This window comes from Sinohyriopsis cumingii, chromosome 11 (assembly GCF_028554795.1).
Source record: "Sinohyriopsis cumingii isolate HCF-2022 chromosome 11, ASM2855479v2, whole genome shotgun sequence".
NCBI classification, from domain to species: domain Eukaryota; kingdom Metazoa; phylum Mollusca; class Bivalvia; order Unionida; family Unionidae; genus Sinohyriopsis; species Sinohyriopsis cumingii.
Window position 1 is genome coordinate 113,296,529 of NC_142971.1, and position 113,787 is coordinate 113,410,315.

The following is a 113,787-nucleotide window of genomic DNA, read 5'->3' on the forward strand; positions in this document are numbered from 1 at the left end:
GTGCGTATGTGTGTGCGTGTGATGTTTTTGATGAGTTCTTGCAACACCAAATTATGAGAGTAAACTGGGTAAATGATATACAGAATCTATGTTGGTATTTGGACCGAGACAAGGAAATCCCACTCAAGGGGTTACATTATTTGTCTCCCTACAAGTCTTGCCGGGGGGGGGGGGGAGACATATAATGTAACCACACGAGTGGGATTTCCTTGTCTCGGTCCAAACCCCAACGTAGACTCTCTTTCTCACCCAATAATTTCCTTTAAAGTAAACACAAACTTCTCACTCGTGCAATATAGTTCACGCACCAATGTGTACATGTGGTGCATTAATACAAATCAGTTAATGAGGACTGTGGCGTGTCCGTGTCACCCGAAGTACACAGTTTTTATGCGTGAGCCAAACAAAATAACATGAAACGTTACATAGAACTGAGGTATTATCACATTTAATATATGGATGTTATATGAAATTAACAATAAATAGTTAATATTTATTGCAAGAAAATGTTTCATTTTCATCAGTCCCAATTTAGAAAATTATATTGTAAATAATGAAACGATACTGGGCCCACACATATGTTGTAGTGTATAGGCTATTATTATAACGAAACGATACATGTAACATGAGTGTCCGTGCTTGGGTTATTCACGGGTAATTAGCGATCTGTGTCACTATCGTATATAACTCCTTTTCTTTGGAGGAGGTGAAACTGTTTATGACATATTTGTGTTGTCCTTAATATTGATTGTAAAATTGCCCTCGGGTAAAAAAGACCCTCCATATACGGACCCTGGCGGAAAACCATGAGTTAAATTCCAAGTTCACGAATGCTTTGAAAATTTATTTTTCTGTCTTGGAAATATGGCAAGTGCTACCGTGAAATTTGCTTATGGATTAATTAGTCTGGTTCCCTGCTTGGTATGCTCCTTGCGTTGCCCTCCGCTATATTAGTATAGAGGAGGGCAACGCAGGGAGCATACTATGCAGGGAACCAGACTAATGGATTAATGTGTTGACGGATAAATGATTCATTCTGGCTGGTAAGTGCATTATTTGTCATTAAATATTATAGGTATATTTTTTTATTCAGCTGGGGCACAATGGAGATAAAGCATGTTTGACATAGCTCATTTTCTGGCTGTTACTAAGTTTTCTGTAGCTGTTAAGAGAGTTGGGAGGCTATGAAGTGTATAGGTCTATAGTCTATGTGCATGGATCAATGTTTTCTGTCATAGTTCATTTCACACAGCATTGAGAATTTTATCCTACCTGTAGTACAGTCAATTTCTAGGTCAGCGTCATTAACTGTAGCTAACGGTATATAATTTGTTTCACAGGAAGTATTTAAAACTAGTAAAGGAAGCTTCAGCTACATTTATTTAATGGCGCTGACTTGAAAATGTATTGAGCTAGGCCTTCGTATAGGATAAAATTGATCATGCTGTGTGGAACGAACTAGCATAATACCAAAAACCTCGACATCGTATGTCTGTGTGTCTTTTCCACTCTCGAAATCTTTTTGTATGGTGTGTTCTCAAAGATGGATTTACGTTAAGTTACTATGATTTTGTTATATATTTGTTGTTGTTGTTGTTTGATTTTAGAACAACTATGCCAGGCACAGCCGAAGATAACAAGGGTTTCTTTTTTTTAAAAAGTAGTTCTGAGGGCGTGGATACCTTGACTGAGACGACTGATCTCAGGTGACTATAGTGAGATAAGAAAAGTAGGGTTAGCGAAAGAGCTAGATTTCTCTGTCGCATGGGGGAGAAAATGGTTTTGTCGTAATTCCAGTTATCTTACAAACACGGCCAAGGTTTTATCGATTAAAGTAGTGCTCCAGTAAAGTAACAGAGATAACAATCAACAGTAACGACATGGCGGGCAAGGAAGGGTTGTTAGAATCACCGGAGTTTCAAAACTATACATTAGTGCAACTAGCATTCGAAGAGACTGCCAAAGAACTGCACGAATATGTGGACAAGAAACTAAAAGTAATTCACGAGGATGTCTATGCCAGGTGTTCAATATACGAACCGTGCCATCAGTACTGCAGTGAAACTTGTAAAGACACACACAGGTCAGTATGAGCTGTCATTTATGTCAGTGATAGAAAGAGTACGAATATATATATATATATATATATATATATATATATATATATATATATATATATATATATATATAAGTAGTAATAGGGGACGATATAGTAGACAATGGAAAATCCAGTCAAAAAGGTCGTGGGACGATGTAGGATCAATGGGAATTTAACATGGGGAATTTTAACATGGGTGGGACTATAGAGGGACAAAAAGGTATTTGGACTGTCTAGGGACAACAGGAAACGAACAAGGGAGGTGACATCACGGTCCTGACGATTGACAACAATATAGCAAGGGGCTGACCTCAATCAGACCAAACAGTGGAAGAAGAAAAAAACAAACATAGAACGCTTGACGGGAACTGGACTGGCTGGAAAGAGACAGAGATAATACATGCAACAGACAAACACAAACTAACTATACAACCAGCTAAAACAAATTTAGGCAAGAAAGCAAATCTTTTCGAGGCATATGAGTGGCCCTGAAAATGGCCTTTGGATTCTTTTATTTTCTCCAGTTCTTCCACCATTTCCTCACTTTGTCAATCATTCCTTTCTTCTTTTTCTCTTTATCTGGCATCCAGTCAGTATGGCCCATCGATCTAAAACTTTTCTAACCTTCATCATAGTCTGTCAAACTCCTATTTTTTTCTTCTGTTTTCTTTGTCCTTTCTTTCTTTAGACCACGTGTCTTTTATCTTCTTAACTTTTTCCCCACCACTTTTCTCATTAGGACTTCTGCTTTCTTTAGCACCCACTTCACAAAGGACTTTTCTGTCCAATTCACTATATCTTTAAAAAAAAAACCACATGACTTTCATCACATCATCAAAGACCTCGTTCAAGGTGCCCACTCTCACGTATGTTGGTTGAATGAAGCCTCGTAACTTTTCGACTTCCTCTTCGATCATGCCTTAGACCAGATCCCTGGCTACTTTCAGGCTGGTCACTTGACTTGTCACACAGCCTTTGGTAACTGTGTAGCCTTTCCATCACATAGGTGACATCCACCATCCAGTACTAACTGTTCTTCAACTTGTTAAATAACTATATTGTCATCCTCTTTTATATAATGTGTAGAATGGCTCGAACGATTGATTGATTGATTATTTGGATTTAAGAGGCGTTCGCATGGAGTGCATGTGCCTTTGGTTTATATCCATACAGCGGATTGATAATTGTTCTTGGAGGAAGGAATTAGAGCCTCATCACCCAGACGTTTATGTGCTCACAGAGCACTGCTAATTTAGCCAGCAGGTCGTGGGAGTAGGTGTCCCTAACAACCGGAATGAAGGGCTTTCATGAGTGGGAATGGACACACACTCCCCAAAACGCCAGCTCGTACTTTAACCAAATTTAGTCCAGTTATTTAAATTGAAAATAAGACGTACCAGTATTGTGTCAGCCACCTGTGAAATTGAGTCAAATTAAGCAAGTTATATATTTTTCCTACATCCTATCAATCTAAAAATTCTAGTACAGAGTGTACGTTGTAAAGTCCCTACATTTCCTGAATATTAATGTCTAAGCGACATAAAAAATATTTTGTTACTGTTATGTTAAAAAGGTTTTAATTTTGAAGCGGTGGTAAAAATGGTCAAGTTAGAATACTTAGTGGTTAAATCGATTTGGTATACCAAGCCAGATTGGTTCCCTTGATAAGAGGCAATTTTGGTAGCCCTTAAAAGGGATCTTATTTTCAAGCAGGTTTTGTAAAAGTGTGTCGGCTGGACTCTTCGTCACATAGTTTCTCAGCCGCCCGGGATTCCTTGCATCGCCGAGTAGGGGATGCCTCTAGCCCATGATGTTGCGCTAAGTAGTTGGCGGCTTCTATGAGGGTTGACATCGGATAGTGGGTGTAAGCATCATTTTAGTTGTGGTAGAGTACTTCCCTACCATGGTGACATCGCTGTGGTCAGGGTTTTTTTTGTTCTGAGTGATCTCCAGGCCACACAATTGACAGCCTGGATATATTCTTCAGCTTGAATAGGGTCTACAGCTGCTTCAGGTAAACCGAGTGAGTGTAGTCGCATTATATCTGGGTCACTATCTTCCTCGATTTGGACCGATTTTCCTTTTGTCGTTCCTTCCCCGGATTTCTTTGTTTCAGCTTCTATTTGTGCAGCACGTTGGCGTGAACGTGATATCCGCGCTGTATTAAAAAGTAATTAGATAGCGCTGAACACTTGGTCAGTGCTGACCAGCTGGATTTTAGCTGGTGTGGTAGGAGTAGATGTTGTAAATTTCGGTGGTGATGGCGTCCTACTCTTAGGTGGGCTGGCAACAACGCTTGCAAAAGTTACAGTTGGTTGCTGCTGATGTTTGGTTCTTGCCACATCATGGTCTGGTCTCGCCTGGGCAGTCGAAGTCTTGAGTCCGGCACCTTTAGTTACACCATCTCTAGATGATACAGCTGGCTCAATTGACTGATGGGGATTGTTGACTCCAATGTTCGAAGTAGATGTCCGGGACAACTGGGGTTGCATTGGCTCCCTTTGTTTTCTCGTATTTCCACCTCTTCGACTCTTGGGCCTATTGTTTTCTTGCTTGTCGTTTTCCCAAATTAAGCTCTAACCGGATGATACAACAAAGCCGAAGCCCTTGAGTGCATTAAATGCTTGAGCTGGCATTAAATCCACTGCTAGCTCAATTAATACTGTGTGTTGCTTAACTGTTCTATTCGCTGAAGACTGAATCATGGCGCGAACGATCGGTCGGTCGTTTCAATTAAAGTCGTGTTCACCCTTACGGGGATGTACGAATAGTTAATTTCCCGTTTGGGAATAATTGATATTTTCGAGTGGGAAGGAATGGTGCCACTTTTTTCAACATATTAATACACTTAGGAAGTGCTATTTGATTTGTCCGATTTCAAGACATTGATGTCTCACGGGACTCATGGTGAGTGGGAATGGTCCACACGCACGCACCTAAATAATACCTGTCTGGAGGTGGCAAAGGCGGGTCAGACTCAGTGGAAGGGATGCGCCCTACATCCGGTATCAATCTTTTGTGTCCCGTTTTCCGATTAGTAAATGGCGTCGTTTGCCGTATTTATAATTTGGAAAATCATTTGTGCAGTTTGTAAAATAAGATATAGATGGCATGATGAATCTCCTAGTCTATTTAATGGAGAAGTTATTTGATCGAGTAATATTTGGGGTTTCTGTTTTAAAAATAAATATTTCCGCCTTGTGCGGGGTGCCTGATGACTGCGATTTAGTCACCTTATAGTTCTATATTTTAAGGACATATTTCCTTATTATGTAATTTGGTACCTCATTGTGTAGCTGGTCTTGATGGCTTTGAGTTTTTATCCACCTTATAGGTCTATTTTTGGGTTGTTACTCTAATTTCTAATTAATTGATGAATCAGTTTGTTGCTGCATTGTGCAGCGGGTCCTGATGGCTGCGATTTAAGCCACCTTATAATATTTATTGCATTGGCCAGTCATAATTAGTATATTTTAAGACGATTCATAATGCTTTAAGTAATGATAGAGCAGATAAATGTTAGTATGAATGATGGTTACTTAATTACCGATCACCTATTGCATTGCTTAATTGATTATACATTTCGACGGATCAGGGCGCCGAAGTGGGTGATAGGTGCAGGTACAGCATCATCCCGCGCACTGGCGGTGCTCGCCCCTGCTCGGGCTGTAAACCGTCTTTGTCTGCACCCCATTGTAAACCTTTGCTGTTTTTCAGGAGATTAAGGTCTCTGCTACATTTCCGTATTAATTAGGTAATGTGATGATTCCATGTGAGATTTTAGGCGCAGTACATGCCTAAAAAGTTTGAAACTCTTACAAATTTGATTGGTCCGCCTTGGATATATAGGGTTGGTGGCTCAATATTGTATCCTTTATGGGTGGAGAATAGTATTCCCGTTGTTTATCCTTTTGATAATTTAAACCCCCATTTGTCGGCCCATTTGCCGATATTAGTTAAATTGGCTTGTAGTTCTGTTAATAGTTGTTGGCTGCGTGGGTTGCCAACTTTCCATAAGCCGCTGTCATCAGCAAATTGTTTTAGGTCTATTTTTCTGAGGTCATCATAGCATTCTATATCGTTTATCATGATATTTAATAGGGTCAGACTCAGGACACTTTCTTGTAGGGTGTCATTCTCTATCACATTCTTCTGAATATGCCTGAATAATCTCCCTACAGTTGGGTTTAGGTGTAAGATCTAGTTGTCCAATGTTGGCAATCTAACTCTTCTATCACCACCATAATGAGAGAGGAAACAATGTTTTAAAAATAGACTAGAACTAAAATTCGTGGGTAATGAGCCGGAACTATCAATTGTGGCCTGATTCCTTCTGTGAACACAATCCGAGAGAGGCAAGAAGGTAAGGAACTCGGCAGACCAGCCATAGATGTCGTGTACTCCCCAAGATGCCAGCTCGTACTTAACCAAATTTAGTCCAGTTATTTAATGCACAAAAATAGTACCAATATTGTGTCAGCCACCTGTGCAATTGAGTCGAGTCTTAAAAGTGTACATTGTAGAAGCCCTAACAGTTTCTATTAACTAATATGTCTAAGCGACATAATAAAAAGTTTAGTCACTATTAGGTAAAAAATTGTTTTAATTTTTGAAGCGGTGGTAGCGAAAGGATCAAGTCAGTAGTGTGGTTTTATTGAATTAAGGATAGCAAGCCAAAAAAGGTGCCCTTAGATAAGAGGGAATTTGGAAGTACCCTTAAGAAGGGCTTTTATATACAGCAGGAGAGACGGTCTTTTGGCTGTCCTCCACTTCACACAGTTCAGCAGCCGTCCAAGTTTCTCTTGGCTTGCGTGCAGGGTATCCGTCTAACCGATGAAATTCGCATAGGAATTCCGCAGCTTCTATTAGCATTGACATTGGGTGTTCTGTGTACGCCACGTTAAGACGTCTCTGAAGGATACGTCTTCCCTGGTGCCATAATTTTGCCTTGGGTTACTTTGTCTTGAGGGATCTCAAGGCGATAATGTCAGTTGATTTGATGAATTCCACTGATAGCCTGATGTCCATCACTGCCAAACTTAGCCCCAACGTGTTGAGTCTTTGGATGTCTGGGTAGCTGTCGTCAAGTGATGTTGCCCCTTTTGTCGCTTCTTTATCCCTTTCGACTGCGGTTATTGTTATTTCTTCCGGGAGAGGTGAACTGGGGAGTTCCCAAAAACCTCTGAATATCTTGGAATACTTGCTCTTTGCTCACCTGCTGTATTCTTGTTGTAGGAGTAGGAGTACTGGTTCTTGGTGGTGTCTTACGTTTTTGTGATGGTGGTGGTGATTTTGCAACACTTTTTGCAAATGATCCCTTGGGAGATTGTTGTTGTTGTTGCTGTTGTTTTTCCGTTACGTGTTATGGTTGTTCCAGGGCAGTCAATGCCGCTGGTTAGGCACTACTACTGCTACTACTAGTAGTATTAGTAGTAGTAGTAGTTGGCTTGGTAGGCTGCAGGGGTCTTGACTCTTTGTGGGTCATAGTAGGTGGTTTGCAGTTCGACTGGGTCTACATAGGCTCCCTCTGTCTCTGCTTTTCACGCCCTTTCCGATTCCTGTGCCTTTTCTTCTTGTCTTTTACTTCACTATTTTTCCACATTAAGGGTTAAGTCGTTATATTGGCTTTTGCTCTTAAACTCCAGCCTGTTGCAACTACAAGGCCGAGGCCTTTTAGTGCTGCAAGTGCCTGGGCGGGAATTATATCCGACGCCAGCTCTCTTATTTCCATGTTGCGTCCTGCTTCGTTCGCTGCTGACTGATAGCCAGACTGACGAGCGCTCCCTTTATATGGATAAAGCATGGACGTGAAGAAAAACATCCTCTGTCACCAAAACAAACATTTCCTATATTATTACTCACCCCCAAAAATCCATGAATCGCACGGATTTAAAAGAAACACTCACTTACTTTTTACTTACAAACTTTAAAGACAATCACAAACTCACTGACTATTTGACAAGCTACCGAAAACTAAGTGCTTATAGACACATTTCTAACAAGGTAAAACAAAGTAAGTGCTTATAGACAGACTTCTAACAAAGTTAAAGAAACGAAGTGCTTATAGACACACTTCTAACAAAGTTAAAGAAACGAAGCGCTTATAGACACACTTCTATTGTTTCTAACTTACTAATATACCATTGACAATGTAAATAGTCTCTCTTTTCTAGAGTATTGGGTTGCCCTGAAAAGGGCTGTTTTTTTGTGGACGAGGAGCTATCACAATCTTTTATTGTCTAAGGTTACGTCCCCGTCTGGCGGTAGGCTTTCCACAGGATATGGCATACTTCTTCAGAAAGAGAAGGATAACATTTTGGTGTCTACAAAACATTCGTCAAAACCTCTGTCTGGTTCATGCTACTACTGTTGCTGCTGTTCTCTCTGCTTCTGAAGTCTGTACTTCTCCATCCATTCTTTTTTTCTTTCTTGATTTCCTCTCTGAAGAGCGCTTCTATCAGGTTTTCAGTCACTTTCAACATTCTGACATTCTCTATCTCTGCAGGCTTCGGAATCAGATTTTGCCTGACAAGATAGATGTAAATTCACGTAAGCTTCGTTCAGCTTGGCTAGTCTTGAGCACATCTTCGTAGGAGGATGAATCAACAAAGGATGGTTCGACTGGAGACTACTCCGCTTTATATGGTTCAAGCTCGAACGCAATAGAAAACATTCCTGCACTGCAGAGAGTCGGAACGCTAGGATAGTTTGATTTGAGGGTGGGATATAGAGAGAAGTCAAATATCATGGTTCATCATAAAAATGGCAAACAAACGACAGACGCATTTTTTAAAACACAACATTTTAATTCAAATAACTAACAACCAAAAATGAACAAATGTTTAAATTAACAATCGAATAAACTAACAAACATTTTATTCTATTAACAATCTATTTTGGACAAGGTTGACAACGTTATGAAATGAAGCTAGACTTCCACTGTTTTAAGTCACTGGACCATTGATTTACACTACGTTTCCTAGCTAAATACAAAAGATAACCATAATGTTCACAAAACCATCGATCTACATGGTCATTTTTTCTAGATGAGTGACGAGCAAAATAAGTCGCTAAATGTTCTAAAGAATATTCAAGACTGCGCTGATGAAGAAAATACACACAATATTGTCCACACACCAATCTGTGCCTTTTAATTTCACATTATTGAATCGTGTCGTTTGAGCATTTCTTCTCATAAAGTCGATACTGTCGTCTTCCAAAGGGGGCAACCCATACGAATCAAAATACTCCATACAACTTTCTTTAGGAAAGTAGACGGCTACTCACTGGGTTCTTGGAAGATGACATTAGCTTGATATTCTTGAGGTTTACGATGAGGAAGTTCATCTTACCACACACGACAGGATTCAAAGAAGCTTTGTGCGAACTGTGGTTCAAAAGGTAATAAAGTTACCAGTTATCCATTTTGTGCGTTGTTTAGTCTTGTTTTTTTTCTTCACAGGTAATGATAAGTCATCAATTCAATCCTGACTTTTTTTTGAAAATGCCTGAGAAGTAACCGTTTCTTCGTTTCGTCTCTGCACGTTGAGCCACGAGAGCTTCGATGTCATGGATCTCTAGAGTCATCAGTGGAGGAGAGGAATGATCACTCAAGTCTTTATACCACTGATGCAACACGGCTTCTTTCGAGATCAGACTCCAAGCTTCGTCCAGATACTCGTCCAATTTTTCTTCTTGACTCAGCATCAGACATTTATCGTGTTGAATTTGACTGGGATGATCGTTTTGACATCCATAGTAATCTTTCTTGATCAGTTTCTTAATTTCTTCTGCCAGGTGTTTGGCAAACCAAGAGACTAAATGTTGTTCTTGTTCTGGCCATCTAGACTTAATGTCCTTTTCATCTTTGTCTAGGGGTTCTGTTTCCACGGTCTCCTCCCATTCCAAAGATTCTCCACTATTCAAAGAGCGATAACAGTCTTCCATAGCTTCTAATAGTCTATAATGACTTCTCTCAAACTGTTGATTTCTATGGTATTATCTAATTTGGCATACAGGATGACGTTCACCGTCTCAGGTAGAGCTTTATCAAAATGTCCTCGTCGCTGCCTTGGTCTGGAGTGAAATCAAACGCCAACAAAGCGTAGCCTCCTGCATGATCCTTGCATGCAATGCCATGACTGGTGTTGGTCCCTAACTGTCCAGTGGCTTCGTACAGGGACAACTACGACCTCAAGTAATTCATCTTGACACTAAAGTCAGGCTTGAAGAGTCTGGTACACAAGGTCTTGCCATCGCGACTGACTTCGATCTGGGACACGTAGTAGTGCTGAAACTCGAGAGGATTTTGATTTTGGGATCCGTTGAAGGCTGCATTGCTGACGATACCAACGATTAATCGCTTGGGTAACTGTACTTGGAACAGATGATCTTCGATATTGGATGGGAGTTCAGTGGCAATGGTGAAAGTTTTCACTTCCACGCGTAGTATCGGATACTTCGCCGTCGTTCTGTTCAAAGTGTGACTGATGTAGTTTCCAACTTTAGGTAACACTTCCACACGTCGCACTTAGAGTCTGGCTTCCTCTATGTATGTTCTGTAATCGGCAGCACCAGCCATCAGATGGAAAGTGGTACTGCTGAGACTAAGTCTCAGGCGAGCATCTACGCCGTTCAGCAAATACTTGTAACCACATGTCCAAATGCAAGCGGTTCATCAGTTCGAAACTTCGGCTTCCAGCAGTTTTCTTTTGACGTGCGTCAAATCCTTTATTGATGCAATCTTTATCTGAAATCTCATCGAACTTGCCTGTTGTGTCAGGTTTCCATACTACGCAAGCATCCAGATGAGTGATTTTGGCTTCTGTTCCGTATGTTAAGAGATTTTCAAGGTACGCTCGATAAGGGTAAGTATCGATGCTTCTACTTACCAGTTTTTTTATTCAAGTACAAATCCACTTCGCTGAACAAGGAATGCATGAAATTGTTGACGGTAGCTACTGCCTCATCGGAATCTAGATCGCTACCATCCGGATCCTTCACCTTGACTTTCAAGTACAAGTAACTACTGTTCAGATCGATGTAATCTTCGGGCTGTCCTTTGATTTTAAAACTCGATGGGAGCTGAGGCCGTCAAAGAGGAGATGGGATGAAATTCAACCCGTTGAGATTCTTGCGTCGTCGTCATGGTGGGTGGCATGGCAAACAGATTTAATTCCGACTCGGAACATGCGCAAGACTCTCGATGCATCATTTCTTCGTATCCATGATTTAATAATAAAATATGTCTAAGTCTCGAGTAGTTCTTTTCTTAGTCTTTCTATCTTTATGAGTGCGAAGTCTTCTGAAGAGAGATTTTCGTCGTCTCTTTCTGCTTTCTCCTTGCTTTGACGTCAGGTAAGGGACAATGCCTAACTCAGTAGCGTTCAGGGCATTTATAGGAGTTTCTCGTCGGCCCAAAATGTCTTTGCCCGTTTGAAGCAAGACATTTTTGCCTGCTGTCAAAAAAGTTTATTTAGGGTTTTGTTTGTCGATGATGACATTTTGGAGTAATTGTTCACAGTGCGTGAATGCGGCATCTTTCAAGGCGTGTAATCCGCGTGTCACCATCGGTTTCAACACCGGAGCCACCGAACGAAAAGCCCGATTTCATCATATCTCCTAAGCTATGTCCTCGTTGTCGAACGACCCCTCTGCACACTGGAAACATGACTTACAATTCGTTAGAGAATGGTTTTCGAAAATGGAATTTCACCTTGAATTTTTCTTTGGAGAATGGAATATTTTGTCCCAGATCTCCTTTTATAATAATGTTGACAGTGTCGAAATACGACTTACTGACGGGTAAATAGTGAGGATGTATAAATTCGCGGTGAACATGATAGGTATTTTCACCCTCCTGGTCACTGGCCGTGGTCGAATCCACTTTGAGAGGAATGACACGCAGTAACGGTATAGAGGTGTGTCTCACCATGTTGTACTCCACCACATCGGAGTACACAGAGATCAAATTTAGTCCTTCGTTCAGTTCTAACGGGGATTCAAAAGCCTGTACAAATCCATATTACTGTTGATCTTTGGGGTCCATATTGTGTGCTACCATCTGTGGATGTCCACCCAAAATTTCAAACAAACTACCATTACACCTGAGGGACAATGTGTCGGTATCCTGAAATTTTATCAGTAGGCGACAAGTCATTTTATGATAACCCTAACACTTTTTGGCTCGGTTCAGGGCTTTGCCAAAAACCAACTCGAACCTGTCAGCAATGGTGTCCACCAAATGTTCACCACTAAAATGATAGAATTTTCAATGTGTAGATGCTGAATGATGGATTGCTTGCTAACTTTATGTCACCTGAAAACCCAATTTTATTTACTTCTTCTAGGAATGTGAGCGTTCAGGATTTCGACCTGGAAAGTGTTTTGCTTTTCAGTGATGTTTTTTATTTGTGTTGGGTAGATCATTTCAACAAAGCCACTTTCCAATGGTCTTCGTGATCTAATTGGATGGCCTGAGGTAATTTGGCCGTGTAACAATACAAAGTGTTGTTGGAAAACACCTCCTTGGAACTGTCACAGAGTAAAGTTAAGTAAATTTGTTTGTTGTTGTTCATAATTCCAGAGTTCTGCTGTCCAAGGGGTCACTGGATGTCTGAGGAGTGTGTCCGCCCAAAATGTTGATGCTGTTGTTGGGGTGGTGACTGACGTTGGACACAATCCTCACGTTGTTTCCATTAGAGGAGTATTCCAGGGAAGGATTGAGAAGAATGTAACCAATGCAACTGCTCCATAAAATGGTCCACAATTGTTTGTTTCCTTGTTACAAACTCAAATTGGCAATGGCCGCACGGACGACACAATATACCACAAAAATTGGCAGAGAAAGACACGTTCTCCACACCACAACCACAAGGGTTGTTTTTGTAGAATTTGCAGAGACGAATTCGGTGAAGGAGTGGTCACTGCAGTGGTAGCGGTAGTTGAGGCTGTGTGGAAGGGCATGATGGTCACTTCTTTTTATAGTGGATGACTTGCGAAGCGTCGATACAAGAATCAAAACTGGGAGGATATCCTTTCTAACGCACTTTGACTTATTTGACACGTCGTTTTCCCACTTTACGGGGTCTTCGTTCGAGAATGCTTTCGATGTCGTACACTTCATCTTCTCTTTTGGTCACACTTTGGAAATCGGGCATGTAAAACGTTCCTTTTAACACTTTACCTTTCATGTCTTGTAATCTGTAGATGGTAGGATGATGACCACGCACTCGTGCAGGGACAAAAAACAATTCGGTTGGCCAGTTGGGTAAGTAACCTTTGTCGAAAGTGCGTGTGGTTTGCCATTGCACACCCAATCTCCTACTGCCAAACACTCCACCTTTATTTGGGACAGCCACCGTCGGGGACGTACCAAACAGGCGCTCGAAAACGGTCACCTCATTGTCGGGAGTGACTTCTTGGGGGCACGTCCGATGCTTCGATGGTAAGATTAGTTGTACCCTTGAACCAAGTGTGAGAAGACGTCGATGTACATGAGAGTTTGTTGATGTGTAAAATATTTCCACATGCGGTATTTCAAGGTACGTTGAAAACGTTCCACGATGCTGGATTTGGTTTCGTGATTCTCGGTGGGGAAAAAATGAATGTCACGTTTCTTTAATTCTTCTTGGAAAGCTTCGTCCAGAAATTCGGTGCCTTTGTCAGTTTACCATCGAAGAGGGTGACGACCGCTTCATTTCAGCACCCGTTGCAGGGCTGGCACTAACGCACTGGTCGGTTTGGAAGTCAATGGCACAACCCAGGTAAATTTGGAAAAGACGTCGATGACACAAAACAAATATTTATAGCCATGATTGTAGGTAGGTAAATGAGAGACATCGGCTAAATCTGTTTGCCATTGATGATTGATGCCGTCCACTCGAGTGCGACTTCTGGAAAATTTTCGTCAAATGGGTTGTGTAAAGTGTACGTGGCTTGTTCTTGTAACCATCATTGCACTTGAGGTAAACGGAGACTTTGCAGACGGTTTTAGGCAGCACGATAAAATTTCTGAACTCCTCCGTATCTCGCAGGATGGTATGGATCGTAGTAAATGCTGCGTAACACCTTCTCCATTTTTGTTAATAAGTCACACACTCGTCTCTGATGCTACTCTAATTTTCTGGTGTTAATTTCTTGGTTTGTAATGCTTTGCATGTCCGGCGAACAATATGTGTCGAGGAGGAGGATGTCTGAACAGGGTTAATCGGTTCTTGTTTCACTTCTGTCTTCCTCTTCCTTTTCTCTTTTGATGAAGAAGGGATGGACATCATCTTTTTAATCCATCCAATTCTGGATGTAATTGGTTTTATTAACTTGCGTACTTTCTGTTGCTGGTGTTGTTAACTTGCGTACTTTCTCTGGTGTTGTTTTTAACTTGCGTACTTTTTCTGGTAGAGTTTGAAACTGTTCTTCATATTCTTTTTCTGTCTTGATCACTGGGGGGAGTGGTGGTGGTGTTGGACTTCTCATCAGGGTCTTGAATTCTTTCAGAGTGTGTTGAGCTGTTTCGTCTAAAGCTTTCTGGTGATAGAGTTATAGCCTTTGCAAGAGTTGACCATACTTTTGCGATTTTTCTGTTTCGGACAAATCGTTTGCGATCCATCGAGGTCTGCAGTTCGTGTTGTAACTGAGACATATCGGTCAAATGAGCACTGGAGGCATATTTCTGAGTCCGTTGTTCTTGCCAACTATGATATTCCATCTATCGTTTGTAAGGCACTAAAACCAGTTTTTGTCCTTTCATTCGATTTCAGTGGTTACGTCTGAGATTTTTGAACTCCAGAGGTTCCTTTTATCTTCTTGGCCCCTTTATATCTTGCTCCCACGAGTCCTCCTAGCATTGTTTCCAATACCCCTTTCAGCCAGGGTCCTAACAAAAGAGGCAAAATTCCTCCGCGTTGTACCAACATCTTCTTCTTTTGATGAATGGTTATTTTCTTTTGAACCATTTGGCGATGAACGTGACGATGTTTGGCTAAGCATTGTTTCTGGTGTTTAGACAAAAGTATCGTGCCTTTCAAGACGTTCAAATAACATTCGCACACGTTATCAATGACATCTTTGGAGGTTGTTTTAATGAGATTTTTTGCATGGGTGGAGAAGCTTTTGACAGGACTTAGATCATGTCACCATATTTCACTAAGCGAGGAGGCAGTCCTTTCCTTTTCTTTACTTTGGGTTTAGAAAAGGGATGGCTTCTGTGGGTGACATCGTTAGGTGTTCAGGAGCACAAAATCACTGATTCTCATTCTTTTCCTCAGGCCTTTGCATACCGGAACGCGTCGCCACTGATTGTCTTTACGTGGTATCAACTTGATGACAGGCATCACGCGTCGTGGAGTTGTTCGCAACGGACTAAATCGGAACAGTTCATGCTTGGACAAATCTAGTAAACTCTGTAACATGCCCGATCTCTCTTGGACTTTGATTTTGGGAGCAGTTACTTTGTGAGCAGCTGCCACTATAGCTAAAGAGGAGGAGGTCGTCACCGCTGGAGAAGTTCTTGGAGACGCGGTTTTCCATTGTTTCATCAAATGAGGAGGAACGGGTGTCAAATTGGGTTTGGCTGACATCACCAGCAACGGAGAAGTGGAAGAGCTTGAGGCTACTGAAGACAAGGTCACCTTCTCTGCAGGTCGTGGTTTGCAAATGTAAGGTCACATCCTGGCCGAAGTGTCTCTCTTGCGGGTAGCAGCTGTTTTCTGGGGGCTTTTCTTTTTCTGGGGACTTTTCTTTTTCTGCGGACTTTTCATTTTCTGTGGCTGTGACCTGGTCTTGACACCGTTGCTCTTTTTTTTCTTTGGGAATTGCTTCGCTGTTTTGGGAGTGGCCTTTCTTGTTTTTGTTTTTTGTTTTTAGTTTGGGAACTTTGGGGTTATTAGGATCTCATTTTAAGAGATGACACCTCCTAGAGAACCGCTCCTTCCAAGTTTCAAAATGACTTGCTCTTTGGTTTGAGTGTCGATGCGGATATCAGCCAGTTGCATGAAGGCTACTTTGTTTCTGTCAAAAAAAGCGTTTGATTTGATGAGGAATATGAATGATGCCTTGCAGTAATTGACGTGCTGCCACTGTAAACCATCCAAAGGCTTCTTAGAGACTGGCTTCTAAGACACGTGCACGTATTTGTGAATTTTTTTGCGATTGATGTCGTACAAGGCACGAATCAATTTGATGGGATGATGAGACTGAAGGCACATCATGTTGACAGTTTATGAGTCAGATCCAGCGTGTCCTAGGTTTTTATAGATTTTCTTTGTTAAGTCGACATCGAGGACGTGTACACGACAGGCCCTCCGTCTTGGCACCAGTGGTGAAACAGATGGGTACGAAATCGCAAATAATCGGGGCAGGTGGGTTTTAAATCCACGAGGAAATAGGCATGTGGGGTTTAAGTGGCATCATCGTACGCAGGAGTCAACCAAGGCGTTTGTAACTGTTTGGCTAAGACTTGCACTCGCGATTTATCTCTAGGACTTTTAAATAAGACCACGTAATGAGCATTGAGACTGCTGGTGCGATGGGCTTTACTGTGTTGAAACAAATTTGACACTGGCATTACGACGACGCCCTTTCCGCTTGAACCACATTTAAATTCTTCTTCGTCTTCTCCTAAACGTGTCATCGAAAATGAACAGATGGGATTCACTGGGGTCAGACACGATCCCGTCGTCTTCGCTAGGAATGCCTTCCACAAACACGATGGAATCACCTTGACTTACTCGCAAGAGGTCGTACGCCGATTGCCACTCTTTGTAACACCATACGATTCGTTGAGGTGGACGATCGATCAAATTATTGTTTGTTCGATCTAACGTTTGACAAATTCGGTTTGACCATTAGGTCCAGCAATTAACATGTTAAAGGGATGGCGAAGATACAAAGCCTCCAGACTGGCACGATGTAAGTGTTTGTCAATGACTTTGAAAGTGGAGGAAGAGGGAACAGAGACAGTAGAGGTAGCCATAGTGCAAGAAATGTCACTTTTGAGACAAAGACAGAGAAAACAAGAGTTTTTGTAATTTTTCAGGACACGTTTATTGCAATTTAAATTGGAACAACACGAAAGACAAAAATGCATAAAGCCAAACGGTTAAGTACAACGATAAAATACACATCAAAACGATCAAAGTGGAATATAAACAAGTCACTGTACAACATGTTTTTGGTAACCAAGGTATCCGAGGTACAGTGTGTAATGTTCTTACAGTCTCTACATTGGGCACATTCACACAGGTGTCCTCCCGGAATGGTCTTTCGGGAATGTCCATGACAGTCCTGTCCTGAAGGGAGTGGTTGTCCTTGGTGACGGGTTCTTCTAGCACAATCACTAACACAGGTTTAAAAGTTACTTTTTTCCTTGGACGTTTGAATTGAGGATCACAACTTTTGAGCATAATTGATTTGCCACTTCTTTGGATCAAGCCTCAAAACCCCAATTTTTCCAGTCACGTACATCTGTCCAATGAAGGTGTAATCACAATCTACGCACATATCGTCATACACATCTTCGGTAAATAAAAGATGACGAGAATCTTTATTTCCCGTAGAGGTCGAGAAGTATCTAGATGAAAACGCAAGGCTTTGAATAAAATGAGTCTCTCGTGGACTTTAATGGACCACTTTCATGTTTTGTTTGGTGGTAAGTACTGTTCGTAAAGAATCCACAAGGAATCGGCTGGTAAAAGAAATCCCAGAAAACAAGTCACTAAGACACACACCACACTTGGACCTCAATTCAATGGAGACATTTCTCGTAATAACTGTTGGTAATCTTCCACTGTTTTAATACTCTCATTGATTTCCTTCCACGGAATCTGTAGTATCACTTCTGATAAAGGCCGTTTTTATACCTCTTTCTGTCGGAAGTAATAACTGTACTTTCTGCACAGAGATGAGTTTACTCCAGTAACGAATTTGGTCTTCGGGAGTGTGGCACCAGGAAGGATAACCACTGGCTTCTTGTTTCAGTTTCAAAAAAGGCATCCGCGTAGTCTGCGAAATGCCTTTCTGAGTCTTGTCGCCCTTCTGGTATGTTTGTGTCTTGGGAAAGTGGTAAATTTCGTACACTTCTAACAGTTGGCATCCCATGTCCAGAGATTTGAACAATTCCACGCTGACCCACGTTCCCGTCAAGGCGCGTTCTTCCTGGGTGTGCTGACAAGGTCAGGCTTGGTTGCACATTTCGGCACAAGTACGGCACAAGGGAAACATCAGTTTTCCTTGGCAATGGTGAGGTAAAACGGCATGGTACAAGTCGGTGGGAGGCAAAACTTTGCACTTGATGAATCCTTCGTATTGTCGAATGTTTTTCAGGTCGATGTGTTCCGTGAGCAATTGCAGGTGCCCTGCTGAAAAGCGACAATATTTGCACACGTAAGAATACAGTGAACACACGTCCAAGTATTTGATTTCTTCTCCTTTCTCTTCGTCGGCTTGGTGCAGCAAACAGGTGGCATTTGTTCTCCTCCTTACAAACTGTTCAGTATGTCCACCAACTTATAACTTTCAAAGATGCGTTTAAACTCGGGATTGGTTTTCAAAAGGTTATCATACTCATGTTACCACATTTGCACCACTTGGTATCCTTGCTGTTCTAACTTCAAGAGTCGCTGACAAGTGGCCTGGTACAAATCTTCCATGGTCCGTTGTAAAAACTGTCACGTTCAGGGCAGCAGAGGGGACATCCTTGAAATAAGCAGCTGTTAAACTTGTACACGATCATGGGGTTTTCTAAGTCCAAGCCGTCCATTGAATACGTTCTATTGGTTATTTCGCCTCCCCCGCTGCGGGCATGTTGGATCCATTTGTCTTCCTTGTCGCACAAGTAATGTAGCCAGCGTAGGGCTTTGACCGAGTATTGATGCTTGACAAAGCTGGTCGTTTGAGGGCTGATGACAGCCAGGGTGTTTTCAGGCACGAATCATTGGCGGTACACTAAGGAATACGTTTTGGCAATGGTGCAGGCTTCTTTCAAAGGATCGATCCCTTCGTGTTCCACGAAAAGTTCTCAAAATATTCCACAGCAACATCGTAAAATGTCCACGTCGGAACGACAATACTTTAACATTTCTTTCTGAAAGTCGAAAGGGTCCGAGGCGTGATCCTAGTAGCAAGCGTAGAAAGCTTCTCTTTGTTCGGTACGCATGTTGTCGGGGTTGCAGGCGTGATCCGCAGGCAAATGGTGTAGATTGGCTTCGGTATTGACAAAGTGCAGAAAATAACCTGTGACCATTTCTGTCATTCCAGACGTTTTAGGCATTCGACTCAAAGGCATGGCCAAGTAACTCATCGAATCTTTAAACTGCACTTGTTCTACTTGCATGGAAATGATTTTGGCTCCGTTCAAAGTCACTTTCATACTTTCTGAACTTTGTTCGTATATTATCTGAGAAGAAATTGCCCATCGTATTATCCTGAGAAATTGTGAGCTATCACCATGGCATGACGATGACAATCTCCGTAACGTTAGATATCCTCTTGGCTCCACGTCTTGTCGATGTGGTCTAAGAGCCATTGGGCGAAATCGGCTTGCGTGTTTCTGGCCCCGAAATATTTTTCTTATCCTCAGGGAATCTTGCTGCAGTGAGGAAAATTACTAAATATAGGCTCTTGGATGCACTTCTCGCACGCTCGATGAGCCACGCAGAAGTTTTGAATGTGCTGACAAGCAGGGCAATGTACATGTTCTTGTCCTTGTGTTGCTCTCGATTGATATAGCCATAGTCACCTTTCTCACAATAATAACCGTATCCCAAGAATGCGATGATACTGGTAATGGCATCGAAATGTTAATCGTGATGATAGACTTGAATGTATTTTCCGTCTTTGAAATCTTTACCTCGAAACAATAGAGGTCCACGCACTTCTTGAGGGTTCACTTTCAAGGTGTAGCGTGGAGCTAGGACATCTTGGAACTAGCAATTTTTGCATTTCAGGAATGCCACAGGGTGTGTCTTTGGACAGGTCAGCTTGTTGTAACAGGAGTTCTGCTTCTCTTTGTTGTTTGGTCGGTTCGATTTTCGAATGTTCTCCCATTCTAACGTGTATTTCTTGTCGGTATACTTTCGTTCCACCACGATGGCACGGGCTAAACACATCTGGTCTTTACGGTTGTTAATTTGGACAAGGCTACGCTTGATGCTACGAAGGTCGTCGACCGATAACACATTTCTGCGTTGTCCGGTCCCTTTGGGGGAGAGAAACATGGGCCATGAACAGTGTCGCTTTTCCATCGGTGATGTGAAACTTGTCGTTGGATTGTTGCACATGCTGAATCTTGTCGAAGACTTTGTAAAGTGTCAATGCTGCTGGGCTGCTTAACTCGATCCAAACGGAGGACTTCAACTGTCGTGATGAATGGAAAGTCTCAAGCGATCGTCTTCTTTGGCTTCACATTGCTGTTTCAGTGTGGTTAACAAAGATCTCAGACACCTCGGTGATGAAGCCCTCAGCTTTCTCCAGTGGTACGTTGGACTTGAAATCTTTAAACTTCACCGTGTAAGTATAAGTCGTCGTTCGTAAATTTCTAGAGGAGCGCTTTTCCGTCTCTCGAATGTGGTAGTGCTTTTCAGGATTTACTAATGGTGGTGAACTTTGGCTGTGTGTAGACTCTGTGGGTATGGATTCTGGCTCACTCATGTCATCTTCAAAATCACTGGCATGAATTTGACCCATGAATTTGCCTCTTACTTTCTTCTCCTTTCTCCGTGACATGATGCGATCGTTTCATCTTGACTGCATATAGTCAAATGACTAAATTTTAAACGCCACGGGTCACTTTGTATCCGTGTCAAACCAGCGTGTGTATATATATATATATATATATATATATATATATATATATATATATATATATATATATATATATATATACAGATCGAACTTCTGATCAGAGCTTTGTGAGGTGTGAAAAGAAAATTTTCTTCAGACAAGCCGACGGACTACTCCCCCTCCTTTCCAGATAATAGTCAAGATACTTGCTATATCTGTAATAAGAAAGGAAGAAAGGTCTTCAGAGTGTCCTGCCCGTCAAGAAAGCAAGACCGGTGTCAGAAGAGACAAAAACAAGATATCTGTTATCATTGTCAAGAGAAAGGACATTGGTCTTCAGAATGCCTTTAGGAACAACAGGAGCAAGAGGAAGAGAGGGGTTCGAACAGGAAGAAGAAGAGGTACCCTCCCTAAAGAAAGAACCCATACACATGCAGAAAGAGATAAAAGAGAAGAAAAGAAGACGAGAAGATAGTGAGGACCAGAGGAGGAAACACCTGTGAAAGTGAAGAAATTAAAAAAATCCCCAGAGAAAATGAACAGAGACACAGAAGAAGTCTATCAACTTTTTAAAGTGTTATGTTGAGTTGTGAATTGTATTGCAAAATATGTACCAGAATAGACCAGGCAGAAAATGTAAGTTTCTCTTGGCTTTGATTTTTTAGAATAAGGACCTACACTCACGCACTGACTCACTCACACACGTACATCATGGGTAAAAAGGGCTTTTGAGTTTTAATTGATTTTGGTAATTGAAATACTGTCTCTTTTCGAAAGAAGTGGGTGACCCAAAAAGGACCATTGAATATTTGTTTGTTTACAAAACAAACTCAAGAAAGCGAAGTAATCATTATTAACTGCCTTAAGCCTTTGCCACGGCCAAGGCCTACTTCTGGACATGCTCCTGCCGATGATGATTTGGTAGAAATCACTAAGGGCGGTATCGCAGGCATAGTAACAGGGCTGGGTTGTTTGGCTCGGGAAGGTCTTTTTTTCTTGGGTCGTAATAAAGAAATCTGATGCTTTGTTTCAGACTCCTTAACTCTGATAAAATGTCTAAAAGTACCGTCACCGTTTATCTTTCACTATTCTCCGTCTCTCCTAGACCTTGTTTCTTTTTTGCGGCTTCTTCCTGTCGTTTATTTCTTGCCTCGTCTTCTTCTCGCTGTTGCTGTTGAAGGAGAAAAGCTTGTTCTGCTTCTATCTGCTGTTGTAAAAGTTTCTCCAATTCTTCTTTCTGTCTCTATTTAAAATCCTCGACGTGTGTTAAAGAAGAAGGTGGCGAAGGTACTGGTACCGGAAAAAATTCTTGCGAAGAAGAAAGAAAATCGACTAAATCCCAATTAAAATCCACCTTTTCTGGAAGTAGGCCTGTGTTGACCTTGGTATCCGCTACTGTACCATCGCTTCTCGTCTCCACGGCGGGGCCCCAAGTGACCGAGTGGTCTAAAGCGCTCTCCGTTACGGATCACTGCCATCTCACCTCTGTCGGCGTGGGTTCGAGTCTAGGATTCAGCCAATGTGGGTATGTGAGAAAGTTTTCCAGTAGCTTCTCGTGGGTCGGTGGTTCTTCCCGGGGTTTTCCCGAGTTCTTCCTCCACCATTAATACTGGCCACCATGCACAGCCTACTGTGTGCTGAAAATGGTGTTAAACCCTACAACAACAACAATAACAACTCGTCTCCACGGCCGGTGCACCCCAATTCATCGTCTTCTTAATTTCCGTCATGTTTGAAAACTGTGTCGCATGGATTGACTGCGCACAGACTCTAGCGCATCTGTATAGGGAATGTGACATCACAGTGCACCTCTCTTCAGATCGGAAGACTGACTCCGTGTTGTGACTGAATTTTGTAGCGCGTGTTTAAGCTGGTGAATAAATTGAATCCGTTTCGATCCGGACTTCCCGTATAAATAACAGCAGTTCATTTCATTCCCTTCACCTGTTCTCGTCACAAAACGTGGGCTAATGTTGAATCGTCTACTCTCGTATCGTCGATGCTGTTCCGTACGGACTTCCCCATGTATGTGAAATCATCATGGGCAATTATCCGGATCACGGATACGAGTGCTTGGAAAAGAAGAATTTATATAGATAGACAAGACTGTTTGAAGAGAGTCCTTAGCTACGGACAAGACGTCAGAAGAAGTTTGAGGAAGAGCAGAGGATCTACGCGTTGACCTCTATGTTAACGGAATGATGTTAAAAAAAGGCCTCTTTTTGATGGCCACTCATATGCCTCGAAAAGATTTAAAGATTTTCTTTCTTGCTTATTTTTTTAGCTGGTTGTATAGTTGTTTGTGTTTATCTGTTGCATGTGTTTTCTCTGTCTCTGTCCCGCCAGTCTCGTTCGCACCAAACGTTCTAGGTTATTTGTTCCCCCACTGTTTGGTTCGATTGAGGTCAGCCCCTTGCTACATTGTTGCTAATAGTCAGTACCATGACATCACCTCCCCTGTTCCATTCATATTGTCCCTAGATAGTCCCAAAACTTTTTTGTCCCTCTATAGTCCCACCCATGTTAAAATTCCCCATGTTAAATTCCCATTGTCCCTATATCGTCCCACTACCTTTTTGACTGGATTTTACATTGACCAAATATCGTACCCTATTACTACTTATATATTTATGTGTGCAAATTTGTGAAAATTATCTTTCGCAGCCGACACATTTTCTTTTAAATAATTCTTTAAATTTGCGTAATAGCCTATACTTCTACAATAGCAATGAAATATCCGGGATATAGTTTGTCCTTGCATAAATTTACATAAAACAACAGATATCGTTATGGTTGATCAATTTCTAGGTCAATAAAAATAAACTAGTTGAAACATAATACATTTAAAGGTTTAATTCCTGAATAAACAGACATGTAAAGGTTTGCAAACACAATGGCTTTTTGTGTGTTTTATTTGTTTGTCTTGTCTATGTTTTGTAGTTCCCTTTGAAAATGACTCATTGAGAGTCGAAAGCGCTTAGGCTACTTTGATACTAGTTTTGCAATGTTCGTTGTCAGTTTATTGCATTTATCTTAATCAATCCCTGACACGTGATCCCATGCTGGATCCAGTGCGCTTGAAATGGCTGTTATTCGCCGTATGATTTGTATTCTTATATATATATATATATATATATATATATATATATATATATATATATATATATATATATATATATATATATATATATTCCAGTGTTCAAAATACACGAATGCATACACGCTTATATACTGTTATTTTACCCAATGTACTTGATACATTTGTTTTGTGCTTTTGTGGGTTTAACGCCATTTATCAGCACGCGATAGGCTATGCACGGCTGCCAGTATATGTGGTGGAGGAAGAACCCGAGAAGAACCACCGACCCACGGGAAGCTACTGACAAGCTTCGTCCCATACCCACGTTGGCTGAACTCGAGACTGGAACCAACGCGAACAGAGTTGAAATGTCTTTGATCTGTTAAAGCGAGAGCCTTGGACTACTTGGCCACCCTGGGCCCCTGACACATTTGTTAAAGGCACATAGTTTATGGTTGATACGTGTGCATAAGTGCGCACTTTGTACTTTCCGTTCTAACATTTGTCAACTGATTAGATTGCCGTGTGTTGGCACAGTTTTATCTTGGGTCATGGACATATATTACAGTTTCTAGTCCTATGCTGAAAAAGAGGTAGTGAGATCTAATTTCATTAATGCTTTGCATTTAAACCTGCAACGTGTACGTGTAAAAGCTTGGTTAAGTTTACTGCCGGTAAAGATTTACAAGTCGGTAACCTTGTACACGAACATGCATGTGTCTTTAATAACGTATGAGCTATCTGTTCAAAGAAAATTATATATTTCCACATCTCTTCATAACGGAACTTTAGTAGGAATTTATATTCTTTTTCTTAAAGTATGAACGATATTCGCATCCAGTGCGGCATCGCATGGAATATGCCATTGCTAACGAAAATTGATTGCACCTTACACCACACAACATTAAACATTATGCTGATTTACTAGTACTAATGACAACTGCTGAAAAACCTGTTTATTAGCAGAACTTCGGATGAGTAACACTTTATTTAAAACAAACACCGTTTCAAGTTTGTAAGCCATTGCAAAGATTTTTAGTCATCGTAGAGCAAAAAACCCAAATAAGACAACAACAACAACAAAAACGTCTTAAGCGCTTGTTCCGACGGTAGGTTCGGTTGAATTATCATGTTTGATCAAGTACATATATATGGAGTACGAAATAATATCACGACGATCCTAAGGAGGCGTTCTCTAGATTGTTAGATATATTCAAACACAGCCAAGAGTTAGAATTGTAATCTGTGTCAACCAGATGGTTTTCGAATCGAAAAGTGCACGACTCCAGGCGTCGAGTGTGGTAGACTAGTTAGGATTGAAGTATTGCAGCGTCTTTTGAAATAAAGTGTACTTTTTGATTATATATATATATATATATATATATATATATATATATATATATATATATATATATATATATATATATATATATACTTGTTGTACAGGGGGAATTTAACATTACGCCTCCATATTTAAAAACGCCTCTTTTGGTACAGGGTAATTTAACACTAACACTAACCTATATGTTTAACAATAGTATGTCATTTGAGGTACAAGACAAATTTAACATTAGCCATAAACATATAATTTACCTTGTACTTATATTTATTTTTTTAAATGTCACCTGGGGTACAAAACGAACTTAACATTGCACCTCCATGTTAAAAAATATGATGGTACAAGGGGAAAAATAATGCTGAAAATATCATAGGTTGAACAGACACATTAACTGGCCAGCATCCACATGTACTGACCAGCAACAACACGTACTGAGACAGTTAAAACTGTTCTTTTAAAAATGCTAATTACTGAAAGGTAATTACATGCTTATAGATAAAAATACGCTGTCGTCTTTCTTTGGCCTAAAAATGTAATATTAAAACTGCACAGTCATTAAAAGATACTGCTGATCTGGAGCAAAAGTAACAATATCTGACCAGACGAAAATCATACAGTGCTTACAATGTCTATCTCTTAACGTCTACCATATCTAACTCATAAAGAGTGACAGCTAATTAAAAAGGAAATTTACGATACATAGATTACTGAAATATTTCACCGTCAACGCACATATCACTAAGAAATAAAATACAATGTGTGCACCTGTAATTTCTCAAGGTACAAACTCTGTCTCTTGATATATGTTCATTTGAGGTGTCATGACAAAACAATATTTTCATGATTTTGACCCATTTTAATATCAAGCTTATATCATATACCTGTTGTTCTTTAACAAAAGCTTAAGCACTATAATGGAGAAGAGCTTTGTTTTTGAGTATATTAAGGACACGGACGAGTTACACTTGCAACTCACTGTGCTTGGGAATTAGTTCCGAGTCCTATTACTAGCCATTTTTTTCAATCATCAGTGCACCATTCTGGCGGAGTGTGTCGCTTAGCCGTTTTTGGATTCTAGTAAAACATATTTATTTAGTAACAACCCACACAACAACCCCCAACACCAAAACAAAATAATTACCCTCCTAAAAAATAAGAAAACAAAACCCCGAAAATTGTTAACACATTATTTGGATCGAATAATACAAATGTTGCGGTCTCGAACTCTAGGGATACTTCATAAAGGAAGAAATCGTTATGAAAATGATTGCATGATCGCTATGTAATATTTTATCGGTGTTTTTGTATAGTTTGCGACACGCACACCCGGTAATGATCACGTAGAGCTAAACAGGGTGTATCGTTTCGGGTATGGAATGTGGGTGGAATAGTTGTTGTTGTTGTTGTAGGGTTTAACGCCATTTCTCAGCACAAGATAGACTATACATGGCGGCCAGTATAACTGGTGGAGGAAGAACCCTGGAAAACCCAGGGAAGAACCACCGACCCACGAGAAGCTACTGGCAGGCTTTCCCACATACCCACGCTAGCCGAGCCTTGGACTCGAACCCACGCAGACAGAGGTGAGATGGCAGTGATCCGGAACGGTGAACGCTTTAGACCACTCGGCCACTCGGGGCCCCGGGTGGAATAGTGCAAATGTGATTAATCAAGGTAGATGTTGACTCTTTGACTCTTGGTAGTTTAGTAGCAATGTGGGTAAGGTTATGAGAGATAAGCGTGCCCACAAACTTTGTATGATTCAAAAGATCTATGTTTTAAATCGTTCATTACCCGTGTGATGCATTTTATATCATGCACGGAGGGATAGGCGCATTCAGTTTAGATACCGAAAATATAAATCCAAGCAGCAGGCGATTAGTGGGACGATAAAGCTAAGAGAGATTTTGATTTAGAGAGGGAAACCTCAATTCAAATAGATTCTGTGGTATCACTTTCGAGATCTAACCTACGTTTGCATCTTAAATGACTGGCAAATATGAACAGCTATCCCACCATCAGTTTGGTACACTCGGTCGATTATTTCCAAACTGTAACCTTTAATCAAGAAATCATCTATATAATTTTATCAATACGTTTCAGGTAGGCAAAATATATTGATAATGTAAGATATAAGAATTGTTGATTTAATTTCGTTAGTTTTTGAAGAATATATCTGATACTTAGATTTGCAGTACGTAAACGATTCTTTGGAACCATAAACCAAAAGGAATAATCGTTGGGCGTAACTTTATCGGCAACAGAATTTAAATTAATTACACGGGAATGATTAGTAAAGCATGATGCAGATAAATGTGAAATAGTTTTTCTTGAAATATGGAAAGGAAATAAGTAACTCAGTCGGTACCTTATTTAATGGTTGCATCCCCTAATTCATCCCTATTTTTGATAAGGAGAGCGAAGCATTAAACTTAAAGTTCGATGCTTAAATTATCAGATTGCTGAGGATGGCATACTTTTGAAACATTTTTTTGTGTGTCTTCAGGGCTCTTTTAACAAGCCATCATTTTCAGCCTTTTTTTTAGGCAAATTATATCGAGCTCGTGATGAGAAAAATAAGCAAATCTACGTTTCATTTTTTCATTCGAGATACATCATGTAGGCACCATAATTTCAGAGGTTGTAGATAACGCCACCTGGGTGACATTACACAATATAAAAGTGACAGCTGTTATCGTTACTTCAAATCATGTCCAGGAAGGACGTTTATCCTTTAGTTAATGCTAATACTCGAAAATAACGAACAAACAAATTACTGTTTGAGTGTTTTTTCGCAAAAATGTAAAGAATGTGTTTTGTCGTTGACTTTAGGGGTGATGCGTACATTTGAATAGTCTCGCGGTCAGCTAGGTACTGGGGAGAGATTTGCATTTTGTCTTCAAGCCATGTCCCGATCCTACTCTGATGCACATACCCGATCTACAAAATAAATAAATAAATAAATAAATAAATAAATAAACACTTACTCAGTTCAGTGTATAGAATGGGAATATTATATGGGGTAAACGAGTTGTTTTTAAATCTTGGATCGCTTGGGATGAGTAGTTGAATTGGGGTGCTTTTATCCGCCATTGTTCACCCGACGGCGATCCCTCATAAACTTAAAGAACGTATAATTCAGAAACGTAGCAGCTGCTTTCAAACACCTGTTAGGAAATGAATTTGAATGATTTATGTCAGCGATGCTAGTGACACTATTTCACTACACGCAACGAGACCTTTCATTTAGTGAAATATAATTTCACTTAATGTTGCGACTGCAGTGCATGGGGAAATAATTATTTTACTAAACGTATTTAATTTCACTAAAGGCTACATCATGATTTCTAAAGATCAAACATTGAATTAAGTGGGGAATGGCGAAAGTTATTAATACTGATAAGTTACATTTATGGTATGAAACTTGATGAGATGACATAAAATCAGAAATAATAGGCTGATGAACAAAAATAAATAGTATGTTTAATAATTAGGTGTAATATAACCAAATTCATCAATATCTGAACGGTTTCAATCAGCTTGACCGCACAAACCCAAACAAGAAGAAAAAGGGAAAAACAAGAATAAAAGTTGAAGGACGTGTATATTAAAGAATCGGTGTTAGAAAACTTAAAGCACAGGTATGATGTGTTTTGGTAACCAAAAGAAGAGTCTCGAAATTAAATGCGAAATCGGCAGCATAGGCAATAGAAGTAACAAATAAAAGAAACCTACAAACCGATCAACGTTAAAACAATACTGTGGTCGATTACTATTGACGGATGTGTCAAGTCCCATTTTAACTAGGCCAGCATGAACCCTGTCGACCCTTTGCTTCTCGCGGAGCCACTTACCTGATGTGAAGTTTAGAAATTGTGTTACAAATTAATTTATTTAGCATGATAAGCGTGGGTATAAAAGTAACCGAAGAGAGAGAGAGAGAGAGAGAGAGAATATTACGCCACTAAGGTCATTCATATAGCGGTAGGCATGGCGATTGTTATTTTATCCCGGATTGGCACAGGGAATCCTATTTACAACTCTATACTTTTCTGCGAATAGTTACAGTAAAATTTAAAAAGAGGACATATTGTCAAAAACGTCTTCTACACCTTGACGAATCGATCAGATGTTTCAGTGTTTTGCAGTAACGACATCTATTTTACGAGTTTCCTCCCTTAGTATATAATACCAACAAAGCAACTGCGTTTAACAGCCACAAATTAAGCATGTGCCAAAAATGATGGAGGCAATTGACCTCAAAGGAATAGAGTGTAATTTTAATATCGAAAGTCTAACCGCATACAAGAAATAAGCCATTACAGGTGTATTTCAAGGAAAGGATGTTATATGTGCAAACACGGACTAGCAGTGGAAAATGGCTTATTTACGAGTCCATTCCAGTTGTGTGCACCCCTTGTCTCAATCATGGAGAAACAGTGTTCAAATTCGAACTACTTGATTTTGACTGGATGCGGCGACTTTCCAGTGTATCCAATAAAATTCACAGAACCGAAGGACAGAAATATCCGATCGGATCGGCAAGGTGTGGATCGGCTTACATATTAGAAGTGTGGCTAGCGAATGTATTAGGCAACATGCATTCGACTGTTTAACTAAAGGAATTCAAGCACGCGCACTATTTTGACACTGCAGATGGAAAATGTGAACGTTACATTTTTGTCTTTTATGTAATTTTTAATTTCGGATATCGACATTCTTCATAATATATGAATTTATTGTTTTTGAGAAATACAAAAAAGTGTTGTTGTTGTTGGTATATTTAGTTTAGTAAGAGCACTAGATCTCCTTAATACTTCTACCTACACAGTAGTTGGTGAGATTCACACAAAACATCAATGACTGCCATTTGGTTTGCCATGAACCCATTCGCACACCATTACCCAAAATCGACACATTTTCTTGAAAATAGATTTTCATATGAATTGATAAGTTTTCAACGTTTGGAAGCTTAGTTCCATCTAACAGAGAGCGATTAGTCGTCCAATAAATAACACTTTATATCAAACCTTTTCTTTTTAAAAGATTGTGTATGTGTATGCAAATGTTGCCGATCTGTTTCATTGATATCATACGATAAGTTACTCAGCTTTTGTTATTTTCAGCTGGTGTGATGCTTGTAAAGAATGGAAGAAAAACTTATTGCAGTACATTCGGCCGAGAGAGAGACGTGTTTATTGGGATAAAATGCGTTCGTGGGAATGGCCGCAGAACAACAGAAAACTCGGAAGAGTATTTGCCAGTCAATGTTGGGAGGAAGAGAAATTGAACGATTTGCCAACTTACCTGGAAATAATCAAGAGTTGCAAGGAATTTAAACTACCCAGGATAGTGCTAGACCAGGTGCAAGAAATTAGACAAGCTAGAAATAAGTACATAGGACATAATCCATCTCAAAGAATATCGGAAAATGACAAAAATCGCGTATTTGACATGATAACAAGATTTGTATCTTCAGCTGAAATCTCTCAAGAAATAAACCCATCGGTATTATTACAAGTTTTACATTCTATTCAGATGGGAAAACCATTTCAACGGTATCTTGAAGAATTAAATCAGGTTATAAAAGATGAGGTTAAAACACATGAGACTAAATCCGTTGAGAATGGCAATAATCATCAACAAGGAACATCATTCAATTTGAAAATACAGAAAAATGCCATAGTAATATTTAGAAAAAGGGTTAGAGGAAGGAAAAGAAAAGTTGCATTAGCTAGTATTTTCGCTTTTATTTTCACGTTTCTAACCTTTGCGAATCTGTTTACAAGAACAGGGAAGGATTCACTCGAGGGTAAGTACCATTCCTTAAACGGTTCCAGTTTGATAACTTTACTTTATTTAGCAAACTCGATGCCCGCCCGACCAACAGATTAACTGCTAATTCTGAGCAAATATTTTACACCCCCACCCAGTAGTCAATAATATTTGTACGGACATTACCCTATTCCGAACCCACATTTGTTTTTACTACAGAATTTACCCAGCCACCTTAACTCCTCCCTCAATTAATTACTGTTTACAAAACTTTTCACAGCTACAGATTTCTGCCGTCCATTAAAAAGTCTTGCACTTGTTACCCGGGATTAGAACCCTACCCTCCATCACTCGCATATTAAAGCCATTATACCTGCATGATATGTCAGTAGCAGAGCAAATTTTGATTTTATTAAAGGTTGGAATTTGACAAACAAAAATTCCGCAGATCCATATGCCAGCTATAAACTTATTTTTATTGCAGCAGATAAAATTGGTTGCTAAAGTATTTACAACAAACTGAACAAAAACAAATTCCTACATCAAGTCACAAGTGGGACAAATAATTTGGTAAAAATTGAAAATGGCGATTGGCAAAATATTTTCTCTTTTACGTTGAAATTAACAAATATGGTGTTTTTCAGATAAAAATTCTGCATAGAATTATTACTACAAATTCATTTCTTATTTGTAATTGGTTTAATAGAAAGCCATATATGCACTTTTGTAGTCTGTTTCCTCAAACCATATTCAGAACATAGTTCATAGGTTTTGGACAGACTTTTGTCACTGAGTGCTATTATGTGTATTCCTATTCTGGACAATACATTATCTAAAGAAAAATGTTTTGTTTGGTATATATAATGGAAAAGAGGCAGATAATATGTTCAATTTTATCTTATTGCACTCTAAATGTTACATTTATTGCAATTTTGCTGCCTCCCATATCACATTTTAGACAAGCTTTAAGCAGTATTTGAAGAAAACTTAAATGGTTTTGATATTTTGAAGGTGAACCATTTCTGAAGGAGTGTGTGACTTACATAAATGTGCTAGATAGAGTTATGATCTGTATATCATATAAAGACATCGTGTAATATTGATTTGACCTTGTACGAGAAGTTTTTTTATATACTTTGGCTTTCTTTGTTTCTTCTTAATCAGATCAGTGAAATATCTTACAGTTGTTATCGATATTGGGAATGAATATAATACTGAACCACTCAGCACTCTCTCTCTCTCTCTCTCTCCTTTTATTATTCATATAGTGTTACTTTTTTACACATTTTGTGAAGATGGAGAATGCACGGGCCCCAGCCATGGTATCTCTAGACGTCTCCATTTAGATTCGACTCAAACAGATTAACGTTTCAAGAGATTATGTATTAACTTAAACAACATTTGAGGAATCTGCATGTGGAATATCTTTAGCAAGCAAACGTTTAAAGTTTGCAATACACGTTCACACTTTAATGACTTTGAGAAAAAAAGGAAAAAAGGAAAACAATTATAAATGTATGTATTATACACGACATGGTCTATTGTTAGCTACGTTTGAATATAAATTTTGCTGTCGCCTCAAACACCAGACGGCGCAGAGAGGACTGATTGATTGATTTTCATGTTGTGTTAATTATGTTAGCTTATTGGACTGTCTTTTTCTTCCCAAGGTAAAAATGTAGAGTCAGTGTAGACTGACTCGAAGTTACCTGTCTCTACCTAGGTCAACAAAGCTCAGATATATCAAATTTAATAACATGGGTATTTAGTGAAGATTAAAAAGATGGATCACTTCATGCAGAATATCTATTTTCAATAGCATGAACAGAAATAAAAATGAGATTATTTATTAATTATTTGGTTTTTTTCTTCTGATTTTGTCACTAAGATTTATAAGTTTTAGACTGGCGGTATAATTTTGTATATGTGAAACAAACATTTCCCGAATACGGTATCAAACATAAGCACTAGAATACTGTATAATGGCCGAGTAGAGAATGAAAATGTATGATCCAAACACGGTAATTACTTAAAAAAAACCATTACTGAATCAAAAACGTACAGATTTAATATTAATTTAATCACAAAATGTCGTGTATCTAATATTATTCGTACACCAATACGAATTCTGCTTGATCTGATTGACTTTTTTATTTCATTTTATGTCAACAGCTAATATTTAGCTAAATTATTTTCTATGTTTATGGACTAAATATCAAGATCTATATAACTAGAAGAAGTAAATATGTTTATCTGAGTCAGGGTTTTGGACTTTCTTAAGGAGTTTACAGGTTAGGGTTTTGGTTTGTAAATATCAGGATCATTCTAGAAGGTTTATTTCCATTAAGTAATTTTTCTTTTTAGAAAACGCTAATTGTGACCTGATTTCAAGTAGAGAACTATATAATCTTGTGATTGTGAGGATTTGGTCATTCGTGCTTTAACATCTAGCACATTTGAGTTGTATTAAATATTTTGTGACCTGTATTTTGGGCTGATTTATTTTGGGTTCAAATTATTTAATTCAAGTGTTATATTCTGGAAATACAAAAGTGCTCTGATAAAATTCTTGGATGGAGACTTTCAGTGGAATTTATGATGAAGTCAAACCTGGATTATATTTATGTGATTCAACAAGAGACTATTGACACATCAACACTTTAGCAGCTACCACAGACACGTCATCGACTTCAGTTATGTGATTTTTTCTGGACTTTTACTGAAATTTATTCAGGACTTTAAATGACTAGGACTTTTGTGTCTGTAATTCTTGAATTTTACTTGGGATTTGTCTTCATTCTTTATTTATTGTGGTCCATTGAAACTGCTGAAATACTTCAACTTGTCCTATTATTTTTTTTAAAGTGTAAAAAGAAAGCACACAAACCTCTTCCATAAAATTATGAACAATATATTCTGCAAAAAGTAGATTTATGCATCAGATGTCATATAACCAAACAAGTTAGTCTATACTTTCGACCGATTTTCTTCCTTCCTTTCTTTAATTGGAATGAAATTAATTGACACGTGATAAGTGTGATTGCATCCATCGATAAAGTTATGCAATACATCTACACATTTGTTAGTTCATTTTGAGTGAACTATTTCCATGTTTTCTTTTCCAAAGTTGCATTAAGCAAGTCCATTAAATATGCTTTCTTTTCAAAGGACCTTTTCTGTCTTGCGTTGTAAGAAGACATCTGTTGTGTGGTATCTGAAACTATGCTTCTTTATCTTCATTTTTGGATGATTTAACGTAGTAATTTCTAAAAATTACTTGTGAGAAAATAAAAACATAACTATCCCACATCTAATACCACATCTATGCTTCCATATTTTAAACATGCTGGAGAATCAAACGTCAATCAACAAAACTTTGAAAGTATTGGCAATAGCGGTTCAAATAAACTAAAAGAGTACACATCGTGTGATAAGGATATTTATTACACATCTGACATGCGTGTGTACATATAATCGCAAGTATCTCGTTTTACAGAAGAAATCTCCACTGATGTGACAAAGGTCAAGATTACAATCGATAGTGCAGTACTTTCAATAACATCAGAGGCCTCTGAATGTCGAATAAATCTCTTTAACTAACTCAACTATAAGATATACTAAGTTTGTAAAGAACATTAAACCATTATTAGTTCAAGAGAAAAGACAAACGTAAATCATTCATTATAAAATTACGTGTCATAGATGAAAGACCCGATGGTATACTTGCTACGTCTGACTATCAGAGCACGTATTTGTTCCATTTTGAACACTGCATTTTAAAACCTTTACATAATTTACATCTGACAATATAAGCCTGTTCATTCGTGATATATCAAACAATCACATTTTGTGTGCACTCCACTAGGTTATTGATTTATATTCACAACGGCATATTTACTAGCACTGTTATATATATACGCTTTAGACCTTTTTTTGTAAAGGGCCACATTATAAATATTTTAGGCTTCGCGAGTCAAGGGTCAAACTCAACTCACGCTGCTCAATTATACCTGCGTGGTGTCACAACGTCACGGCAGAGGCCGCAACCAATCAGCGTATGAATGCGAAGCTACAGTAGCGCCCCATACGGCCTTTCTCGCACCTCCTCAGTCGCAACAACGTCACAAAACTTGGCAGTCGGCCGTTCCGTTATAGCATGTACTTTTAAAGAATTAGAAAATGTAAAATCCATTCTTAGCTCGCGGGCCGTACAAAAAGAGGCAGCTGGCCGGATTCAGACCGCGGACCGTAGTTAGCCGACCCCTTCTTTAGAGTACTTAGTAGAAAAAACACGTATGCAAGAATAAAGCAATAATATCCCTATGTCTAATATGAAGTAATTTATTCTTCCATATTTCAAAAATGAAGCAGAATTATAGCTCACGTTTGATTGTGATTGCACTGAAATAAAAGACAATGGAGATTCAAGTAAAATAAGAAAGCATTATTATATGGAAAGTTTTTTTTAAAAATTTACACATATGAAAAAAGATAATATAGTAATTAAAATAGGGAACCACCGTGGCTCAGCGGTTAGCGTGACGGAGTGACGATCGAAAGAGGGTTCGAATCCTTGCATCGAAGCAGCCTGGGTCAGCTACCGTGGTGTGTCTTTGGTCAAGGTACTTCACTCCAGTTGCCACGGCACTAAATAACCTACTTGTGTTGATGTGCCGTAAGACACCAAAGCAACCCCAAATAATTATAGCAGTATCAGAGGGATCTGCAAGTGGAACACGTATAATTAACGCAATGATAAATATGCAAGTTTGTAATAGACGTTAAACCTTTTATTAGTTCGAGAGGAGAAATAGAAACCTTGTATATTAATAAGTATACAAGTATGCACGATAGATGTAATAACCGTTGATCATTTAGTTATGTCTGAATATCAGATACTAAAATTCCCTAGTACCAATTTATGCGGTACGACACTGTTTCTTAAACTTTTATGTTATACACATGTGACAACATAAGCTTGTTCATTCATGACAAAATCAAGCAATCATCGTTTTACTGTCAGTAGTAAGTGACCTGTCACTGCTAAGTTTAACCTTCCGGCAATGAAAATACTTATCTGTTCTTGATGCACTTTTGTTCTAAAAATGTCTTAGAATCAACCCAGTCTTATCTTTAATCATCCGCCCTTGCGCTGTAGCGTACCATCATTTCGGACGAACTTCGTGTCGAGCCGTGGGATAAATAAATATCTTAAGTTATGGTTTTGCTAATCACCAGGGCTTGATGCCAGAGGTACCAGATGTCAGGAAAGGCAAATATCACGCAACACCAAACGGTTAGATGTCGTTCTTGCTTTTCAAGTTCTTATGGGAAATTCCATAAAATCTAGACTGCCGTTCTCTGAATGTGACAGATCGCTAAGGATGGATTCGAATATGCCCCTTTCCGCTACATTACCTATTTATGAAACCACAGAGACGGGGCCTGCATTTATGTGAGCTACCGGAATAATTAATCGGACCCATGTTCTCTTATAACCTTTTTGGTATGGGAAACATATCCCCACAGCGTGGAAGAGAACAACATATACCTCCAGTGATATTGTCTATGTGGCCATCTGCATGTACGAATGATGAGGTCCGACTGCCATCAAAAGGTCCGCATAAAGGGTCATCAAGGAATGAAATATTTAGTCCTCTTTCTTCTGAAAGGTCAAGGAGCAATGTGAAGAGTTCTCGCTATTGTGATATGACACCCATTAAAGACAGCTTATCATAGATTCCCAGGCATTTAATGAATTTCCGGATGATAGGGCATATGGTTCCCTCCGAGTATTTCCAAATCCTTCTTACCAAGCGCCACAAGCGGTGGTGGCGTAGGACACTTGGTCATTTTAAATTGCTGTCAACGAACTCTGCCTCTTTCTTCCACTTACCTGACTTAGCCCATGTGTTCAAGTGACACTATGATAATGTCATGCTTAGAGAAACTGGCAGAAACAGTACTCAGACCGGACTGCTACTTGCTCATTTCAAGATGGTTAGAGAAGTAGCGCAATGACTGAGTAGAGTTCAAGAAACGGAAAGATGAAATATATTGGTCCCCATTGCTACATAGACTCTTAATTTTAGTCTCAGGCTATTCATCTGTCTGAACAGTGGCCGCCCTTACGCACTTGGACGTCGAAGCTTCACATGAAGGCATTCGATCGGGTAACTCATCAACATTATCACCGACTCGCGGAAGACGTAGTTATGAGTACAAAAACTGTGTTGTCTTCGGAGCTTTTTAACCTCCATTGAGATGTAGCTTTCGATTCGTCTAGGAATTTGCTAGAAAATAGCCAAATTGTTCTTACGTCTACCACTGGACACTTGGACCTTATTTGGGGTATCATTCCCATTATTGTTTCTCAGGATGTTAGAGAATCAACAACTTTGGTTTCTTGCATCGGTTGCTGGCCGTTGAAACTGATCAGTACTTACATACAACCTAATCGAACCATGGGTCAGCTATAATTCCAACTAAAACTAATTCCGTCTCTTCCCACACCATTAAGTCCGCTCCTAAAACAAGGCGGAGTGGCCAGAACAAGAAAACAAACTCTGCACTTGCGTCAATCTCTCCCAAACAGGTGAGAAGGAAGGAAGAGAGATAGTCGTAGAGACACCGCATATATACAACAATGCATGCCGTTTTCTTTAATATACTTTGCTGCTCGATTGGTACTCATTTTAGAGGCCTGTTCCAACATCAAGGAGGATGGTGTGTCCTCCTTGAATAATAATGGAGCGTTTACGTTATGCAGGAGATAACACTCTTCTATCTTGGAAAGAACTACATCTTCTTCCATCAGTTTAATCTGTTAATATTAAAGAAGTGCACTTCGGAAAGGCGCAGTAGATGGGGTTCAAAACATCAAGTCGCCAGCTTTCTTCTCTCGGATTATTCTGGTCTCCAAAATGGGCGAAAAACTGAAGCTTATTATAGATGTTTCCGCCTCCCTACTCTAACAAATTTCTGGTAAAGGAAATTGTCAAGATGTAAACTGTAGCTTCCTTTGTACCGCTATAACATCCGCTGACTTGGTAGATTCCATCGATCGTCACGATGCGTACTTCAATATCCAGATTTTTCTTTCGCCAAAAAAAGTATTTCCGATTCTCGATTGAACAATAAATACGTAAGTTCTGTGCCATGTTGTTCGGTCTGGTCTCAGCATCCAGAATCTTCAACAGAGCCATGGGAACAACAGCAGCAGCAGCAACAACAACAACAACGAGCAGTCCCTTTTAAATCACAACATGACCAGCTATTGATCTATTGATCTACTGTGATTCAGTTAGGACTGACTCCACACCTTGTTACGTCCATGTTATACATCACATCTTTTCGCGAAAATATATTGGCCCGGCTTATGTTCCATCAGAGTGTATACACAAAATGACGGAACTTTAAATGACGTTACGGACCACGATTTCGTTGTCTGCTTCTCTGTATCTCTCTTTTGGGAACCTTGAATTCTTCAGCTTTCGTAGGGAGAGTGTATTTTCGTCCTCTTACGTTTCTCCTGTTGGTGGTTTGGAAAACCCACAAGATGAAAGTCAGGTAAATTTTCTCTAGTGTCGACATTTCAGTACCACCTCAAGTACTAGTAAAATCAAGAAAGGTGTCTGAAGGGAGTTCCCCTGCATGCCCCTGAACACCAGTCCTATCTGTACATAAACATGTCAGATTCAGGTCGGGAGGGGGCCTCGTTTAGATAAAAAAGGAGTACTTCTCTATACCATTGGTTATAAGAAGATAGTCTAATCAAGATCAACTATTTAGAAATGAAAATCGTGTTCCTTATCCTAAAAGGGTGTTAAGTGGTGCATAAATAATATCTAAGGGCATTGCTTCATGTTATTAACAAATAGTACGTCAGTTGTTGAATACCTCAGACGACAAGAAAGTACTCTTGCTCCTTCTTTCCTTGTGGAAGTTTTGTAAGGAATTACATTAAAAGTTTTTCATATTCTAGGGAACAAAAACGTTCTTTTGGACGGTTATTCAGAACAGGGATCTATTTTTGCAAAGTGGAGAATCTTCTATGATTGGTGTCCTAGGAAACGCATTAATCTTTGCCGATCCTCTCATGTTGCAGCAGCAGATATTTTTATATTCCCCTTTAGATCCCCACTTATAGGATCTTATTTGTTTATTTTCCCCTTTAGATCCTCGCTTATCGGATTTTATTAAGTTGTTCGATCAACAGATACCGGCGTGTCGCTCGTTGACACAAAGATGGAACCTGTCATTAGCTTTTGGGGCACCGAGAAAACACCTTATGAACCTTTGAGTTAAGGTTCTTTTGAAAATCGCATGCTCCAGACCACATTCCTTGTAGCTGTTGAGTCAGCTCTGAGAAGAGGGAACTACATGATTTTTCAACTGAGGAGATATATTTACACTTGAATTACGGTACGGTTTCCTTGTTATGTCAGCGCCATGTTTCCTAGCACAAACCCCAACTTCCATCAGTATTTCCATCCCCGCTTGAAACCCCAGTCTGTACTATGGATGATTGCGATGGACTTGTTTGCCCAAGTAATGCACATAGATTTTATTTAGCAGCTACTAAAGGAAAAAGGAAGGGAAGGAGAAGGCCTTTTCTCCCTTTAGGCGGCTCAAGTGATATTTCAGTATCCACTATCTACCAACGGCATTCGTTTAACATCAAAAGAACGTATGCGTCTCTCAGAGAGAGAGAGAGAGAGAGAGAGAGAGAGAGAATAATCGTTCACGAGGATAGAAGTCCATCAAGTCTGTGATATTGCTTCTTCCCGGACATATTAGAATGAGCCATCATTTGACAATATTATGAAGGCTGCGTTTTGACGAACACGCGCAACCGTCTCCGTTATCTCGGGTCATTAGCAAACCCAAGCCAAGGTACCTCTGGGTCCGATAGTTGTTGTAATCAGCCATCCGGACTACTGCTACATAAACAGTAGTTGACAGCAGTTGACTGTTTTGGCTACAAAGTAAGTAATTTTCCACATTTTACTCCTTTCCAGTCCATCTGTCACCATCCTTGCTAATAATTTCAGTTTAATAATAGTGACTAGTAAGTCGTGAAAAAGAATGATGACGCGTTATAGCGCTCGGATTGATGACGTAAATCCGAATGGTTCGATGCACATGCTCTAATAAACGTCTAGAAGAACGAGCTGGAACATTAACGACGGACGAGGTATTTATATTGAGAAGAAGTTAAGATTTATAATAGTGACAGAAAAGTATGAAAGTTTTACTCCTCTAAAACTACTTTCTTACTCCACTATGTAATTGATTTGTATTAACAACGGCACATTTACAGGCTCTGTTATATAGATATTCTATGAATGGGGAATGATAACTGCATTTCTCTTGTCTAGCTAAAACTGTGGACTCAGGGTTACCTAGCTCTACAATGATAAATAAAGCACATACATACCAAACGAAATATCACGACTCGTTAGTGAAGATTGAAGAAATAGAGCTATTAAAATTTGGATATTTTTCTTTCCATGTTCTGAATTAGAAAGGTATATTAATTCAACTTTTCGAAATTAACTTTACTACAATTTCGGTTTAGCGGTACAACTCGGTGTGCACGTATGCCAAATATTGTTAAATATAATATTAAACATAGAATATGTACAAGTATGTGTATATGATGAAAACGTATAATCCACATACCATAACTAGCTATAAAAACTCTACTAAATCCTTTACGTATATATTTATTGTTAATTTAAATAAATGTCCTCCAAAATTGTTTTGTATTTAATGTCAGTCGCACAACAACATGGTCTCTACAACTAAGTTAGTATAAACACATTTGTAATAATTCAACACACGCATGCCCAAATTAGTCTGGATTACGTCCACACCGTCCCTACCCCTACCAGTTTATGTATGAATGACCTTTCTGCACTATAAAACCAAACAAATGTGTTTGATCGAATTACTACTAGTATTTCGAGCTCAGTAAAGAAGCAATTTAATTATTCTTTTGTCACAATGTTTCATATTTCAAACAAATCATAACATTCCCATTTTCTGTAAATTTGTTCGCTTCGGTCTCGAAGTTTTTGTGTTTAGATTAATGTATAAAATTATTTTTCATGATGATGGTGGAGCTCAGTACTAAGTCGTCTAAGCATTATACTTTGAGTTGGAGTGTACTAAATTCGAATATATAAGAGATTCTATGGAGTCTGACATAATTGCCATAATCTTCTTTACTGGAATATTGCGTTGATATTTTAGTGCTGTATGACAAGGTTCTGTGCTGAAAAATGTGCATAAACTTTTATGATTTGAGTGTGGGTTAGGGTGGCTTGGTTTTTGTTTTCTGGAAGAAAAAAACAAAACAATGGATGGGTGAAGAGGGTTGTCTGCAAAATTATTTTTTTACAATGGGTTGCATGGTATTTTACTAGGCATATACTTTAAAAAAATTCAATTACATTTATCAATGGAGAAATGCTTTCAAAATACTTAGAGGTTATTTACCATTGTAGCTAATATAATTGTTTCACAAAATATTGTCCTCAATGTCTCTTTGAGAATTTTGTTAGAGTGAATATGATGTAACCACACATTGAGCTGCATAAAATTTCAAATAAGAGGGAACTCAACCTATCATGGGTAAAATAATATACCAAACGTAGTGTAAAGAGTAGTGCGCAGTACTGGCTTTAATCTTTTTAAAAATATGTTTTCTTTCAGGGTGTTTGACAGAAGACTTTTCTCATCCGCTTCGACCAGACATTTATCTATCTTATTATATCAAAGAGCATACCAAAATTGTCGGACGGGAATGGTTGCTAAAGAACATCTCTGATACAATTTTCGATAAGCAATTCAAAAGTACAGGAGTATTATTGGTAGCAGAAATGGGGTTTGGAAAGTCAGCTCTGATTTCACATATTGTTTGTGCTGAATCTAAAGAGCCGGGTGGTGAACTGAGATCACGGCTTCTTGCATATCATGTATGTAGATTTGATGCTCTAAATACTAAAAGAGCAGCTATTTTTATTCGAAGACTTGCAGGAATGATAGCAAATTCTATTCCTCAGTTTGGGTCTGCTCTTGAAACCGAATACGGTGTTCTGAGCTACTTAAACTCAACGAAATGTAATTATGATCCAGTTGGATGCATGGATCAAAGTATAGTTTACACATTATCCAAAGTTGAGGCAAGTATTGATACAGAAAGGACTTGGGTTATAGCCATCGACGCCTTAGATGAATGTGAAGACGCAGATGCAAACAAAAATGAAATATTAAGTGTTTTAGAACGGACAGCGCAGAGATTTCCCAAATGGATCAAATTTCTATGCACTTCTAGAAATATTTCGACTATTGTTAGGAGACTGGGAGATTTTCGTTGGATGGAAATAACCTCTAATGATTACAGAAACAAGAGAGACATACATGATTTTGTTAGCAAGCATGTTAACGACAACCAGTCAATTTTCCAAAAACTGTCAAGCGCCTTTATGCTGGATAATGAAAGCAATATTGTTGATAGACTGTGTGAAATGAGTTCAGGAAATTTTTTGTATATTCGCCATGCTCTCGAATATTTAAAATCAACAAATGTTCTGAGTGTAGAGAATATACCTAATACATTAGGCAAAACTTATCAACTCAATTTCGAGCGGATTTACGGCGAAACGGAGGAACGTTTTCATTGGGCCAGGAAAGTGCTGGAAATATTGTGTGCATCCATTGAACCACTGAAGAAAGAAACTATTTTTGACATGTTGCGTTTTGAAAGCACAAATATGAGTAAAATTACATTTAGCAAAGAATTGCAAACGTTGATGCATTTTCTTAGATCCGATGATATTTTGTCCTTCACACACATTTCAATTTATCATTGGCTGACAGATATTAAAAGAGAGGGAATGACTTACTTTATTGAGAAAGAAGTGGGTCACAGTCTAATAGCAAAATACCTGTTTCATTTGGTTAAGGAGTCAAACAACCACAGTGATGAAAATATTATAAATCTTGCACTACATGTTTCTGAATCAAAGAGACAAGACTTGATATCACGCTTCAAAACTCTTCCGCGCAGGTTCTTTAGTAGAAAAAATGAATTTGGTTCATTGCTTCACAAATTGTCCCAGAGTTTAAATTCCTATTTAGCCACCGAACTGTGCCTCTATTTTATCAAAGATGTTGATATCCTCAATGCTGATAACCTAACAGCAGCTTTTATAGCAGCTGGGAGGGGCAACGTAGAAACTTTACGAGCTCTGCTGGATGCAGGAGCCAAAATAACGTTCCGGATATCATTGCCAACACTGCTTGCCGCTGTAGATGACGCCTCGTTTATTATTAAGACACGTACCTTCTGGGGATATGGATTACTTGATATTGCTGCTCAGCACGGTCACGTAGACACCACACTCCTCCTACTCAAGAGAAACAGGAGTATGGCTAATATTTCGAACGAAATAAGTGTAAAACCTCATCATCTTGCATGTGAGTTCGGTCATATCAAGGTGCTCAACATTTTCTTGAACGTCAGCCCCAGATTTGCTGATCAGAGATGCCTGTATAAAGCAGCATCTAGTGGACATGTTGAAATCATAAAAAGACTTCTTAATTTAGGTGTAAAAGATGTGTGTCTTCCCTGTAATGGGAGCTTTTATTGGCTGAAAGAAAATGAGAGCAGAATGCAGTCTACATTTTTTAATTTTAATAATCTCGAAAAATATAATTCGAATACAGACATTTTAAAAAATCTAAGTGAAAAATTATCGAAGAGGAAACCTTTTGATGACTGGCAGACAATATCTTGTGAAACAGCACTTCATGTATCGTCGAGCCTGGGATATATAGACACTGTAAGTCTGCTGATATCTCATGCACAAAATGCCACAACATGTCGAGACAGAGCTGGAAGAACACCTTTTCTTACAGCTGTCATATATAATAGAACAGATATTGTTGAACTTTTATATCCTCTAATAAATGCATCTGATAAAATCATTGAATGGACTTTGACACAGGAAGAAATTATGCATTTGAATGGAATAGAAATAAATAAACTTTCAGTAGGCAAGTGTTCGAATGGTTCATCAGTCATACATCTGATTTCAAGATATGGATTAACCAATCTGGCACAAAATTCTCTTTTCCGTGATATGGATTGGGAAGAAGAGGATAACGAAGGATGCAGACCTATTCATCATGCTGCTTGTCATGCTGGTTTGGATATGTTAGACTACCTATATAGAATGAAAGTGGACTTTTTCTCTCGTACTAAGAATGGGTCCACTGCCTTTCATATTGCAGCCTTATGTCGTCCGTACAATTTACACATCATGTATCTTTTGAATTCTGAAAAAATGCCACCATTATTTGATCATTTAAATCGTAGCATTCTTCAGTATATGTACATGCATCCACTATCCATGGATTCCAACCAGGCTTTGAACAGCATCTCAGAAAGAGTAGATTTAATGAAGAGACTTTTATCTGAGGAAGATATCATGCATGTTGATTTAACCGGTGCTAATGTATTGCATTATATCATGAAGCATGGTTACTTTAATGCAATACGATATCTCTACAAGGAATATCAAGATATATTTTTAAAACTTATTCTTCAAAATGACAATTTAAAAAATAGACCTCTAGATGAGGCATTTTCCAACCTTCCTTATGATGAACGTATTGTTCGAACACCTTATAATTGTTCCATGGAGAAAGTAATTTCTCATACGTGTGATGGTGTGGATGTGAATGATTATGTTATGTATATGTCACCCATTGAATTATCCATTTTCTTTTTTGTAATTAATGTAAGTCCTAAAATTGAATATCATCGTTATTTTAAACGATATGTTCACGAAGCTGTCAAAAGGTCTAATGTATATGTAACTCTCATGTTTTTGATCTATTTTAACGCACACAGTACCCTTGGAAAAGATGGATTTAATCCGTTGACTATTTTCACATCCATTGGAAACAACCCTAATATGGCAAACCTGTTCCTTGGGGATGGGTGTGAGTGTTTAAAATGTGGAATGCCATTTGCAAAATCCCCCCTTCATCAGATTTCTTTGAATATGAACAATTCATTCTGGTTCGTTGACAGAAAGAGAGTACACGCCATGGTAAAGGATTTAAGCACAGAATATATCGAACAGTGTGCAGACAATGAAGGATTTAACGTGCTACAAAGAGCAATTGAAGGCGGAAATTACGAGCTTGCCAAATACTACTTTGATCGTGGATTATCACTGACAGGAGACACTGAATCTGTTTTACAGTATGTCATGCTCGGAGCTATGGCTAAATTCCCCCTGGCTACATTTAATACAACGCCATACGAATTACGATTTTTCAATATAACACAACACATGCATAGCGAAATCTTGTTTCCGCAAGTTCGAGTTGATTATGACAAAACCACTCTTCTTGCACTTCGTAATATACAGAAGAGCAGAGGTTTGATGTATGATGTAATTTGCCAAAACAAGAAGTCCACACTGTCATTGGTTCATCTAGATGCTGCCAATGGACTCCTGAAAAGTCTAAAATACATCGCCAATAAATGGGGAAACACAGCTTTACTATGTAAAAATGCTGACTTAATAACACCAATTTACCTTGCCTACATGTTTAATCAGTCTCATGTCATACGATACCTTGAGAAGCAAAAAATTACGTTGAATTTTCCAAAACTTAAGCCTGAATTATACTTGTCATTTATCCTTTTGTTTGATGTGAATAAGTTACACCAGGGAAAGCGAAACTGTCTACGTACCGTTCTTCAGTGCGTGAATACAATGAATTATTCTCCTCATAATTATTTTGTTTTGGTAAGAGCCTCTAGCTGTCTTAAAATATTCTCCTGTTCCGACTTGTTACCGAAGTTGGTGTATCGCTTTAAGAAAGCACAAAGAACAATGGCACGACTTGTTAGAATATTCTTAAAAACTTTGTACATAAAGGACTTAAGGAAAATTACTGGAAATAATAACTGTATGAGAGCTGCTTCAGGACAGTGTGAACTTGAATTTCCCGAATTAAGAACATTGTTGAGTGCAGTTCCATTAACGTTGAAAGACCTCTTTTTAGAAGCAGTTCTGATGGAAAATTGGAATCAACATTCAATAGTATATGCAATGAAGTGGCTTTTAGATCGTTGGAACAACATCATGATGCAAAATCGTAACATGACTAAATATCGCCTTTTATATTTTAAAATAGTTTCATCGGTTTTTGAACCAGTGTTCGAGAGCAAATATGTCTACCTTCGATCTCTTACTCAGATCGGTAGATATGATGAACTAAAAATCTCAAGTTCCAATGTCCCAAATTTATCAAATATAACCCATGTGAAATTGGTTGTTGAATTACCCCGAACTATGATGGATGATTTTAAACCTTTAAATGATTTTGTCAGTTCAAAGAAACGCAAGAATTCATGAATATTTTCTTTTTTGTTTCTTGCACTGCTTGATTTAGAAATATTTTAGATAAGTTGTATTAGCATTTATTTATTTTCTATTTTGTTACGGAGTATCTTTCAAGAAAGATCCAACTTCTTTTGATGACCTTCTGACTATGAACTATACAGACTAGGTTGTGTCTTAGGAAAAAGTTATACACATAATGATGACCTTGAGGTGTGGCAACAAAAGCTGGTCTTGTTTTATCATTTAACCCTTAAAAATGTCACTGACAAGAAAAGCTTACAATCCCAACCATGCAGTTATATTTATTTTATTTCCAATTAAAGATCAGTGTCATTATTTACATGCTATATTAATCATTTTAATTTTGTTTTGAAATCTAAAACGTTACTCGAAAATATTGAAATAGTTTAATGATTTTTTTTTACGAATCTAACCTGCTAATAAAATTATGTATTTCCACAAGAAACATCCTTCAATGTTAAGCCATCTTAATTGCCTAATATTATCACATATTCATAAGCACGTGTAATGTGCCTGAATCATATTCTGTGCAAAACAATTAGGTAGCTTATTCAAGTAATATATACATACGTAACTATCCCTTCAATTTTGTGAAATAAACATATTCCTTTAGAAATATGAATTATCGTATTCTTATAATGTTATATATATCTATATTGTGTTTAATTTTTGTTCATAATTATTTATTATAATGATCACTTATGAACAACATATTACATAGCTAATTTTTGTCGATGGATGTATATTCTATTTGTAGATAATGCACAATAAAGAGGTTATTTACTTGGATTTTACTTTTAAACTCAGCGTCGAGAAAGAATCTGTTTCCAGATTGGTGTAATTATCCGACTGGATGGTTAAGTACTGCGAGATAAGTCAGGTTGGCTTTATTTTGACATTAGTCAGATGGGGGATATTGCGAAAAAGACCAAGTAGGTATGTTATGCGACACAGAGTCGCAGTAGAGTCGTGGTGATTTATAAAAGGAGGAAGAATTGAAAATTATTAATCCTTTACCTATTACCATTCTTACTTTATTTTCAGTCTGCAGAAGTATTCAGTGTTGTGTTTAGATTTAATTTGAGTGGAAGAAGTTTTTAAAATATTTATTAGAATTATAAACTGCTCACATGACTGTTTGAAATGAACACTATTTTGGAATTGTTCTGAACTCATTGAAAGACGTTCTGGATACACGAAGACTATTGATAATTCAGCAAATCCAAGGCTGTTGGTACATCAGAACATTGAGGACCTGGAATTCATTCGGCGTACTATTCTGTTGAACTTGTGATAAAACGTATAGGATTATTTTAAATTTATTTCATAATAATGTAAGTTGTTCTAACATTTCATTATTTAACTTAAAAATGGTAAATTATTTGTTGAATGTTACAAAACGTGTTGGTTTAGCTTCTTTCTGTTTAAGATCATATAGTCGTAACAATGACCAATACAATTAAAATATTCTTAATTTTTAACTTTGAAGAACATAATTAGTTTGATCGAATAATCGACTCAAGTCTACTGTGTATACTTAAATTATTCATGAAACCGAAAAGGCATTTTCAATGTGAACTACCGTCAGATAGTGACACATAATAATAACTATAAGAAACGAAGATAATTTAACTGGAATTGTTGAAATTAGATTTGCTGTTGTGTAGCTAAGTATTCTTTTCAATCCATATAATACGCGATATAATTATTCTTTATTTCTTTCGAGGGACTCTTTTGGTTTGCATTTCTTCCGATGTTAATGCTGTTCTGTTGTTTATTTAATTTTCATACTGATTTAGTCCGCTGACTTTAATGTCAATAATTCCTCTTCGTAATGTCAAGCTGTCGTTGGGTATTTATGAAAATTAGTCTTGTTTGCATAACGCTGACTCACACAAGTCAGAAAAAAAAACACATTTCTTGGTACGTTAGTTAAAACTTAAATTTGTATCTCATTATTTTATAATCACAAGTTTTATATCATTAACACGTAATATTATTTAAAAAATGCGTTGAAATGTTAGAAAGTTATATTAAAAAAGATTATGTCTTGTTTTGTCTCGAACTATATGAATTACTCTCTGAAATATATTTATCATATAGCAATATTAACCCAAGGTTATTTTGATTTACATACATACATAATATATATATATATATATATATATATATATATATATATATATATATATATATATATATATATATATATATATATATCTTTCTACGACAACGCAAAGTCAATCTCGATATCTAAATTTGTAAAGGAGATTGAGATTATACGCAAAAGGTCAAGATCTACATATTGTAGCGGACTCACTGGACAGGGTTGTGCAGAGTTCATTCTTTCCGTCAATACGTAGTTGAGTTGGAAATGCAAGTATGTGTATTTGTGTATAACTGTTTGTGCTATAAAAACATATATGCGTATTATGTACGCTACAACTTTGATATACCACTCGTACGAATGATTATAATAAAAGGAAACTCAGCAAGCTTAGTTTTCTTTTAATGAAATATTTATTCATCTCGTGGTATATCATTTATTTAACGTAATTATAGTTCTGAATATTTGCTTTGTATGTTATTTTTAAAAAAATCATTTTCTTTATTTCATTATATGGTGTGGGAAATGAAACATTGTATCTTGTGGCTGACATTTGTAAATTATATATTTTTTCTTTTCCTCATAGTGAGAATCATTATCTTAAGCTGAGTAAAGGACATTATATTTTTTCTAGCTAGTGTACGTTATGATTGCCATGATTTTTTTTAGTTTGGTTAGAGACTTTCTAATTATATATATATATATATATATATATATATATATATATATATATATATATATATATATATATATATATATATATATATATATTCCGTGGAGAGTAATGTAATATTAAGTATATTTGATTTAATTTAATTGTCTGTTTATAAGTCTCACATTTTTTATTTTTAATTTCGTTAAATGTCAATGTAATGTTATTTTTCTTTACTAGGAGTTTGATATTTTCCAGAAATATCAGGTTGACCTGAATCTTTTCATAACCACCTGATGATATAAACACTGTTTCTATTTTTGACTTAGTTCCCGACTTTGATTTAGAAATCACTCAGACAAGTAAACAACTTGCAATTTTTATTTTATTCTTGGAGTGCAATGATTGGTTTTTATCAAGGTCATACTGGGAGTATGTGACTTTAGATTGTAAACAGCCATATTTCGCAATTCTGGGTTTTCCGAAATTGCACAGTAGTTAGATTTTCTTAGTGATGATTAGAGAGATATTTCTCAGTGTGGACTTAAAACACTTGATGTTAAGGTGTTCGTTTGTTTGTGTCCAGTTTAAAGTTACATGTTAAATTTTATTCAGATTATTTGGATTCTAAAAGATTAATTCTTTTTCCTGGAAATATTTGAGTGCTCATACAGAAATCTAGGACAAAGACATTTCTCTAAATTTTATTCTGAAATTAAAACATCGGAATATTATTGTATGTATTATTGTATGTGAATCAACAAACAACCGTAGAAACAGCAGCACAATAGTGACTATAGTATACGTCATTGCCTCCCATATTTGGATTTTCGTTGGGACTCTAACTCAAATTTCATTCGAACATTTCATTACTAGGACTTCTAAAATTTAATTCGTGGATTATTCTTGGATTAATTTTGGATTTGAATCTTAAAATCGTAAGTTCTCATTTTTCATTTTTACAGTGTATAGAAATTATTTGTTTAAATTTTCAAAGCTTGTTGTTTTCACTCTTTCTTTTGTTACTGTTTATTGGAGCATAAACACGTAACATAAGAGATCGTATGACCTTCATTAGCGGTTTTGTTTTGCGTCTTAGTTCGTCTTATAACTGATATTTTTCTGAATATCTGTCATTCGTGCTTTAAGATCTAGCAGAATAAATCTGTATTATTGTCATTTTCAGTAGTTCATTTGTGCTGGAATTATGCCTTGAAATTATTATATACATCTGATTTTTCTCTGGAAATAGAGAGTGTTCATAAATATAAAGACTCTTATACAGAGAGATTCTCTGGGAGTTACAATTAATTCAAACCTGGAATTATGTTACTGTGTTTCAACAAACCAGCGTTGGACTTAATTTTGATTGCTGCCCAATTTTTTATCAGAAGTTAGGACTTGTGTCTGTAATTCTATGATTAGTTTTGGATTTAATTCATAATACTGTAAGTACTTTTTTCAATTCTCACTTTGTAGCATAGAGAAATAAATTGTTTGCTCTATTTTACAAAGCTTGTTTCATTTCACTCTTGACTGTTACGTATTCTAAGAGCTTAGACACGTATATATATATCTTTATATATATATATATATATATATATATATATATATATATATATATATATATATATATATATATATATATATATATATAGAGAGAGAGAGAGAGAGAGAGAGAGAGAGAGGGAGAGAGAGAGAGAGAGATGTTTGACCTATATCAAGCAAAACAATGTGCAACTATGATTACTGTCCTGTATAGTATGTAATGGTAATACCAATTAAACACGATAATAAAATCGAATTATGTACTCAAGTGTTTCTGATGAGATCATTGTTTGGTCGGTCTTGCCTTTTCATTTACCTACACCGATTTTGATCAAAAGACTCAATGGCGACCATGACCCAGATTTGAAATATTACACCTAAAAAAGCCATTCCGCATTGATACAGACTCTTCAGATTACAACAGTAAGGTAAACAATTAACAAATTGTTGTGTACACAGGTTATTTTTAATTACATTACTCAGGCACACATAACTGCACAGCTTGCAACGAATGCTAGTATATTTACGGTAGAGAGAGAGAGAGAGAGAGAGAGGGAGTTAAGGCAGACTTCAGGCATAATATTTTGCAGTTAATATTTTGAAATAAATATTTTGCTAAAGAAATTTAGAACATATTGAAAAGGAAACCCTTTGATGACTTCATGCAACATCAAGAAACTCCTCACAACTTAGGGACAAAATGCATTATTATGTCGAGATAGAGTAGGGAGACCTACATTTCTTACAGCCATAATATGCAACAAAATAGAAGCTTCAAGGATTCTATATCCTGTAGCAACTTTGTCAGACAAATGTGCGGAAACAGATGATCAAATTACTCAAGTAAATTAGTGATTCAGAAGCTTCGGAAGGAAAATGTCCTAATGGTTCATCTGCGGAGCCTCTCATATCAAAATATGGGTTGAATAATCTAGCTCATAGTTCTATCTTCCATGCTTTGGATCGGGAAGAATAGATAGTGAAGAGAACAGGCTAATTCATCACACATGTAACTCTGATATAGAAATGATTATCACCGTATCTGAAATAAATGTAGATTTGTATTCTCGCCCGCCTAATGGATCTATTGTGTTTTATCTCGCGGCTTTGTGTCGTCCATTAAATTTAAGCTGGGTGTATTACAAAAGCGGTGAACGTCTGACTCAGCTGTATGAGATTATGAACCGTAGCATGTCACAAAATATGTACACTTCTCCGTTGCCTAGTGCTTCACTTTATGATTTTCGAAGGGATTTGGAGATAAGTGCTGATTGAGAGCCTCTTTTCAGTTGAAGATATTATCCATATCGATTCGAACATTCGACATTCAATAAGTCAGACATGGACACTTTGTATTAATGATTAACATGTATTTAAAATATTAAGATCAGTTTCTGCGCTTAATCGGAAATACAAATAGCTTTAAAAGGGCACCATTAGATAAAGTAATTTATAATCTACCTGATCATAATTTCGTGGTCAAACAATCTTTTGAAAGTTCGATTGATCATAATCTATTGGAAACATATAGCAACCTTAGCAAAGATAATTATTTGCCTTATTTCTGTCACCAATTCAGCAATCAGTTATATATTTTGTAAGAATTTTCAATCAAGATACTGAACATTATCAAGTCTTCAAGAAGTATGTACGTGATGCAATCAAAAAGTATAATGTTTATGTTACACGCATATTCCATCAACATATGAAAGCACATAACTTTCTGTGTTACACAAGTTACTCCCCTTTGTTTACTTTCCTGTCGATTGGGAACAATCCATTCATAACGGAAATATTCCTCGCTAATAGTTCAAAGATTTTTAAGTGTGAGTTTAGTTTAAAAAGTCACCTGTTCATCAAATTTCATTGAATAAAAACAATTCAATCTTGTTTGTTGATGCAGTAAAAAATGCCGGATTTTATTAAGGGGTGTATGGATTGGATGAATGTCGGGAGTATATAAAATACTCCAGAGGACCTTTGAAGGCGGAAATTATGATCTTGTTGAGTATTTCATTGATCAAGTTCTCTTATTTCCCGAAAATGGAACATTCATTTTAGATTACAATCGTGCTCGGGGCTATGATTACATTTTTCTTTTATTTCCAAGTTTTACAACATCACGAGGTCCAATCGTTTAATGGGTCAAACGTTTTGAAGAACTAACGTCGAAATGTACATAAAAACAAATTATGGTTTGACATTGGTTCTCCGTCTTAGCAAATTGAACGAAGATTGACATTTGACATATAAGCATATTTGTGATGCACCAACTGCTAGACCTTAATAAGATCATCTGGCTGCAGATAATGGACTAAACAAATGTTTAGAATACAACAACAAAAACTGGGGTAAGTGAGCATTTCTGTGAGGAAATATTGATTTAATATCTCCAATGTACTTACGAATCTTGTTTCATCAACATCAAAATGAAGAATTTTTCAAAGCTCAGAATATTGCGTTTGATTTCCCCAACGTGAAACTGAAAGAATTCACATATATATATATATATATATATATATATATATATATATATATATATATATATATATATGCATGCTAAAGCAAGGAAACATAAATTGCCTTCAAGGGATCCTGCCGTGCTGCATGAAAATAGCATCTTCTCCATGTACGTATTTGACAGTTTGGGAGGGTATGGATGTCTGAAAAGGTTGGACTGTTCAAAGTTGTTAACTAAAGGTATTCGTATCTTGAAATCCCTTTAAAATAAGACTTTTAAATCTTCGTGATTTTCCGAAGACGTAGCAAAATTACAGGGCAAGTTATGACATAATAAACATAGCAGAAGAATGACCGAATCTGAAGTTAATGTTAGGAACAAACTTAAAAACATTATTTCAATATTTAAGTATAATATGTGGAAAATTTTCATAAATAAAATACTAAATTTACAAGGCCCCCTGCAGCTTATTCTATTTTTATTACGTTTTACTAAAAATGCTAGTAACCTTGCTTAATAACGACATATTTTCTGAAATATTTGATCCAAGGTCACACGCAAAATTTACTCTTTTTTTCAATCAAACATTCCAATGAGATCAAACTACATGTTATCATAAGTTAAGGCGAATGACTTTCCACCAGTTAAATAGTTTTCAAATCCGTCTGCAGTAAAGTAAATAAAATAAATATTTAGAAACAGTTCTACTTGCTATCTTTTCGAGACAAATAGGCATTTACATGAAAATATGATGATTAATACGCGCATGATTGGTTTCTGTAACAGCTTACAATATTTACTAGATTAAAGTAGATGATGCTATTTGATGCTCAGTTCCAGTTTTATATTTACTAAGTGTATGGTAAGCATAAAATAATGTATCCTGGTTTAAAATAGGATGTTGTAAATATACCAAAACGTGAAGTATTGCACCATCTATACAGATATACTTCCGCTCAGCTATACGTCTGCGAATTATCATTTCAGGAAAATGTACGTATTTAATTTCGCAACATCACCAAACGTTCTTGAAATAGTTTAGCGTACGAACTACACATAATATCAGATTTTCCATATTTTCTGAAGTCTTTTGGCGATCGATGTACAGAAGGCAAAAACAGAACCACGGAAGTAAAATTCAGTCAAAACATTTTTAAATATGACGCATAATATTCGCAGATTGTTAATGGCGTGGAAAACTTTAGCGAAGAGTTATGTATGATAATATCTCTTTGAATCAAACACCATTTCTTTTTTTTATTATAAAAAAACCAATAAAAAATTTTAACCAAACTCTTGTTGTTTTGTGGATAAATTCACATTGCCTTGCATAATATCATTACCTCAAAACAGTCATCTGGATTGCTCAAAATCATTCGTTTTCGAACGTGTCCTTTGCCCAAATTTGATTAAACTGAGCTTTAATTAACTTAATATAATTTGCACTATGTACTTTTAAAAGTATATATACATTTTGTTTGATTTCAAGTTTACATCCAAAATATTCAGGCTGCTTTCACACTGTATACGAAGAAAAATCGATAGCACTAGGACGTCCAAATTCTAGTCCTGATACACTACCTTATTTGGTGTAAAAAATGAACGATACGATTTTACTTATTTGATTCTTTCTTTTTGCAAATCAGAATTACCAACACAATCTATACGTAAATAATGAAGAGCTGTTTCAGTCTAGCTAACAAAACTGGAAGCGATATAGTCTGTTAAATTCAGTCGCAGAGCAATAGGTTTACCTTTATTTAAATACAGAACCAACTCCACACGTCCCTATATAATCATGGAAACATGATCATGGTCATTATCGTCATCAACACACAAATGATCCCCCAGTACCACCATCGCCATCATCATCATCATCATCATCATCATTATCATCATCATCATCATCATCATCATCTATGTGATGTTAATAAAGATTTGAGAATGAATAAAGAGTTCATTTACAAATCGAATGGGTAAAAATGGACCTGAAAATTGATATCGTGTTTGCATCATACCATTGTAAGAAGATTTTTCAATATGCTTGATTTCTATAATATTTCGTCCGAATTTAAGCCGTTGCTTGAGTTTCATCAGTACGTGTACAAATCTGGACTTACAGCTAAAAATCTGGACTTAAGGCTAATATTCTGGTATTACTAAACTAAATATTCTATTATGTTAAAAGAAATTTGACAATAAAAATCGTGCTAGTTGTAAACATGGTGTTTAGGATACTTGTAACAGCAATAGCAAGAGGGGGTGGTCTGACTAAATGGCGGACGATGTGCGTGTGTGTCAAAAAATGACGCAAAAAATAATGGAACCGTTGGAATGACGAACGAACAGTGACATAAACCATATGTAATACATCCTGATGCTTTTCTATATGTGCTATAAAACGTGAATATTTTTTATTCACGATATGAACAACATGGGGGGGGGGGAGGAAGCAGAGGAATATGGTGGCCGAACAAAGTGAAGAAAATGACGCAATTTATTAGTATTGTTTTGCTTTAATGCTTTAATCAGCATTTTTGCTTTAATGCTTTAATCAACATATTTGCTTTAGTGCTTTAATTAGCATAATTGCTTTAATGCTTTTATTAGCATTTTTTGAGAGAAAATATCGAGGTTTGTCCCCCACGCACTATACGGTCAGGACATTCACTGATAATTGATAATTGTTTTACGCCCACCCTCTCCCCAATACGAAATTCCCAGGGTACAAAACCCCAACCCTGTCGGGGTTGAGACGAACTATCCTTTATCAGTAAATCTCCGGGTAACTTTTGAGGCTCGGTTTGCGCCCCACTATAATATAATTTATCCCGGACGTTAGCAATATGCTTATCACGTTGTTTCTTTTTTTTTTGGGACTCGAACTAATGAAGTCGTTTTCACTGTCTAACGCTCCCACCACCACTTCGGCCACTGTCTCGCTTAAGAATATACGATGAACTAATTTATATGAGCATTCGCTTACTGGGCAGACAGACATTAAATATACACACGCATTTAGACCGTGTAATTAATTTTTTTTAAAATTTAATATAACAGTTATATTTCTTCAGCGAATATACAATAATTGATTTTAAATGTAAATTCCATCGACTTAGCGTGTTGACCTCAGGGGATCCAAGAGAGCTATTACGCACATAGGTATTTTTAGTATAGCGAGGTGATAGCAGGCATGTCTAAATTGTTGAGTCAAATTATGATCCCGGTAATTTGTTGTTGCTGAAAAATTACGTTATGTTACTGGATATACAGTAAACCCTTATTAGTGATCTGTAATTAAATAGTTGCTCTAATAATACTATTGAGTAATTCTGCGCTTACTATGCAATCTCATACAGTTAATTTAGCTCGACGACTAAATTCAATTACGAAGTATCTACCAGTCCGTGATTCTATCAAGCAACAGTTACAACAACGCCAGGAAGCTCATGTGGTAATTACAGAGGGCACAGAACAGTTATTTAAACCAATTGTAGAAACAACAATACTTATTGTTACAGCGAATGAGGCAACACAAAAAGCTCTTGAGACATCACCTACTGATATTGCTGGCCGTCCTCAACCCCCACCCCCACCGCCACCAGGTCAACCCCTCCACCAGTTCAGCCCCCACCCGAAGTTTAACCACCACCACCAAAAGCTAAAACCAAAATTATAAATACATTTACTGATAGAGGTATTGGAGCTATCAGGGATCAAGACCAAGTCTTTGATATTTCTGCATTTAGATATGGACGTAGAGAAAAATACGTAAAACCCAAACATATTTACACTTTAAAAATCGCCGATTGTGTCAAAGATGTATTTCGCGTCGGTCCTAATGTTCAGAAAGTCAAAAAAGGCGACAAAGATTTTGAACTCTTTAAAAAGGCAGTAGATAATTAAGCCGCAAGAGAAGAATTGAGGAGGGAAGACCAGGAAAAAGAATTGATGCGTCGATTTGAAAAAGAAGAAGAAGAAAGAATAACTGGACCTAAAACAATAAGAAAAAAAATCTACATCAGAGGCACTCGAGCAGCGCTCTCCAGAATCAGAACCAGAACCACCTGAAGGAGCGACCGGAAGTGGCTTTGCCACTCGCAATAGACGTCGTAGGAAACGCGGTAGTGATATGATAGCTGAATCGCCGGTGATTGAGGATAAGCTTTGTCTCAATAACATACTCGCTGATGCTGATCGACTAGAAATTATGATATGTGGAAAACGAGCCGGTAACAATTCGCACGAAATCATCAATGAAGCAGCTGTTATTTTTCAGCGTTTATTTACTGGTGGCGTCATGGACAGTAGCTTCTATCGGTCACTTATAGATGAAGTTACCGACGAATACTATAGCGTGTGATAAATTAAATGATCGATAACAGAATAACATGATTATGCACAATGCCTAACGTAGACCTGAAAACGTCAGGGTTATTAATTCACGATTACTGGTTATAAAATGTTCTACGGAGATCGACTCGGCGATATTGTTCAAAGTTTATTTAGAAGGATAGCCCCAAATGCTATTCCGATTGCAAAACAATTAGGTATGAAAGCCATCGAATTTGTTCTTGATAAGGCTCTTGGTACTGTTAGTAATCTTGCTGGTAAAGCATTTTCTGCGGCAAAAGACAGACTCGCACCATTAGTACGACGAAAGCCACAGCAAGTAAAACTGCCCACCACGGAATTAAGCATTCCGGTAAAACTGCCCAGCACCGACGTGATAACAACAAATGTCAGCAAAATAATAAATCAAGCTGCAAATGAGCGGTTGAAAGAATCATCTGGAGTGCCATCACCGACAAAACAAACCGCAGCTGAGATAGACAGTATTAGCCCCCCCCCCTCGACAATCAGGTTAAAAATTATAAATTGTGAATGAAATGACTAAGCTTTTTTTGCATTTTTCGTATCTTTGGTGCTCTCTATTTTTAAAGCCGTAGCGAGTTACAAACAAACTGGAATGTGTGTGAATACCGTAGACGAATCTTAATCTGATACCGAATCTGAGTTTGGATTCACCTCTTTGTCACAGGATGACGTAAGAACTAGAAACATCCATAATGCAAAGGAACATATTTTTGAACACTAGATACGTATAATTATTAAAATGTTTACACAACTGTGAAATTTATACGTGAAAGACAGCATAACTCATTAACTCGAAAGGAAAATATGTTAAACTGGAATATATTTGGGGTGAAAATGCTTTCTGTCTGTATCATTTGCGTGTACAATTTTCTTAGAATGTTAATAAATTTAAAATGTCTTGTTTCGTTTTTGATATTGTTGGGAGTGGGCTGTAAAATACAATTTTATTTGCGTTTTGTTCTGCTCAATTTTCTTGTGTGTATGTGTGTGCGTGTGATTTTTTTATGAGTTGCTGCAACACAAACTTATAAGAGTAAACTGGGTAAATGATAATGGCATGTAGCTATTCCAGTTATCTTACAAACACGTCGAGGGTTTTATCGATTAAGGTAGTACTCCAGTAAAGTAACAGAGATAACAATCAACAGTAATGACATGGCCGACAAGGAAGGATTGTTAGAATCACCGGAGTTTCAAAACTATACGTCAGTGCAACTAGCATTCGAAGAGACTGCCAAAGAACTACATGAATATGTAGACAAGAAACTAAAAGTAATTCACGAGGATGTCTATACCAGGTGTTCAATATACGAACCATGCCATCAGCACTGCAGTGAAACTTGGAAAGACACACACAGGTCAGTATGAGTTGTCATCTATGTCAGTGATAGAAAGAGCACGAACACACACACACACACACACACACACACACACATATATATATGCAAACTAGTATCTAACTAGTTCGATCTCCGGCCGAGTCATACCAAAGACTTACAAAAACGGTACTAACAGCTGCCTCGCTTGGCGCTCAGCATTAAGAGGTTAGTGTTAGGACTGGTCGGCCCGGTGTCAGGTTAATGTGACTGGGTGGGACATCATGCTACATGTCTGCGGCATGATGCCTCAGTGCTAGACATCACTATAAACTGCCACATTGCAGACATCGTAGCGATATGACTGAAAAATTGTTAAAGCTACGTTAAAAATCCAAATCACAACAACAACAACAACAACAGTATCTAACTAGCCTAAGCGCTTTTGACTCTCAATGAGTCTTTTTTAAAGGCAAATACAAAACATAGACAAGACAAAACAAATAAAACACAAAAACCGTTGTGTTTGCATAACTTTAAATGGCTGTTTCTACAGGAATCAAACCTTTAAATGTATTATGTTTCAACTAGTTTATTTCAACTTGTTGAAGATGCTGGAAAATATTTGTATTGACCTAGAAATCGATCAGCCATAACGACAGCTGTTGTCTTATGTAAATATATGTAAGAACAAATTATATCTCAGTTATTTCATTGTTATAGTCGTAATCATATGCTATTAAGAAAATTTAGAGAATTATTTAAAAGAAAATGTATCGGCTGCAAAAGATAATTTTATCTGTGCAAATCTGTGAAAATTATCTTTTGGAGCCGACACATTTTCCATGTAAAGTTTTGCAAATACAACGATTTTTGTGTTTTATTATATATATATATATATATATATATATATATATATATATATATATATATATATATATATATATATATTCCAGTGTTCAAAATACATGAATGTATGCATGCTTATGTACTGTTACTTTACCCAATGTACTTGATACATTTGTTTTGTGCTTTTGTGGGTTTAACGCCATTTATCAGCACGCGATATGCTATACACGGCGGCCAGTATATGTGGTGGAGGAAGAACCCGAAAAGAACCACCAACCCACGGGAAGCTACTGACAAGCTTCGTCCCATCCCCACGTTGGCTGAGCTCGAGACCGGAACCAACGCGAACAGAGGTGAGATGTCAGTGATTCGTTGAAGCCAGAGCCTTGTACTACTTCGCCACCCGGGACCCCTGACACATTTGTTAAAGGCGCATAGTACATGGTTGATACGTGTACACAAGTTTGAACGTTGTACTCTCCGTTCTTACATATGTTGTCAACTGATTAGATTGCCGTGTATTGGCGCGGTTTTATATTGGTTCATGGACAGATATTACAGTTTCCTGTCCTATGCTGAAAAAATGGTAATGAGATCTAATTTCATTAATGCTTTGCATTTAAGCCTGCAACGTGTACATGTAGATAGTTTGGTTTAGTTTGCTGCCTGTAAATATTTGCAAGTCGGTAACCTTGTGCACGAACATGCATATGTCTTTAATAACGTATGAGCTATATGTTCAAAGAAAATGATATATTTCCACATCTCTGCGTAAGGGAACTTTAGTAGGATTTTCTGTTCTTTTCTTAAAGTATCAACGATTTTCGTATCAAATGCGGCATCGCATGGAATACGCCATTGCTAACGAAAATTGATTGTACCATACACCACACAACATTACACATTAGGTTGATTTACTAATACTACCGACAACTGTTGAAAACCTGTTTATTAGCAGAATCTTGGATGAGTAACACTTTATTTAAAGCAAACACCGTTTCAAGTTTGTAAGCCACTGCAAAGATTTTTAGCCATTGTAGAGCCGAAATAACCCCCAAACAAAACAACAACAACAACCTAAACGTCATAAGCGCTTGTTCCGACAGTAGGTTCGGTTGCATTATAATATTTGATCAAGTACATATATATGGAGTATGAAATAATATCACAACGTTCCTTAGGAGGCGTCCTCTAAATTGTTAGACATATTCAACAAAACCATGTTTTACAAATCGAATCCAGTCATAATAAGATGTACAAGATTTACAGCAATTGAAATATTCACCCTCTGAGTGAAGTATGACAGTGTCTTGCGTATTAACAGCGGTGGACTCAGAATTGATTTATAATAAGAAGCTCTGACAGGTACCATTAAAGGTTTATGTTCTGGTGACCTGCACTTATTGCAACCTATCCGATAACGCAATGTATTTGTGTCAGGATAATTATCAATAGAAACGACATGTTTCTTTCCATTAAGAATTAATTTCTTTTCATTAAACACGAAAGCTGAAATCTTATTGGCGAATCGCAAGGTCAACAGAACATGACCCCATATTGATATCTGTCAGATCTCAGTTATGCCGGAGACACCCATTTTAATTAGATTATGTAAGCCTAACGTTCCGATTGGTGTAAAGGTTAAATTCCGAATCGGTTTGATTAAACGGCATAGTATTGGTTATTGTATAGCACGTACACGTTTAGAAATTTTGGTTAACGTTGCCGTTGTTTTGAATAACCTGTACATGATTCACTGATTATATAATTTGTAATCTGTTAAATATTTCAGATGCGCAGCGTATGAGCATACTAATTCGAAATTTAAGCACACCCGGTGACTTCTATGTTCTATGTTAAATAATGTTGTTGTCTATATTACAACGTGCAGTAAACCGAATTTCGTAACTATGAATGAGAGATCATATGAAGATGAGAGAGACCTCATATTAACTATTACAGTCTGTAGGCATGCACAAAAATAACCAAAGTTAATTGATTAATTACTTCGAAAGTTAATTAGCTGTTTTCCACCATTATCCGCAATTCAGATCCTGCAGTACTAGGCTTTTGTCTAGCTTTACAATATTATAAACAATCAAGGATTAAAACGTCACAGTATGACTACTGATGTATCATACATGTATGCCTTACATGTATTATTGTACTATGCCTTACATGTATTATTGTACTATGCCTTACATGTATTATTGTACTATGCCTTACATGTATTATTGTACAATGCCTTACATGTATTATTGTACTATGCCTTACATGTATTATAGTACTATGCTTACATGTATTATAGTACTATGCTTACATGTATTATAGTACTATGCCTTACATGTATTATTGTACTATGCCTTACATGTATTATAGTACTATGCCTTACATGTATTATTGTACTATGCCTTACATGTATTATAGTACTATGCTTACATGTATTATAGTACTATGCCTTACATGTATTATTGTACTATGCCTTACATGTATTATTGTACAATGCCTTACATGTATTACAGTACTATGCTTACATGTATTATTGTACTATGCCTTACATGTATTATTGTACTATGCCTTACATGTATTATTGTACAATGCCTTACATGTATTATTGTACTATGCCTTACATGTATTATAGTACTATGCTTACATGTATTATAGTACTATGCTTACATGTATTACAGTACTATGCTTACATGTATTACAGTACTATGCCTTACATGTATTATTGTACTATGCCTTACATGTATTATTGTACTATGCCTTACATGTATTATTGTACAATGCCTTACATGTATTATAGTACTATGCTTACATGTATTACAGTACTATGCCTTACATGTATTATTGTACTATGCCTTACATGTATTATTGTACTATGCCTTACATGTATTATTGTACAATGCCTTACATGTATTATTGTACTATGCCTTACATGTATTATAGTACTATGCTTACATGTATTATAGTACTATGCCTTACATGTATTATTGTACTATGCCTTACATGTATTATAGTACTATGCTTACATGTATTATAGTACTATGCTTACATGTATTATAGTACTATGCCTTACATGTATTATAGTACTATGCCTTACATGTATTATTGTACTATGCCTTACATGTATTATTGTACAATGCCTTACATGTATTACAGTACTATGCTTACATGTATTATAGTACTATGCCTTACATGTATTATTGTACTATGCCTTACATGTATTATCATACTTATATCTTCACTGGATTCAAATTGATGTCGATAACTTAGGGATTGCATGTCAGTATAGACTATCACATACATTGAGCATGAATCTGAAATACACTCCCATAGCCAAGAGTTAGAATTGTAATCTGTGTCAACTAGAAGGTTTTTGAATCGAAAAGTGCACGACTCCAAGCATCGAGTATGGCAGACTAATTAGGGCAGACGTATTGCAGCGGCTGTTGAAATCAAGTGTACATTATATATATATATATATATATATATATATATATATATATATATATATATATATATATATATATATATATATATATATATATATATATATATATAGGAGTACGTATCACAGGTAACACATATGGTATATAGTGTTACGTGTTTAGGCTCAAATAAACAGTAACACAGAAAGAGTGAAAACAACAAGCTTTTTAAAATTTAACAAATAATTTATTTTCCTGGTAAAAGTCTGTAAAAATGAAAAAAGGAGAACTTACGGTTTCAAGAATCAAATCCAAAAATAATCTAAGAATAATCCAAGAATTATGGATGACGATGACATATGCTGTAGTCAGTACTATGCTTATCTACAGTTCCTTGTAGAAATACAAATAATGGCACTCCGGTGTTGGAAATCCAAATTAAATTTGTAAGCAATGTCTTTCCTAAATTTCTGTGTGAGCACTCCTCAAAATATTTCCGGAGAAAAAAGAAATAATCCTTTTGAAATCCAACTGATCTAAAGAAAATTAGAACTATAAATCTGGCTACAACATAATAACTTTACATCAATGTAAAAAGCCGAAAACTGAGAGAGAGATCTCTAAAACAAAGGTTATGAAGTATTCTAAGACGCAGTTTTGAAATTCTCCCAAATTGCGAAATCTGAACGGGGTCACGTGATTGTGTTTACACCAAAAATGACACTGACGACAACGAATCATTTTTACTCCAAGAAATAAAAAATGAAATTTGGTTACATCTTAAATGTAATCCCACCATCACCTTGGAAACAACCAATCATTTTAAAATAAAATTAAACTTGTTTATGAAAGTAGCTACAAATTCTGAAACAAGGTCAGAATTTAGATCAAAACCTGGTGTTTATAAACTAACAGTCAAGGTCAAACAATTTTCTAAAAAAATATCATCTTTAGTGAATAAATTTACATTATAATAGCATATAATAGAATAAAAAATTTAAAACTGACAAACAACTAAATTAAAATAAATACGAATTAAATCAGATATACGTAACAATAGTCTAAACACAAAACATAAAGCAATTTGATTTCGAATATCAAAAATTAATTGTTTTGTAACAATTATCAGTTAGACATATACTTTGGAAAAATGTCCCTATGAAACAGTCGTAGTCTGTAACAATGGGGTAGATAATTATGTTCACACACACACACACACACACACACACTGTCAGTGTTATTTACTGAATGTTTGAATGCAAATATCACAATTTCCAAGTGAGGCGTGGTCAATATTACTACTACTAATAATACTGTCTTTATTTTAAGAGGATAGCCAATTAGCATTAAAGCTAATCTTCCATGACCATCTTCACGGAAATGTATCCAAACTAATAGGAAATACATTACATAAAACTCCTAATCGTACTAAAAGGTTGTACAAATGACATGTAAAATAATTTGAAACTATAAAAGAATATGAAACTGTGTTTATAAAATAAATTTGGAATACCAGTCTGAAAATCATAACTGGTGAGTCAAAATGTGGTAATTATTATTCAAGGAATTGAATTTATGGTAAGATGCTGAATTTCTAATTTCGGTTGGAATAGGATTAGTAGTACAATGTACACATGTTGTACAGGGGGAAGTTAACATTGCGCCTCCATATTTAAAAACGTCACTTTTGGTACAGGATATTTTAACATTAACCTATATGTTTGACACTAGTATGTCACTTGGGGTACAAGAAAAAATTAACCTTAGCCCTAACATATCATTTACCCTTGTACTTATAATTTAAAAAAAAATGTCACTTGGGTTACAAGACGAACTTAACATTACACCTCCATTTTACAATATTTGTTTGTACCAGGGGAAATATAATGTTAAAAATATCATAGGTTGAACAGACACATTAACTGACCAGCATCCACATCTACTGACCAGCAACAACACGTACTTACAACATTCACAACTTTTGACCAGCATATACACTTACAGACCAAGCTCCAGTCTTATTGACCAGGACCAATACCTAATGACCAACACCAAGTCAAACCAACCAGCACGCAGCATGAATGTGGATGTAAAATAGGACACAGAGTAAAAAACAGTAACACATTGAACAGACAAAGCTACATTTCACATTTTCACCTACATACATCCAAGACCAAAGGGAAGTGTAACGAGGGAAAGGGGTAGGAATGTTCAAACACAAACATTTTATCGTGATATGTAGAACATTATAGTTATTGAGATAGTGAAATGGGTGGGTAGAACATGTTTTGCGGTTATATTTGAAATGAAGGTCAGGACATAAATAGGTTTTAATTTGATGGATCGTTATTGGGTGTAACTTTATGAATGAGAGAGACTTCAAAGCATCGGGAAATGTAAAAACATTCTGAACCGTTATTCAAGAGATCAGTGAGAGAGAGAGAGAGAGAGAGAGAGAGAGATGAAATTTGTGCAGAAAGTTTGAATATTGTGGCACTAATTTGAACAGAACGTGTTGTATCAAGACTGCAGAGAATAACATAAACGTCACGAACAGAGAATAAATGTAAGACACAAACTTATTTATTTGCAAAATCAGACAAATAGGAAAAACCATGAGGGGTGAAAATATGATAGCAGAAAGATATTAACTGTTTTTTAAAAGTCCTATTTGCAGTCGTTATGCACATTTTCGTTATTGACGATAATTTCATGATGGATGAAGAAAATATAAAAATAAAAAGAAAGAAAGAATTCGATGCGATTTTGAAATGCTGTAGTACGAGTTTTATTTTCCTTGTACCAGAAATTAAGCTTGAGTAATATTGTATCTTACGTTCCTTCATGTTTGACCACGTTTTATGATTCTGCCAATCTTTATTTTGGTGAAAGGTGTCGTACAATTTACTATGTAATGCTCATTAAAACTACTCATCCATTCTTTAAGACCGGGTAAAACTTGGCTGAGATGAGTAATACTTGATTACGTACTCGTCACAGTAGATGCAGATCACAGCGTGAGAATAAATCCGAGTGTATTTTCCTCTCTTGAAACATCGCTTAACATTTTGGTGTGGAACAATTAAAATATAACTAATCTACTAACAGTCTAGAAGAGGAGTCTTAAACTCAAATCATAACGAGGACTTGGCCCACTGAAACCTTTTCATACAGCGAAACAGTTTATATAAAAATTAGCCAATTGAAATGTTGGAAACAAGAAGTAAACGAACAATCGAATTTTCATCAAAACTGGCTGGCTGTGAAGAAAAAATATGCGTTATTTATCACTTTACAAATTCCTGGTGTCCTTGCGGGCCGCAGAAAATTACCCCACGTTTCGCGTGTTTGTGACCCAAATCTAAAACATGTTGCAAGGAAAACTATTTCTTTCGTTAGTGCCGTAGGTATCTGCCTTGATGCTGAAATGTGGAAATATGAATTCATTTTCTTGCATGTTCACACATAACTCTCTATTTCGCAATGGCGTTTGCATATACAGTGTCACTTTTCAGTAAACGAGGCATCATTTTGATGTGGAGAAAGATTATCTTTCAATTAGATATTGCACTTCGTTTTGGGTCGGGCCTCTGATAGTTTGAGAGACAGAACGTTAATGTTTGTGATTTTTCATCTGGTCAGACAGTGCCGCTTTATTTATACATTGTCATGCCAAAGGGAAGATGCCAGCAATTATTTCTATATGCATTTAATGACTTTCTACAAAATGATGCCAACTTATATTCGAAACGAGAATTTTAAACTTGTCAGCCGATTGCCACCAATTCTCACACAATTCATGCTGTTATAATCTATTTACAAAGCAAAAATATTGAGAAAACAGCTGATTTATCGAAATGTAACTGGGGCCAAGGACTTAGACATTCATCATTTCTTTTTGCCTTTCTGCAATCTTTCTTTTCATAGTGCCTATGTGTAGCTCTCTAGAATGGTTTCCTGCCACTCCCTTCCGAAAGAAATAGTTATTTGAGTACGAAAGTTGGTGGAAAGGTAATTACATACTTATATATAAAAAAATGCTGGCGTCTTTCTTTGGCCTGAAAACAAAATCTTAAAATTAAACAGTCTTTAAAAAATATTGCTGATCTGGGTCAAAAGTAACAATATCTGACCAGTCGGAAATCATACAGTGTTTAAAATATTTATCTCTTAACGTCTACCATATCTAACTCATAAAGAGTGACAGCTAATTAAAAAGGAAACTTACGATACATAGATTACTTAAATATTTCACCGTAAACGCACATATCACTAAGAAATTAAGGACAATGTGTGCACCTGTGTACCTCTCAAGGTACAAACTGTCTCTAATTATATGTTCATTTGAGGTGTTAATGGCAGAACAATATTTTTATGATTTGACCCATTTTAGTGTCGAGTTTGTATCATGTACCTGTTCTTCTTTAATAAGAGCTTAATCACTATAATGGAGTAGAGCTTTGTTTCGAGCATACTGAGGACACGGACGAGTTACACTTGCAACTCACTGTCCCAGGACCGAGTGCTGAGAGTTACTGTCCTGAGCCCTATTGCTAGCTATTTTTTTATCATCAGTGTACCATTCTGGCTAAGTGTGTCGCTTAGCCCTTTTGGATTGTAGTAAAACGTATTTATTTAGTAACACCCCCCCCCATTAAAAAACCCCAACAAATCCCCCCCATGAAAACCTCCCAAAAATAAAATAAAAAGAAAACAAAACCCCGAAATTTGTTAACACATTATTTGGATCGAATAATACAAATGATGCAGTCTCGAACTCTAGGAATGCGTCATAAAAGAAGAAATTGTTATCAAAAGGATTTCGTGATCGCTATGTAATATTTTATCGGTGATTTTGTATAGTTTGTTGAATTGATTTTGAAACATGCTTACCCGGTAATGAACCGCTCCGGTAGCCTAGCGGTTACAGCTTCCGACTCTGATGCTGGAGTTCGTGGGTTCGTCTGATGCGGGAGGTTGTGGGTTCGAGTCATACCAGAGACTTACAAAAATGGTATTTACAGCTGCCTCGCTTAGTGCTCAGCATTATGAGGTTCGTGTTAGGACTGGTCGGCCTGATGTCAGGATAATGTGACTGGGTGAGACATCATACTACATGTCTGCGGCATGATGCCCCAGTGCTAAACTGCCACACTGCAGACATCGTATCGATATGACTGAAAACTTGTTAAAGCTAGTTTAAAAACCAGAATCTCATCACACTGACACATCACCCGGTAATGATCACTTAGAGCTAAACAGGGTGTAGTCATTTCGGGTATGGATTGTGGGTGGAGTAGTGCAAATGTGATTATTCAAAGTAGATGTTGACTCTGCAACTCTTGGGAGTTTATTATCATGGTAAGGTTATGAGAGATAAGCATGCCCACAAAAGATGATCCAAAAGATCTATGTTTTAAATCGCCCATTACTGGTATGATGCATTTTATATTAGGCATGCGACTGGCGCATTCAAATTAGATACCGAAAATATAAATCCAAGCAGCAGACGATTAGTGGGACGATAAACTTAAGACAGATTTTGATTTAGAAAGGGAAACCTTTATTTAAATAGATTCTACGGTATCACTTTCGAGATCTAATTTACGTTTGTACCTTAAATGACTGGCAAATATGAACAGCTGTCCCACCACCAATTTGGTACACTATGTCGATTCTTTCCAAACTGTAACCTTTGATCAAGAAATCATTAATTGAATTTTATTAATACGTTTCAGGTAGACAAAATATATTGATAATGTTGGACAAAAGAAGTGTTGATTTAATTTCATTATTTTTAACGAACATATATGATACTTAGATTTGCAGTACGTACGTAAGTGATTCTTTAGAACCATAAAACAAAAGGAATAATCGTTGGGCGTAACTTTATTGGCAAAACAATTTCACGGGAATGACTAGTAAGGTATGATGCAGAGAAATGTAGAATAGTTTTTCTTGAAATATGGAAAGGAAATAAATAACTCCGTCGGTACCTTATTTAATGGTTGGATTCACTGATTCATCCCGTTTTTGATAAGGAGAGCAAAGCATTAAACTTAAAGTTCGATGATTAAATTATCAGGATACTGAGGATGGCATACTTTTGAAACATTTTTGTGTGTCTTCAGGGCTCTTTTAACAAAAAAAACCCAAACAAACCCAACTTAGAAATAATAAATGCAAGTAGCCATCATTTTCAGTATTTTTTCTGAGGCAAATCATATCTAGATCATCACGAGAAAAATTAGCAAATCTAACTTTAATTTTTTTTCATTTGTGATTCAGAAAGTTGGCACAATAATTTCAGAGGTCATATATAACGCCACCTGGGTGACATTACACAATACGAAGTGACAGCTGTCGTCGTTTACTTCAAATCACGCACAGGAAAGAGCTTTATCCTTTAGTTAATGTCAATACTCGAAAATAACGAACAAACAAGTTACTGTTTGAGTGCTTTTATGCAAAAATGTAAAGATTGTGTTTGTCGCTAACTTTAGGGGTGCTACATACATTTGAATGGTCTCGTGGTAAGCTTGTTACTGTGGAACGATTTGCATTTGGTCTTCAAGCCATTTCCCGAACCTGCTGTGATGCAGAGACCCGATCTAAAACAAAAGCATCACTACTTTGGATAAATGTCATAAACACTAAGAAAGGAAATACATTAATAAATACAATAAATAAATAAATACATATATAAATAAATAAACAAATAAATAAATAAACAAATAGATAAATAAACAAGCCCTTACTCAATTATTGTATTGAATAAGAAGAGTTTATGGGGGAAGACTAGTATTTTTAATCTTGGAGCGCATGGGATGAGTGGTTGAATTGGGGTGCCGTTTTTCACCCGACGGCGATCTCTCATAAACCTTAAAGGACTTATATAAACGTAGCGACTGTTTTCAAATACGTCCTAGTGCAATGAACTTGAATGATTTATGTCAGCGATGTTAGTGCCACTATTTCACTACACGCAGCGATACTCTTCGTTTAGTGAAATATAATTTCACTTAATGTTACGACTTCAGTGCTTGGAGAAATAATTATTCTACGAAACGTATTTAATTTCACTAAGGGCTACATCATGATTTCTAAAGATCAAACATTGAATTAAGTGTGGAATGGCGAAAGTTATTAATACTGATAAGTTACATTTATGGTATGAAACTTGATGAGATGACATACACAATCAGAAATAATAAGCTAATGGAGAAAATAAATAGTATGATTAATATTAATAGGTGTAATATAGCCACGTCCATCAATATCTGAACGGTTTCAACCAGCTTGACCTGACGTATTCAAACAAGAAGAGAAAGAGAAAAAAGAAGAAAAAGTTGAAGGACGTGGATGTTATAAAATCGGCGTTAGAAAACTTAAAGCACTGGTATGCTGTGTTTTGGTAAGCAAACAAAAGTCTCGAAATTAAATGCGAAATCGGCAACATAAACAACAGAAGTAAAATAATAATAATAAAAAAAAAAAAAACCCAACAAAAAACAAAAACAAACAAAAAACATGCATTACCTACTAACCGATAAACGTTAAAACAATACTGTGGTCAATTACTTTTGACGGATGTGTAAAGTCCCTGTTTAACTAGGCCAGCTTGAACCCTGTCGGCCTTTTGACGCTTGCGGAGCCACTACCTGACGTGAAGTTAGGAAACTGAGTGTTACACATTAATTTATTTAGCATGATAAGCGTAGGTATAAAAGTAAACGGAGAGAGAGAGAGAGAGAGAGAGGGAGAGGGAGAGAGAAGAGAGAGAGAGAGGAAATATTACGCCACTAAGGTCATTCATATAGCGGTAGGTATGGCGATTGTTATTTTGTCTCGGATTGGCACAGGGAATCCTATTTGCAACTTTATACTTTTCTACGAATAGTTACAGTAAAAATTAAAAAGAGGACATATTATCAAAAACATCTTCTACACCTTGGCGAATCGAACAGATGTTTCAGTCCTTTGCACTAGCGACATCTATTTCACAACTTTCCTCCCTTAGTATATAATACCAACGAAGCAACTGCGTTTAACAGCCACAGATTAAGCATGCGCCAAAAAATGATGGAGGCAATTGACTTCAAAGGCATACAGAATAAGTTTAATATCGAAAGTCTAACCGCATACCAGAAATAAGCCATTACAGGTGTTTTTGAGGGAAAGGATGTATTTGTGCAAACACGGACCGGCGGAGGAAAATGGCTTATTTATGGGTCCATTCCAGTTATGTTCACCCCTTGTCTCGATCATGGAGAAACAGTGTTCAAATTCTAAATACTTGATTTTGACTGGATGCGGCGACTTGCCAATGTGTCCAATAATATTCACAGAACCGAAGCACAGAAATATCCGATCGATCCGTCAAGGTGTAGATAGGCTAACATATTTATGGAACCGTGGCTAGCGAATAATATGCATTGGACTGTTTAACTAAAGGAATTCAAGCACGCGCAGATGGAAAATTTGAGCGTTACATTTTTGTCTTTTATGTAATATTTAATTTCGGATATCGACATTCTTCATAATATATGAATTTATTGTTTTTGAGAAATACATTTTTTAAAAAAATTTTGTTGCTGTTGTTAGTATATTTATTTTAGTAAGAACAGAAGATCTCCTTAATACTTCGACCTACACAGTAATTGGTGAGATCCACACAAAACATCAATGACTGCCAATTGGTTTGCCATGAATCCGTTCGCACACCATTAAGCAAGATCGGCCCATTTTCTTGAAAATAGATTTTCATATGAATTGATAAGTTTTGAATGTGTGGAAGCTTAGTTCCATCTAACAGAGAGCGATTAGTCGTCAAATAAAAACGCTTTATATCAAACTTTTTATTTTAAAAGATTGTGTATGTGTATGCAAATGTTGCCGAGCTGTCTCATTGATACCATATGATAAAGTTACACAGCTTTTGTTATTTTCAGCTGGTGTGATACTTGTAAAGAATGGAAGAAAAACTTGTCGCAGTACATTCGGCCGAGAGGGAGGCGGGTTTATTGGGATAAAATGCGTTCGTGGGAATGGCCGCAGAACAACAGAAAACTCGGAAGAGTATTTGCCAATCAATGTTGGGAGGAAGAGAAATTGAACGATTTGCCAACTTACCTGGAAATAATCAAGAGTTGTAAGGAATTTAAACTACCCAGCATAGTGTTAGATCAGGTGCAAGAAATTAGACAAGCTAGAAATAAGTACATAGGACATAACCCATCTCTAAGAATATCGGAAAATGACAAAAATCGCGTATTTGACATGATAACAAGATTTGTATCTTCAAATGAAATCTCTCGAGAAATAAACTCATCATTATTATTACAAGTTTTACATTCTATTCAGATGGGAAAACCATTTCAACCGTGTCCAGAAGAATTCAATCAGGTTGAAAAAAATGAGGTTAAAAAACAAGAAACTAAATCCGTTGAGAATGGCAATCATCGTCTCCAAGGAATATCATTCAATATGAAAACACAGAAAAATGGCATAGTAATCGTTAGAAAAAAGGTTAGAGGAAGGAATAGGAAAGTTGCATTGGCTAGTATTTTCGCTATTATTTTCACGCTTCTAACCTTTGCGAATCAGTTTACAAGAACAGGGAAGGATTCACTCGAGGGTAAGTACCATTCCTTAATTCGGTTCCAGTTTGATAACTGCACCTTATTTAGCAAACTCGATGCCCGTCTGACCAACAGATTAACTGCCAGTTCTGAGCAAATTCTTTACATCCCCCTCCCAGCTGTCAATAAGATTTTTACGGACATTACCTTATTCCGAACCCACATTTGTTTTCGCTACAGATTTTACCCAGCCACAGTACCTCCTCCCCCAATTAAGTAATGTTTACAAACAATTTCACAGCTACAGAGTTCTACATTCCATTAAAAAGACTCGCACTTATTACCCGGGATTAGAACCCTACCCTCCCTCACTCGAATATTAAAGCCATTATTAATATGATATTCGAGCTAAGAAGATTATTTTGATATCTTCATAAGATCCCATACACATTCAAACTCAACAAATTCGAGCTTAGGTCACATTCTTAGAACACCGACTACTGAATACTCTCATTAAAAATAATTTGAAAGATCTTACCCAACGTCAACGAAGTTGTCAACAAAATAACGTGAGAGGATAGCTTATGTTTATGATTTAGTTCAGGTATAACAATTTTGAAAAAACGTGGACATCAGATCCACCGGAAAGAATCACTACAACCCCAAAACAAACAGTGTAATATTTCCTTGATCTACATCATTGTAACGCTCAAGTTATCAGACATGTTGAGAAAATATGGATAGAGATAGAGCGAAAAATATACTGCACAGAAAACGTCTATTTCACAATACATTAAAAATGTTTGATAAACACGCTTTATGATTTGAGAATGACGATTCAATGAACCGATACAGATCACGTTGTGATATGAAATTCTGACAAAATCAAATTAATTGCGCAGTATGAGGAGCAACAGCTTAATGTGGAGTATCTTATTAACATCCAACAGATCAAAGTGTATCAGAGTTAGTAAAATCGACATACAGGTTTTATGTTCACATTCAGACATGACGACTGCTGTCTGTGTGACTGATACGGTTACTCGATGACCAAGCTCTTAATTCAGCCAACAATAACGTAGATCTAAGCCATTTGACGTGATCTATAGTAATGCTAATATTCATTAGCAGACGACAAATCTATTATTAAAAGATAAAGAAGACGAGGAAAAGAAGAGAACGTGTGTTTGAATTATGATAGCAAGGAAGAACAGAACTGTGACCGCCTTATCAACAGCGCACGGTTTAAAAGACACCAATCCCACAACAAACAGTTGTTGCAGGAGCTGTTTTCATTTTCTAAAATATTATTACTTTTTAAAACTCTCCTGATTTCCAAAGACAGCGTATTACTCATCCAATTATAATAGGCAATAATGTCAATGCTTTTTCACATAATTAGAACAAAGAGTTGATAATAGCTTTCATGTCTTATTTGATTTTGGCATGGAATGACTGGACTACGTTTCTACCAACAGTTATTTTTCTACCAACAGCTGTTCAACCTTTAAAAAAATTTGCTCTGGATACAGTATACATACTTGCATGATGTCAGAAGGAACCATTAATATATATATATATATATATATATATATATATATATATATATATATATATATATATATATAATGTTGATGTGGTTCTGGACAGTATAAACAAATCCCACAGAGAGAAAAACAAATAAACGCAAAGTTATTGTCATACTTTAAACAGTTATTTCAATTCAACTATGTTTCAAGAATTAGTATGAATATGTGGTTTTTGTTGTAAGGTAACTGTTTTGTATGCGATGTGATTTTGTTTCAAGTTAGGTGACTGAAAATTATGATCTAACGTAATCGTCTCATAACAACACGTGCGAGAGAATATTAATATCTCTACGTCTAACACGATAAAGAATAATAGTGTTCCTTGTTTTAGAAATACAGGAGAATTACAGATGATTTTAAACTGTAATACACTTAAAATTATAATAGCGGTTTAAGCAAAAGAACAAAGAATATGTTATATTCAAATAGGGTATTATTCACATATGACATAAATGATTACATATAATCTTACCCAGGTCTCTTCACAATAAAAGTTGAAAAGATTACATTATTCAAAGTCTCCACTTGGATTCGACTCAGACAGAGAAACTTTTCAAGAGATTATATATTAACTTAAACAATATTTGAGGAATCTGCATGTGGAATATCTTTAGTAAGCAAACGTTTAAAGTTTGTAATACACGTCCAACCTTTAATGACTTAGAGAAAAAGAGGATAAAAGGATAACAATGATAAATATATGTATCATACACGACAGGCATGTTGGTCTGTTGTTAGCTACGTTTGAATATAAATTTTGCTTGTACATATTGGTGGGTTTTCAACACTACTTTCAGCCTTTAGTTCATTCACATATGGCAATATAAATAAGCCTGTTCATTCTTGACAAGTCAAACAATCATCACTTTTTACACACCACCGGTTGCTAGTTTAGTATTTGCATCAGCATATTTTCATGTTGGATTATTGGACTGCCTTTTTCTTCCCAAGGTAAAAATGTAGAGTCAGTGTAAGATGACTAATTTACCTGTCTCTATCTAGGTCAATAAAGCTCAGATATATCAAATTTAATAACATGGATATTTAGTGAAGATTGAAAAGATGGATCACTTCATGCAGAAATGCTATTTTCAATAGCATGAACAGAAATAAAAATGAAATTATTTATTAATTATTTTGTTTCTGTTTTAGTCAATAAGATTTATAAGTTTTATACTGGTGGTATAATTTTGCATATGTGAAACGAACATTTCTCGAATACGATATCAAACATAAATACTAGAATAATGCATAATGGCCGGGCAGAGAATGAAAATGTATGATCCAAACACGGTAATCACTTACAAAATATCATTACTGAATCCAATACATACAGAATTAACATTAATTTAATCACAAAATGTCTTGTATCTAATACTATTCGTACATCAATAGTGTCTCTGCTAAGAAAATACAAACACAGTTCTAATCAAGCTACACACATATGCCCCATATGACCTAGATTATGCAAAAACACGCCTCCAGGTAGTACATGAATTATTTAATTGTTTCAGTGTGTTATGTATATTTACTTTAATTGTTTGTTTGTTAGTTTTCATTTTTTAAAAAAATTTCATTACATGCTATTGTAATATAACATTGAATGCTGGACTTAAGGTTTTCAAAAACTGAGCGCAATTCTGTTTGATCTCCTTGACTTTCTTATTTCATTTTATGTCAATAACTAATAAATAGCTAAATTATTTTCTATGTTTATGTTCTTAATATCAGGATCTTTATAAATAGGAGAAGTAAATATGTTTATCTGGGGCAGGGTTTTGGACTTTGTTAAGTGAATTGTACAGGCTATGGTTTTGATTTGTAAACATTAGGATCAGTCTAGAACGTTATATTCCATTAAATAGTTTTTCTTTTTAGAAAACGCTAATTGTGACCTGAGGTCAAGTAGAGAACTAAATAATATTGTGATTGTGAGGATTTGGTCAATCGTGCTTTAACATATAGCACATTTAAGTTGTATTATGTTTTGTGACCTGTATTTTGGGCTGGAATATTTTTTGTTCAAATTATTGAATTCAAGTGATTATTTTCCCTAGAAATACAAAAGTGCTCTGATAAAATTCTTGGATAGAGACATTCAGTTGAATTTATGGTGAATTCAAACCGGGAATTATATTTATGTGGTTCAACAAGAGACTATTGACACATCAACACTTTAGCAGCTACCACAGACAAGTCATCGACTTAAGTTATGTGATTTTTTTCTGGACTTTTACTGAAATGTATTCAGGACGTTAAATGACTAGGACTTTTGTGTCTGTAATTTTTTTATTTTATTTGGGATTTGTCTTCATTCTTTATTTATTGTGGTCCATTGAAACTGCTAAAATACTTAAATTTGTCTGATATTTTAAACAAAAGTATAAAAAGAAAGCATACAAACCTCTTCCATAAAATTATAAAGAATATATTGTGCAAAAAGTAGATTTATGCATCAGATGTCATAGAACCAAATAAGTTGGTCTATAGTTTCGACCGATTTTCTTCCTTCCTTTCTTTAATTGGAGTGAAATTAATTGACACGTGATAAGTGTGATTGCATCCATCGATAAAGTTATGCAATACATCTACACATTTGTTAGTTTCATTTTGAGTGAACTATTTCCATGTTTTCTTTTCCAAAGTTACATTAAGCACGTCCATTACACATGGTTTCTTTTCAGGGGACATTTTATGTCCCATGTTGTTAGGCATCTGTTGTGTGGTATCTGAAGCTAATGCTTCTTTACCTTCATGTTTGGCTGATTTAACGTAGTAATCTCGAAAATTACGTGTGAGAGATTAAAAACATAAATATCCCACGTCTTATACGAAGAGAACTTTGCTTCCATATTTTAAACATGCTGGAGAATCAAAAGTCAATTAGCAAAACTTTGAAAGTATTGGGAATACCGGTTGAAGTAAACTAGAAGAAAATACATAGTGTTATAAGGATATTTATTACACATATGGCATGTGTGTCTACATATAATCTTTAGTAGCTCGTTTTACAGAAGAAATCTCCACTGATGTGACATAGGTCAAAATTACAAGAGATAGTGCAATATTTTCAACAATATCAGAGGGATCTGAATGTGGATCACCTCCAGCTAACTCAACTATAAAATATGCAAAGTTTGTAACGAACATTAAACCGAAAAGACAAGCGTAAATAATTCATTATAAAATTACGTATCATATCTGACTTTGAGAGCACGCATTTGTTCCATTTTGAACACTGCATTTTAAAACCTTTACATAATTTACGTCTGACAATATAAACCTGTTCATTCATGATATATCAAACAATCACATTTTGTGTGTACTCCACTAGGTTATTTATTTATATTCACAACGGTATATTTACTAGCACTGTTATATATGTATGCTTTAGACTTTTTTGTAAAGGGCCACATTATAAATATTTTAGGTTTCGCGAGCCAAGGGTCAAGCTCAACTCACGCTGCCCAATTATACCTGCGTGGTGTCACAACGTCACGACAGAGGCCGCCACCAATCAGCGTGTGAATGTGAAGTTACAGTAGCGCCCCATACGGTCTTTCTCGGACCTCCTCAGTCGCAACAACATCACAAAACTCAGCAGTCGGCCGTTCCATTATAAAGGTGCTTTTAAAGAATTAGAAAATGTAAAATCCATTCTTAGTTCGCGGGCCGTAGTTTGCCGACCCTTGCTTTAGAGCACTGAGTAGAAAAAACAAAAAACAACGTGTGCACAAATAAAGCAATACTATCCCTACGTCTATTATTAATATGATAAAACGTCTTAACTACACCACAACATTCCATTTCGACCACACATCGTTTGAACTAGTCCTAACAACACTCACACTGGAGCAAAGGTCAGTCCATTTTTCTGGCTATACCGCCCTCCTCCTAGTAGAAAAAACAAGCTGGCTGACTCTCTCTCTTTGGAGCAGTTTCGTAATCTCCTGGACTATGGAAATTCATAGGTGTCAATCTAATTATTCTTGGAGATTTCAACTTTCACTTTGACTGTCCCGGAAACTGAAATACATAAAAACTCATAGATTTCATTAATGTTTTCAACCTCAAACAGTCAGTTAACCAACCCACCCATAAACATGGTCACATTTTAGACTGGATTCTTCATAGACCTGTTCCTTTGCATACCAGGGTCCAACAACGTGGAATGAATTGCCCACTGAACTTAGACACAAAGACACAGTGATCACATTCAAGAGGTTTCTCAAAACTCGCTTATTTCGACTGCAAGAACAAACTTAAAGACCTAATAATATTTCCTACCTGAAATATTCTCAGCATGTTTTTATTTTTTTAATGTTTTTCTAATTTCATGTTGTTGACTTTTGTAATAATATTATTATGTTTCTTATCTTTTAGGTGTTGTCTAATGTTGTAAAGCGCTTATAGCTTCTAAAGATTAGTCGCTATACAAAGTCCTCATTATTATTATTATTATTATTATTATTAAGTTAACTATTCTTCCATATTTCAAAAAATGCAGGAGAATTATAGCTTACTTTTGATTGTGATTGCACTGATATAATTGACAATGGCGATTCAAGTAAAATAAGAAAGCATTATTACATGGAAAAGTTTTTTTTAAAATTACACATATGAAAAAAGAAAATATAGTATTTAAAACAGGGAACCACCGTGTCTCAGTGGTCAGGGTGTCGGAGTGACCATCGAAAGAGGGTTCGAATCCTTGCATCAAACCAGCCTGGGTCAGCTACTTTGGTGTGTCTTTGGTTAGTGTACTTCACTCCAATTGCCTCTGCACTAAATAACCTGCTTGTGTTGATGTGCCGTAAAGCACCAAAGCAACCCAAAATAATTATAGCAGTATCAGAGGGATGTGCAAGAGGAACACGTATAATTAACGCAATGATAAAAGATGCAAGTTTGTATTAGAGGTTAAGGCTTTTATTAGTTCAAGAGGAGAAATAGAAACCTTGTATATTAAAAAGATATACAAGTATGCACGACAGATGTAATAACCGTTGATCATTTAGTTATGTTTGAATATACGATATAAAATACTAAAATTCACTAGTACCTATTTATGCGGTATGAACACTATTTCTTAAACTTTTATGTTATACACATGTGACAACATAGCTTGTTCATTCACGACAAAATCAAGCAATCATCTTTTTAATGTCAGTAATAACTGACCTGTCACTGCTAAGTTTAACCTTCCACAATGGAAATTTCTTTTTGTTCTAAAAATTTCTTAGAACACATAAATCAACCCAGTCTGATCTTTAATCATCCGCCCTTATGCTGTAGCGTACCCTCATTGTCTTTCGGACGACCGTCGAGTCAACACGTGGGATAAACAAATATCTAAAGCTATGGTTTTGCTAATCGCCAGGGCTTGATTCCCGTAGTACCAGAGGTCAGGCAAAGCACAGATCACGCAAGACCAAACGGTTAGATGTCGTTCTTGCTCTTCAAGTTCTTAGGGAAATTCCATCAAATCCAGACCGCCATTCACCTAAAGTGACAGATTATTTGACCGGTCACTAATAACCGGTCACCGACCACAGGGCACAATACACCGGTCACCAGACCGAGAACCGGCTACCGATCATCACAACATGAACATATCGCCAAGGATAGGTTCGAATATACCCTTTTCCACTACATTACCAATTTATTCAATTACAGGGATGGTGCTTTCATTTATGTACGCTATCGGGATATACAATTGGATCCATGTTTTCTTATAACCCTTTTGGTATACGAAACATATCCCCACCTCGTGGAAGAGAACAACATATATCTCCAGTTATGTTGTCCATGTGGCCACCTGCATGTACGAATGATGAGGTCCGACTACCATCAAAAGGTCCGTATAAAGGGTCATCAAGGAATGAGAGATTTAGTCCTCTTTCTTCTGAAAGGCCAAGGAGGAATGTGAAGAGTCCTCGCTCTTGTGATATGATACCCATTAAAGACAGCTTATCATAGTTTCCCAGGCATTTAATGAATTTCCGGATGATATGACATATTGTCCCTCCGAGTATTTCCATATCCTTCTTACCAAGCGTCACTTGGTCCATTTAAATTGCTGTCAACGATCTCTGCCTGTTTCTTCCACTTACCTGACTTAGCCCATGTGTTCAAGTGACACTATGGTACTTTCATGCTTAGAGAAAAATAAGAAACAGTGCCCAGACCGGACTGATACTTGCTCATTTCAAGAGGGATAGAAGAGTAGCGCAATGACTGAGTAGAGGTCAAGAAACGGAAAGATGAAATATATTGTTTTTGGTCCCCATTGCTACATAGACTCTTAATTTTAGTCTCAGGCTATTCATCTGTCTGAACAGTGGACGCCCATACGCACTTGGACGTCGAAGCTTCACATGAAGGCATTCGATTGGGTTACTCTGCAACATTATTACCTGTTGCCTTGCAACGACTCTCGGATGATGTAGCTATGAGTACGAAAATTGTGTTCTCTTCGGAGGTTTTTCACTTCCATTGAGATGTTGTTTTTGATTCGTTCAGGAATTTGCTAAAAAAAAGCAGAATTGTTCTTAATTATCTACCACTGGACACTTGGACCTTATTTGGGGTATCATTCCCACTATTTGTTCTCAGGATTTTAGAGAATCAACAACTTTGGTCTCTTGCGTCGTTTGCTGGCCGTTGAAACTGGTCTGTAACAAAGTAGCCGTCCGTCTCTTCCCACACCATTAAGTCCACTCCTCAAACAAGACGGAGCAAGCGGAGTGGCCAGAGCAAGAAAACAAACTCTACTCTTGCGCAAATCTCTCCCAAACAGGTGAGAATGAAGCAAGTGAGATAGTCTTAGAGACAACGCATCTCTACTACAGTGCATGCCGTTTTCTTTAATATACTTTGGTGCTCGACTGGTCCTCATTTTAGAGGCCTGGTCTAGCATAATCGATGTGTCCTCCTTGAACAATAATGGAGCGTTTACGTTATGCAGGAGATAACACTCTTCTATCTTGGAAAGAACCACATCTTCTTCCATCAGTCATATCTGTTAATATTAAATAAGAAGTGCACTTCGGAAATGCGCAGTAGATGGGGTTCAAAACATCAAGTCGCCAGCTTTCTTCTCTTGGATTTTTCTGGTCTCCAAAATTGCGAAAAACTGAGCTTTATTATGGATCTTTCAGCCTCCCCACTCCAACAAATTTATGGTAAAGGAAATTTTCGAGATGTAAGCTGCAACTTCCCTTTGTACCGCTATCAAAACCGCTGACTTGGCAGTCTCCATCCTTCGTCACGATGCGTACTTCAATATCCAGATTTTTCTTTCGCATAATAAAGTATTTCCGATTCTCGATCGAACAATAAATACGTAAGTTCTGTGCCATGCTGTTCGGTTTAGCCTCGGCGTCCAGATTCTTCAACAGAGCCGTGTGAATAATAGCTGTGCACTTAATATATACTTGGACATTTTGCTGATCCTTTATCTCAACGATTGGCTGGTATACCACGACGACCACCACCACCACAACAACAAGCAGTCCCTTTTAAATCACAACATGACCAGCTATTGATCTATTGATTTACTGTGATTCAGTTAGGACTGATTCCACACCTTGAGTCATCCATCTCTTGCTTCATATGATTTCACGAAAATATATTGACATGGTTCCTGTTCCATCATAGTGTATACACCAGATGATGGAACTTTATATGACGTTACGTCCATGATTTCGTTGTCTCCTCGTCTGTATCTCTCTTCTGGGAACCTTGAAATCTTCAGCTTTCATAGGGAGAGTGTATTTTTGTCCTCTTACGTTTCTCCTGTTGGCGGTTTGGAAACCCCACGAGATGAACCGTCAGGTAAATTTTCTCTAGTGTTGACGTTTCAGTACCACATCAAGTGCTGGTAAAATCAAGAAAGGTTTTTGAGGGGAGGTCCCCTGCATGCCCCTGAACACCAGTCCTATCTGTACATATACAGGTCAGATTCAGGTCGGGAGGGGGCCTTGTTTAGATGAAAAAGGAGATCTTCTCTATGCCATTGGTCATAAGAAGATAGTCTAATCAAGATCAACTATTTAGAAATGAACATCGTATTCCTTATCCTAAAAGGGTGTTAAGCGGTGCATAGTGCATATCTAAGGGCATTGCTTCATGGTCTTCACAAATAGTACGTCAGTTGTCGGATGTCTCAGACGACAAGAAGGTACTCATGCTCCTTCTCTTCTCGTGGAAGTTTTGTAAGGAATTACACTAAGAGTTCTTCATATTCTAGGGAAAAAACATTTTTTTTCGACGGTTATTCAGAGCAGGGATCTATTGTTACAAAGTGGAGAATCTTCTGTGATTGGTGTCCTAGGACACGTATTAACCATTGTCGATCCTCCCATATTTCAGCAGCAGATATTTCTATATTCTCCTTTTGATTCCAACTTGTAGGATATGATCTGTTTATTTTCCCCTTTAGATCCTCACTTATCGTATCTTATTAAGTTGTTCGATCCACAGAAACCGGCGTGTCGCTCGTTGACACAAAGATGGAACCTGTCATTTGCTTTATGGGCACTGAAGAAACACCTTATGAACCTTTGAGTTAAGCTTCTTTTCAAAATCGTACGCTCTAGACCACATTCACTGTAGCTGTTGAGATCGGAGAAGAGGGAACTACATGATTTTTCAATTGAGGAGAGATATTTACGCTTCAATTACGATTCAATTTCCTTGTTATGTCAGCCATGTTCCCTAGCACAAACCCCACCTTCCATCAGTACTTCCATCCCCGCTTGAAACCCCAGTCTGTACTGTGAATGATTGCCATGGACTTATTTGCCTTGGTAGTGCACATATATTTTATTTAGCAGCTACTAAAGGAAAAGGGAAGGGTAGGAGAAGACCTTTTAGCGGCTCAAGTGATATTTCAGTATCCACTATCTACTAATGAATATCGCTCAACATCAAGAGAACGTATGCGTCTCTCACAGAGAGAGAATAATGGTTCACGAGGATACAAATCCATCAAGTCTGTGATTTCGCTACTTCCTGGACATATCTGAATGACCCATTTTTAGACAATATTATGAAGGCCGCCTTTTGACGAACACGCGTAACCTTCTCCGTTATCTCGGGTCATTAGCAAACCCAAGCCAAGTATCTCTGGGTCCGACAGTTGTTGCAATCGGCTTCCCGGACTACTGCTACATAAAGAGCAGTTGACTGCTTTGGCTACAAGGTCAGTAATGTTCCACATTTTACTCCCTTCCAGTCAATCAGATACCATCCTTACTAATAAATTCAGCTTAATAAAAGTGACTGGTAAGTCCTGAAAACGAACGATGACGCGTTATAGCGCACGGATTGATGACATAAATCCGACTGATTTGATGCACGTGTTCTAATAAACCTCCAGAACAACGAGTTGAAACACCAACGACGGACGAGGTATTTACATTGTGAAGAAGTTAAGATTTATAATAGTGACACACACACACACGAAAGTGTAACTCCTCTAAAACTACATTCTTACACTCCACTATGTTATTGATTTGTATTGACATTGACACATTTACAGGCTCTGTTATATAGTTAGGTTATCAATGGGGAATGTTGACTGCATTTCTCTTATTTAGATACAGCTGTGGAGTCGGTGTTCTATGACTAAGAGTTACTTAGCTCTACAAAGATAAATAAAGCACATAAATACCAAACGTAATATCACGACATAATAGTGAAGATTGAATAAAGAGAGCTATTTAAAAGTTGATATTTTTCTCTTCATGATCTAAGTAAAAAGGTATAGTAATTCAACTTGTCGAAATTAACTTTACTACATTTTCGGTTTTGCGGTACAACTCTGTGTGCACGTATATCAAATATTGTTGAAGATAATATTAAACATAGAATATTGTACAATGACTGTGTATAGGATGCAAACGTGTAATCCACCTACGGTAACTAGCTGTAAATACTATACTAAATCCTATACGTACAGAGTTGTTGTTAATTTCAATAAATGTCCAATAAATTGGTTTATATCTACTGTCAGTCGCACAACATCTTCTCTACAACTAAGTTAGTATTAACAAATTTGTACTAATTCAACACACGCATTCCCAAATTGATCTGGATTACTTCAACACTGTCTCTATCTCCAGCCAGTTTATGTTTGAATGACCATATTATACTATAAAACTAAATAAATGTGCTTGATCAAATTACTACTAGTACTTCAGTAAAGAAGGATTTAATTATTCTTTTGTCACAATGTTTCATATTTCAAATAAATCATAACATTCCTATTTTCTGCGAAGTCTTTTGATTCGGTTTCGTAGTTTTGTGTTCAGATTTAATGTGTAAATTTATTTTTCACGATGACAGTGGTGCTCAGTACTAGGTCGTCTAAGCATTAAGTTTTGAGTTGGAGTGTACTAAATTTGAATATATGAGATTCTATGGAGTCCGACATAATTGCCATAATCTTCTTTACTCGAATATTGCACAGCAATTGCGTGGATATTTGAGTGATGTAGTATATGGTTCTGTGTTGAGAAATGTGCAGAAACTTTTATGTTTGGAGTGTGGGTTAGGGTGGCTTTGTTACTGCATGGGAGAAACAATGGATGGGAGAAGAGGGATGTCTGCAAAGTTATATTTACAATAGGTTGCATGGTATTTCACTAGAAAAAACACTTTTTTAAAACAATACTTCAACTACATTTATCAATGGATAAATGCTTTCAAAATACTTTGAGATTAACTACCACTGCAGCTAATATAAAAATATTTTTTTCAGGGTGTTTGACAGAAGACTTTTCTTATCCGCTTCGACCAGACATTTATCTATCTCATTATATCAAGGAACATACCAAAATTGTCGGACGGGAATGGTTGCTACAGAACATATCTGATACCGTTTTTGATAAGCAATTCGAAAGTACAGGCGTATTATTGGTTGCAGAAATGGGGTTTGGAAAGTCGGCTTTGATTTCACATATTGTTTGTGCTGAAACTAAAGAGCCGGGTGGTGAACTGAGATCACGGCTTCTTGCTTATCATGTCTGTAGATTTGATGCCTTAAATACCAAAAAAGCAGATATTTTTATTCGAAGACTTGCAGGAATGATAGCAAATTCAATCCCTCAGTTTGGGTCTGCTCTTGAAACCGAATACGGTGTTCTGAGCTACTTAAACTCAACCAAATGTAATTATGATCCGGTAGGATGCATGGATCAAAGTATAGTTCGCACATTATCCAAAGTGGAGTCAAGTATTGATACAGGAATGACTTGGATTATAGTCATCGACGCCTTAGATGAATGCGAAGACGCGGATGCAAACAATAATGAAATAATAGGTGTTTTAGAACGGACAGCGCACAGATTTCCCAAATGGATCAAATTTCTATGCACTGCTAGAAATATTTCGACTATTGTTAGGAGACTGGGAGATTTTCGTAGGATGGAAATAACATCTAATGATTACAGAAACAAGAGAGACATACATGATTTTGTTAGCAAGTATGTTAACGACAACCAGTCAATTTTCCAAAAGCTGTCAAGCGTCTTTATGCTGGATAATAAAAGCGATATTGTTGATAGACTGTGTGAAATGAGTTCCGGAAACTTTTTATATATTCGCCATGCTCTCGAATATTTAAAATCAACAAATGTTCTGAGTGTAGAGAATATACCTAATACATTAGACAAAATTTATCAACTCAATTTCGAGCGGATTTACGGCAAAACGGAGGAACGTTTTCATTGGGCTAGGAAAGTTCTGGAAATATTGTGTGCATCCATTGAATCATTGAATAAAGAAACCATTTCTGACATGTTGCGTTTTGAAAGCACAAATATGAGTAAAATTACGTTTAGCAAAGAATTGCAAACATTGATGCATTTTCTTAGATCCAATGAAAGATTGTCCTTCACTCACATTTCAATGTATCATTGGCTGACAGATGTTAAAAGAGAGGGAATGGCTTACTTTATTGAGAAAGAAGTGGGACATAATCTAATAGCAAGATACCTGTTTCATTTGGTTAAAGAATCAAACAACCACAGTGATGAAAACATCATAAATCTTGCACTACATGTTTCTGAATCAAAGAGACAAGACTTGATATCATACTTCAAATCTCTTCCGCGCAGTTTCTTTAATAAAAAAAATGAATGTGGTTCATTGCTTCACAAATTAGCCAAGAGTTTAAATTCCTATTTAGCCACTGAACTGTGCCTCTATTTTATCAAGGATGTTGATATCCTCAATGCTGATAACCTAACAGCAGCTTTTATAGCAGCTGGGAGGGGCAACGTAGAAACATTACGAGCTCTGTTGGATGCAGGAGCCAAAATAACGTTCCGGATATCATTGCCAACACTGTTTGCCGCTGTAGATGACGCCTCGCTTATTATTAAGACACGCACCTTCTGGGGATATGGATTACTTGATATTGCTGCTCAGCACGGTCACGTAGATACCACACTTCTCCTACTCAAAAGAAACAGGAGTATGGCTAATATTTCGAACGAAATGAGTGTAAAACCTCATCATCTTGCATGTGAGTTCGGTCATATCAAAGTGCTCAACATTTTCTTGAACGTCAGTCCCGAATTTGGTGATCAGAGATGCCTGTATAAAGCAGCATCTAGTGGACATGTTGAAATCATAAAAAGACTTCTTAATTTAGGTGTTAAAGATGTGTGTCTTCCCTGTAATGGGAGCTTTTATTGGCTGAAAGAAAATGAGAGCAGAATGCAGTCTACATTTTTTACTTTTAATAGTCATGAAAAATATAATTCGAATACAGACATTTGGAAATATCTAAGTGAAAAATTATCGAAGAGGAAACCTTTCGATGACTGGCAGACAATATCCTGTGAAACAGCACTTCATGTATCGTCGAGACTGGGATATATAGACACTGTAAGTCTGCTGATATCCCATGCACAAAATGCCACAACATGTCGAGACAGAGCTGGAAGAACACCTTTTCTTACAGCTGTCATTCATAATAGAACAGATATTGTTGAACTTTTCTATCCACTAATAAATGCATCTGATAAATGCGTTGAGTGGACTTTGACACAGGAAGAAATGATGCATTTGAATGGAATAGAGATAAGTAAACTTTCAGAAGGCATGTGTTCGAATGGTTCATCAGTCGTACATCTGATCTCAAGATATGGATTAAAGAAATTGGCACAAAATTCTCTTTTCCGTTATGTGGACTGGGAGGAAGTGGATAACGAAGGATGCAGACCTATTCACCATGCTGCTTGTCATGCTGGTTTGGATATGTTAGTCTACCTATACATACTGAAGGTGGACTTTTTTTCTCGTACTAAAAATGGGTCAACTGCCTTTCATATTGCAGCCTTATGCCACCCGTATAATTTACACGTAATGTACCTATTGAATTCTGAAAACATGCCACCATTATTTGATCATTTAAATCGTAGTATTCTTCAGTATATGTTCACGCATCCGCTATCTATCGATTCCAACCACGCACTGAAGAGCATCACAGAAAGAGTAGCTTTAATGGAGAGACTTTTTTCTGAGAAAGATATCATGCATGTTGATTTAACCGGTGCTAATATATTGCATTATATTATGAAATATGGTTACTTTAATGCAATACTATATCTATACAACAAATATCCAAATAATTTTTTTCAGCTTATTCTTGCAAGTGACCATTTACAAAATAGACCTCTAGACGAGGCATTTTACAACCTTCCATATGATGATCGTATTGTTCGAATACCTTACAATTGTTCAATGAACGATGTAATTGCTCATACGTGTGATGGTGTGGATGTGAATGATTATGTGATGTATATGTCGCCCATTGAATTATCCATTTTCTATTTTGTAATTACCGTAAGTCCTAAAATTGAATATCATCGTTATTTTAAACGATATGTTCACGAAGCTATCAAAAGGTCTAATGTATATGTAACTCTCATATTTTTGATTTATTTTAACGCACACAGTACCCTTGGAAAAGATGGATTTAATCCATTAACTACTTTCACATCTATTGGAAACAACCCTATTATGGCAAACCTGTTCATTGGGGATGGCTGTGAGTGTTTAAAATGCGGAATGCCAATTGAAAAATCCCCCCTTCATCAGATTTCTTTGAATATGAATAATTCATTCTGGTTCGTTGACAGCAAGAGAGTACACAGCATGGTAAAGGATTTAAGCACAGAATATATCGAACAGTGTGCAGACAATAAAGGATTTAACGTGCTACAAAGAGCAATTGAAGGCGGAAATTACAAACTAGCCAAATACTACTTTGATAGTGGATTATCACTGACAAAAAGCAGTGAATCTGTTTTACAGGATGTCATGCTCGGAGCAATGGCTAAATTCTCTCTGCCTGCACGTAACACGCAGCCATATGAATTACAATTTTTCAATAGAACAAAACACCACTTGTTTAGCAAATTCCAGTCTCCGCAAGTTCGAGTGGATTATGACAAAACCACTCTTCTTGTACTTCGCCATATGCAGAAGAGCAGAGGTTTGATGTATGACGTAATTTGCCAAAACAAGAAGTCCACACTGTCATTGGTTCATCTAGCTGCTGCCAATGGACTCCTAAAAAGTCTACACTACATTGCCAACAAATGGGGAAAGAAAGCTTTACTATGCAAAAATGCTGACTTAATATCACCAATTTACCTTGCCTACGTGTTTAACCAATCACAAGTGATAAGATATTTAGAAGAACAAAACATCACATTGAGTTTTCCAAAACTTAAGCCAGAATTATACTTATCATTTATCCTTTTGTTTGATATGAATAACTTCCACCAGAGAAAGCGACACTGTCTGCGTACCGTTCTTCAGTGCGTGAATACAATGAATTATTCTCCTCATAATTATTTTGTTTTGGTAAGAGTCTCTAGTTGTTTTAAAAGTGTCACCTGTTCCAACTTGTTACCGAAGTTGGTGTATGGCTTTAAGGAAGTACAAAAACAAATAACACAAGTTGTTAGATTATTCTTAAGATCTTTGTACATAAAGGACATTAGGAAAAATATTGGAAACAATAATTGTATGCTAGCTGCTTCAGGACAGTGTGTACTTGAATTTCCCCAGTTAAGAGCATTATTGAGTGCAGTTCCATTACTTCTGAAAAAACAGTTTTTATTAGCAGTTCTGACTGAAAATGTTAATCAACATTCGGCGGTATATATAATGAAGTGTCTGTTTGATCGTTGGAACAACATTATAATGAATAATATTAGCATGACGAAGCATAGCCTTTTGTTATTTGAAACAGTTTCATCAGTTATTGAGCCAGTGTTAGGGAGCAAATTTGTCTACCTTCGATCTCTTACTCAGATCGGTAGATATAAACAACTAAAAACCCTAAGTACCATATTCCGAAATATATCAAATATAACCCATGTGCAATTATCTTTTGAATTACCCCGAATAATGCTGGATGCTTTTAAACCTTTAAACGATTTGTTCAGTTCAAAGAAACGCAAGAATTCATGACTATTTTCTATATTACTGTGTTTCTTGCATTGCTTGAGTTAGAAAGATTTTAGATGAAGTATAAAATGCAAGTTGTATTAGCATTTATTTATTTATTTTCTCTTTTGTTACTGGGTTATCTTTCAAGAAAAATCTAATTCTTTTAATGACCTTCTGACTATGAACAGTACAGATATGATGTTCTAGGAAAAAGTTATACACATAATGATGACCTTGAGGTGTGACAACAAAAGCTGGTCTTATTTTATTATTTTAACCTTACGGCTCCTTTTCAAACTAAGATTTGTAATGATATAAACATTGTTACATGAAATGATTGATGTGACATTTAGATGAAAACGTGTTATAAGCTTGATATTACATCGCGGACATAAAAATTTCACTGACAAGAAAAGATTACAATCGCAACTGTTTATTTTATTTCCAATTAAAGATCAGCGTCATTCTGTACATGCCTACGTTAATCATTTTAATTTCTTTTTGAAATCTAAAACGTTACTCGAAAATTTTAAAATAGTTTAAGGACTATTTACAAATCTAACATGCTCATAAAATTGTATATTTCTACGAGAAATATCCTTCAATGTTAAGCCATTTTAATCGCCTAATATTATCACATATTCATAAGCATGTACAATGTGCCTGAATCACATTCTGTGCAAAACAATTAGGTAGCTTATTCAAGTAATATATACATATGTAATTATCCCTCCTATTTTGTTACATTGTGAAATAAAGATATTCCTTTAGGGATATGAATTCTCGTATCCTTATGATGTTATGTATATCTATATTATGTTTAATTTTTGTTCATGATTGTTGATTATAATGATAACTTATGAACAATATATTACAATTTTTGTTGATTTTTGTTTAGATAATGCACATTATAGAGGTTATTGCTCGGATGTTACTTTTAAGCCCAGCGTTGAGAAAGAATATGTTTCCAGTTTGGGGTAATTAACCGACTTGATGGTTAAGTACTCCGAGATAAGTCAGGTGAGGGTTATTTTGACATAATTCATATGGGAGATATTGCGAAAAAGACCAAGTAAGTATGTAATCCGGCACAGAGTCGCAGTAGAGTCGTGGTGATTTATAAAAGAGGAATAAATGAACATTATTAATCCTATTCCCATTACCGTTTTTCACTTATTTTCAGTCTGCAAAAGTATTCAATTCTGTGTTTAGATTTAATTTGAGAGGAATAATTTTAAAAAATAATTTTTGGACTTATTGACTGCTCACATGACTGTTTGCAATATTTTGGGATTGTTGTGAATTCATTTAAAGACGTTCTGGATGATGCCATTGTAATACAAAGACTATTGACAATTCATCACATCAAAGGCTGTTGGTACATCAGAACATTGAGGACCTGGAATTTATTTTGGCGTACTGTTCTGTTGGACTTGTGATAAAACTTATCGGATTAGTTTGAATTTAATTCATAATATTGTAATTTGCTTTATATTTCATTATTTAACTTAAAATATTAAATTATTTGTTGAATTTTACAAAAACGTGTTGGTTTTGCTTCTTTCTGTTTAAGATCATATAGTCGTATCAATGAGCAATACAATTAAAAGTATTCTTATTTTCTTAACTGTTAACTTTAAAACATAATTAGTTTTGATCGAATAATATACTCTAGTCTGTTGGGTATACTTAGATTATTCATGAGAGAGAGAGAGAGAGAGAGAGAGAGAGAGAGAGAGAGAGAGAGAGAGAAATGATGTCTGATAAATATCAACTAAAATAATGTGTGCAACTATGATTATTGTCAGATTTAGTAGGGAATGGTAAAAGAAATTAAACAAGACATTACAATCGAATTATTTACTCAAGTGTTTCTGAGGAAATCATTGTTTGATCGGAATTTCCTTTTCATTTACCACTGCCGATCATTAACCAAAAGACTCAAAGGCGACCATGAGCCAGATTTTATTTATTTCACCTAAAAAGAAGTCATCCCGCATATGACACAGACTCTTCAGATTACAACAATAACGTAATAAATTGAGAAATTGTTGTGTACACATGTTATTCTTAATTACATTGTTCAGCCACACAGCTTGCAACGAATGCTGGTACAATTATGGTACCCAGGATGCTGGTTTGGGTTGTTTTTTCTCATGCATAGATAGAATGCGTAGAAATTCTCCTTTTCATTATATTTAAAAGAATCAGTAAATTTTCAAAAGAGGTAGATTTAAATTATAAAACAGTTTGTACAGTAGTTGGCCTTGTAAACAATAGTTTTGTCCTACTGCCAGTAGAATCACATGCATGTTAAAGTCAATCTAGCGGTTTACTAGGCACTGCGGCACAGCATGACCGTGTAAATACAACACATCTTACACTCACTAGAAAAAGACGCCTGACGGATATTATGAATGAAATGAATGTAAGACCGCATCAAATTACTTTTGAGTTTGAGCATCAACAAATGCTAGTGAAATTGATCCCCCAGTTTACCTGTCAGAGTTGTCTCTACAAAGCGGCATCCAAGGATACGAAAATATTGTACGGAAACTTCTTGATTTAGATGTGAAAGACTGCTGCGTTCCTTCCAAAGCAGCTAAGATAGAAAAACATGACAGCAAACCCGAAATGGGTAATGGTCTGGCCCGTCATCGTTGGCGATATTGATCAATGTTAGAAAGTCATTTTAGAGAATAAGAAATTATAATAAAAATATTCATGCGTGTATCCATCTCATCCTGGTGTGATGCGATCAGCCATGACTCTGAAAAAGCAACAGGACACGGCATAATCAACTTAATAAAGGAACGCGGTCTAAGATTACCAGGAATTCTCGACGGTCAAGGTCTGAAACTCCCCATGTACAATTTTGATTTACTTGATGCTGGTCGGCGATTAAAGATAAAACCCTTCTGAGGTGTTTTTATGCTTGATCAATAACCGCAAAAACCGTGCTGAAACCGATATAATTAATCTCGAAGGACGTTGTGGTCCAGGTACTCGTTGGGTTGGGATGATCCACGTGAAGTTGGTTATTTTGATTTGTATGGATTGGCACCACCAAGAGAATTTGTATCATATGGTGGCTTCCCAATTTGGTATTCAACATCACCAACACAGACAATAATGGATCCACCAATATGCGGTCTAGAAGTGCTTGCGGTACTTAAGGCCGTGTCATGGTCATTAGCGTCGCCGCATAAAGTAGTACACGAATACACAAGTGGTCGTTTTAAACAGGTAAACGGTTTATAATGGTAGATATTTATGGAAGGTCTATCCAGGTGAAGTTGATCTATCTGCGTGTGTGACGCCAGATGAATTTGCTGATCTTATTCGTCTCATCGGAGTTGATCCGGATGAGGTTTTTTCTTCTTCAGTATCAACATGGGCTGCTAAAGACAAGCAATATTAGGTAGGCCGATATTAAACTGCGAGCTTTAGGTGCAACGAAAACATCATAGTATTTACCGGCGACGGAAAAATTAAAGCTCTATGTCATTTGTAGAGTTTCCTATATATGTTCCTATATTCGGTGACTCAATAACTGGTTCACTCGTCATGACTGGAAATATAATTGCTGGTTTGTGAGAACTGAAATTAGCTGATGACGTTGCAACGAAGAAGTACGTGGACGACGCTAATGTCGAGATAAGGACGTAGTTAACAACAGCAGGTAATTGATTAACCTCTATACGGTCTGAGTATGATTGTCATGCAAATGCGTTTACGATACGTCTCAGAAACTATCAGATTCTTCTTCAGATCGCCTGTAATTTGTTTAGAAACCCAATGGTCGTCAACAGTAAGGTCGCTGACATTCGAACACAATTCAGTGACTTAGTCAGCGTTAACACTTCAATCGAATTGATTTTCGTGATGTTCTCAGAAATATCAAAATTAGTTGGAGAACTTCAAAATGTAATCACAAGGATAAATGACAATATTACAACTACAGATACTAATATTGATGATCTAACCACTAAAATGAATGATGTACGAGACGTTATGAAGAGACCATTTATACTAAATTCATTTACCACCATTCCCGGGGACAGCAACGTTAATTTCTTGAGAACCCCATACGGTGCTAATTTATTGTCAAAAGAATATTTCAGAATATAATTTGCTCATATTTCTCGGAAAGAATAAGGTGGTTACGATGTTAATAGAGCAGATATAAACGCTAGTGAAGTACATTTTATAGAGGATATCATTTTCAAGATAACTAATAAGAGTGAGATTAGCATAATGTACAGAACATTACCAGAATTTACAAACAGATCTGAGACTATTAAAATCATTGTTTTTGCTGAGAAACTGTTATTGACTGGGACACAGTAGATCACACACAACAGTCGTTGTAAACAGGCTATTGGTTTATAATCGTATATATTTACGGAAGATCTGCTAAGCGCAAATATCCCAGTTATACTGATTTATCAGAATATGCAACACTAGATAAACTTGCCGATGTAATGCGCCTCGCCGACTTTGACCCAAATGAAGTTGTTGTTTATCAGGATCAGCAAGGACAATTAGAGACGAGGAATATCTCGTTGACAGATATTATTATAGGAGTTCCATGCGTTAATGAATATAACGTAGTGGTGTTTACTAAAACAGGTACAGTTAAAAATTCGGAAGAATCACTTCTAACACTCGCCGAGGAGATTAGTGAGAAAAATTGGAGACGTTATGTATGGCGATCTCAACATGAGCAGAAATACAATTATCATTGCGAGAGATCTAAACTCAGACTATTACGTGGCAACAAAAAAAATATGCTTGGACACCAACAACATCACTATCAGAACTTACATCAGTAAGAACGAAGCTAAAACCGGTGATACAATGAGTGGTGAACTCATCATGGGCGGAAACAGCATTGCTAATTTGAGAGAACCAGAATTGAACGACGAAGCTTCAACCAAAAAATAATAACAAATACATGGAGATCAGCAACATCCCGGTGATATCATTGTTAATGGCAATCACTGATGAACTGGCCACATTCAAATCTGAATATACTATTCATGTAGCCATATTGGCAAATTTTTGTAGAAACATAAATAGGACCATAGTTGGAATACTCAATATTTCTTTGGAAATCCAACGGTCGTCGATATTAGGCTCGCTGAAATTCGCACACGCCTCGTTGACAGCGCAGAAAAAAATCAAAGTGATTCAAGATCGTGTTGTTCATGCAACTCTGCTCATCAACTCGGTATACACATCAGCGTCTGGATCGGCAACATGGTCGCAACAAAACAGCTCCATCAAACATACCGCTCGGGTTACCGGGGTGTACAGCATCTCCATGTTTCTTACCGCTAAGTTTAGGATATTTACGACATATCTGTGGCGTCATTCCACAGATGGTTTTTCCGGAACTGTCTCACGTGTGTTAAATTAAAATCCAGACGAAGTATTCATACCGGATCCTGAAGCCAAAACCCTAACCGCAACGACATATTGGTGGTGTCTGGAATTCATCGTGAAAACACCACAATTGGTTACTTAGTATACAATATAATGAATCTCAGACAATCCTTTAGGTATAATCGGCTATATTTTATACGCAGTTTCCTCGCTGGTCGTAAAGCAACAACGTTAATCGGCACATTATCAGCGACGCACGTGATACCTCTCGTGGTTGAAATCGGCGTTGTTGTTGTTGTCGGTATTGCTGGTATACTCAGTATTATCGAAAAAAAAACTATCTACATGTACCAGCGAAAATTGCACGATCACACAGAAACGATTTATTCTGCGACACATGCGTGCATAAATATATCATCGATACTTCAGCGGAGTTAAACGACGGTGCAATATCAGATAATGATTTTGAAAACAATCAGGGATATTTATTATCAATATCACAAGAGCGCGAACCTGTCTACACCACATTTAGAATCCTTCGTAAAGATAATAATGACCACAGAAATAACGACACTACTGGACCAGATGATCGCTAGTAGAACACCTCCAACGACCACAAATATATCATCAACATCAATACGGCCGGAATTCGATTTTGATTTTCCAACTCTGATAAAACGCTCCCAATGGTGTGTCACTTGAACTAGCACTGGGACAATTACAACTTTATCATAGTTGGCCAAATATCAGACAAAAATCGTTTGGTGGATCAGACGCTAAAAATAATTCGCTAGTATTATCGCAAAAAAGCGCAGTTGATGTAGCTTATGGGCATACGCCAATCTGGGATGTTGTCATTGCAACAAATCAAATCGAACAAATCAACGAAGAACTTCATCGTAGAATCAAATTAATAGCAGGAACGGAAACAAAGATCGCTAGGAAGGTACACGAGCCAACTCTGAGCACCGCCATTTAAATATCGACGTCGGATTAAGCCGTTGACATATACAAGTCGTTGATCAGAACTGTGCTGAGATGGTTTCTAGCAGCATCGAATTATACTGGACTGCTACAACCAGCACGATCTAATTATTCACTGTAATATTTATGTTATATGATTGAAATAAATTACAATAAACTCTTCCCTGAATGGTCAAGACCGGACAATAGATTAACAGTTACTCGAATAGAAAAAAAAATAGGCAATATGCTTACGCAGAAAAATGCAAATTCACAAGGCACTCTACGAAAGCTAATTGAATTGTATGTGATTGACTATCCGAATGATGATCTTAAAACAATGTTATTAGCACAATAAAACATTTGACGATGGTGAGTGGAGAGGGTTTAACAGATAAGGTTGTCATGGTAGTTCGTAGTGATCCTAATTATAAAAAGTTATTTCTTGATTATTTTAAGATCACAGAAGATCAATTGCATACGTTCCAAATACCAGGGTGTTTTGATACCGCTGAAATGAAGAAGAATTTTATTGACATAACTGACAAATATTTTCCAAAGATCTATGCCGCATGGGAGAAATTACGGGTCCCTCCAAATATTCTTTGACATAACAATGATTCAGCTGGTGGTGGTCGTCATGTGTCGTCGGACATTGTCAACATCACACGAAGATTTCTATAAATCTAATCTGTGACTTAGTCGACAGTAGCTATAACTCGTCTGGGCAAGCATTAGGGCAGGCCCAGCAGAGCTATGTTCTTTACAGCTTTTCTCTAGCTGTCCCTCCGGGTCATTTGATTTTATCGCTGCCCATAAATCCTGTTTATTTACGATTTCATAATCCATCGCAGTCACGAATACGTTTTCGTCTAACCGACTAAGAAGGTAATTTAGTAGACACACGTGGCGAAGAATTGACTGTTAGTTTTTATGTGCGTGACAGACAGCAACCGCACACTATGATACAACTTTAAAGACACCCATCCTTAAAATACAAAAAAGTTTGTGTCGTTAGTTTTGTTTTTGGTTAATTTGTTTTGTTTGTTGTTGATCGGGTTATTTTTCTCATTCTGTATGAATCTTAATAGATTCCCACACAAGTCGCTTTAGTTGTCTTGCACTTGCACTTAAAACCACTCGAGTTTAATATTGTCGAGACAAATCTGATCGTATTTTCTCAACGACACTTACCAATTGACCAAATATGTCCATATAGCCGGGACACCATATCGCATGAATATTTCGAAGCATATTTGTATCAATCCCGTAAAAATTTTCCCCCAAATTACAATTATCTCTGATCACTTTGGAAATCTGTGTATACCGCTGGGTGACATAAATTACATCTGCGTTTTTACGTCTGCCTTGTGAACATATTCTGGCTGGATTTGCTTCTTTATCAATCATGATATTATCGCAAACCACTAGATTGTTGATATCCCCGTTGTAATCCTCGATGGACGACGCTTCATCAATATCAGTAGTAAATTCAAAAACATCGTTCTCAGCTGTTGCAGATTCATTAAATTTCTTAAGTACATTATAGTACCGTTGGTCATCCACGGATGGCGCTACTAAATAAAGTTTTGTACCATTTGAGCCACTTCATTATCAGGGTGAGCAACAACTGGGGTTTTCCCGACCCAGATGGACCAACTATAATAGATCGAATGGAATTTGATATAACTTGATGATGCTTGACCAGTGCTTGCTTAAATGTCGCTGAAAAGTCAATCACGTTCATATTGTACAGAAATAATATTATTTATAATCATGAATTTATTATGTGTTCGAGGCAAGGGAGTCACTGGTACAACATTTATGAGAGCAGCCACGTTGAAAAATAACACGCCTGCACTTATAGGTACATGTATAAATTGCGGCAAATATAAGTTTATGAGCATTCCTGTTACAAGATCGGGTGGCAATATTGCTAAGGCACTCGGGAAAGCACCTGGAACTCCATGGGCTAAGTATCCTGAGGAAAACAATCGCTGAGGATATTGTGGTTATGTAAATCACCTTGATATTAGACATGACGAAACAAATCAACCGAAACCAGGCGAATTTCTGGTAAATAAGACTGTTCAAGCGTGCTATGTTCATGATGTCGCATATAAAAATCCAGATCTACAACAGCGATATATCGCGGATGTCAAGTTAATTCATACGGTGTATTTAATACAGAATAAACACGTACGAGAATCACTCGCGAATTGGTTGATGAGATCGGTGATGAAAGATAAAATAGTGATGGGAGCTCTCACTTAAACACAACAATTACATTATGGAGTCGGTTTATAATAGTCAAATTGAATACTAGAGAGGTACACCAGCAATTAAAAAACTCGCCGATTCAGCAGGTGACACAAGAGCTGTAGCAGCCGATTTCTTGTCACGACAGGCCATATGGCAAATGTATCTTCCACATCCAAATCAATTCAATATGGACAGTTTGATGTCAGCACACCCAACTAAGTTCATCATGCAGATATCTGGTTTGTACCAAATGGCGTACACAAAGGCGGTTCGGTACAGTTCGGTACAGTAACGAAGCTGATGCAACAACAACAAATTAAGGTTAGACATGGCCACACTAGATACATCGCCCATCAGGCAAATTATTGAGTAGTTTAATCAAACACTTGCACAGCGACTCTTTGGACATATATATTCACAAGAGCTACTGCACACTCAGGACAGATCCCGTGAAGGGGTTGGGAGACTACCTTACGTGGTGGCCGCGTTGAACAACGAACGAGGTCACAAGCAGAATTAACATGAAACCTTCCCATGCAATTGGGAAAAGACACATACCACGACGAAAATCACAGTTAAGTTACAATAAACAGTAGTAAGGACACAGTGGGGTATTTATATTAACCTGGTATCTTGAGGGTGGTGCATCAAGAGGGACCCATTTCATGTGGAGTGAAACAACACATACAATTTTGAGCGTGGTAAGATCTACTACGCAGCCAATAATGTAAGGATTGGATTTAACATCTCCTCAACGTGGATTTGTACGTGAACAATTACAAGTAATTCCTGAAAACACCCAGTTACCACCAGAATGGATAAGGCGTCGCAGACGCTAGCGGCTGACTCGCCAAACGCGATAAGAGAAACGCTACCGAGAAAAACCCGCGTTGAGAAATGAAGCTCCTCTACGTCTGTTACATTCAAAACAGGTCAGAGAGACATTTTCGCGTGTGTGACCGAGACTACTATCGATTCTGTCCACATTAAATTGTTGTACATCATTAGGAAAATATTGCCACAACACTATTGTGTTACAGCAGGCGCAGTGATTATTTTGTCGTTTTAGCATCATGACAAACTCTACATGCAGATCAAACTGGCGTCATTTGTTTGTCATCACGCGCATAATTTGTCAATTTTTCCTTTACTGCATTGATAATTCCTGGTAACGCTGTTGTTGTCTCTGACGCTGTTGGCAGCTCCAACACGTATACAACCCTGTGTAACTGAGATAGCTTTGTTACTCAAGACACAGCTAGATAAACTAAATTTGACCATTATATCCGATCATCGACATTTCCGTGAAATTGCCAGACATATACAGGGTCACGCTTATTTAAGTTGTAGATTTCTTCTTAGATATTATAGTATTCTCTTCCTTGGTAATTTTGTGACCGAGTCGGTCCATGAATATGAATTATGATCATATAAAGTTACTGGAGCACCCTTACTACAGTATTTACCAGAATCCTAAAAAATCTCATTGGTTATTGTTTTTACAGTTATTGGAATCTTTAATGTCTTTTTTTCTTCTAAAATTACCTCGTCATTTATTTTAGCTCCGTGAATAAGAGTTTCCCCAGTTTTTCATTTTTTTAATTATTGATTCTGTAAGTCATTTCCCGCGTTCCGAGTTTGCAAAATGTTCTCTGACACGTTGAGCCACGCAATTTAGCGAGCCTGTTGTCATCAGAGTATGAACAGCTATGTCTGGTTCATTCAAACGATAAAGAGCATAAACAATTGTGGCAACTGGATATGCGTTATTGTAGTATGGTTTGTCAATTCCGGTGAAAATACCTGCTTTAGACATTTTTATTTACATTTTTACGTCGGCGTATTTCCATAACAGTGTCGAGTTTATCACGAATAATCCATGTCATACCATCTTCATTGTCATATTCAGCAATAATTATATTCTGAATATGTACTTGCTGTCATCAACAAGATTATTAACGATAGCATATACTCGTTTGTCATTCATGGTTGAATCAGTTAAAATACCATAAACATCTATGTTAAAATGTTAAAAAAAGATGAGACACACCATTGTTGATACATTCGTTCATTTTGATAAAATCACACAGTTGTAACTAAAATTGTGTTTGTTTTCTGTAACCCGGTAATCTGTCAAAATCTGAACTGGTTACGTGCTCTGTCTCAATTGCAGATAACCTTATAAGCTCATCTTGTGTTGCTTCTAGCGATCTGATGGAAGGTTTGATGAGATTTAAATCTGTTTTTGATTTTGGTAATATGATTTGGTTCCCGGTAAGATCTTGCTATTTTTGTTGCAGTAATCTAGCTTAGTCCCATCGTCCCATGCTTTATGATTAATTTTTAAAAAATATACATAATATTATTTCTCTAATTAGGCTTTCATCTAATTAGAATTTTACCACTATTATAATAATCAACCAAACATGTAGTTGCAAAAGGCTGGTGATGGAGTCAGCTATCCAATGTGGAAAAAATTGTCGCAGTGATTATTGTGCGTTTCATTTACAGAGTGCTCGACGTGGAAGTACCAGCCCAAAACCTTGTTTGTTTTGTGGAGTTTGTGTAAAAGGAAAAAGACAATTGTGTGTATCTTGTGGTTGGATAAAATATCGTGCGTTGAAAAGATGCTTCGAGACAACAAATGCTTCAGATGATGTAAAAATTAAAAATCAACAAGATTACATTGACCGTTATGTGAAAAACAATAAAATTGATCAAATTAGTGAAAAATCTGTTCGAACAGTTAATGACGACTCGTCTGATGCCCCTTAGATCGATTACCTGACCCCATTTGTCGTTCATATCGGTAATAATTTTATTCACAAATTATAGTATATTAAAATGCATCATGATGTGCCAGATATACTTTATGTTATGTTATTGTTCTTTGGTCATTCCAACCATTCCATGTATTTTTTTTGCGTAATGTTTTTCATCCCTCAACTTCCGCCATTTGGTCGGATTAGTCCCTCCTGCTGCTACAACATTCAGGATGTAGATATCTGTCCACGCCCTGAGCAATGAAACATATTGCTTGATACATTAGGTTATCGTCTCTTGTTATTTATATCATTGTAATTTTTTAAAATCTTCTTTGTAATTTTACTCCTTCAGTTGTAACCCGATTAAACGAAACAAATATAAGGTAACATTCATCAAGGGTGTACTTATTAATACTATTTGAATTATCAATACTAACAATTTATACAGGCTCTAGAATGCGTCCATTTTAAACTGTCAATACAATATTACAATCCTATTCGCCTTTTCGCTAACACAATAAGATGACTTATAGTATATGTTAATAATTCTTAAAAGAATATCCATTATCAATCATCCATTCTGTAATATGTATATGTGTATATGTACGCATTTGCTTATCATGGAATAAGGTTTTTGCAAAACAAATGCTCAGATTGTTGTTCAGCAATTGGTAATTATATGTTTATATCCAACACTCTAGCGTTGGATTACTTATTAGTCTTGATATTCAGATTTGTTTTCCCCCTCCACCCCCAAAAGGTCACGGCAAATCATTGTACTACTACTACAGGTTTGCATTTTTCATTACTTTGTATTTGTTTGAGTGTTTGCTCATGTTTTCAGTTGAGTGACGTGTGCTAAAATATATCACATTTCAAATAACACATGTCAAGATTAGATATTTAAAAGCACAGTGCTGCTGACACTGAAAAGTAATGAAAGGCAGATTGGGGGCTTCAGTGTTTTAGTCATAGATCAAGTAAATAGTTCTGATATAGCCATTCTTTTGAGAAATAATGTTGAATAATTTCATCCAAAGAATTAGATGTAATGGTGATGATAGAGACATATTACAATTTATACTGTCTGAAATAGGATAATCTTTGTATATATGGCTATAATGATGGTAATCCTGACCTCATTAAAAATCAGATACAAGCTTATTTGTTAATTTTAATAGTTCATCTATTATCATATTGGTGACTGGAATATTGGTCGGGGCATGCAGAACAGACACTGTTATTCATGATTTAAATATCACGACCCGGACAATAATCCAAAACAACAAGAATGACCTAGATTGACTAGATCAATAACTAGTTTCTAATCCAGATGCCATATTATTTTACGGGAGACAGCCCTATAAGTACAAATCAGATTAGATTAATCTCTTGACTTTTGAGGAAGTGATTTCATATATCAGATTTAGCTGTTTGTTCAAGGGAACAAACAAGATCACACTGCTATGACTTTAACCCTATCGTTATCTTTTATGGATCAAAAGTCATTGTTATTGGAAATTCAATTCAAAATATTTTAGTACAAAATGATTACGCTAATTCAATTAAAATTGCTTTGTGAGTGCATTGAACTAGTACCATCATAAGAGGAAGATAAAAGATTCACTACAGGAAAACCTGACATGTAATGATCTGCTCATTTTCAAATTCTTAACGGGAAAAATAGAACTTACACAACTGAATATTCACAGGCAATATCAAAGCAAGAATACTAGAAGATGTACTGTTAAATGAATTACTTAATTAAAGAAATGATACATATATTACTGCACAAATCAACAGTAAACTAACTGAAATAAAAGATATAGGGAAAACAAATAGAAGGAGTAAATCTAATGATTAAAAAAAACAAGATGGATTGAATTTCGTGAAAATCAATCTATTTTAATTCTTTCTTTAGGGGATTAATTAAAACCGAGAAATGAGACCGATACAAGAATTATAATGACATTACGTACAATTACATATATAAATCATAAACTCATCTATACATAACAAGAAAATATTTACTGAGAATATTCCGATTAATCGAATAACGAATTCAGTTTAGAAGTCATTAAGCTCCAATAAAAATATCAAAATGTCCATCCCATGTGAGAAACGCTGACGCGTGTTATATCATTCTAAGTGTGATGGCGTCATTTATCATCGTTACCTTAGTTAGTCTTCTCAGAACGAAAAAAAACTCCATCACACAAAGAAAACTTTTAAAAAAGCAAATGAAAATTAGTTACAAAAATCATGTAAACGTCATGAAGAAAATATAGTAGCCGATATCATACAGTTTCTGTAAATGTTGATATCCAAAAATTCTCTTTTTGATGATTCTTTTTGTCAGTAGTTCCGAGTAATTTTAAAACATTCAAAAGCTATGATATCAGCATAGGTTACTTAGCTCAGTTATTTAAGGGGGTGGGGGGCTCGTAATTTTTTTTATAATGACAGAAAGTCCTTACACTGATAATACTTTTTGGTCACTGGATGGAACTCCAGAGGTCTACGATCGAAACTCTTGGAGATAATGCACCAGTCTCTGCTTTACATTATAATGTAATTAAATCAAAATTTATATATCTTCCACTAGAATGAAATCTCTAACTGAAACCACGTTTTCCTGGACACAACATACTGGTAGAAAACAAACTCTATATAGACATCTATTCAAAAGCAATTGATGAAGACCAGTATCTTCTCACATCCAGTTATTATCCAAACCACTGCATTGAGAAGATTCCATACAAACAACCACGGAGGATAGGCAGAATCTGCTCCGACGATGAAATCTCTGAAAAAAGATCTGAAGAGTTGTCTGAACATTTGATTAACTTAGGCTACGAAAAAGATGGTTGAGACAACCCAAAAGGCTAAACAAACGACCTAATGACTTACTAAATTATGGAAAGAAGGAAAAGGTTTATCGGATATCATTTATCCTGACATACCACCCAGACAACTCCAAAGCAGGTAAAATCATCCGGAAAAACTGGCCGATCGTGGAATCGTGTGACACACGAAACTTAAACCTCCTGAAAAAACCAGTAGTAACCTACCAGAGACCAGAAATCATCCTAATCAGGATGAAACTAACTTCAATCAGTAGCCAAGATCATCCTAGTAAACCTGGCCTCTGTGACGATAAAAGGTGCGAAACCAGTCAACACATGATAGAGACTAGCATATTCTCTTGCATAGCAACTAGCGAAAAAACTGAACATACATGGTCTAAACATAACATGCAAACCAGGGTATGCAATCTATCTCATTACATTAATATGTCGCGTTCAGGATGTGGGAAAAACTGAAAAGTTACACTAAAGAACCAATCTTCACAGATCTGACTAGATGACAAAGAAGCTGTACAGAAGGCCAGTTGCAGGACACTTCTCTTCACGTGGCCACACTTTCAGTGATGTAACACGTATTGCAATTTCTCAGAACCCCATCTGAAGTTCCGAACAAAGAAGATAAGGAATCTTACTTAGAACATTTAAACAAAGCGGTTTAAACCAAGAATACTAGAAAGAGACAGCCTCGCGCAACACAAACAGAATCATGTTTTCGCAGCCGGCATATATATATATATATATATATATATATATATATATATATATATATATATATATATATATATATATGGTAGTCAGGAAATGGTTTCTTTCTAAACAAAGGAGAAAACATTGAATTCGGATGTTATGTTTATTGAGTTAATGAAGTCTTTTGGAAATCACTTGCGACATGGCTTAGACATTATTCACCACATAGTATGATTTCAGAAACTGATACAGTAAGTTCGGTGACCTAATTATGAACTTATGTTTCATTACAAACGTGTCTCTCTTTCACGTGTGGTACACAATATAGTCATACATTTGGGGTCGTGGGATAAGATCGTCATTTTGGATATACCTCAATAGGTTTTCGAGGTATATTTACATTGTTTAGTTTGAGTTTGGGATTTAAAATACAAGATCACAAGCATATTCTTTAGTGCGGAGGCAATTGGAGGAAAGTGCCTTGCTCTAGGACACACCATGGTCGCCGACCCTGGCTAATCAAATAGCATGATTAAAACCTGCACCATTCTGGTATCAGTGATGGATGGTTATCTTTTTAACTGTAAGCTATATTTCGTCTCCTGTAGAATCAATGTCATTGACTATTTACCATACAGCAGAGTGTTCCATTTTATCCACTAATATATTTTTTATATTAAAAAAGATGAAATTGAAATGTACTAATATTACTCTTCACTATATAGCCGCTATACTAGTGACAAATCGGTTATCTCACTTGTAGATGTTGTTGTTGTTGTTGTTGGGTTTAACGACACTTTTCAGCACACGATTGGCTATACATGGCGGCCAGTATTAATGGTGGAGGAAGAACCCGGGAAAACCCCGGAAAGAACCATCGACCCTCGAGAAGCTACTGGAAAGCTTTCTCACATACCCAAATTAGCTGAATCTTAGACTCGAACCGCCGCAGACAGAGGTGAGATGGCAGTGATCCGTAACGAATAACGCTTTAGACCACTCGGCCACTCGGGGCCCCCTGACTTGTAGAAAGTTACCACATGGTATAGGAAGCAATGCTAATTCCGTTCTTTTTTTCTGGAGTGCTCCAAAAGTAGTGTTGTGATACTACATTCGACAGATTCCAATAGTGACAAATCTAATAAGCAACAACATTTGCACGTGACATATAAATGGATTTGAGAGGAAATATATAGACGGACCTGAGAAGTCAAGCATGCATTAGATAAAAATAAATGCTAGGCCGAGTACTGCATCGTTTCGAATGTAAATGGATCACTTAACGTATCAAACATAGCATGGTGTTGGCTTTTTATGTTTAATAATGGTGACATCATCAAATATTGAGTTTCAGCTTTCGATCGGTAGACCCACGGATATCACCGATCAACATCGAGCTAGTTAGTACACATGCAAAAAAATGGCAGAGGTTCTCATTTCGATGGAGAAATTACATGGCTGATAATATCATGAAGCGTATATATTATATTATAGGACCAATATCTTTCAATATTCAGTATTATTCAGATAGTTCGGCATATACGATTTGTCCACATTACTGAGGCATTAGAGCTTTACACTTTTATAATATGATAGAATTATTTTGCAGTTTTGACCCACATTTTACCATACTGTCTCCAAATTCAAATCTATTTTTGAGGCAGAAAATCATTCTTGATGCATATTGCTGCATATGTAGTAATCAGCTGTATAAACTTTATTGATCCATCTCTATAAATTGAATGTACATTAAAGTCAAAGACTTCAGAAACATTGAACAAAATGGAAATATAAGGCTAATAAATAAATGAATTTGGGCACTAAAATACCGCAATCGGATTGTTTCACGTGCTATATTTATTAATTTTTTGGAGTATATTTTGTGTTCAAAATATTTTTATTGCATGTATTACAGAAGTAAAAGGATCAGACACAAGTTCTTCCAACTGAGAATAGCCTCTCCATAACAAATAGAAACACAATATTTCGTCCAACAGGTGAAACTTACAAAGAAAATTGAGATGATATTTGAGTGAGTGTAAGAAACGTATAAAACAGTCATGGTTTGAGGTGTAAAACTATGTAGTAGTAATGAAAACTGAGACTTCATGGTAGAATGGGTTACAGATGCACGCACACGCCTGCATGTTTATATTGCGTTGTCAATTGATGCTCCTCAGAGAAAAAATATAAGAAAATGTTTTGCTGAATATAATAATAACAGTGCTCAGGACTTTAAAAAAAAAACCATAACAATGATAATAAAGAAAAACACATAGTGGGAGTTAGTTTTCTTTAACTCAGTTGTTAGATATATTGACTCAAGAACGGTTAATACGTCTGAGATAAAGTTCAACCTGGTTAAAACCTTCGGTAGTAATTGCATCATTAGGAGTTTCGTCACAAAACCATGTCAAGGTCAATATGAACTGGAAGTTTGATTAGTTTGATTATCAGGAGGATGTGCGGATTTACATTCCAATATATAGTTAAATGCCGTTTTTTGTTTTTGATATTATTGTTGTTGGAAGACATATATAATCGGAGATATTTCATTGTGGGGTAGTATATATTCTGGTAGTCGAGTGTAAAACGTCTTATTTGCTTCTTGTAAACTACTCAATGGTATTTAAAGTTTGAAACGTTTTCTTAACGAACATTTCTGGCCTCCCCTTTGAACAATTGTTGGCGAAATAATTTCGCTTAAAAATTAAGGTGTCATATGAGTAACCATTATGTAAAAATGTAATACGATGGTCGACCATTCTATGGCCTTTTACGAAAGAACGATGCTGGGAATCAGGTGATAATAATATAATCTATGGCGGGGTTTGCACCGATACAAGGAAAACCCAGTGAAGGAGTTACATTAGTTGTCTCCCCACGAGGCATAAATGCAAGATCGGTACCACTCAATATCTTGGAGAAATCATTGATTTCAGAATGCGAATGAATAATCACAAAATCCGGTATAGATTGACGTAGTACTCCTTTTCTCATTCCAGAATGTTTTTGTTTTCATCATATACTTCTTTTCCTTCAACTTTCAGTTCTCTAATAAAATTACATTCACAGTACAGTTTCTCAATGTTTGCGATGTACTTACTGCTTTCCTTACATATGTTATCCCTTGAATAACCCCTTTAACTTGCTCGTTGTATATTTCTGTCTTTCGGATTATATTCAAAATGTAACTTTAATATTTTTCTAACTCTCTCCGTTTAATTTCCTTCCCAATCAAAGTTTTCCTTTAATCAAAAGCAGATTTTATACGTTTGATCATGATAATACTTTTATTTCCATAATTGTCTTCATATTGTGTGCTTGTATGCTTTATCGAAGAAACCATTGCTGTTCAATGGAAAATGTCCTTGACCCCGTTTATCTTTAAAAAGATCTATGTCGAACGTAATTGCTGAGTGGTCAAAACAGATAGATGACACTAATTTGTTCTGGAAAATACGGTTTATTAGCTTGTCGGAGACTTGAAAATAATCAAGTTTACAGAAAATAGGAGAACCATTATTGAAGTAACACGAAAACTGTTTTACCTCCGTATGTAAATTACGCCATATGCTAATAGAAATATATTTCCGTAAATTTACTTAAAATATTAATAGACTTTGGATTGGATTCATGTAGCTCCCTACAACACCTTCTTATCTACAGTTGGATCGATTACCATGTTAACATGCCCACCAATAATATGCCTTCGGTACTATTTTCCCCTATATCTTATTCCAGATTATCTATAAAAAAGGATAATAAGTATTTGGCCATGAACGTTTCGAAAAAGAGACATTAAAAGTGTCAACATTTCTTTGTATCATAATAACTCTTATACTCAGCAATTTAAGACAACATTATACCATTATTTGAAATTTAGAAACAAAGAAAATCGTTTCACCCAGAAAACATTTTTTATAATCGCTGAAAAATGCTTCATATTCGATTTCGTTTACTTTACAGATACGCGAGTTATCTTTTGCAGAGTGTGTTTCTTGCACAAGCATATATCTATCATTTTTATAAAAAATCCATTTTAAAATCTTGTGCCTCTTTTAAGTTTCCCCAGTCTTGATATATATATATATATATATATATATATATATATATATATATATATATATATATATATATATATATATATATGCAAAACGAGTAAAACAAAACATTAGGAAGCTGACCAATGAAGGTGGAGGGATTAAGAAACAGATGTTGGGTGTGGAAACGTACAAAGCGCACAAGAGGAAAATAAATAAACAAGGCGGTTAACAACAAAACTTAAGTAAACCAACATTAATGATGGTTTGGTAGCTTCTAATATAGTATGCGACCGGCTCAATACACTAGACGAGTAAAAGAGATAGAAAGAAAAACTTGAAGAAAAGAGTGAGAGGTTTCAAGAGATATAAGTGTGGAAAGCGAAGAAGGATAATTTATTTTTATTTTTGGGGTATTTTTTGAAAATTGGCTTAAGTTATTGTACATACTGTGAAAAATAACTGATGACTTTTCATATTGTTAAACAAAATAGTGTACCTCATAAAGGAAAACGAATCCATTGCCATGTCTGTAAGTGGTCATACTGTTTTTAATGTTAACACTGTTATTTTACACTCGGTTGATCTGAATTAACTTAAATGGGAAAGGAGCAAAGACAAATTATTAAAATAAAGGACATGACACAGAAACGACTGATAAAAGCGAAGTAGAATTTATATTTCACTTTATAATTGGGTCTTTAAGTCTATACCATTTTTAAATATAAATTGAACCACATAAAAACTTAAATCAATGGAACGATATTTGGACGATACATATAACTAAAATAATATGAGAGAGAGAGAGATTGTGTGCGTTTTAATTAAATATGCTATTGTTCTTTTATAAATTCATGACAGTCTTACATATTTTAATGTAAATCAAAACAACAGGCGACCCTACGTTAATGTAGCAATAAACGTTGCGTAAAGCCGTCAGATATAAGAAAAGCATTGCGGGTGGTGCTCAGTGTCGGATTTAGGCATAAGCTAAACAAGCTACAGCTTAGGGCCTCACAGTCTGAACTAACAGTCTGAAGGGGCCTCTCAATTTTATTTTATACCAAATAGGGCCTCTACAGCTTCCCATAGCTTAGGATCTCGCTATGTCTAAATCCGGCACTGGTGGTGCTTATAATATACAATTAATCTATAGATAAAGACATGAAATTTTGGCATGCTAAAAAGATCCTAAAACCAAATCAAACTTCGGAACAGTTGTAACATATACACGTATGTCGATCAAGGCTTTTACCTGACCGGTTAACGTCCAGCCGTGTTCAACGTTAATCATGTAATGCAACAAAGTAATTTAGTACATTCACTTCAGTGATATTTTGAATTGTTCAACCGATCATCTAATCTATATCGCGCTCGGCGTTAAACAACACTGTCCTTTCCAACACAGCCCCCTAATTTGTACACTGGCTCACAAGATCAGTACTGAATACGACCATCATACTGCTCTTATATCTTTTGGACACGATTCTTTATTTTTGAAATCGTTTGAAATTCATAACTGATTCCATCAACTTCAAAAGTTTCTCAATCAACTTTGATATAGACTCTAAGAGACCCTTGGATGCAAGATTCTCAATGCGAGTTTTCACAATCTTAAGGTTGTACATTATACTGAGCATCTTAAACCTAGGTGATTTTACCGATTTTGTCCTTGATTCGTAATTTGATATTTTGTAGTATAAAAGCTGGTCGGCGTAGCGAGGTAGGTATGCCAATTGCAAATATTTTGCTAGTGTACATACACCGATAGATGCAGAAATTAAATATTCTCAATTTGCCAAAAGAAATAAGTATACAGTTTAATTTTTTTTGCATGCTTAACAAATCATAGACTGCACAACGTTTTACCCACCACCCCAACTCAAAATATACCACTATATTCATTGCTTTGTTTCCTCATGAATCCACCCAAACAATGACCGATTTTTAAATCCGTTGTTGCCTTGCTCGATTCCATGGTGGCGCAATATATATTGCCACTTGTCTTCTTTTGTATCAAATTTTTGCTAATTGAAAGAATTACTGAGTATTTCTTCTTTTTATTGTTAGTATTTTTGAGAATGTATTTCTCTCCTGTGTTTTATTTGGTTTCCATTAAAACACGGTAAAATTTAAGAACCACATATTCAACGATTAAACTTATACGTTTATTTAACTTCTCAAAGGAGACTGTTATAAGATGCGTTAAGATTATTTCATTATAACCAAAATATTTGTTTTATGTGTACAAGAGATCATTTTAACTGCAACACCCATTTCTGTCGACTCAATTTGAGTAGGAAGCGACAAACGGCAATAACATTTACGGAGAAGGTGGAGGCAGCAACGACGGTGTTGTTGTCGTCGACAATTTAGTAATGGTTTGGTTTGCCATTTTTATTTTGAAGTATATTTCTCATTAGAGAAATATGCTTTAAGATTTTCGTCACGGATGTTTCTATTTGCTAATATTTCATAAATCACTTCCTTTGACCCCTTTTCATGATACTTGGAATTAATCATTATGAAGCCAAGCCAAATCATTTTCACATTCACATATGTGTATGCTGGTGTTTGCAAGATGCAGAATAGCTATGTCCTATCTCACGCGTGACCTTCATTCTGACTCGTGAACTATTTTGTACTTCTTCGAGCAAAGTATACTCAAAGTGGGAAACACTTCCCGTTTCCCATCATCCCCTGCGCATTCTGTCACAGTAATCAAGATAAACATTAATTGCAAGTCACTTAGGTTCTAAAATGAGCAGCGGTTGAAGTTTGGTTGTCCCGCTAACAGGTTGTTTCGAATTGATCAATCAAGCTACATGTACTGCTTCTTTAGTCTGATTTCGAATCATTAAAAAATCTTTGCTGTGACTGTCATTTGTTTAGAATTGGTATTTTCATTATTATTTATCAAGAGAAAATTGAATTTTGTAAATATTTTATCGGAGATTAGTTCTTTATATATTTCGGGTGCGATTAATCTGATGAATAAGAGTAGACTACATGTTTTGACCTGGTCACATTTGTGTCATTGTGCAAGCTGTCTTCAAAATAAAATTCGGATGATGCACATTGCTGTTAGCTTTGCTTTACAATTTCGCACTTTGCACTGGTTTTGATTTTTAAAGAGAACTAATTTTCCTAGGTTTACCGGGCATAAAATTAAAAGCTATTTGACACCTTTGACGTGATTGGGGTCTCTTTGCTGTTACATGGTCACCAGGAACCCCCGGAACAAATTCGGCTTCACTACACAGAAACCGATCATACTGCCCGGGCATATCACAATCTTTGGTCGTACATGGACCGGCATTGAAACGTTGGCACGGGCCTGCAAATTTATTCTTTGTTCATTGGACCATCTGGAGTTGTTTAGGGAATCCGTTGTCGCCATGTATTTTCATGCACGTTTCGGTAACTCTGGCGGTGATAATTGCAAATGCTATGCTGTAATACTTTCGCACAAGATGCTGTTTTTGGAAGTTGTTGGTGGTTGAATGAGTGTGATAATTGCATCACAGGTGCATCACCTGTGGAAAAATAATAATTGAACGTCTTTCGTATTTGAATAATAATGTCCTACCACGAAGTGAAGGTCGGCCTTGCTCAAAGTCAGCTGGGAAAAATCAAACACGCTATCAAAAAACAATTGTGGGGTCACACTGAAACTGTCTGCAGCAGAATTACCTGGAAATGTCCCGATGTGGTTGACTCAAACACAACATTTTTGGCAGAAGCAGCTCGAGCGGTTGAAAAGCTGCAACGTTAAGCGCTATATGAACTGCATCAGAAATGGCTTTGAAGTAGCCGTTTGGTGGTCGCATAGGAAAAGGATGAGGCCTTCAATTGCCAAACACGAGTCGTCGGATCACCTCAGGCAGAGGTCTTCGATTGCCCGGTCGCAGAAGATCCCGCACCCATTGACCAATCTCGATTTACTCGCGATTGCACAATCGATCAAATGTTTTAGTGGTGTTTTTATGCGAAATAACTCGCAGCGATGGTGCCACGCACACGTAAAACTGGCATGGTCAGTCTTGATTCATCCACAGACCCTGGCACTCACTGGGTCGCATACGTGGTTACACCGTAAAGGTACTCCCCTCACTTGCAATCGGTGTGGGTTGATTGGCGGATTGTACCTGCTTTCAAGGTGTCCGCTTTATTCGGTTCTCATTATCTAGCAGATGATCGCCTTCGGTGTTATTGCCCGGATCGAATAAACTTATAGGTGGAATATATAGAGATCTGAGAAGATATATAGAACAGAATGACACGAGCTCCCGTACAAATAGAATCAAAATTTAATCAATTACATATACACTGGAGATAATAAAATACATTAGGAAGATACACGTCTTTGAAATAAATCTTTCACCGAATTTCAAAACAGAAATATATTTATAAAAGTAGCCAATCTGTTTTGCTGATAGAATTAGTCATCATACGATCGAGTGAACAATCGAAGTCGTTGCCTTGTACAATTGCATAACCTGCTTAGCTTTGGTTCCCTCCAATTTCATTGTCGCTGTTCTCTGTCCTTTAGCCCCTTCTTTCCTTCCTTTTTCTTTCTCCTCTACAACCTTTTTACTGCTTCGCCTCCCTTCGGTCCTCTTTCTTTGTGTGGGTAGGTGGTTATGTAAGCATGTTGTTTTTGTTGCTGTTTTATAGGGTTTAACGCCATTTTTCAGCACACGATAGGCTATACATGGCGGCCAGTATTAATGGTGGAGGAAGAACCCGGGAAAACCCCGGAAAAAACCACCTACCCACGAGAAGCTACTGGCAAGCTTTCTCATATCCCCACATTAGCCGAATCCGAGACTCGAACCCTCGCAGACAGAGATGAGATGGCAGTGATCCATAACGGAGAGCGCTTTAGACCACTCGGCCACTCG

General features: G+C 36.6%; 2 protein-coding genes across 2 annotated transcripts; both read left to right on the forward strand.

Annotated features, from left to right (window-relative positions):
• Window positions 1–1,263: 1,263 nt before the first annotated feature.
• Window positions 1,264–91,452, forward strand: LOC149789441 (uncharacterized). Its single transcript, XM_089975535.1, has 3 exons — window positions 1,264–2,083; window positions 72,216–72,901; window positions 85,200–91,452. Exons 1-3 carry the CDS (start codon window positions 1,881–1,883, stop codon window positions 89,927–89,929), a joined length of 5,619 nt encoding a protein of 1,872 aa, XP_089831661.1. The 5' UTR covers window positions 1,264–1,880; the 3' UTR covers window positions 89,930–91,452.
• On the forward strand, window positions 41,871–47,533 carry LOC149789442 (uncharacterized). Its single transcript, XM_089975534.1, has one exon. The coding sequence runs from the start codon at window positions 41,955–41,957 to the stop codon at window positions 46,512–46,514; it is 4,560 nt and encodes a 1,519-aa protein (XP_089831660.1). The 5' UTR covers window positions 41,871–41,954; the 3' UTR covers window positions 46,515–47,533.
• Window positions 91,453–113,787: the final 22,335 nt, after the last annotated feature.

Bases quoted from the DNA above. Each gene is read 5' to 3' on its own strand.
- LOC149789441 (XM_089975535.1), top strand. From the start codon at position 1,881: ATGGCGGGCAAGGAAGGGTTGTTAGAATCACCGGAGTTTCAAAACTAT. The intron at 2,084-72,215 runs GTCAGTATGAGC...TGTTATTTTCAG, and splicing joins ACTTGTAAAGACACACACAG to CTGGTGTGATACTTGTAAAG. The intron at 72,902-85,199 runs GTAAGTACCATT...TATTTTTTTCAG, and splicing joins AGGGAAGGATTCACTCGAGG to GGTGTTTGACAGAAGACTTT.
- LOC149789442 (XM_089975534.1), top strand. From the start codon at position 41,955: ATGGGGTTTGGAAAGTCAGCTCTGATTTCACATATTGTTTGTGCTGAA.